The sequence below is a fragment of the Mytilus galloprovincialis genome, chromosome 6, assembly GCF_965363235.1.
Source record: "Mytilus galloprovincialis chromosome 6, xbMytGall1.hap1.1, whole genome shotgun sequence".
In the NCBI taxonomy this organism is placed as follows: Eukaryota; Metazoa; Mollusca; class Bivalvia; order Mytilida; family Mytilidae; genus Mytilus; species Mytilus galloprovincialis.
Genome location: NC_134843.1, coordinates 6,459,685 through 6,603,863, shown reverse-complemented (window position 1 = coordinate 6,603,863; position 144,179 = coordinate 6,459,685). Strand labels below are relative to the sequence as shown.

At 31.9% G+C, this 144,179-nt stretch overlaps 3 protein-coding genes across 5 annotated transcripts; all 3 read right to left on the bottom strand.

Moving 5' to 3' along the window:
* Window positions 1–16,374: 16,374 nt before the first annotated feature.
* Window positions 16,375–17,973, bottom strand: LOC143077965 (complement C1q-like protein 3). The gene is made up of 3 exons (XM_076253010.1): window positions 17,816–17,973; window positions 17,115–17,189; window positions 16,375–16,787 (listed from the first exon to the last, which is right to left on the bottom strand). Exons 1-3 carry the CDS (start codon window positions 17,916–17,918, stop codon window positions 16,387–16,389), a joined length of 579 nt encoding a protein of 192 aa, XP_076109125.1. The 5' UTR covers window positions 17,919–17,973; the 3' UTR covers window positions 16,375–16,386.
* Window positions 17,974–31,973: 14,000 nt separating this feature from the next.
* Window positions 31,974–37,778, bottom strand: LOC143078806 (uncharacterized). Of its 2 annotated transcripts, none has more exons than XM_076253789.1 (3): window positions 37,627–37,778; window positions 33,594–33,845; window positions 31,974–32,523 (listed from the first exon to the last, which is right to left on the bottom strand). In XM_076253789.1, the coding sequence occupies exons 2-3, from the start codon at window positions 33,765–33,767 to the stop codon at window positions 32,236–32,238; spliced, it is 462 nt and encodes a 153-aa protein (XP_076109904.1). In that variant the 5' UTR covers window positions 33,768–33,845; window positions 37,627–37,778; the 3' UTR covers window positions 31,974–32,235. The 2 variants fall into 2 exon arrangements, with proteins under 2 accessions (XP_076109904.1, XP_076109905.1); XM_076253790.1 differs by having other exon boundaries at window positions 33,594–33,848; window positions 37,642–37,700.
* A 17,529-nt stretch (window positions 37,779–55,307) lies between these two features.
* On the bottom strand, window positions 55,308–143,954 carry LOC143078805 (inositol 1,4,5-trisphosphate-gated calcium channel ITPR2-like). 2 transcript variants are annotated; one of them, XM_076253787.1, is made up of 69 exons: window positions 143,734–143,954; window positions 138,238–138,347; window positions 123,273–123,346; window positions 116,985–117,109; window positions 115,428–115,514; window positions 114,913–114,990; window positions 113,748–113,828; window positions 111,555–111,652; window positions 110,169–110,256; window positions 109,756–109,843; window positions 109,293–109,400; window positions 105,051–105,196; window positions 104,513–104,591; window positions 104,121–104,209; window positions 103,587–103,712; window positions 103,175–103,225; window positions 102,713–102,793; window positions 102,201–102,386; window positions 101,855–101,977; window positions 101,438–101,542; window positions 100,849–100,959; window positions 100,338–100,415; window positions 98,371–98,503; window positions 97,427–97,533; window positions 95,962–96,078; window positions 95,559–95,694; window positions 94,799–94,898; window positions 94,548–94,602; window positions 93,816–93,925; window positions 91,440–91,539; window positions 90,884–90,991; window positions 90,295–90,431; window positions 89,886–89,953; window positions 89,590–89,645; window positions 88,892–89,056; window positions 88,414–88,737; window positions 87,595–87,782; window positions 86,949–87,062; window positions 86,627–86,711; window positions 85,832–85,918; window positions 85,489–85,593; window positions 84,015–84,086; window positions 81,757–81,886; window positions 79,950–80,088; window positions 77,513–77,671; window positions 76,597–76,753; window positions 75,874–75,971; window positions 75,455–75,490; window positions 74,584–74,683; window positions 73,669–73,719; window positions 72,888–73,097; window positions 70,718–70,858; window positions 68,991–69,140; window positions 68,054–68,155; window positions 67,655–67,738; window positions 66,647–66,823; window positions 66,143–66,242; window positions 65,493–65,611; window positions 65,141–65,310; window positions 64,330–64,488; window positions 63,833–63,994; window positions 62,749–62,857; window positions 61,736–61,859; window positions 61,220–61,395; window positions 59,814–59,972; window positions 59,153–59,230; window positions 58,209–58,328; window positions 57,523–57,660; window positions 55,308–56,836 (listed from the first exon to the last, which is right to left on the bottom strand). In XM_076253787.1, the coding sequence occupies exons 1-69, from the start codon at window positions 143,878–143,880 to the stop codon at window positions 56,246–56,248; spliced, it is 8,565 nt and encodes a 2,854-aa protein (XP_076109902.1). In that variant the 5' UTR covers window positions 143,881–143,954; the 3' UTR covers window positions 55,308–56,245. The 2 variants fall into 2 exon arrangements, with proteins under 2 accessions (XP_076109902.1, XP_076109903.1); XM_076253788.1 differs by lacking the exon at window positions 75,455–75,490.
* Window positions 143,955–144,179: the final 225 nt, after the last annotated feature.

Here is a 144,179-nt window from a genome sequence, read left to right as displayed (position 1 = left end):
TTTTAATGCCTTTGTGTTTCACTTTTGAACACTTGATGTTAGAGTTATTTAACACTTAGTGTTCATCAATTTAATGTGCGGTGTTCAGTTTTTAATGCCTTTGTGTTTCATTTTTGAACACTTGATGTTAGAATTATTTAACACTTAGTGTTCATCATTTGAATATGTGGTGTTCAGTTTTTAATGCCTTTGTGTTTCATGTTTGAACACTTGATGTTAGATTTCTTAACACTTAGTGTTCAGCGATCTTCAGCTAATATACGTGGATAACTTGGCAACAATCATCATTTATTCTGTATAACAGACAGACGATCACAGACTGGTTATTCATCAGTTTAGGAAATCATTTGTTATGAACGTTTAATCTAAATCCTGTTCTTTAATTTGTCTTTTATTTTGTTGAATATTTGGATATAACAGTTATGAATATTTGACAAATATATATCTGACATGAGAAAATAACAAGGAAGCCATCGAACCACCTATGGAGATTATCCTAACTTGTTACTCACTTCTTTCATGTTCATGTGGGATAGAAGTCCCTTCTCCAGTTCTCTTCCTTATGTGTATCCATTCTTCGTTAAACCGCCTAAATCACCAGCCGATATCTGTTTCCGGTATTTGGTACCCTGGTATATTTTTTTTAACGCGAGGTGTTCAAAATTTCGAGCGATTTGAACACTGATTGAACATGTAATGTTAATAAACTGAACGGATCATGAAATAAGATAAACATCGACATATTTTTATTACGATATTATCATAACAGGCCTAATTGATATGCATTATTTTGTCACTTAAAAATAAGGAAAACTAGTAATAATAATAAAATAAGTTCATAAACTATACATATATCATGTATATGCCAGCTTGGAAGTTTAATATTTCCCAATTACTAAAATATTAGTAAAAAATTCACAAGATCATCATCCTGCGTATACATTCATATATTTTAAAGAATTTCTTTTTGAATTTGCCAATTAGAAGGATAGAAAATCGGACAAACGACTGTCTTCTTTTTTTACATCAGAATTTGAACACCGGTGTTCACTGTGTCTGAACACACATGTTAGTAGTTTTAACACAAACGTTAAAACTTTGAACACGTCTCTAAGCATTAACATATGACGTTAAAATATTGAACATTCGGTGTACAAATTTTGAACACGTCCGGACGCGTCAGGCGTCAGGTATATTTACAGTGAATGATTCGAGATTCGCCAGTGTCATTCGAGATTTGCCGTCTTTCGTTGAATCAGCGAGATCCAGTGCTACCATTAAGAAATACAAGTGCTATTTTAAGAAGTTTGAAAAGTGGTGTAATACATGTTCGCTTGAGTGTTTACCTGGGACGATCACAACAGTTTCGCTGTATTTAGGTGGACTTGTTCAACAGGGATCCAGTGTCGCAATTTTAGATTCTAGTTTTTATGCAATTAAATGGTTCCATGATTTTCATTTCAAACATAATCCTTGTTCAGATAAATTTCTAGGTCTTATTTACGAAGGTGGTAGGAGACTGTTAAGCAAACCTATAATTAAAAAAGAGCCAATTACGCCTGATATATTAAATAGCATTGTTTTGAAATTTGGAGATTCTTCTGATCTTAAGAAACTGAGAGTGGTAGTTTTATTTCTATTAGGGTTTTCTGGGTTTTTGAGGTATAGCGAATTGGCCAATATCAAGATGAGCAATATTGAATTCTATGACAGTTATATAAAAATTTGTATTGAGAAAATTAAAACTGATTTATATAGAAGGGGCAATTCTGTTATTATAGCTGCTACAGGCACAGATTTATGCCCAGTTCTTTGGTTGAAAAGGTACATCGATTTAGCCCAGTTGAATTTGCATTCAGATAATTATATTTTTAGGGCGCTTTCTTACTTAAAATCAAAAGCTGTTTATAAATTATGCAGTATAAATAATCCATTGTCATATACTAGAGCTAAGGAGATTTTATTAGAGAGTTTGACAGACATTGGTATAGATAAGTCCAAGTTTGGGCTCAGGCGCGGATCCAGAGGGGGGGAAGGGTTCCGGGGGTTGGAACTCCCCCTTTTTTTTGCCGATCAATGCATTTGAATGGGAGCATATAGCTGGACCCCCCCTTTTTACTCTTGGTTGGGAATCCCCTTTTTAAAATGGCTGGATCCGCCCCTGGGGCTACATAGTTTAAGAAGTGGTGGTGCTTCCACTGGCGCAAATCGAGGCGTATCTGATAGGTTACTTAAAGCTCATGGTAGATGGGCTTCTGATAAAGCTAAAGATGGGTATATAAAAGACACTTTAAAATCTCAGATGGCTGTCTCTCTGAATCTTGGTATATAATCCTTATACAACATTTTTGTTTTTATTTTTTCCTTTGTTACATCGAAGTTACTGCGAGCAAACCAAACCTACATTTTGACTTGCCTCTTATTTCGCCATGTAGATAGATTAGAAATGTTTTAAATTCGGACGAATTTATGAGGGAGAATTTAAACTTATTTCTATTCCGTTATATTTGGAGTTTTCCCTTATCTATTTCTATCTTTAGTAACTGTGGTTTGTAGAACAAGTTGTAAAACAAGTTTGAAGAACTTGGATAGTATCTATATATAAGTCTTTAGTGAGTACTGCACGAGCATTTCATAGGCGGGAATACGGGTGGGGTATATAAGTCCGATACTTGGATAATTTGTATCGAGGTTCTCACAGTAACTTCAAAGTAACAATACGTTCTGCATAGTATATTATTTTTATTTATTTATAATGATTTAGTTTGGAATAGCTAGATGTGTATTTGCTGGGATATATTTGTAATGTCTTATTATCATAATTAAATGTTGTATCGCACAAAAAATAAGAAGTTACTGCGAGCAAACCAAACCTACATTTTGACTTACCTCTTATTTCGTCATGTAGATAGATTAGAAATGTTTTAAATTCGGACGAATTTATGAGGGAGAATTTAAAATACCCAATTTTACTATCCATATTTAAACGACCCAGAGTATGGAAAGTAAAATTGGGTATTTTCTCTGGGTCGTTTAAATCACTCGAAACTAGGTGAGACATGCACAGAAGTGAAAGGTATGTATTATAAATATAGAAAATTTAATATTTTAATCAGCAAAAAAAAAAATCCCCCCAAAAAATCTGTATCATATACCCAAGCGCCTGTGGTCAGTGAGTGTGCAAAAACTCAAACTTTAGAATTTATAGTCTATTCGAATCATGTGGTATAGCGAACTTGTTTAATGACTCTGATATTGATAAGCAGCAAGTTAACAATGCTATACATGTAAAACTTATGTCCGACTTTAAACAGAAATGGAATGAAGATTTGCATAAAGACACTACCAGACGAAATGGACCAGGAGGTAACAAACTACGTACAGATAGAACATTTAAACAGGATGTATATACAGAACTTAACCTAGATAAACTTATTATACCATCGCACAGAAGAGCATACTCTCAGTTTCGCTGTGGTGTTGCCCCAATACGTGTGGAGACAGGACGCTACGAGAGTCTTCCAATAGACCAAAGAACTTGTTTTGTTTGTGACAATAAAATTAAATCAAAGCGCTGTAAGCACTGTAGGCAGTTAACCACAAGAGTGCACACACTGAAATGTCTCGCCTTCTTTACTTATCATTGATATTATGTTGATAGTCCTAAGTATAAAGCTTTATTACAACTGTCACATAAACTTAACATTAACCAAGAGAGCTAAACAAAGACCAATGAACCATGAAAATGAGGTCAAGGTCAGATGAACCATGCCAGGCAGACATGTTCAGCTAACAATGCTTCCATAAACAAATATAGTTGACCTATTACTTATAGTTTAAGAAAAATAGACCAAAACACAAAACCTTAACACTGTGCAATGAACCGTGAAATTAAGGTCATGGTAAAAAAAACCTGCGGGACTGACATATAGATCATAATATATTTCCATACACCAAATATAGTTCACCTTTGGCATATAATATTAGATAAAAAGACCAAAACTTAAAAACTTAACTTTGACCACTGAACCATGAAAATGAGGTCAAGGTCAGATGACATCTGCCCGCTAGACATGTACACCTTACAATCATTCCAAACAACAAATATAGTAGACCTATTGCATAAAGTATGAGAAAAACAGACCAAAACACAAAAACTTAACTAAAACCACTGAACCAGGAAAATGTGGTCAAGGTCAGATGACACCTGCCAGTTGGACATGTACACTTTACAGTCCTTCCATACACCAAATATACTAGCTCTATTGCTTATAGTATCTGAGATATGGACTTGACCACCAAAACTTAACCTTGTTCACTGATCCATGAAATGAGGTCGAGGTCAAGTGAAAACTATCTGACGGGCATAAGGACCTTGCAAGGTACGCACATACCAAATATAGTTATCCTATTACTTATAATAAGAGAGAATTCAACATTACAAAAATTTTGAACTTTTTTTTCAAGTGGTCACTGAACCATGAAAATGAGGTCAAGGACATTGGACATGTGACTGACGGAAATTTCGTAATATGAGGCATCTATATACAAAAAATGAAGCATCCAGGTCTTTCACCTTCTGAAATATAAACCTTTTAAGAAGTTAGCTAACGCTGCCGCTGCCGGATCACTATCCTTATGTCGAGCTTCCTGCAACAAAAGTTGCAGGCTCGACAAAAAACCAAGGCAAACATAATAATGAAAACTGTGGCAATGTTGCTTCAATTGTTTTTAAGAGATTTAAAAGAACAAACATTAAACATTCATATATAATTGTACATTTATGTTTCTTTTAATGAATTAATCATTAAGGCAAATAATTCATATTTTATCAAGGTTTTCAATAGCAACGTACAGTATATATCAAGTATATTTCTTTTCATGGTCATGAGTCTCGAGTCAGCAGTGGTACAAATTCGCAATGATTGCAGTTCATCTAGTTGATCGTAATTGTTCGTATTAGTTGACTGTTAGTATTTCAAGTTGACTTTAGTACGAGCTTGTAAAAGTATGAATGGACTTGCTTCCCTGGAAAGAAAACTGAGTTTGTGTTCTACAGTACAAACGTTATGAGACACAAATCAGACAAATGTTTACTACTACAGGGATCAATAGTGAGGTCTGACTGACCTGTCCATAGAAAATGTAAATGACTCCCACCTTCAACCCAAGTCCATGATGTCTAAGATTGGAATAAAATGACAGGTCTAGCAAAGTGATATGCACATTGTATGTCATTCAATCTTTTTGAAATGACAAACATGAATGAATATGGTTTAGGAAGTTCTCAAATCACACACAAGAGGGTGTGAGTGACCCTAGGGACTACCCCTATTTTTCACTTGATTTTTTATATTGTCCCATACATGAATATATATGGTTTAGGGGTAGGGGACCCCAGTGACTTCCCCTATATTTCATTTGATTTGTTTTATTGTCCAATACATGAATATATATGGTTGAGGGATGGGGATCTCATCTGATTCCAAACAGGATTGGGGAGGGTGACCCTTAGGACTCTCCCTATATTTCATTTGATTTGTTCTTTTGTCCCATACATGGAAATACCGGTCTTGGTTTAATTTAAGGTTAGGATCTCAACTGTTTCCAAGTTCTCAAACAACAGGAGGGGTGGGGTGACCGCAGGGACTTCCCCTATATATATTTATTTGATTTGTTATTTAGTCCCATACATGAGTATATATGGTTACGTGATGAGGATCTCGACTGTTTCCAAGTTCTCAAACAGGAAGGTGCAGTGACCCGGGGGACTCCCCCTATAATTCAATTGATTTGTTATATTGTCCAATACAGGAATATATATGGTTTATGGAGGGATCTCAACAGTTTTCAAATTCTTAAACAGGAAGGGGTAGAGTGGCCCCACGAACTCCACCTATATTTCATATGATTTGTTATATTGTCCCATACATGAATATATATGGTTTAGGGGTGGGGATCTCGACCGTTTCCAAGTTCTCAAACAGGAGGGGTGGGATGACCCACAGGGACTCCCCCTATATTTCATTTGATTTATTATATTGTCCCATACATGAATATATATGGTTTAGGGGTGGGGATCTCAACTGTTTCAAAGTTCCCAAACAGGAGTGGTGGGGTGACCCCAGGGACTCCCCTTGTATTTCATTTGATTGGTTATATTGTCCCATACATGAATAAATATGGTTGAGGGGTGAGGATCTCGACTGTTTCCAAGTTCTGAAGCAGGAGGTGGTGGGTGACCCTAGGGACTTCAACTATATTTCATTTGATTAGTTATATTGTCCCATACATGAATGTATATGGTTGAGAGGTGGGGATCTCATTCGTTTCAAAGTTATTAAACAGGAGGGACTAGAGTGACCCAAAGGACTACACATACATATAATTTGCTTACATTCAGGTATCATATAATCTAGTTGCACTATATGTGTAAAATAAGAAACTTCCAGCTATTTTAACTGACATATCAAAATTGAGAAAAAAAATACCCATTTAGTAATATGTTTACACTTTAAAAGCATCTAACTTGCTTTACCAACATTTATTACTGAAGAAGAAAATTTATACTGTCACCAGGACCATATATATTGTTAGATATACTATTCCCAGCTGTCACAAAGACTCACATTGTATTGGATTTTGACATTAAAATTTGTCAAAAAGTAATTTTGAGTTTTCTATGGATACCTATGGATCTTTAGAACGCTGGTACAGTTGCACCATTATATTCTGCTCTACTTCATCATCATTGTATTTAATTGTACGTTTCTCACATTTTCAGTACAAAATATTTTCTGTTTTTTCATTCTTTTACATAATTATATCTTTTGGTTTTCAATTCTAGTGTTTATATTTGTTTACCATGCAAAGATGTATTTTGTCATCTGTTTGATTTTTTTTAAAAGTTCAAAGATCGCCAAAACCCGGAATTATCCATATCCGCTTCCGGAATCGGATCCAATATTAGAATTTTCTTCTCATGTCAGCCATTTTGTTTTCAATGTTGTGTCAGATACGATTTTACTCGAATTTACAATTTATTTGTCGGCGATTTTCTGTATAAAGCTAGTGGTCGAACAAAATGAACATCGCTGTCATGAATAATAATGCTAAAAACAAGTTTTGAGATCGTTTATTAGAAGACTTTGGTGAAAAGGTTTGCAAAGTTATTTTTTTAATTCCTCTCAAGTCCTACATGTCGAGCGTAGCTAGTTACCAAGTCGAAAGTCTGACTGCAAAAGTGGAAGTTCGCAGACCTCGGACAACCGCTAATTGAACCCCTGCCTCCAAAACGAAAAGATACCAAAATTTCATCTTATAATATAAAATTGCCGCCAACAGCATGAACAGTGGAACTTATTTTAAGGGCACTGGCTACGGTTACATGGAAATGTAACAATAATAAAAATATTATTGTTACATTGGAGACTAAATGCCGGAATGCATGGTTGGATAAGGACCTGATTAATTACGAATGTAACAATAATTATTGAGGCCACGGTTACATTGCGTTATTGTTACATGACAATCTACAATGTACGATGGGACTAACTAAATAAGAAAAGTTGAAGACATTTATATTATATTTACAATACATACAGGCAGAGACATATAATACAAATTGTATTATATGTCACTGATACAGGTATTACATACAATTTCTTTATTTTTTTATATTACGTCCTCTAAGGATACATGTATACAGAAGTTCACAGTTAACAAAATGGTTAGCAAACTTTGCTTTTGGTGTATCAATTTTTTTTAGAACTGCGTTTGTATGAAATGTGTGCCTTGATATTGTTTCAGGTTTTTTTTTTCAAACGCATCCCAAGTTAAATTTTTTTTCACCCAAAACAAAATTGGTAATAGGAATCTCTTCATCCATTTCCATTCTCAATTTTATTCAAAGTATAATGACAGTAATAAGACTGTATGTGTGCAGTTAGATACTTAAAAGTGAACACTTTTCTCAGTCAGAGTTCTCAACAACAAACCATTGAACTATATGTTTTCGCCTTTGGCACTACTAATAGGCGAGTGACTTTAACCATAAAAATAAATTTTTAATGCACACACGGCTAAATTATATATCATTTGAAAGCTACACATCTGTACTATCTGTTTTGCCCGGTCGTAAAAAAATCGTACGGTGCAATTTCCGTCAAATCAAGATCAAAGGCCAAGGACGAATAAGTGCATATTTTCTAAGATTTCAGCCTGATTGCATAATATGACTTTTATATACTAAATTCACATATGCAAACAATTTAAACTTTTAGCAGAGAGATTAACAGTCATTATTCAAATGCATTTTTTAATATTTAAAGCGTGTTTTTGACAGATAGCACATGTTTCCTGAAATTCGAGTAAACGTTAACAAAATGTGTGAAAACCCAAATTTTTCTTTCTGGTGCAAATACTAATCAATTAAAACTAAGTAAAACCCTGTAATGACTATCAAAGAAGTTTTTGACATCATAAAATCTCCTAAAATTATGCTTACTTCTAATCAAACAGCAAATCATAACAACTCATACAGTTGCCCAAAATACCGCCATCTGCGAAAAAACAGCTTTTAAGCATTTCTTCCTATTTAAACATTGTATGTGGTCAATATAAGATTTAATAAACAAACTCTTAAGAATCTGAAAAATTTAGAGTAGAAAAAATATGTGCGCGAATCATCTTATTGCTTGAAATAAAGGGGGTGAAACCAAGAGATTGCAATCTGCATTGTAACTACCAGACTGAAATAAACATATTTCGGCTTTTCTAGTTGTTTGATTTGTAACTTCATTATAAATATTGATGTAGTGAAAAGACCTTTTATTTATTTAATGTGAATAGAAAATTTAGACCAAAATAAATAGAAAATAAATTGATGAAAATTGAAATTTCCAAGAATTTTAAAAACTAGTAAACACATTATAAAACTTGACTACTTGATTGCTTAAGGGCATACGATACAGTTACAGGGGAGGTAATGACGTTGCTAACGTAAAATGTTATTTTCGCGACGTCAAACTGTGACATATCGGGAAAAGATGCATTTTGCGACTGATTTTTTGCATTCAAACTGATTTAATTCGAAAACGAGTGCATGGACCCCCATTTTTTAAACCGACATTTTGTTTCATTTTGCAGGGAGATTATGTGGACCAAATTTTATAAAACTGTAAATAGTGCAATTTTTTGAATTTTGATAAATGTACAGCAAAAAATTACTGTTTTTTACTCAATTCATGACCATTTGATAAATATGAGTTATTTCTGAACAAAAAAAGCATACATTTTTAGAATACTTATAAAATACAGAAATTACAAATTATTTAACAAAAAACAATTTATGTTTATCTTTTAAAACAAAAAAGTTATGTCTTTCTTTCTAAAAGGACAATACGGCCACAAATCCGAATTTTGAGCAAATATACAAAATTTCGACCTCATTTAACTCAAAAAGTAGCACATGAAGGTATATTTTTTATTACATATTTGATTTAATCAGGTAAAAAATAGCCTATATGCAAATTTTCATCAACTTGTAAATACAGAATCAAAACTGTATCGTATGCCCTTAAATTGCGTTGTTCATTGTTTACATGCATTAATTCGTTAAATAAGAATAATTTTGAAGAAAAAATGTCCATTAATACGCAACGATTCTAGTTACAACTAGACTTCCTGAATAGCTTGAATGACTAGTTCATTTTTCATACGAGGATGACTTCATGCAAGAGTTTCTGATGACGACTGAAAAGAAGCTATCATTATCTTGAAACTTCACGTTCCATTATATAGATGATGTCATCTCACTGAATATCGCAAAATTTGTGACAATGTTGGACTCAAAAGATACAGTTTACTCTATCACGTATCTTGAAATCGTTGATAAGGGTTGGTTGAGAACAAGTTTTAAGACAAAAGAGATGAGCATAAAACAACCAATAAAAACACCCCTGACTACCAAATTATAAACTTTTCATTTCTATGTAACAACATTATAGCAAAGCCTGCATATCTATACTACTAAAGGAGAGACCGATATGAGCCTCAACTCCTCCGAAATAAAGGCAACTATAGTATACCGCTATTAAATAATCATCAATCGATTTACTAGTAACTGAAATAAATCCGGGTCACAAAGCAAAAACTAGGAAAACGCATCAACTATAAGAGGAACACAACGATATAACAGAAACACAGAACTGCTATAAAAACAAACGCCAACATACAAAGAAACAGATTATTCGATACCAACTGCCATATGCCTGACTTGGTACAGGACATTTGAAGAAAAATGGTGGTTTAAGCATGTTTTAAACCAGAGTTCAAATGCAAAGTTGAAATCATCCCTTTGAAAATTTCATGGACGCCACTACGAGTTGGTTGCAATTATGAGATATCTGTTTCGCCAGATGACGACTGATAAGTTCCATCGACGTAACCAAATTGCCGTCATTTCTGCCGTGAATGTCACCAACCGAATAAGGCTTGGCACCGATTTAGGAAATACATGAGTCACAAGACGGGTAAAAGAGAGTCGTGACTACTAACACAAAGGTTCCTGGTTCGTTTCCGTTCCGTGATGAAAATTTCAGGGACTGAATTTTCGGCTCTTCCTTGACACCATTTGTGAGTATGGTCTTGAGGAAACGATGAAAGTCCGTCGGAAGGGGACGATAAATGGCTGACCCGTGTTAAGAGAGAGCCATATCTCTTGCACGTTAAACACACCTTTGTAGATTTCGAAAAAGAGCAGGCTAATGCCGCTACAAGGCAGCACTCGCATCCGCAAAGTGGAAAGCGATTAATTTAAGTTGCAAAACTTGTTTCCCAATCCACTATAAATAAATATGTTTAAACTAAGACGGGTGTAACCTGTGGAACATGATCTGCCTACCCTTCGGGAGCCCCTGAGTTCACTCAAAACATGTTTTGGGGGTTTGTGTTACTCAATCTGTAGTTTTATATGTTGTGTTTTGTATACTGTTGCTTGTCTTGTTCGTTTTTTGCCTGTCTTTGTCAGTTCGTTTTTAATTATGAGTTTGATGTCCCTTTGATATATTTCGTCACTATTCAAGTAGTAAAAGGTTTAAAAATTGTAGATCAGTGTAGCTAAATGTATCATGATAACGATTTGGTTCTATATATATATCATCGTGAGCAAATTAAGTTATTTTCGCGGATATTTGTCTTATTGCGTTTATATTCTTCACTTTACTTTGAGGTGATTTTTTGGCTGATTTTCATTACTGCAAGTTAATGTGTTTAAAGTAAAATAATACCAAAGGGAAAATCAACATCTCAAACCATGAATCAAATAAAGTTAATTAAAACCATGAACAAAATAAAATTAAAGTCCAAGAGATGAACAACAGTCCAAAAAACACAGCATACCATGAAAACGAACACTCCTAAAACAGCGAATAATCTTATGAGGTCAGGAAGGGTATTTTACTTTTTTATTTTGTTATTTCACAACTGCTTATAGTGTTTTACATACACAATGACATGCATTTGTATTTTTAAAGCTTATGTAGAAAATACTCAAAGCATATTTTATTCAAATAATTAAAGCGATTAAACTTCTAAACACATTTAATATGACTTACTATAACACGATTTTAAACTAAATCAGAAGCAGCCGCATTTTATTTAGTTCGTTTACATCCCGCTTTAGACAACCAAGTGTTTCTAAACAAGGTTACTTATTTCAATGTTGCCTACGATTTAGTCGCAAAGTAATGTTTGCATTTAAACAAGATTACAAAAAGTAAAACCGTTTGACTTCGTAAAAAACATATTTTAACCTCAATTACCTCGCATATATTCTTTTCTTACTTTAAATACCCCTTCTTTTATTATGGAAAATCATTCTCCTCCCTGATATTCACAATTAGCGATGTGCTATTTTAACATAGATTAACAAAATGATCGCTATTTGCAGATGGCATATTTTTGGGCAGCTGCAAACACTTCAATAGAAGGCTGTTCCATGAACAATAATAATTGCATCTTAAAATTACAAAACAAATATTCCTTGACCTAAAACATATACATTTATCTACTTTTTTTTGCATTCAAATATCGATTCCCCAAGATCTATTTTGCTTTTTGAATAATGTTTCATTTTTTTTAGGATTTGTGATAAATTTCAATTTTCGGGAAATTTTGCGCATCGAATCTCGAATTTTTTGTTTGATTTGGAAACTATGTATCATGTTCCATAAAGTTCATATGATCTTCTGGAAAATTTTATGGTACAAGAATTAGAAAATGGCGTTTTATTTAGTAATCGCAAAAATTGGAATTTTTGTTCATGACCTTTGACCTTGATTTAACAAAAATTGCACCATACGATTTTTTTACGACCGGGCAAAACAGAAAGTACAGATTAACAGCTTTCGAATAATATATAATACAGCCGTGTGTTAGGTGGGTGCATTAAAGTCGTTAACTAAGCGTCTTTTTGAAATAAGTCACTCGCCTATAATCTGAAGTAGAATATTTAAGAACATCAAAACCATTAATACATAAAACTATTTAAACACCATTTGTTGAATAGTAATAATTTAAATTAAGGGACAATAACTCTTGGACTAGTAAACATATTATCATATACTGAATTACTAATTATTGTCCTAATAACAGAACATGTTTATAGTTCAAATATCAATGTCCCTTTATCTATTCTACTTTTCAAAAAAGAAATTTAATATGTAATATATTTTTAAGCAAATATAGGCAGACATGTTTTTGACTTTAATTATTATGATGCAGCCTTTTTCACCTATTAATTAATTCCCTAAATTTGACAGCTTAACACAAAACTATAAAACAACCTGGCATTCTTTAAGATCAATATATAAATGAGATAGCTGTACAGTTATATGAAAATCTAAGTTGATTTGAAAAAGTTATAAAAAAATGAAAGGTGACCATCTGAACTTAGTCTAAACTTAAAATTGTAGCTTTTTTTCAACCTATTAACTAAATCCATAAAATGACAGCAAAAAACCAAAGTACTAAACAGCCTGGCATTCAGTAAGATCAATATAAAAATGATATAGCAGTAGAGTTTTATGAAAATGCAAGTTGATTTGAAAAAGTTATGAAAAAAATTAAAGATGGCTATCTTGAAATAACCAAAAACTGAAAATTTAAGCTTTTTCTTAAACCTTTTTATTAAATCCATAAGAATGACAGCAACACACCAAACTACCAAACAACGAGGCATTCTATAAGATCAATATATAAATGAAATAGCTGTAAAGTTTTATGAAAATCCATGTTGATTTGAAAAAGTTATAAAAAAATTTAAAGATGACTATCTGGATTTAGCCTAAACTGAAAATTTGAGCTTTTTTTTAACCTTTTTATTAAATCCATAAGAATGACAGCAATACACCAAACTACCAATCAACATGGCTTCTATAAGATCAATATATAAATGAACTAGCTGTAAAGTTTTATGAAAATCCATGTTGATTTGAAAAAGTTATAAAAATTTTTAAAGATGACTATCTGGATTTAGCCTAAACTGAAAATTTTAGCTTTTTTTATAACCTTTTTATTAAATCCATAAGAATGACAGAAATACACCAAACTACCAATCAACCTGGCATTCTGTAAGATCAAAATATAAATGAAATAGCTGTAGAGTTTTATGAAAGTCCATGTTGATTTAAAAAAGATATAAAAAAAATCAAAGATGACTATCTAGATTCAGCCTAAACTTAAAATTTGAGCTTTTTTTTTCTTACCTATTAATTAAATCTATAAATTTAACAGCAATACACCTAACTACCAAGCAACCTGGCTTTCTATAAGATCAATATATAAATGAGATAGCTGTAGAGTTGTAGGAAAATCCAAGTTGATTTGAAAAAGATAGAAAAAATTTTGAAAGTTTACTATCTGAATTTAGCCTTATCTAAAAATTTGAGCCTTTTTTCTTACCTATTACTTAAATCCATAAATTTTACCGCAATACACCAAACTATTAAACAACTTGGTATTCTATAAGATCAAAATAATTTAAAAGATAGTCTGAACAGAAAATTCTAGCTTTTTATTCCTTAATTAAATCCTTAAAATTGACAGAAATAAGCCAAGCTACCAGTTTGTTGAGACATCTTTTGAGTGCCTGCAAAAGAAATATCCTACAAACCAATAAAATTGATAGCAAAATTTTTCCTATAAAATATGTTTTGGCCCATCCACTAAATATTTAAAAAAAAGTTCTTGCCCATCCAAATATTTTCACAAAAAAAGTGCTTGCCCCGCCCCAATTTGCACCGGCCCATCCATCTGATAAATATTGAACGGTCCCTTATCATTAATACAAGTATTATTTAGTACATATGAAAAAAAAATAAGCAACAAAACTATAGAAGATTTAAGTTTAATAAATCTAGCATTCATTTTAAGTTTAATAAATCTAGCATTCATTGCTGTTTTTCATGTAACAATAACGCAATGTAACCGTAGCCTCAATAATTATTGTTACATTCGTAATTAATCAGTTCCATAACCAACTTTGCATTCCGGCAATTAGTCTCCAATGTAACAATAATATTTTTGTTATTGTTACATTTCCATGTAACCGTAGCCAGTGCCTATTTTAAGACTACTAACGTAGTTGACTATGTATTGATGACAAACAATATTCCTACAACTTTTGCCATTTGGAAAATCTATAAACTACTTGTCTTTATAATTTTTCGGCGATTAAACATTTCATACATTTGTTCTTTGACAGCTTATCCAAAATCTCAGGGGATAATAAACTACATAAAGATTCCTAATGTGCCCTACTTCCTATGTGCATCTTCAAAACTTTTGGATAAATCGACGATCATTTAAGGTTTTTCTGATCATATTTTTTGTAATTAAGAATTAAAAGTATGAAAAAACTGTCCAATTAGTTATGAATAACATAACATCCAGCTAGATAATAACAATGGCACATATTTCAGCATTTATTGGGTAGAACACAAATCTAGGGTGCTCGCATAAGGCAGCTTAACTGCCTAAAAATTGATGAAAAATGGGAAAATCATCAAAATTGGGTATTTTCAAAGCATCCGTAGCAAAAATAGAAGTGCACAACTATATGATTTTTTTCTTTACCAATTATTTTTTTACAGTCTTATACACCCAAAAATCAGAATAAGAAAAAAGTTTAATTCTAGAAATTTTTGGCTCCTCAGAAGTGTACATCTTTTAACTAACCTGGATTTCTGCCAAACTTGGACAAAAGCTTGGTTTATGATCAGAAGATGGTATCTTGAAGTAAATTTTCTTAAAAAAAAATAATATTTTTATTTTCATATTTTCCTTATATATGGACTTATTTTTTCTTCCAGTTGTCGGTAACATTACATAAAATCTGCAATTAAAGTTCTTAAAACATTTATTAGATTCATAAAGAAGGCGAGACACTGGGTTCTGTGGAACCCTTGCATATTTTAGAGGTATTCTGTATGCATTAGGTCTACTATATTTGGTGTCTGAAATGATTGTAAGATGTACATATCCATCTAGCAGGTGTAATCTGACCTTGGCACCATTTTCATCGTTCAGTGGTTAAAGTTTTATGTTTTGATCTGTTGTTGAAATACTGTATGCAAAAGGTCTACTAAATTTTGTGTATGGTATGATTGTAAAGTGTATATGTCCAACTGGCAGGTGTCATATATCTAACCTTGACCTCATTTTCATGGTTCAGTGTTTCAAGTTCAGTTTTTGTGTTTTAGTCTGCTGTTCTAATACTGTATGCAATAGGTCAACTATATTTGGTGTTTGAAAACATTATATGATGTACATGTCAGTCTGGCATGTTTTATTTGACATTGATCTCATTTTTACAGTTCATTGCTAAATGTTAATTTTTCTTTTTAAATTCTTATAGCAATAGGTCAACTATATTCGGTGTATGGAATGATTTATAGGTGTATATGTCTGTCAGATAATTATCATCTGACCATGACCTCAATTTCATTTTCATTGGTCAATGTTAAGTTTTCCTGGTTAAATTTGTTTCCTTGATGTGCAATAAGCCAACTATATATATTTATAGCATATTTGGTATATGGAATGATTGTAAGGTGATCATGTATTTCCAGTTTGGTTTATCTCAACTTGATTTCATTTTCTTGGATCATGTTCAATTGATGTGATAGTTGTTGTAAAGCTTTATATTTAGGACTATAAACATAATATCAGTGGTTAGTAAAGAAGTAGAGATATTTCAGCGTGTGCACTCTTGTAACACAAGGGGGCATTATATGTGTCTTATATATAAAGTAACCCTGTCCACCGTTTTTAGCTTAATAACTTGCAGTTGAAATAAAGACAAAATGATGAATTAGTAAAACTAATTTATTGTATAAGAAAACCAGAAAAATAAGAATGATGATCTCCATGGACTTTTTCTTTAGCACTACTTCTATGTTTGATGTACACTTGATCCCTCTTTTTAAGCTCAAGAATCCAGTTATTAGTACTGGAGCTGGCCTGATGAACACTTGACCTGCTGGTGAACCCCACTGAGAATATGTTGTTGTTTTTGTACAAATAGTAGTGGACATGGGTTGAAGCAGATCCCATCAAGACACACGATATCATATAGACTCCATTTTCAGGTGCTGTAAATACTCCTGTCTTTGGATTATAGGCATGACCAATATTTGTTGTCACTTCTTCAAATTTTAATACATCATTTCCAGTAAAAGATTTTACTCCTTTCAGGAAAGCAAAAAATGCTGCTCCCTTCCTGTGTCCTGAAAATAGATATAAAACTTGAAGTGTCTTACTTGTGATGTTTCTTGTTGTTATTTGGTGGCAGATCTTTTTAGTTTCTATTGTTTAATTACTAGTAATAATTCAAAAAATTTTGATTTAGAGCTTGACTTATAGTTAAGAAACCTGTCTATTGTCTATTGTTGAAGAATGTGTGTAAACCTCAAGATGCATTTTAATTATTTGCCTCTTTTTGTCTAATTCTCATTAAACTAAACCGTACATCTCCTTTTAGCCATACTGAATTATTATTGAATCCTTGCATACATGATTTGGCATAACTAATGTAAATATAAAATTGTACTTACCGGTACTTTTACAGGAACATTTATTCATTCCCATCAACATTTTTAACAGGTCTTCTGTTATACAGGTTGTCTTTCCTAAAACAAATTGTAAAAAGCAAAACTAAAATGGGAAATCACTTGTATTAAATTTTTCTTGAGTATCATATTGGTCTACAGCCTGGATCATTACTGTTAAACATATTATTTTCCTGAACAATTTATTTTTGCGAGTAGAAAAACTATGCGAATAAATCATATTGAATATGTAAAACTTGGATCTTTATTTTAATTATGTTAAAATACATCAAATAAATAAGAAATTCATGAAATTAAATAGACCCAAAGTGAATAAGAAAGTGTAAAACCTGAAATAAAGTATTGCCAAAAAATAGTTGGTTTACAGAATTATACTTTCATATTTGTAACTGAGGTGAAAAAGATATGTTGATATAAATTCAATTGACCACTTTCGAGTTCATCTGTCACCCTAATGACAGCAGTGCTGATTGTCAAATATGAGAATTTAATTTGCCGAGTAATTCATGCAATATAGAATTTTAGTTTTCCGACCACTCATTCAACATTTGAACGGAAGTGACTATGCCCCTAAACGCATGAATGATGTTCACTAAAACAAAAGTTATTGAAGAAAATGCATCGAACTCGAAAGTTGTCTATTGAGCCATACAGTTACTTAATAATAAAGTTTTCCAAAACCTTACCTTGCACAGCATCACATTGACCAGCCTCTACATGATAACAAGTCCATAATACAGTTACAGCCATAATTACATATGACAACATATTGGCTGGATAAAGTCTCATTCACAGTTTGCTTATTAGTCGGTGATGAAGACACATGTAATGTTAGATTACTAAACACATATTTTTAAATTCACTTGTAAATTAAGAGTGTTGCATGTTGATGAAACAAAATCCTGTCATTAAAATGAAAATTGATACATTGAATAACATGTTGCATGAAATATTATGAAAGTTTATATCTTGACTGAATGGTATAACAACAACCAATTTAAGGATTTGGCTGCTCTTGTTTTACACTTTTTGTCAGATATCCAAAATCCGCTAAATTGTTTGGTCGAGGTACTTTTTAAGAAGTTACAGTCCAATCAACTTAAAACTTACTACAAATGCTACCTATGACATGATCTTTCCAATTATAATGCCAAATTATAGTTTTTACCCCAATTTCAGTCCATTGAACATAGAAAATGACAGTGTGAGTGGGCCACTGTGTACTATGGACAGATTCTTGTTAACAAATTGCCTTTCTGACAATAAAAGTTGGCCCTAACCTCATTACTATGATCATTAGTAATTGGCAGATATGGGTAGCACAGAGGTATTTCAGTAACAAAGAACTTTAATGAGAATGGCATTTTATTTTTAGCCATGACCGCCATGTTTGTCGATTGCTCAAAACTTCAGATACAATCTATAAACTAAATACCATAAGAAATAATTTGTTAAAGTTTGGAGGTATTTGGCCAATTAGTTTGGGAGAGAGAAGTTTTTAAAAAAAATTGTATTTGAAGTTTTGAGCCATCGACAAACATGGCGGTCATGGCTAAAAATAGAACATAGGGGGTCAAACACAGTTTTTGGCTTATATCTAAAAAAACTAAAGCTATTAGAGCAAATCTGACATGAGGTAAATTTGTTCAATTGGTCAAGATCTATCAGCAATGAAATTTTCAGATGAATCGAACAACCCATTGTTGGATTACTGCCGGTATATGGTTAAATTTAAGGTTAGGATCTCAACTGTTTCCAAGTTCTCAATCAACAGGAGGGGTGGGGTGACCGCAGGGACTTCCCCTATATATATTTATTTGATTTGTTATTTAGTCTCATACATGAGTATATATGGTTACGTGATGAGGATCTCGAATGTTTCCAAGTTCTCAAACATGAGGGTACAGTGACCCTAGGGACTCCCCCTATAATTCAATTGATTTGTTATATTGTCCAATACAGGAATATATATGGTTTATGGAGGGGATCTCAACAGTTTTCAAATTCTCAAACAGGAAGAGGTAGAGTGGCCCCACGAACTCCACCTATATTTCATATGATTTGTTATATTGTCCCATACATGAATATATATGGTTTAGGGGTGGGGATCTCGACCGTTTCCAAGTTCTCAAACAGGAGGGGTGGGATTACCCACAGGGACTCCCCCTATATTTCATTTGATTTATTATATTGTCACATACATGAATATATATGGTTTAGGGGTGGTGATCTCAACTGTTTCAAAGTTCCCAAACAGGAGTGGTGGGGTGACCCCAGGGACTCCCCTTGTATTTCATTTGATTGGTTATATTGTCCCATACATGAATAAATATGGTTGAGGGGTGAGGATCTCGACTGTTTCCAAGTTCTGAAGCAGGAGGTGGTGGGTGACCCTAGGGACTTCAACTATATTTCATTTGATTAGTTATATAGTCCCATACATAAATGTATATGGTTGAGAGGTGGGGATCTCATTCGTTTCAAAGTTATCAAACAGGAGGGGTTAGTGTGACCCAAAGGACTCCACATACATATAATTTGCTTACATTCAGGTATCATATAATCTAGTTGCACTATATGTGTAAAATAAGAAACTTCCAGCTATTTTAACTGACCCATCAAAATTGAGAAAAAAAATACCCATTTAGTAATATGTTTACACTTTAAAAGCATCTAACTTGCTTTACCAACATTTATTACTGAATACGAAAATTTATACTGTCACCAGGACCATATATATTGGTAGATATACTATTCCAAGCTGTCAAAAAGACTCACATTGTATTGGATTTTGACATTAAAATTTGTCAAAAAGTAATTTTGAGTTTTCTATGGATACCTATGGATCTTCAGAACGCTGGCACAGTTGCACCATTATATTCTGCTCTACTTCATCATCATTGTATTTAATTGTACGTTTCTCACATTTTCAGTACAAAATATTTTCTGTTTTTTCATTCTTTTACATATATCTTTTGGTTTTCAATTCTAGTGTTTATATTTGTTTACCATGCAAAGATGTATTTTGTCATCTGTTTGATTTTTTTAAATGTTCAAAGATCGCCAAAACCCGGAATTACCCATATCCGCTTCCGGAATCGGATCCAATATTAGAATTTTCTTCTCATGTCAGCCATTTTGTTTTCAATGTTGTGTCAGATACGATTTTACTCGAATTTACAATTTATTTGTCGGCGATTTTCTGTATAAAGCTAGCGGTCGAACAACATGAACATCGCTGTCATGAATAATAATGCTAAAAACAAGTTTTGAGATCGTTTATTAGGAGACTTTGGTGAAAAGGTTTGCAAAGTTATTTTTTTATTTCCTCTAAAGTCCTACATGTCGAGCGTAGCTAGTTACCAAGTCGAAAGTCTGACTGCAAAAATGGAAGTTCGCAGACCTCGGACAACCGCTAATTGAACCCCTCCAAATCGAAAAGATACAAAAATGTCATCTTATAATTTAAAATTGCCGCCAATCCGGAAGCGGATGTACTGCGCATGTGCGTGGAGAAAGACGTTGTTGACTTTGGCTCTCCAAATTTTTCTTGGGAACAAGTTATAAACTAACCAAATTTGTGTATTTTTTGCACTCAACAACATTTTTAGAGTTACTCTACACATTATGAGTACATCTGTTTGTTTTGAAGTTTCAATATTTTTAGTGACATAAATATATCAAAATACTTACAGAATAGATTTTTGAAATCAGTCAATCTGATAAACAAATATCCCGCCAGTTAGATCACATGATTCAATCAGCTGAAAGGTGACTTCCGGTGTAAACAAAGCACTCTCAGAAAAAGGCCATATATGTTTCATCATTACTAACATTGCTCATTTGTGTACATATTGTGACCCAGGGAAGCAACTGGGTACGAAGATAACCTCATCATAAGCTAACTCTAGTATCATATTGTGTGTCTTCACATGTCCTGTCCAGCCACTACGCCAGTAAGTCACTTTTCAACATGTTTCATCAGCAGTGTAGTATCCACTTTCACTTGCTTTCTCTGTTCTTATCTGTATTATTGTTTCAGATCACATATCATGAAATTTATACTAAAACTGGGTATGAAGAACATGTGACTAGCTCAGGTATCACTTTTTGTACATGTCAACCATTTGTTATATCATCTTTCATACTACATGTAGATAGAAATAATTTCTTAAGTAATGATGCCGGGTTTGGAACTATGGTAAGACTTATTTCATACCCTCATTCATCAGAAAATAATGAAAGGGTAACATGGCAATGCCACGAGTACTATACAAGCAAATTTATACCATTATACGTCATACAAAAATTATTGTCAAAGAAACACCCTAGTGACCAATTAAAACCAAGCAAATTACTGTTGTTCTTTATACTTCTAGTCATAACACAATCAAATGACATTGAAAGCAACCCTGGCCCAAGCAATGACAGCACAAGATACATGTGTGGCACATGTGATGATGTTGTGACTTGGGAACACAGAGGTATTGTCTGTGAAACTTGTGATCAATGGTATCATATTGATTGTCAAAATATACACAGTAACACATATGATTTGCTAAATGACAGCATGATTAGTTGGAATTGTTTAATTTGTGAAAATCCCAATTACAGCACATGCCCTTTTGACTTGCATGGTGCAAGTTCATCTAATCCATTTGAAAGTTTATACCATTATTCAAATGATGACTGTGGCATGAAAACGCCAACAAACTCTTTTAAACCATCTCACCAGTCTACACCAATACGTAAAAATAAAACAAAAACAAATTGTAAGACACCTCTACGAATACTTAACATCAATTTTCAGTCTATCAAACGTAAACAACATCTTGTTCAAAATATCATAGATAGCACTAAACCGGATATTGTTATTGGGACAGAAACTTGGCTTAACCCAACAATCAAAGATATTGAAATATTTCCTGAAGAGTACACACTATATAGAAAAGACAGAAAAAACCAGCAGGGTGGTGGTGTACTTATTGCAATTAAATCAGACTTTATAAGCGATGAAGTTGAAGACCTTACACCTGATTCTAAATCTGAAATGGTTTGGGCAAAAATTGAAATTAAGGGTAGCAGATCACTTTACGTATCATCCTTTTACAACCCAAAAACATCTGATGAACAAAGCATAAAGTGGTTTGATACATCAGTTAAGAGAGCTACTCAAATTAAAAATGCAGCAATACTAATTGGTGGAGATTTTAATCTCCCTGGTGGGATTGGAAAAACAAAATTCTAAAACCTAAATCTACCCACCAAAACATACACTATGATTTTGGAAACACACGGGATGATACCGGCTTGGTACAACTAATCGAATACACAACAATGAAAGACAATATATTAGACCTTATGATCACAAATTTACCAAACCAGGTTCCACGAATTGAAATCATGCCGGGAATCTCAGATCATGACATTGTCTTTATGGAATTCAAAATAACACCATCTAAATTAAAGCAAACACCAAGGAATGTGCCAATCTACAACAAGGCAAACTGGGAAACTATAAAAAAAAAGAAGTAATTAACCTACAACATACTATACAGGAAAAGGTTAATACACATACTGTTGATGAACTTTGGCTACAATTCAAAATAAAACTAAATGAACTAGTCAGTGAGCATATTCCACACAAAAAGCTCACTTCAAAAAACAAAACCCCATGGGTAACATTCGAAACAAGAAAATTAATGAAAAAAAGAGACAGACTCTATAAAAAGATGAAAAAATCAGGAAATGACAATATGAGAAACAAATATACTAGTAAGCAAATTAAACATCAAGTACAAAAACAACTAAGACAATCATATTGGCAATACATTGAAAATATTATTACACCAAAACCTGATGAAAACAAATTTTCAAACATGAAAAAATTTTGGTCATATATAAAAAGCAAAAAAACTGATTACAGTGGAATAACATCACTTAAGCAAAATGGGAAACTTGTAACAGACACACACAGAAATCCGATGCACTCAACAGGCAGTTTCAATCAGTTTTCTCAGAACCAAACAAAATCACTGCTACTGAATTTGAAAACAGTTTGAGTACATGAAACAAAAAAACAGCTTATCCTATCATGCCTGACATAAACATAACCATCAACGGTATCACCAAACTACTTTTAAATCTAAACCCACCAAAAGCAAGTGGACCGGACGAACTTAAGCCGCGCCTCCTTAAGGAGTTAGCACATGAAATTTCACCTATACTGTGCATCATATACCAGAAATCACTAGACACTGGCGAAGTCCCCACTGACTGGCGTACTGCACATGTTTCTCCCATCTTTAAGAAAGGGTCCAAATATAATCCGGAGAATTATAGGCCTATTTCTTTAACATGCATATGTTGCAAACTTATAGAACATGTCGTAGTTAGCGCAATCATGACACACGCAGACAACCATAACATCCTGTATCCCCTTCAACACGGCTTTCGAAAAAATAGATCCTGTGAAACTCAGCTTTTGGAATTTATAGATGATGTCACTAAAAATATTGAAACTTCAAAACAAACAGATGTACTCATAATGGACTTCTCTAAAGCTTTTGATAAAGTCAGCCATAATTTATTATCACACAAACTAAATTACTATGGGATACAGGAGAAAACAAATGCATGGATACAGGGTTTTTTATCATGTCGTACCCAAGCAGTTATTCTAGAGGGTGAGACTTCAGGCTATGTCCCTGTGAAGTCAGGAGTGCCTCAAGGATCTGTTCTGGGCCCAAGTCTGTTTCTATTTTATATTAATGATATTTCAGTTAGGCTAAATTCCACCATACGCCTTTTCGCAGACGACACTATTGCTTATCTGGTTATAAAATCTAACAGCGACTGCGAAACCCTACAAAAAGATCTTAACACACTAGGCATCTGGGAACATCTGGAAATGGCTTTTCATCCTGACAAGTGTAATGTTATGTCAATCAGTCGAAATAAAAATCCAATTACTTACAATTACACTCTACACGGCCATGTTCTTGAACATGTGGACAAAGCAAAATACCTAGGCGTGACAATACAATCAGACCTAAATTGGCACAGTCACATAAACACCATCTGTAACTTGTACACTAGGTTTTCTAAGAAGGAACCTTAACATCAGTTCCACCTCAGTAAAGGAATAGGCATATAAATCCTTAGTCAGACCATCACTAGAATATGCCTGTTCAGTATGGGATCCTTACTTTATTGAGGACATAAACAAACTAGAAAAGGTACAACGAAGGGCTGCTAGGTTTGTCACTAACCGACATAGAAACACATCAAGTGTTAGTGACATGATTGACCACCTAAAATGGAGAAACCTAGCATACAGAAGAACTGATGCACGCCTTGTCATGTTCTATAAAATTTCATACCACCTCATCGCCATCACAACCCGGTGCTCCGCAGGGCGCAGCTTTATACGACCGCAGAGGTCGAACCCTGAACAGTTGGGGCAAACTTGTATGGACAAAACATTCAAGCGTGATACATCTCTGAATTTGGATTGTGATTAAATTTTTGACATTACATGGTTTTTTTTTTACACAAAACAAATGTCAAGATTTTACAAATCAATTAAAGATTTCTTCTTCAAACTTTTTAAATCTAAAATTAAATAGTTGACACAGCATAGGTTTCTGACACAGAATGAATGTGGTGTAATGAACTTAAAAGTTTTTTTTTTGCCTTTGAGCAATTCACTATGCTGTTGAATATTAATCCTCTCAAAAAAATGTTTGAAATTTTCTTTTTATTTATGAAATCTGAAATGAGAAAAATTTACCCCCCCCTTTTTTTCACATCCCCGTTTCCCTTTTTCCAAAACTGATATCAATTCAAATTTCTAATGGAGTTTGCAACATTAACTACTCTTTTAAATACATCATAAAATATTAAAATGTAAAATAACGTGCTTGTTATCACTGAATGGTAAAGATTGATTGGTAGTAAAAGTGAATATACATTGCTTATTGTATAAAACAATAAAAAAAACTTCATCAGCAACATTTTATATTGGCAAATTTCCAATGAAGTTATTTACATAAAGTTATTGGCAAATAAAAATAGAAAATGACATCAGTCATGTCTGGCAAATTTCCAACATATATTATCAACTACTATTCTATACAAAGAAAGATAACTCCAATTGAAAATTAATTGCTATTGCACAATATTGTGCAATTAGATATTTCTTGCTATTGTGCAATACTGTGCAATTGAAAATTTCTTGCTATTGCACAATACTTGATGTGGAATCCTGATTTGGACCAACTTGACAAACTGGGCCCATAATCAAAAATCAAAGTACATATTTAGATAAAGCATATCAAATAAGCCCAAGAATTTAATTTTTGTTAAAATCAAACTTAGTTTAATTTTGGACCCTTTGGACCTTAATGTAGACCAATTTGAAAACTGGACCAAAAATTAAGAATCTACATACACAGTTAGATTTGGCATATCAAAGAACCCATTTATTCAATTTTTGATGAAATCAAACAAAGTTTAATTTTGGACCCCCATTTGGACCAACTTGAAAACTAGGCCAATAATTAAAAATCTACGTACATTTTTAAATTCAGCATATCAAAGAACCCCAAGGATTCAATTTTTGTTAAAATCAAACTAACCCTTTGGACCTTAATGTAGACCAATTTGAAAACGGGACCAAAAATTAAGAATCTACATACATAGTTAGATTCGGCATATCAAAGAACCCCAATTATTCAATTTTTGATGAAATCACACAAAGTTCAATTTTGGACCCTTTGGGCCCCTTATTCCTAAACTGTTAGGACCAAAACTCTCAAAATCAAACCCAACCTTCCTTTTATGGTCATAAACCTTGTGTTTAAATTTCATAGATTTCTATTTACTTATACTAAAGTTATGGTGCAAAAAACAAAAATAATGCTTATTTGGGCTCCTTTTTGGCCCCTAATTCATAAACTGTTGTGACCTCAACTCCAAAAATCAATCCCAACCTTCCTTTTGTGGTCATAAACCTTGTCTTAAAATTTCATTGATTTCTATTTACTTATACTAAAGTTATTGTGTGAAAACCAAGAATAATGCTTATTTGGGCCCTTTTTTGGCCCTTAATTCCTAAACTGTTGGAACCAAAACTCCCAAAATCAATCCCAACCTTCCTTTTGTGGTCATAAACCTTGTGTCAAAATTTCATAGATTTCTATTCACTTAAACTAAAGTTATAGTGCGAAAACCAAAAAAATGCTTATTTATTCCCTTTTTGGCCCCTAATTCCTAAAATGTTGGGACCAAAACTCCCAAAATCAATCCCAACCTTCCTTTTGTGGTCATAAACCTTGGGTCAAAATTTCATAGATTTCTATTCACTTAAACTAAAGTTATAGTGCGAAAACCAAGAAAATGCTTATTTATTCCCTTTTTGGCCCCTAATTCCTAAAATGTTGGGACCAAAACTCCCAAAATCAATCCCAACCTTCCTTTTGTGGTCATAAACCTTGTGTTAAAATTTCATTGATTTCTATTCACTTTTACTAAAGTTAGAGTGCGAAAACTAAAAGTATTCGGACGACGACGACGCAGGACGACGACGCCAACGTGATAGCAATATACGACCAAAAAATTAAAATTTTTGCGTTCGTATAAAAACAGACAGACTAATACAACCGCTCAGACAGTCCCGGAACATGTACGCACTCTCATATCAGATTCCATCTTGCAGAACACAAATACGCCAACAATCATTCTTCCCAAGCACAATAATCAAAGAGCTAAAAGCTCTGAAGAAAAATGACGCCACTGTCTCTAATATTGGGATAGTTTTTATGCAAGTCTTGATTTTCACATACCGTAATTAGTTTAACAATGCAACATGTCTTGTAAGCATATAATTGATATTCGTATATGTGTGTGTGTGAAGTGAAGGTGACAACTGGCTGGTTTTTCTAAGGCAAATGAATAGGTCAAGACTACCTGAATTGTACAAATAAATACCGTAGAAAGGCTTGTATATTTCTCACTGGTACATAGTCTGAATCCTGGTCCGTTCGCGCCCATTCACGTTTGCGCCCACTCATGTTCGCCCCCTCTCACTTTCACACCCTACATGTTCGCACCCAATCTTAATTGGTTTTGTGTTTAATAACTCTGTAAGCAAGTGTTTTCTTATAAGTATAATTGTTGTCATTGTCTCAAAATAAAGTGAGACAGCATTTTTTTTTGTGTGTTGAATAAATCTTAATCATGTTTTGGATAGCGTATTGTTAAAAATAATAATAATCCTCTCTAAATAAAGTGGTATTTTGTCAACGTTTTATTTTGTGTTGAATAACTCTTAATCATGTTTTGGTTAGTGTATTGCTATGATTGCTATAACTTTGTTTCATTGACTTGTTTCAAAATGAAGTGAGATTCTGACTGTTTTTTTCTGTGTGTTGAATAAATTTTATCATGTTTTGGTTATAATAGTGGATTGCTATATGTTGGTTCCTATATTTTATTGTTTCGTTGTTTCAGATCAAAGGGCCCAAGCTGTTAAAAACAATTATCTTTTGTGTTTTTCCTTTAAAATCTTCAATGTTTTACTCATACCAAGCTATAAATACATTCAGTATTTACACCAAAGCAATTTAAAACAACAATCATGATTTTCCAATTAATCAACTTGAATTTGAATTAAAATTGGGCGCGAATGAGTAGAGTGCGAACAGACCTTGGGTGCGAATGTGCGAGGTGCGAACGTGTAGGGTGCGAAAGTGTATTGGACGCGAACAGACCTGATACCACATAGACTGAACCCCCCTTCTTCCACAAAATATCAAACATTTGTCAAAGAATTCTAGTCAAACCGACACCTGGACAAATCAGCACCTGGTTAAATCGACACCTGATATAGTCAATTCGTCACCCATGTTAAATATATATTTTTAACAGTATTTTAAGCAAAAAGAGTAAAAATAAGAAAGGGGTTGCCAAAATGTTTTTCAGTATTTAAGCAAAAAGAGTTAAATACTAACTTTCACATTTTTGGGTGTTCATGTACATTTTGTATACATTTATTTTTCTCAACTAAATGACTTTTTTGGTATATTTTTAATGATATAGATATGAGTAGTCCAAATAATTATTACGTCTGGCAAGGCTTTTTTAATTTTATTCTGGGACACCTTCATATGACCGCAAGGCTATGTTAAATTTTTTCTGGGACGCCTTCCTACGACCTTCCTACGAACGTCGTAGGAAGGCGTCCCAGAAAAAAAATAAAATAGCCTTGCCAGACGTCATAATTATTTGGACTAATACATGAGATATTGGATATTTTTATGCATTATTTTAACCAGTTGAGACTTTACAGGATTGTTGGTTTAATGCTGTTTAAACTTTACTGAAAAAAAAACACCTTAAATTTGCTAATTATTTGGCATGAAAGTTTGATTTATTGAAAGGGACTCATAGTTTTCCATTTTATTTTAATAATTGTTTAATTGTTAAAACAACAGCTTCGGTAAGGGCTTCGTTGTTTACCTTTATACACAACAACATATTCACTTTGGTTTCGTTGTTTACCTAAATACACAACAAAATATTCACCATGTACTTGGTAACAGTTATTAATTAATTGAATAGAAAATATTATAACAAATATTATTGGATGCCGAATTGACGTCAAATAGGTGCCGATTTGACTAGATGCCAATTTAACCAGGTGCCGACTTGACTTGTAAGTTTCAATTCCTCTGCGATCGTTTGCGGTATTTTCTTGAGAAAACCTATTTTCCATCATCAAAGAGAAGATGAAACTGCTTGAAAATGATTCTGGGACGCTTCATGATTGTTGAAATAAGTTTAATTCACTCAAAACACAATTTTAAAACTTGCGATGTTTAAACAGGAAGTTTCAAAAGCACGTGTAAAAGAAGAAATTAACCGGTGAGAGAGGAAATCCGTACATGACAGATATCACTATAGTACGACTTTGAAAGCAAAACAGTTCCATCCTTTTGTAAAACAGTTTTTAATATACCTATCACATTAATGTTTGAAGGGTCTTAAGCTTATTCAACCCATATAAGTCGGTATGAAACACCAAAACGGAATGAACAATAACCGATTACGTTTTGTAGTTTACAAATTCTAAACTGGTTCCTGGCTGATTACTACACAATGATCATGCATAATGATAACACAAGCAGATTCCAGTTTGTATGGAAAATAGTAAATACGAAACCAAGCGCGGTAGGCAGAGAAATGTTATGAAGTTCAGGTCGCCAGTAAGGGAACAATGACTGCGTCATTTTCCAAAAAACTGGAACAGCCTTCCTCTAAGTATTGTTAAGAGTGACTCTATAGAGTCATTCAAAACAGCCATATCAACCCACACCTACAGTCAGTAAATTCATCATGTGTAAATAGTTTTATCTTAATATATAAATAAATAAAATTAAAAAAAATATGCACTATCACTATGTAAAAATGTTATAATTAATTTTTGTTTTTAATCATAAAATTAAAATTTTTCACTGTATATACGTCTCCACAATTTGTGGACCACAAAGCATGCGAAACCAAGCGCAGTAGGCAGAGAAATGTTATGAAGTTCAGGTCGCCAGTAAGGGAACAATGACTGCGTCATTTTCCAAAAAACTGGAACAGCCTTCCTCTAAGTATTGTTAAGAGTGACTCTATAGAGTCATTCAAAACAGCCATATCAACCCACACCTACAGTCAGTAAATTCATCATGTGTAAATAGTTTTATCTTAATATATAAATAAATAAAATTAAAAAAAATATGCACTATCACTATGTAAAAATGTTATAATTAATTTTTGTTTTTAATCATAAAATTAAAATTTTTCACTGTATATACGTCTCCACAATTTGTGGACCACAAAGCAATGCGCAGTGCAAGTGACATAAACTTCAACGTGTTGAAGGCGGTCACTAAAAAGTAGAAGTAGAACAGCATGAACAGTGGAACTTATTTTAAGACTACTAACGTAGTTGACTATGTATTGATGACAAACAATATTCCTACAACTTTTGCCATTTGGAAAATCTAAACTACTTGTCTTTATAATTTTTCGGCGATTAAACATTTCATACATTTGTTCTTTGACAGCTTAGCCAAAATCTCAGGGGATAATAAACTACATAAAGATTCCTAATGTGCCCTACTTCCTATGTGCAACTTCAAAACTTTTGGATAAATTGACGATCATTTAAGGTTTTTCTGATCATATTTTTTGTAATTAAGAATTAAAAGTATGAAAAAACTGTCCAATTAGTTATGAATAACATAACATCCAGCTAGATAATAACAATGGCACATATTTCAGCATTTATTGGGTAGAACACAAATCTAGGGTGCTCGCATAAGGCAGCTTAACTGCCTAAAAACGAGGAGCATGTATTGACTGAATGTCCATTGTTTCCATGGATCTTTGCTACTTTTAGTCATGTTAGTCATACAGTAAATTGTAACTCATAACAATACAAAAACAGGTCCACAACAAGTGGTGCACAGTTAGTCCCCATTGAAATTCCAATAATTTGATGATATAGGGAATCTACAAGGCGAACAAAAATGTTATCAAGTAAAAATTCAAGCACAGATATAGTATCAAAGCATGTCCAATTGACATAGTTCTTTTGTTTATTGCTACTAAAAAATGACCTAAAAGAGTTTGAACATATGTACTCGCATTCTGACTTTTTAAATGCCCAGTTAATTACAGATGTGATTCTTTTCTTAATAAGAATATGAGGCAAAGTGGTATATAGGGTGGAAAAATCAAAACTTTGAAAAGATTCCAAAATCACCTATATATGCATGCAATTTATCAAGTACTTCCAACGAGTTTTTGACACTCCAAAAGTAATTAATTAATTTCACTATTTTCAAAAGCCTTATTTGAACTATTTATTATCAGGTTTTTTATTGTACCAAGTGTACTAGTAAGTAGAATAGACAATTTAGTAGTGGAACAATGGCTTGATGATGAATTACATTTATATTTGTAAGATTTTTGTTAAATTGGAAGCCAGTACATAGTAATGCTTGTTTTGGACCCCTTTGGGCCCCTTATTCCTAAACCTTTCGGACCAAAACCCCCAAAATCAATCCCGACCTTCCTTTTTTTGGTTATAAACATTGTGTTAAAATTTTATCGATTTCTATATACTTATACAAAAATTATTATCTGGAAACCATCTGTCTTCAGACGACGCTGTCGACGTGATACCAATATAAGATCAAAATATTTTTAATTTTTTGCGGTCGTATAAAAAATTTTTTAAACAGCCGTCCCGTTAGACCACACGACCACCTGGGCTCTCAAAAAAGAGCATTCGCTGGCCGTGTGTTACCTTTCCTCGTCAGTTTTAATCTAGTGGCGTACTACAGTACATGATATATAAGGCATGAAGATGTTATTGTTACAGATCAGCTAAATTATCTATAGTAAAGGATCCTACAAATTAATGTAATATATATATATATATATATCAGGTGTAGCCTGCATACACTGACATAGGTAACTTAAAATACATATTCACTGTAAATTCCAATGTTGAATCATTTGAACTCAATTGTGTAATGTTATGCAGGATTTATGAATATTATTTCAGTTCATTTTTCAGTAAAATATTTGGTGCCATATTTTACATCATTAACACAATATTGAATTAAATAAAGAAACAAACTGTTTGAACTAATGTTACAGGTATTCATTCATATTTTTCTTTATATTATTTTTTTTTTAGAAATTGTATCAAATTTAAAATGGATGTTAATTGCATATTTCTAATACAAAAAGATATCAGTTAAAATACCATAAGTTAAGATCATATATGATACATTGTATTTATTACTGGTATTATAAATATTATTTCAAGATGAATGAAAAAAACAACAGAAACTTGGTACAATCAATACATAAGAATATGACTACATGCTATCTATTCCTGAATTATCTCTGTCACCAACAAGTCTGAATGAACTTTAAAAGCTGAGTCATCATATTCATGGTGAACACTGAAATATTGTTTTTAGTCATTTTTTTCCAATAAATTTATACATGCTTATCTCTGAAAATAGACAAAATCTCCGGTTCATGATTCAACACTGGAATGAAGTATAGAGTATTCTAAGGTAAAGTCATATTCATATTTAGATGGGTCGTAGCGTCTTTGATTTGGCATGCCCATGTGACCTACTCCCCACATAAGTTGAAGTTTAGGATTGACAGAGAATGGCACATCCTGTAGAGCATTGGCTGAGTAATCATTGTTAGTGTTATCTCCACTTTGTTGATAGACATCACTTGTACATTGTCTATTGTTCGGAGTAACCTCCCTTGATAAAGCTGAGCTGTAGTCTGGTAAAGCTTGGTTGTCTACCTGTAAAATAATGACATTTTATATACATGTATGCATTTCATAGACAGAAATACATGTACCTATTATTTTCAGTTGGAAAAGAAATTTAGAATCTAATTTTTATTAAATCTTAGTATTTATTATCTCAATGTATCTGTGAGTACTCTAAAACAGGCACTTTGTGTATTTTATTTTTTATATGTTAGTTTTTTGTTTGGTTCATGTCGATCTGATAAGTTTTCACGAGAAAAAATGTACATAATATTTATTATATTAAGATATAAATTTCTAAATATACATGTATACACTGATTTATATCAGTTGCAATTCTAATGAAACTAAAATCACCAACATAACATAAATTTAAGGCATGTGGTATGTCACTATATATACAAAAGTGGAAAATGACTTAAATAAGTGATTTCTCAAATTTTGTCCAGAAATGTTGATAGTAAGAGTAGTCTTTCTTTAATATTGAGGATCACATATTTCAGTAGTACAATAAATCACCAGACTAAGCGATATATTATTAATAACCTTGTTTAGGTATCATACATTCATTACATTTGTTTGTACATGTACACAGTTGTACATGTACACATGTACATTTTTGTACCTCTATTTTCTTCTAAAAAATGTCTTTGCTCCTTTGACATGTTATATGAGTGATTCAAAAATGACTTGTTTCAGTAATTCTCCCGATTGATATATATATACATACTTCCTAAATTTGTCTAGAAAACCAATTCTTTAATTTTAGTTTGTCAAAAATTGTTAAATCTGGAGCCTGTATTCCTAGTATTTAACTCTTTCTTATTTCCACATGCACAACTGGTTTTTTTTTTCAATATTAGGAAAAATATTATAATATATATACATTTGTACATGATCATGATGATATACACAAAATGTATGAGTACATTTTGTAAGTAAGGAAAACATAATCTAACAGCAGTGCAACACAACCTTACCTTTATCAAAAGGGATTGAATTAACAATTTAAACTGATTATTTTTTTCTCTCAAAAAGCAAGTTTATATAGATCTATGTAAAGACAGGAATACACATGAACCTATATAAGTTTAGCTTACCTCCATGTAGTTGGGTGGTCTATCTATGTTTGAATTAAATTCACTAGCGACAATTGTAGTCTTTTCATTTTTAGTTTGTCCAACAACTAAAAAGCCATCTTCTTCCTGGTCACTGTTCCGACTTAATGGCCTTTGTTCCTCTCTTTGCATAAATGGTTTAATCCATGAAAGCATTTTAACATATTAAAGATTCTTCTATAGTTTAGGTGTTTATATAAACCACATGTATATGTATTCAAGCATGTGCTACTCCTGAAATTAGACAAACATAAAGATTAATCAAAATTGTTCTGAAGTTATGGTTATTGACAGAATGCATAATTTTACCCTTGTTTTTTTTTTTAGAATTTAATGATTTTTTTTTACAAAATGCTTTGTTTCAGACAGTCTTGTACAAATGTTGTACAAAGCTAGGTACATTGTATTGAGGTTCCTGAAGACCATTGATTCTTATTGGTACCTATCTTTAATAAGGCACTGACCATTCATCAGGCCTTGGTGACCATGGTTTAAATTTTATTAAACCTTCAACATTTTTTCATCTATGTATGTAACAATGTTTTAGATTTTAACGAGAGAAATTTATGTATTACTGAAAAATTATTACACCAGGGTTTTCGATATCACAAACTAGTCAAAACATTTTCTAAATTTTATCATCGGTATAAAGACATCATTCGTAAATATAGCTCAACATGCAGACTTCTAATACGTTCAGGTATTTCACATCCAATTTTTTATGGAAATATTCTTTATAAAGCACAAAGGTGTCAGTATTCACCTCAGAAACTTACAAAACCTTTGAATAGACTTATTAAGAAGGGATATAATTACGATACTGTTGTCAAGTCATTAAAGATTGCATATTTTGGCGTTAATATTGAGTCACTGATAAGGTCTTTGCATCGGAACTAAACACATTTATTCTAAAAACAGTTGTCGGCATGACACGGGTTATGTTCTTCTCATATATGTTATGATGGTATGATACTAAACCCCTAACGGGAAGGATTGTGCCTGATGTTCATATGATGAAATCATAATCTTTCAGTCAGTTTAATTGAAGTCTGGAGCTGGCATGTCAGTTAACTGCTAATAGTCTGTTGTTATTTATGTATTATTGTCATTTTGTTTATTTTCTTTGGTTACATCTTCTGACATCAGACTCGGACTTCTCTTGAACCGAATTTTAATGTGCGTATTGTTATGCGTTTACTTTTCTACATTGGTTAGAGGTATAGGGGGAGGGTTGAGATCTCACAAACATGTTTAACCCCGCCGCATTTTTGCGCCTGTCCCAAGTCAGGAGCCTCTGGCCTTTGTTAGTCTTGTATTATTTTAATTTAAGTTTCTTGTGTACAATTTGGAAATTAGTATGGCGTTCATTATCACTGGACTAGTATATATTTGTTTAGGGGCCAGCTGAAGGACGCCTCCGGGTCTCGCTACATTGAAGACCTGTTGGTGACCCTCTGCTGTTGTTTTTTATTTGGTCGGGTTGTTGTCTCTTTGACACATTCCCCATTTCCATTCTCAATTTCAGATAAAACAAATCTGTTCAATAACATTTGTAGGCAGTGACAGGAAGAATTTCTTTTAAAACTCAAAATGCTTTATGTTAATAATATTTATATTTCCTTTGTTTTTAAATGAAAACAATCTATGTTTTTCCTTTCCTGTTTGTAACAATTATCTTTCTTTCATTTTGTCTTCTGAAAAGTAAGTTTTAAAAATGTCTTTCTGCCAATAAAAAAAATTGTATTTTACTTGGCGTGAATCAGCATGATCAGGTCATTTTCTTAAAATGTTTTCTTTTAAAGATTTTCACATCTTTTATCCAGACTTTATATATAATTTATGCTACATGTATGTACAATGTACATGTACATGATGTACATGTATAATGTATAAATAATAATATTATAAAAATACTGATCTCCAAGGAAAATTCAAAACGGAAAGTCCCTAATCAAATGGCAAAATCAAATGATGAAACACATTAAACGAATGGACAACTGTCATATTCCTGACTTGGTACAGGCATTTTCAAATGTAGAAAATGGTGGATTGAACCTGGTTTTACAGCACTAAATCTCTCACTTGCATGACAGTCGCATCAAATTCTATTTTATTTACAACAATGTGTGAACAAAACAGACATACACAGTGGCGTAGCTAGGCTATTTTCAAGTGTACGCCCAAACCTCAGAGAGGGGTTTGAGGGCCCGATTTGGTCTAGGTTGAAGCATACACTTGTAGTGGGTTCGAGGGGTTGAAGCCTTCTCAGGCTAAGGTGTTATGGAGAATGAGATACCATTTCTGTCATTAAAAACTCATCAATAGCAACATACAAACAATGTACTTTGGGGTCTAACTTGTTTATCTTTATTGTTTAATTCATTCACTGTGTTGATTTGGAATCTAATGGTCATTGGTTTAACAGAAAATGTCTAAACCAGTTACTTTGAATGTGTATAAAAGGAGCCGCACTTGATCAAAACCAAACCCCTTGTTTGTGCAAATTTCGTTTTCGTCCACGGAATCCTGGTTCTTGCCTGGGATTACTTGCGCGAACAGAGAATCCATTATAAGTCCATTACCATGATTACAGGTTTTAAAAAATCAAACATTTTCATCAGATATTTTTTCTTGATCTTGAATATCAACTTCTACCCAAGTGTAATGACAATCTCTGAAGGTTTTCAAATCTATCATGGAAAAAATGATAATCCCAGACCAAAAAGATAAGTCTGTCAACTAAAAAATGAAAAAAAAAAAAAATTAAATTTTACTTCAGACATTAATCATAAAAAAGCTTCTGCCAAAGATTCATTAAATTCGGTGAAGGTTTGACATGAAGTAATTAATGTGTAACAAACTATAACCCCAGACTGTATCTATTTGTTAACTTCAAAGAGAAATTCCTTTTATCAGTAAAATACGGGAAATTAAAAATATTATTTCATCATTATGCTTTAGATATTCTAAGTCTTTTGATCACAAAAAGCTTCTGTCCAACTTTCGTAACATTTCATGAGGGTTCATGACGACGCCAACAAAATCTATGATCAATATGTCTCGCTTTTGCAACATAAATTTCACAGACTCAATAAAAATGCAAACGACATATACAATGTAGAATCTCAGCAGATATATAATAATAATGAAATGCTTAAATTAAAAGGAAAGCAAGTAGAATTCACAGTAGATTTTTGAACAAATATATAACTTGGTACCATTTGATTGAAAAATAATTGTCGTCACTTTTATTCGCAATTAAAAGGTACTGAAGAAAGATTTACAAGGTTGATGTGATTTTAACCCGTTCTTTTTAATTTATTTAGATAATAATATCTTTTTATTACCAAAATTCAATTGTACGCCTGTGGGCTTTGACATAAACGTAGCTAAGCGCCTGATACATGTAATAGGTAAATACATTTTTACATATTTATTTTAATTTAATGATTTACAAAAAATGTAGGTAAGTTACCTAAGGTCACCTAGTGTTAAAAATTATAAAACATTTTATTGGTTTTCTTGTTTGAATTGTTTTACATTGTCATTTGCGGGGCCTTTTATAGCTGACTATGCGGTATGAGCTTTGCTCATTGTTGAAAAACAAGGCCATACAGTGACTTATAGTTGTTAATTTATGTGTCATTGTGTTTCTTGTGGAGAGTTGTCTCATTTGCAATCATGCCACATCTTTTTTTTATAATTATACATTTATCTCCTTGTCTTCATGTTGTCTATAAAATATTTGTCATAAAATTTGTCAGTGTACATGCTTTTGGTGATGTGTGTATGTGAGTAGGTGCCGAAGCGACTATAATTCCAAGTATACTTCTGACCATAGAGAAATTGTAAAAACTTTAATCATGTTGATTTCCTTTCTGATTTCATTCAATATGTTTACAGTATTTGTTAAATCTTGACTAGAAAAAAGTTATGACTTTCCCACTTCCAGTCTGGCTAACGATAGTCATTTCTTACAGTCTTCTGAGTTATGTTTTGAACAATTCTTACGTACTTTTGTCTTTAACTGTGATCGTTTCAATATATTTATTTCTTCCACCACACGTTTGTAAACTAGTCTTACAAATAATGATTTTACTGACGTAGCATAAGTTGTTTTCGATGACAAACTTGATAAAAATAAATATCGAGATCAAACAAGTGCTTTGATTGTAGAATGAAAACAAGTCCCGGACTTGCAATAACTAATAACCAGCAATCAGTAACAACAGCGCACCATAACAATTTAAACAAGGCACTGGCTACGGCAAGGCCGTAACTACCCTTGAGGCAAGTGAGGCAGTTGCCTCACTAAAATTTCGACACTAAATATTTTTTTATGAGTTTATTTGTTTATGGTATTTAAATACGAAACATATGTCTTCTGTTAGTTTGTGTCAACCTTAATTTTTATAACTTGGCATCATTCCTTTTAAACTATCCTTCCTTGAGTATAGCTCAGCATCTCGATGGGTGATGTTTCTCGATTACATTAACCTAGTAACAGTAATAATCTTGGTTCTCTGGTTGCAGAAAACGAAAAGCGATACTGAATGTGCATGAGGAGGTAATAATTCTAGTAAACTTACTGATGTTGCTTGTGATCACAACAGAACTTAAGAGTTTGAGTATTGAAAATTACCTCTGGAACTAATCCAATAACTATAAATAGACTAGTACGAGAGCAGTCCTCCGACTCGTGTCTGCCTATTCATTTCTCTGATTCTCCAACTTTATCTGTTCTCTTAACAGATTAACAAAATGTATATCATATGAAACTTGCATGGATGAGTTTTTATCCATGTTTCTTCAACCTTAAAATTTTTAAGAAAATCCTGTATTCCAATTTGACGTTATTGGGGGCCTTTAAAACGAGAATTTGTCTTTTTCTAATTCCGGACTACGGAATTTCGTTCCTTTTATATTCGGGATTTCGGGATCGGACCCCTAATTTCTTGATTCTCGATCTTAAATATGTTACCAGAAATAATTTGAAATCACAGACCTACATATAAACGGTGAAAAAACTCCAGTCCAATTCCCCTGTACCCATATCCAAAGTAAACTAACTTTATATATAGAATCATATACATGTATCTTATCTCATTCTATCCCTAGTTTGTTTACTCTTTGTCAGCATAAAAGCGAGTTTAATATTTTGTAACAGCGATTGTATTATAGGAATGCATAAGTCCTTTTTTCAGGAATTTTACACAAATGTACAACGTGTTCTTGTGCTTTTATTAACTCTCCCATTGACAATCCTCTGCTGTGAACATTCTTTTTTCTGCCCTGAGACGACTGCAAACTTAGGAAAGGGTTAGGACGAGAGACGATGGATTTTGTGGTCTTGCCATGCTCCATCAGTCCATGTTCATCGCGATAAGGATGTCAGTAGACCAAAAATTCTGAAACGGTTTCACGTAACTGGCCATTTGAATTCTGTGACAATTTCTACTGAGTCGATGTTTGTTTTATGTTCTGGCAGCAGATTTGGAAGTTTATCTGACATATAAAATCAAATAGAGATGTTAAAAATTTTCAAGTAAATGTCTATAAACATGAACAATTTATATAAAAAGTGTCAAAATTCTAAAAATTTTCAAGTCCTCTGGAAATGCTCAGAATGCAGGATTTTGCACCATTCATTCCATACCCTGCCAAAAAATTTTCGCCTCGCTTCGCTCGGCTCAATTACTCTGCCTCACTAAAATAAAAGGCCTAGTTACGGCCTTGTACGGTTACAGGGAAAACGGTAGTATTTAATTTTCCCAGCATTAGGTTGGCCTTTTGTGTACCCAAGGCAGGTGAAGGAAGTCAAATTAGGAGCGCTGTGATTGGATGTAAGGGTACAATATATTTTTTATTTATCTATGAATAACTGCAGTGTGTATATTTACAATATAAATTTTAAAACCTATTGAAATATTTTCTAGAGAATTATTCGAAAAGACTTGCAAAATTTCATAAATTTGGTGCAAAATGACGGTGAGCATGGATAACATAAACAAGCTCCGTTGGAAGTTGGTCATGATACTATTTGGCTTAAATTTTTAAAACAGAGTTATAAAGTACTAACACAACATATAACTGTTTTATCCAGGTTTTTATCTTAAAAAGTGATAAATTTAGAAAATGTCAACATTGTCGCCTATGGCAGAATAAATAGTACCGTTTTCCCTACATGGAAATGTAACAATAATAAAAATATTATTGTTACATTGTAGACTAAATGCCGGAATGCATGGTTGGGTAAGGACCTGACTAATTACGAATGTAACAATAACTATTGAGGCTACGGTTACATAGCGTTATTGTTACATGAAAAACAGCAATGTACGATGAGACTTGTAATAGGTACTAAATAATAAAAGTTGAAGACATTTTTTTTATATTTACAATACATACAATTATAACATACAATTTCTTTATTCTTTTTTATTTACAATGACAGTTTCTTCTACATATCCAGTAAGTGAATTATGGAGTATGTTTAAGTCCGACTTATTTTTGATGAAACCACTCCAAGCAGCCATCACCATGATCACACACCAGTGGTGCCGCTTTGTGGACGTAGTATAATTCCATTCTGCGATATTCCTTTTAGAAGATAAGGCAACATTTAATGTTTGCCATGGTTCTGGTGAGAAATACTTTTTTACTCTAGCAATGTTGATATTCTCATCCAATATTTTGGTTGGAAGCATGTGATGTAGTTTCATGTCGTCTTTCAATATGATCGAATTGCTGTCCATTACGGATTTTAGGTTTACCTCAGATTTTAGTATCCAACTTAGCAGTTAGTAAACTTTGCTTGTTTCAGTTTCGTATCAAACGCATCCCAAGTTTTAATTTTTTCATCCAAAACAAAATTGGTAATAGGAATCTCTTCATCCATTGTTCAAAGTAACCCTAACCCTAACCATGATAACAGTAATAAGAGTAGGTGTGCAGTTAAACGTAAAACTATCTAAACACCATTTGTTGAATAATGATATGTATTATTTATCATTATTACAAGTATTATTTAGTACATGTGAAAGAATTAAACAAAACTAAAGAAGATTTAAATTTAATAAATCTAGCATGCATACATTGCTGTTTTTCATGTAACAATAACACAATGTAACCGTAGCCTCAATAATTATTGTTACATTCGTAATTAATCGGTTCCTTACCCAACTTTGCATTCCGGCAATTAGTCTCCGATGTAACAATAATATTTTTATTATTGTTACATTTCCATGTAAGCGTAGCCAGTGCCTTTAAACAACGTACTTAACCACAGGCACTTGTTTCTATCCATGGGAAGACCCACTATCAACATATTTACGAAATATACGTTGATAGTGGGTCTTCCCATGGATAGAAAAAAGTGCCTGTGTACTTAACACTGTCATGGACTGGTTATCTTAAAAAAGTTACCTTGTTTGGGGTGACTTTACAAATTAGCTCTGAAGTATGTACTATTAGAATATAAAAAAATTAACAATCATCATTGATAACAAGCTGAGACTACTATAACACATAGTAGTCTCAGTAACAATGAACTAATGTTAAAGTCCTCAAAAACGATTTAAAAATAAATAAGATTTTATACTTGACTTTTACATAATTATACATGAAAAAGATTTATAAAAAGAAAAATGGGGGTTCATGGGCAAAATTTTCTCTAAGGCATTCAAATGGATAAAACCAGAGGATTTCGAAAATCTGACAAAACTTTCAAAGCATGACAAGCAAACATCCATAATGTTTAAATTATGTTGCCTCAAGCTTTAGCTTAGTGCTCATATAATATTTAGTATTTAAATTAGTTCAGCTAAATGTGCATGAACCATTGAACTATATGATAAAATAAAAATCCAAAAGAATTTTGGAAATTGTTTAATAAGGGATGTCAAAGAGAAAAAAGCAATATATCTACTAGTATTGGAACATTATTTGATTTTTTTTTAAAGATTTGAATAAGAACAAGTTTGAAGATGAATTTATCATTGAAAATGATGTGAGCTCATCTTGTGACGATGACACGCTTAATTGTGTAATTACACGAGAAGAAATTTTAAAAGCTGTTAAAAAGGCGAAGAATAATAAATCGCCTGGGGCAGATCAAATCATTAATGAATACATTGCTTCATCTCTAGACAATATGATTAATATATACATATTCTTGTTTAATCTTATTTTTGATACGGGTATATTGCAGGAAGCCTGGCTTATTGGTAATGTGATACCAATATTTAAGAACAAGGGGTGTAAATTAGATCCCCAAAAATATAGACCGATAACATTATTGTCGTGCTTTGGGGAAATATTTACGTCTATTCTTATTCTTAATGACAGGTTGAGGGTTTTCGTTGATGAATTGAATATATTAAATGCGAATCAAGCCGGCTTCCGACATGGTTACTCTACAACAGATCATATTTTTTTTTTATTTATATATGCACTTTTTGAACTTCTCAGTGTTAAAAAGAAAAAGCTTTTTTGCGCTTTTGTAGATTTTGAAAAGGGGTTTGATTTTGTACACTGTAATTATTTATTATATAAACTCCTTTTGAATAATGTAAAATGAAAGTTTCTTAGAGTTGTTAAAAATATGTATGATGATGTTAAATCACGTATTGTCCATAAAATAATTTATCTGACATGTTTGCTAGTGAAATTGGTGTTAAACAAGGGGGAAATCTTTCTCCTCTGATATTCTCTCTATATTTGAACGATTTATAGCAGTATTTAGAAAATGTTAACATAAGTAGTGTACAATATGTAACATCAGTTATTGAACTTAATATATACCTAAAATTGTTTGTATTATGCCGATGATACTATTCTATAGTTACTTTTAAATAATTTTTCAGAGTATTGTAATAATTGGAAATTAAGGATCAATTCCGATATTGTCGATGAATTTCAATACATTTTGTCATGCAATTTTTTTAACATTGAAAGAGAAAAATATTTACCACATTATTGTAAACAAAATGCTAACATTATTAAATTTAAAAATGAATTCTCATCTGAAAATGATGTAGAACTAGAAAAACTGTGTAGATTTATACGATACATATCATTGAAAGTCTGTCCTCCTGGTTAGAGGAACTGTAATAATATTATGTTATTTATTTTCACACATGCGAAACAAAATATTATTATATATGAACTGTTATTTTCTCTGTAGCTATGTTCTAGTTTATGAGAATAAAATCATTCATTCATTCATTCATTACTTATGTCTATTATGCTATGATATTTGTATTGTGTATGATTATTGTGTACATGTATGTATTTGTCGGTTAAAAAGTTGTGGTATATGCCAATGAGACAACATTCGTCAAGAGACCGGGCCAAATGACATGCACAGAAATGAACCACTCAGTAGATCACCCGGTACGTCTGTATACTGTGTCAATGAGTTACTGTCTTCATTTTCTGCTATCTTTATAAACATAAGGCCACTATTGCTTTGCTGTCTTTTTCAATGCTGTAAATAACTTTTACTAAATTATCAACAATAAAAAAAGTCATGATTCATCATGCATCAGCTTGGCAAACTGAGTTCAATAGATGCTGTAGTTTTAATCCAGTCATAGTGTAAAATTGACATACGAAGTTTACACAAAAGAGAGGTATAGTTCCCGGAAATCAAATACTACTCTACCTCCCACCTTGGTTGTTATCGATATTATAAAGTTGTCAACATCACATGTGTAATCCCGTTCACAGAATGTATAATTGACAAAATTACTAAAGATCAAAATAAACCATCCCGGTTGTCGAGATATGATCGCTCACAATCATGTATATTTAATTTGCCAAAACTTTGTCAAAAAATACACACTATTCTTTTCTCGAGATTCTGTTAATAGTAAATTTATTCTCTGGATTATGTTTATGACCATGTCCATGCATGAAGCGTTTATTGATCTTTTGATTTGACCAAATAGACGGGGTCCCATGATTAGGTGCGCATACGTACGCCAGTTATCGATCTGTTGGGTTTTATAAAAGTAACAGTAATTATCAAAAGTGTATCAAATTTTACCTATCAGTTTAAATTCAAGAGGCACAGATGAAAAATATATTTTCAAAATAAGCGCAAATGTTAAACGCCCATCCAATTTTAGCCTTCATCTGTGATTGCTCAGTACAGTGTGATATATATAGCATCACTATTCAGTAATGTTATCAATGTGGGGTTAAAAACATTTTCGTAGGTATATATAATATTGCTGTGAAACTTTTTTTTTCATAAGAGTGTAATAGAGTACGTATTACTTTCTGTTGGGTGGAATTGTGAAAAAGAAGTCAATGCGTCGTTCAAACTTCTTGCTCAATACTGTGTCGCTTTGAAGGTGTCATGCTTGTCATCCTTATCAAAAGCAATGTGTTACTGTAATTTGAATTTCAAAATGGCTGAGTGACGTTTGATTATTCGACGGACTGGTCATCTCCATCGTAGCGAATCACATAGCTTTGACATAATCAATGATACATTACAGTAAATACGAGCGAAAAAATATCTTTATAAGTGAAGAATTGTCGCATAAAAACTAAATACACGGCAAAGTTCAATCACGAAGTCTATAGGCTGATTAATCATTTTACAAAAAAAAGAAAAAAAAGTGCCCTCTACGCCCCGTCTGGATCCGCCACTGTTAATGTTAATTCAAGTACATTTTTGTTAATATTATATAGTAAAACACGAAACTAATTGAAATTAATAATAAATTAATAATAAAATAACGGATTTTGGGAGAGAAAATTGGGACGGAGCTTTAAAAATGGCATGTTCCTATTAAAAAGTACATAATTATAGAATTTCTATCAATAGATTACAAAGACATGAAAAATAATGTTTATTATACTAATGTATTATCTGAATCTATTTCTTGAAACTGGACAATGACACTATTAAATGGTATTTTATTTATTATTTCAATGGACTTACAAATCTATGTTGGCGATAATAGAGTTATCGTCCTTGATTGTGCGGAATGAAGTATTTCTGATTTCTTTCAATACTATTTAATCAAAACATTTGTTAACATGTAAAAATATAAAAACAAATCAAAATAATGTAATTCCATCAATATTTTCCTTACATATGTCAGTTTGTTTGGTATTTGAAAACTTTAATAAAATATTTCACCTTGTTTAAAGTATTTTAAAGAAAGATATATAGACCAAATTTAACCAATTTGAAATTGACGACGGATGCAAAGTGATGAGAATACTTGACCTTAGAGTCTGTATCGCTCACCTTAATTAATAAATCTTTGGACTGGCAATAACGCCAGAAGAATTAAATCTAAAATCAGTAACAATAATTATCCCCTAGTTCCCTAACGGTTAATTTATTATCTAAGCATGGGGAACCTAATGGTAATTTCTTACTCAATAAATTCTTAAAGTATTTAGTTCTATTTCAATCGTTTTCACAAATGTATCCGTGTCTCCTCACAACAGGTATATTTTCGCGGTCATTGATCTTTTAAAGTAACAAGAACACGATCTCCTGCCAGAACCTCTTAGAAAATTAACCGGTTATGTCCTATTCCCTGTCGTAATGTTTCTGACTTTATAGACTGAGTTCGTTCGACGGAAAATGATTTTAAGTTGAGAAGCATATATCAAATCTTAAAATAATTGCCTTTATGCATATAATAATATCTCGAGAATAGCTTGATAAATTATCCATTTACATTTACATACATTAAATAGCTGCGGCTTTATTCCAAGAATTGTATACACGAGTAACAATATGATCACTTCCAGTGACCGGTTAGTCGAGAGCCGATTTTATGTTTATTTTTATGTTACTGGCGTAGTAGCCAGTCCAAAGATTTATTTAATTAGGTGAGCGATACAGACTCTAAGGTCAAATATGCGCATCACTTGGCATCCGTCGTCAAATACTTAGCTGTTTAAAATTGTTTTATATATCTCTATTTATAATACTATAAATTTGGTCAAATATTTTATAAAAATTTACAAATATAAATTCTATTTACATATCTGAGACTAAATATAATTTGAATTACTTTATTTTGACTTATCTGATATTTTTAAACAGTCTTTAGTAATTGGATATAATAGTATTGAAAAAAAATAGAAATTCTGTATTCCGCAGAACAAAGGACGATAACTCTACTTATCGCAAAAATAGATTTGACAAATTAAATATTATTATATTATACTTTATTACTGCTTTACAGATCATCCATGTAAACAGGAAATAAAAACTTATAATTGCATTATGTTAACAAAGAATGCTGATTATTTTGTAAAATATTGTACCTCATTTTAAAAGCCAGGTAGTCCAAATAATTATGACGTCTGGCAAGGCTATTTTAATTTTTTTCTGGGACGCCCAGAAAAAAATTAAAATAGCCTTGCGAGACGTCATAATTATTTGGACTAAAAGCCAGGATTATAGATATTAACACACTGCTTAGTAGTGTAGTAGTGTATACATACACGTACTGTGACATTTTGTTATGTAGAGGTAACAACTGTATAACGGTTTAATAATATATGCTAGGCCTATATAGATACCAGTAGTACTGTTTTATAAACTTTCCTCACAAGTCTCTATATGCCTAAAACACAAGAATAAAGTGGACCTCGTCCTGAATACATATTTTGCATATAAAGATCTATAAACGATCCATTAATTTAAGTGTACATCCCGGGTACATGTACCATTCTCAATTTTAGTTTACACTAAGGAAACGACCAGTCATGATGCATGTAATATTTTATAATGAATGAACAGATAGTCATGCAGGTCTTTCTTTTTGTAATAGTCTTTCGGTGTACAAAGGAAGGATAATATATTTAGTCAGAGACATATAACTCACTCAGAAGGAAAACTACGCACATATGTTACTTTTAAATCAAATTTTGGTTGTGAAAAATATCTTAATATTGTTAAAAAATTTGAAGATAGACGGAGTCTAACAAGATTTCGCATATCTGCTCACCATTTACTTATAGAGAGAGGTAGATATAGTAATACTCCCCGACACAATAGAATATGTAAGAGATGAGGTCGAAGATGAAACACATTTTCTTTTCAACTGTAATATAGTTTATCAGACCAAAGGAAAGACATGATAACAATGATAAATAATTGCTGCAAGAATTTTAAAAATCTTGACCATAACCAAAAACTGATAGGGTTAATGAATAATGAAGATGAGAATTTATTATCAGAATTATGCATGTTCATTAAGAAATATGAAAAGTTTTAATGGGATTTATCTCCCTCTACTACTTGTAATTTGAACTTTATATTTTCTCTATAGTGAGTTCTAGAGCACCGTCCCTTGATGCATATTGCCCAGTAGCAATGTCAACCCTTGCTGTTGTGCGTTAGTCATGAATGCATGAGGAGAATCACTATTGTAGTAATCTCATGTACATGTATCTGTAGCTAGTTCTGAAGGATCTCCCCTTGGATGACCTTTGCATTGTTGTGATGTAAAAGTCCCTCACTGCTACATGCACTGGTCATGAGGAGAACTACTGCAGAATGAGATACTATATTTCCGGGTCTAATTTTACTTTTTTTACTTTTTTGTTTCCGTATTAATAAACTTTATATCATATTCTTTTAATATTAAATCGGCCTCATTACACTCAATGCCTCTTACCATAATTATATCCTACATTGCTCATATTATCAATTTATTATTTGTGTATTACTTATTGTGTATTTCACTAATGTTTATATAATCATTGTATTATGATGTTTTTGTATCTTGCCCGACAAGGGCCCATGATTGGTATAATAAAATAATGTCTAATAATGTCTAATGTCTAATGTCTAACGTAGTACAAGAGATTCGCAACTCTAGTTTAAAACAAGTGTATAGTGTCTCTGATTAGTCCAGTAATCCTGATTGTAAATACAGGCTTGTGGTTATATTTCTGTAAAAAAACTTAAAGCACTTGTTACAGTTTTCCAACAAATAGTCCTTTGTTTTTATACTCTAGTATAGACACTGTTTTGTCAGTGAAAAGGCGTTTTTTTTCATTTGGATATAACTAGGAATAATAAATTAAATAGTATTATAGTCATTGTCCAGTTTCAAGTAATAGGCTCAGATAATACATTAGTAGACTTTGGCGGATACAGGATTTTAGATTAGGGAGGGGGCGGCAAAGTTTTATATTCGCCGAGCGGAGCGATACAAATATTTTTTGATGTAAAATTATTGAAATATCCTTCTGAAGGGGTGCAATGTAGGTATTTCGAACTATTGTATTGTTAAATTAGCGAGAAATTTAAGTTTCAAGCAGAAACCGCTTAAATCCATCCTGAAAACAATCTACAACCACTAGTGACTGACCGTGACGAATGGACGGACAGAGGTAAAACAATATGTCCATGCATCTTCCGCGAAGAACCTCCTAGTTATGATGGCACGGTCTCCTACAAGATAGAATAATCTACAACACCTCTAGCTCACGCACTAAGAGATTCATATTGCATATATGAGTTTATAGTTACAGTTATAAAGTTGCAGCCCCAAAAACAGAAACTGAAGATCATGCAAACATTTTATTTTGATTCTGTGTTCCTATGCAAACCAATCAACAATCAAGACACCCGAGCACTTGGTGTAAAATTATCTATATAGCAATATCAGGTAATAACTGAACTAATCCTTGAAAGACATGGTGCTGGAACAGTGGTAGTTGTGACATTAAGAAGTGCAGGAACATCACAAAAAAAATAACCTTTGTTTTGCACATCGTCAATGTGTCTAAGCCAATTGTATATGGTTTCAATAATGCGAAATGAAACCGGTTAACTTAAGAATTACTTTAACACTTCATAACACCAGCCCCTGACAAACTTGGTTAAGACGATGGAAATGTGAAGAGTTGACAGATAGACGGGCGGACCGACGGACGCAAAGTGAGACGAGACAGGTCACAACAGCATACTAGTGTAAGATTTTGCAAACGAAAATTTCTACTTTTCCCCGTGATTTTTAATTGTCCTTTCATAATTTTTTTCAAATATTTTTTTTTATTTTCGGAGGTCGTGCCAGACTTAATTTATATACTGTGTTCGCCACAAATCACTAAAATCAGAATGAGATGCATTTACGAAGTTATATTTATTTTCTGGAGATCCAATGCATGTAATACAGTACATAATTCAACAAAATAGTTTGGGTTGCAAGTAAGCAATATAAATAGACACAGAGATACACATAATAAACTTTATTTCAACCTTTCGCTTGAAACAGTATTTCTATCTTTCATGAAGGATATTAAGAAATAATCTCACCTGGACTGTTTTCTTGGCCGTGCCATGATGAAATTGTGAAAGTGAGTAAGGGATGTTTTGGAACTTCGATTATTAAAGAAATTGATTATAAAAACCGCAAATACATTGAAACATTTTTTTTTCTTTTTAAACTGCTAAAAACCTATTATATTTGTCATGAAACGCAGCTCCGCGTTTGACACCTTCCTTTGAAGTAAATAATATTTATAGAACTTAAATAAATCGTAGGTCAGTTGATTAGTAATCACGTTGATTCTGTTAAACTGACTTGTATATACTTAGAATGTTAAAAAAGATGGAATGGTATCTTCTGATAATTAAATAAGTTGAAGACAACCCATGCTTTACAAATTTTAGGGGGGAGCACGCCCGCCACGCCCTTCTAAATCCGCCCCTGGTAGACATGGTAGAGTAGAATAAACATTATTTTTTACTTCTTTTCAATCTATTGCTAGAAATTCAGGTGACTTTCAATGGCATTAGTTTTCGATATATCACAAACATTTCGAATTAAACTTTTACCAGATTTCTCATTGTTAAAATTATATTATTTGTCTTTGAAGTCTGCTACAACTTTAATTTTTACAGAGTCTAGGATGAATCTTGTTGAGATTTCGGACTCGATGTCAGTTAAGTGTGAAAGATTGCATTTGTCCAGAAGCGTTTTTGCGCTGTTTAATCACGTGTTTCGGTAACGTCTCGACTTTTCACGATCCCAAACAAAGACTTTTCGGCAAATACTGTGACTAGGCATGTTCGTAAGACGACAACATAAGCGGACAACGTTAAACTGGTTGTGAATAAACACTGGATGCCATCCCATGTGTGCTAATATTGCTGGAATTGGTGTTGTTTTGCCGACGCCAAAAAAGTTCTAATAGCTCTTTAATGTAAGCGTTCAATATTGTCATATTGCTTGGCTCCCCATACCCCGGATGCATAATCAAGTACAGGAATAACAGTGTTTTAATAAATTTTTGTGAATATGTCGGTAGTCCATATTACCCATATTTAATATCAATGATCCCAATGATCTACTACCTGCACTTATGAGTTCACTGACAGAGCCATTATAATCAATATGCTCGGATAATTTGAGTCCCAAGTAGCGATATTTAGTTACAAGTTCAACTGTGTGTCCCCTGGTCGAAATATAAATTGAGTTCTGTCCTTTGTAGTCTTTCGAATATGCATAATTTTCGTCTTTTCTGTATTAACGTTCATTAATTGAGTCGTTGTCCAATCGTTAAGCTAGAGCATTAAGCTGATTTTGTAATCCATCAACAGTTTCCGAAATCAGGACTAGATCGTTAGCGTATAGCAAGCAGCTGATAATATCGTCACCGACTAATGCGCCACAACAAAGTCCGTTACTGAGTGGTACCAATTCATCAATAAACAATGCAAAAAAGGATGGGCGCGAGGTTATCACCTTGACGGACACCAGAATCAACTGAGAACCATTCAGTAAACATAGCAGGCGATACTCATACTACACTTTGTAGCTTTGAGTAGAGACCCCTTATTACTTTGTACATATTTCCATACACACCCAAGGCCAAAAGTTTATTCCTGAGTACTGTATACTGAGCGACTTTAGAAACGTAACACTAGATTATTCTTTTGAATTCCCATTTTCAAATATGCATTTTTTGTAAACAACCTTATGAACAGAAAGTTCTTTCATTACTTCAATGTTTAAAAACAAATGAAAGGTCGAAAGTTGACATAGGCGGATCACGGGGGTGGGAAAAATTTGGTTGATTATATAGGGAATCATTGAAGCATGACTGGAGCCCCCCCCCCTTAGGTCAGTCAGCGCCCCCCCCCCCCCCCCCCCTTTAGGAAAAGTATTTTCAATGTTCAAATATTGTGGCATACATTGAAACCCAGCTGGTTTTCCCCTTACCAATGAAAACGTCACCGTTAAAAGCAATGACTGCCTGTAACAAACGCCACAATAATTCACAGAAAGGTCAATCAATTCTGTTCGGCACGTTTTGGGTTCTGTTTTTCACCTTCTGATTTTGCCGTTGTTCCACCCATTACAATGGGTTTTGGCAATTATGCGGTTGAAACTTAAAGGCTTTAAATGTTTATCTGCAATCGATTCTTTGGCAGTTCAGTTAATGGGAAACATTTTTGCCATACATCTGTGCAAAATGGCATTCAGTAATTCGATTAGCAGTTAACGTTTCGGCCGGAGACCTGTCTCGCAAATGACGTTGCGTAATCAAATTCTATTGACGTTGCATTGTCGATACATGCTGATCATTGGTGGTCTTCAACAAATCGCGTCTACCGATAACATTGTCGGAAGGACAGTAAGACGAGTTTCTGACGTCAAATTGTCTGGTTGCAGCACGCTCACGTTTTCCTGTTTGCAGTTTTCTAATGTGTTGATTCTGTTTTTTATTCCTCAGTCTTAGCAATATGGAGTTGTAACAATTTTTAACTGATTTTAGTGTGGCCAAGGATTAAAAGAACTGTTTCACGCAGAAAAAAAAATAATGAAAAAATCTTTTATTGGTTAAAAATTTCGCCTTCTAAAATTCGTGCGATCTAAAAAAAAATCCGGTATGTTCAATAAACACATGTAAGTCAGATGTTGATTTTTTCGAAAGAGAAAGAAATATGATAAGCATGGATAGTAGTTGTATGAGGATCAAACATGATTTGGTTAAAAAAATACAAATTGAGTGTTGCGTTTTTAAAGTCAGTCAGTATATAATGATTCACGGAATCAAATGCCTTGCTGAAGTCAACAAAGCACACAACAAAGTGTCTATGTTCTGCAGTAGGGAGTCATGAACACATCGTATCGGTGATGACTTGGGGAAAACACGAAGACGACTGAAATCGGCACTACACATATGATTCCTTAAAAGAACGCAGTAAGACTCACATATGAATGGCCAGAATTGTGAGTGATTTTTATTTATGTTACTGGCGTTGTAGCCAGTCTAAAGATTTTTTTAATTAGGTGAGCGATACAGACTCTAAGGTCAAATATGCTCATCACTTGGCATCCGTCGTCGAACCGGTTGGATGACAAGTGTCTTAGATATTTATACTTAATTATAATACTTTAAACATGGTTAGATATTTCATTAGAGTTTTCAAATACCCAAACATTTTACATATTTGAGATAAATAACATTTGAATTATTTTATTTTTCTTATTTTAAAATTTTCAGACGTTCCCAAATATTTTGATGTAATAGTTTTGAAGAAAAAAAAATAGAAATACTTCATTCCGCAGAATCAAGGACGATAAAAAAAAACCAACCTCTATTTATCGTACTAGTCATTTGGATTTATATGTAGCGGAGATGTTTCAGTCTTTTCTGGTGTCCACTTGTGATCCAAGACTGCGAAAATGTGTCTCCGTGAAGGGAGGCTTGAGCATTCATCTAACAGCTTGTGAGGGAATCATGAATTAACACACGGTATCAGTGATGACCTGGAGAAAAAATTACTCTTCTACTTCTTCTACTTTTACTACTTCTACATCTCTTCTAGCATCAATGGATTACTTTTACTCATTTATTAAAACGATTTCAAAAATATGTATTTCATTATTTGATTCATGATCGTACCCACACTTCGACATTACGAAGGTTTGAACATAAAATTGAGAATGGAAATGGGGAATGTGTCAAAGAGACAACAACCCGACCAAATAAAAAACAACAGCAGAGGGTCACCAACAGGTCTTCAATGTAGCGAGAAATTCCCGCACCCGGAGGCGTCCTTCAGCTGGCCCCTAAACAAATATATACTAGTCCAGTGATAATGAACGCCATACTAATTTCCAAATTGTACACAAGAAACTAAAATTAAAATAATACAAGATTAACAAAGGCCAGAGGCTCCTGACTTGGGACAGGCGCAAAAATGCGGCGGGGTTAAACATGTTTGTGAGATCTCAACCCTCCCCCTATACCTCTAACCAATGTAGTAAAGTAAACGCATAACAATACGCACATTAAAATTCAGTTAAAGAGAAATCCGAGTCTGATGTCAGAAGATGTAACCAAAGAAAATAAACAAAATGACAATAATACATAAATAACAACAGACTACTAGCAGTTAACTGACATGCCAGCTCCAGACTTCAATTAAACTGACTGAAAGATTATGATTTCATCATATGAACATCAGGCACAATCCTTCCCGTTAGGGGTTTAGTATCATACCATCATAACATATATGAGAAGAACATAACCCGTGTTATGCCAACAACTGTTTTTAGAATAAATGTGTTTAGTTCCGATGCAAAGACCTTATCAGTGACTCAATATTAACGCCAAAATATGCAATTACTATACAAGTATATTATGTTCTTTATATTTTAGTGTTATCTGTCCATTTTGAAGTTAGTATATGTGCCAAGTCTTATCTACCCTGTCCCAACTATAAGTTGGTGTTTGTAACAAATTTTATTTCGTTTATCTAGAAACAATTGTTATGGCAAATCTTAGGGGGAGGGTTGGGATCCATCTAACATGTTAAAGCCCACCACATTCTGTATGAATGTGTCTGTCCCAAGTCAGAAGCCAGTAATTCAGTGGTTGTCGTTTGTTGATGTGTTACATATTTGTTTTTCGTTAATTAGGCCGTTAGTTTTCTCGTTTGAATTGTTTTGCATTTGTCATTTCGATTCCTTTTATAGCTGACTATGCGTTTTGGGATTTGCTCATTGTTGGTGACCTATAGTTGTTAATTTCTGTGTCATTTGGTCTCTTGTTGAGATTTGTCTCATTGGCCATCATACCACATCTTCCTTTTTATATTTAACTCATACTACAAGGCAAAACTAAAATGTATTTTCTAGTTATTTGGTGGTTTTTGTTGTATCTATCGCATATTCCTCACATGTCTTTCTAATCATTCTAAAAATTTAATAAGTATTTAAAACAAGAATGTGTCCTATGTAAACGGATGCCCCATCCTACGGGGCACCGAATGGGACTCTTGTGGTTTTGTACAAAATTCAATTCTATAATAACAAAAACATTTTTGTCTTAAAAAACTATGTGATACAGACTTGTTTTATGAGAACTTCAATTTTGTGATGACAAAATTCATTTTTGTCATGACAAAAGTCAATTTTGTCAAAAAGGTATGCAAATATAAACTTATTTGCATACAAAATTGACTTTGTTACCTGATATGGAAATTAAAACACAAAAGTCAATTGTGTGAGACAAGATTCAATTTTTTGAGACAAAATTGACTTTTGTGAGACAAAATTCAATTTGGTGAGACAAAATTCAATTTGGTGAGACAAAATTTAATTTTGTCAATTTTGTCTCACAAAAATTTATTTTGCTTTACAAAAGTTAATTTTGTGTCACAAAAGTCAATATTGTGTCACAAAAGTCGATTGTGTATGCAGATTAATTCACAGAATCCAAACTAAACTAATTTGCATACAAAATTGACTTTTGTCGCCCAATTTTCAAATTACAATGTAGGTAACAAAAGTCAAGTCTGTGATACAAAAATGAATTTTGTCATGACAAAAGTAACTTTTGTCCACTGAAAGCATACAAAATTTACATTTTTAGTATACCACTAATTTTGTTAAACTGAACTCATTTTTGTTGAAGAAAACTCACTATTGTCCGTACAATATTGAATTTCGAGTACAAAACCACAAGAGTCCCGTTCGGCGCCCCGTACATCCGCACTATCATTTTCTATGTTCACTGGACCGTGAAAATGGGATAATATCTCTAATTTGGCATTAAAATTAGAAAGATAATATCATAAGGAACATTTGCACTAAATTTCAAGTTGATTAGACTTCAAATTCATCAAAAACTACCTTGACCAAAAACTTTTACCTAAAGCGGAACAAACGGACGACCGAACGAACGGACGGAAGAACGGACGCACAGACCAGAAAACATAATGCCCATAAATGGTGCATAAAAATTCTGACCAAAACAACTCCACCATGAGTGGTTAAGATTGGAAAGACAATATTAACATCGCATCATCAAGCCAAATCTGACCTTTGGTAAATTGATTGAATGGCGTATGCTCGATGTCCAGTGAAAATTATTTCATGCATAATCAGGACAAATACAAAGGAAATTATATAATCAATGGAAAAAATGCTTCGACCAGGATGAAGTGATTGGAATTGTCAATGTCACAGAATTGAGACAGATTGTTTGCCTTATCATGTGGCTCTTCAAAGTGTGGTTGCTAGGGTTTTTTAACTGACAAAGAGCACGGCGATCTCAAAACATAGGTTATCAATTAAACATTCCAATTGCTTAGGATAGTCACTCTTAGGATCATTTGGGATGAGATATATGCTGTTTAGGTATCTAAATATGAAGTAAATACGTTCAGAATACATTACATAAAGATAAAGCTAACAATATTTTATTTTAAAAATGAAATATTATAATAGAACAAATGATCACAGAAATTTCTAACATAGGCAATAAACAAGAAATATGTACAAATGTAAACAATGAAAGCCAGAATATATATAATATAATGTGATAACTATATGTTTCTCCAACATTCTTCAAAATATAATACGTATGGCATATGTCAGTTTTGGCTAAATAAATATTCAATAAAATTATCTTTCGCCTCGAATCCCCCATCGATCGAAAATATCCATTGAAATACGAAAGCGCATAAGAAAACACCATATAGCTATATTGAAAAAATTTGTTATGATAATAATAATTTTACTTTTAACACTATACATTATCATGGTAGGTCTTCAGAATAAATAATTTATAAATAACTCACTCCTATGGTCATTGTAGTCGTAGTAATATGAAATGGCACTTCTTTTAATGCATATTTTATAAAACAATTAAAAAAAAAATGATATTTTTCCTGAAGCGGTTCCCAGCATACTCAGCATACTTGAATTCCATTTCACCATGAAATGAACAGCGTAATATGCAAGTAATACATTATATTATTAGATAATCAATTGAAAAAATTAGTACAAGAACTTGGTCCTCACACATACATGTATCTTAACCTTCCATACATCACCCACATTCTATCTATGGATGTGAAACGAAAATAATACCCATATGAGATACATTCTGCGATTCAAACATTCAAACTTGAAATTTTCTTGTAGTGAAAGTAATCCGCTTGCTCGCTCACAGAATCATCCTTTTTTTACGTTCAGCATAAAAAACACGGACAACGCTGTTCAATAAAGCAAAAATACTTTGCTTATGACCGCATTTATCACATATCATTCAAAACGAAAATCATGTATATGGTACTGACTGTTATAAATTAATGTTACATAATTTCCTGACTTTAAATTTTACAATCTTGTTGAATATTCTTCTTTGTCTTCTTCTTCTTCCTCATCAATGTCGTCTCTGGATACCTCAGCTAACAATCGAGCTGGAGTTACAATGACGGGTACAGAGAATGCTCTATCCCGCATAGGTGGCGGTTGAGCAAGGAAGTCAAAAGATTGTGAACCCGGGGGAGATGTTTCGCGTGCCATGATATCGTATGATCCTTCAACACTCCCTGCATCTGAATCAGAAACGGAAGGCGTGTCGTCGTCTCTCGCTGCAGCCGTTTTCTTTTCCTTTAGTAGTTTTGAAGTTAAGAATTGTGACAGACCAAGTTCCGACTCACGACGATCTATGTCATCTTTACGGGAGGAAGTACCCCCAGGAGTGTCTGTACGACGTCGTGATTGTAAACTGAGAATACTTGGTGGTCTAGACAAGGGTCTGTCACTGATTCGCAGTTGTGGACCAAGAAACGTATCATTTTCCGGATCCCCATTCCCTTCAGCTCGATCATTATCATCTGGCGATAAGCCGAACATAAACTGTCTGTGCTTTTCCTGCCAACGTTTTTGTTTCATTTTTTCTATTTTTCGCTTTTTCTCTGTTTCCTAAAATATGAAAGTACATATTACAAAATTTTTATTTGAAAGTTTTTAAAGTCTTCAATTGTTTTATTTGAATTGCAAAAAAAAGTGTGTCATAACAGAAATACAATACTCAGACACTTTAGTCTAAAAGGAATATGCTTAAGCTTTGTTTAATAGTTGTAAATGGTTTTGAACAGACTTTCGGTACATGCTAGAAGACCCTAGTTAAGAATGGTACTTCTCATCTTTTGTTTTCATATTTACTTACTAGCAGTTGTTTTCAGTTGTGTTTCTTGTCAATACATTTCAAACTGACTTTTTTTACTTTTTTCAGTATCACCAGCCTGTAAATTTGTGTTTGTTTGTGGTTGTCATCCGCTATATTTGATTTTTCGTTTATTTTTGTCATAAACAAGGCCTTAAATTTGACTGTCTCTTTTGAATCGTTTAATATTTTGTCATGTCTTTTATAGCTGACTCTACGGAATAAGGTTTGTTCATTGTGAAAGGCCGTATGGTGACATATACACGTACTTGGTCGATTAACTATATCATTGTCAATTATACCAAATCTGCTTATTTCAATATTATAAAGCTTTCTCGTTTTTGTTCAATAAAATATTGTACTTCAGACAATATATTAATGAGATATATTACTGAGAAGTATTGTCAAAAAATATATAAGTGAACAAGAACGATAACTCTACCTCTTCTTTTTGTTTCATTGCAATTGATGTGACACGTGACAGAAGGTCATCTATTTTAGATTCAGTCGAATCAATATCTATTGATGATAGACATAGAGCTCTGTTCATCGGGAAGAATTCGTAATTTTCAGTTCCAACCTGAAAAATAATCATAGAGTGATGCATAACTAAATACAGAGTAGTGTTACTAGTAGCTGGTAAGTTCAATTTTGTTAAGTACCTATAATTATATACCATATTCTATATTTCTATTCGACGCATGGTAATTATAAATTGTTCATTTAATATTAATAGCACTTGGTTAATATCGCTGCCGGTGGACTTTCTGTTCCCGAGTGTATTATTGGCTCAGTAGTGAGTCTATTGTCCATCTACAATTTTATCAATTAAGAAACTACGGTTTCATCTCCATCAGGTAAAATTGACTTCAAGCATAGAGTTCTTGTTCCTAGATGTCGCATACATGACTGCAAAACAGCACGTTCCAATTTTAAAAACACGACTAGTGATTGAAATCACAACACCTCTACACCGACACGACCACATTAAATATGTTAAATATTAGCGTCTCTTTGAAGGTGCCAATAACAAAATATATATCGCAGATATAGCTACATGGACGTATTAACATAATACGGAGGGGAATCTCTATGCAATTCATTCAAATTTAATTAAAAACTACTTACCGATTTTGATACATAGAGTTCTAATGCTGTGTAGTCAGAAGTTTTTACACTATCTAGATGAATGATGAAGAAGACGTATGACCACATATTGTGTTCGTTACGTACATGGTGCTCAAAACCCTGAAACAAACGAAGTATATATCTCCATTTACAAAAAATGATACAATTCTTTCACAGAAAACAATTTGTTCAAGTTAACGGAGAAAAATATGAATTGGAAGTACATTCACCAATTCGGTTTTCGAAAATTGTTATCGAAGTATAACATAGTTATTCCTGTGTGATATATAATATCGTTGCTTTTTTTCTTCATGGACTTTTTGCAAAATTTGAACTGTAAATTTGAAGGAATGAATAGCTCTCGCCGAATTGATCTGTTCTGGTGGTTGTTCTTTTTTATGCCCCACCTACGATAGTACAGGTGCATTATGTTTTCTGGTCTGTGTGTCCGTTTGTTTGCCGTCCGTCCGTCTGTTCTGCTTCAGGTTAAAGTTTTTGGTCACGGTAGTTTTTGATGAAGTTGAAGTCCAAACAACTTGAAACTTAATACACATGTTCCCTATGATACGATCCTCTAATTTTAATGCCAAATTAGAATTTTTACCCTATTTTCACGGTCCACTGAACATAGAAAATGATAGTGCGGATGGGGCATCCGTGTACTCGGGACACATTCGTGTTTTCTTTTTAAAATAACTTCCGTTTTTGGGATATCAATGAATGTTCAAAAAGGATCAGTAATGATTTGTGAGTGAAAATTCTTTTTCGCGGCATTTACTTTAAGCAAAGTACCTTCTGTATCGTTTTGTTTGTCATGCATTTTATTGAAATCTACATATGGTAAAATTGTCGATCGATTCATTTACATATATATCTGCATAACTTATAATATAAATTTTCGCATTACCTGAATGGTTCTATAACAGAACAGTAGACAAACTTACCTTGCCGTTGTGTTCAAAGTCGTAACTGTTTCTACTACATATAAAACAAGTGTCCTTCATATCTGATTCTGCTCGCCACTGCAAATAATATATTCATTGATATACAAAAATTTCCATTGCAAAGATGAACAAAAACAGACACTGTTTTAAGAACTTCGTTAGTCCCTATGCCAAGTCAGGTATATGACAGTTGTTATCCATTCGTTTGATGTGCTTGAGCTTTTGATTTTGCCATTTGATTAAGGACTGTGCGTTTTGTATTTGATCAGAGATCGGTATTTGTGTGAGTTTACGTGTTTCTAATCTACTCATTAAATACATCTGAACCATCTTGAAGGAGTTGCGAGTATTCTTCATTGTTCTTAGACATGTACTTTCTTGTCATGTATGCTTCGGTCGTTCCCTCGTCTTTTTATTGACTGACTTTGTAGATATAGCAGTTATATTCAAATTGTTTGTCATATGATGAAATGTTGGACACAGGGTCGATAGAAGGCTTGTTAATTACGAAAATGGGAGTTTAGTTATTATAGAAATGTTTTTCTATGCCTACCATTTTTGCACATATTGTTTGTAAAGGTAGTGTTTCAATGACATTCATCAATCATTATTAATTGTTGTGTTCTTAAAATGAAAAAAAAAATCACCAGAAATACAATACCTTGAGGTCTCTGAGCTCAGAGAAAGTGTCAACTATTATACCAAAGATGATGTTGAGACCAATGGTAGTGATGAAGATGAAGAACGATACATGGTACAGGACTAATGGCCAGAAAGAATCAAAGGTCTCATATCCATTATTGTTGGTCTGTTTCACAGACTGAAATTAATTTATTATTAACAAATTCTAGTTAAATGACTGACATATAACATACACAACTCCTCATACATTATAAACGAATTATATAGTTAAAAGAGATATATCACATACATAACTTTTCATGTCTGTTCACATTTATAACAAAAGCAAGTGTATTAATGTCTAGAAATTTAATTAAATTCATGGATTAAATATTTGTTTTCTAACGTTCACTGACAATATTTTATATATATTAGCATTGTCCTTAATGAGTTATAATTAAAGTTGAATTCTTTGATTCGCTGTTTAATGTCATTCCCGCTAACAAATTGAAAACTGTACATGCTGTACCTATACGCCTTATTTTAAGTCCAGAATTATATTATTCGTATTGTCATCTTAGAAAGTGATACTGATTAAAATACTACAATCGGGAACAATGTGACAATGATTGAATTTAGTAGTGTCAACCCTGTGATTACGACCCGTGTATAAAGCAAAATCCTAAATACAGCGTTTGGTGGTGCGCCTGTCAGATGCGGAACGTACAGATAAGGTAATAGGTAACAGGTGAATATACTATTGGTATCGGTATCGGATTCGACCCGGAACTTCTTAATTATTGGCAATATTAATTATGTGGTAAACAAAGGGGTTTGGAGTGGTGTAATTTTTAATCAACAGCATTGTACTATATTAGTTAGATATAAAGTTGAATTCTTTGATTCATCGTTTTTACGTGATGACGGCTGACAAATTGGACCTCGTAATTTTAGTAATATAGATGTCAAGCATGTCAAGTGCGAATTTTTATTGTACAATATACAATTTTAAGTTTGCCAAGTAAAACCATCGGAAAAGTGTGGGTATAAAGATTATAACGGGATAAGGAAGAATGTAGGACATGCACAAACGTTTTGTTTTGGAAAAAGCCACATACACACAACTCAAAAAAGATATTTTAATAATTCTTAAACGTGCAGTGTGTGTGATATCCCTCGTACACGACGCTTCTGATTTATCGTCCTTAGTTTAAACAGACATGGCTGTATATTCTTGTATCCTTCGTCATGGTAAAAAGTCGGTTGTAATGTCCAGGTGAACATTTATCCAGACGCCTGTCATAAACTTGCATGTCACATTGGATAACTTAAAAGCATAATTAATCACAGATATCAGCATACTTATCATGATTGGAAATAGGAAAATTGAAGTGATATGAACCTAAAAATCATTGATAACAAAAGTAAATGATATTATGTAGTTACCTCAAACATATCTCCGATTAGTCCATACCGCATGACAGTAATAGTACACTGCCATAGTGTGGAACAGTATAAATATTCACCAGGATTGAAGAACATACGAAGTAACGAAAACCCAACAAGGGCATATATGTATATCACAATAAGTCCCAAAATGGCAACCCATAATAGGGAAATACCTGAAAAAACACAAAAGTATAAATTAGTCAAAGTGGATAAGGTGTATTTCAAGTGTTTTACCATGCATTAATATGACATTTTTGATTACATAAGGTTACAAATTACAATTATAAAAGTTCACATATAGAAATATTTCAGATAAATACAGGTTTGTAAATTAGAAAAAAAGTATTACGTTGTCATATCACATCAAAATTCTTCATCTTGACGCATCCAAGGAGCAGTTTTGCAAGTCATTCCATTAATCAGAAATTGAACATGTCTAATGAAAAGAATTTTCAAGTACAGCGAAACTAGTGTAGAGAACACAGAACTCTTGTTTTCAATTTTGCTACTCACCATTTAATGTTACAGCTTTTATTACACCACTCAAAAGCTGATTATTGTTGACAATGTTTAACAGATGAAATGCAAAGAAATAACCATGGAAATATGTTCCTAAGACGGACATACCTAAGAACACCTGTAATAAAAATAATAAATTACATAGTGTCAATGAGTATGATGTCAGACTACACTACTGTGATACACGTGAGAGGTTTAGCTAGCTATGAAACCAGGTTTAATCCACCAGTTTCTACATCATAACATGCCTGTACCAGGTCAGGAATATGACAGTTGTTTTCCATACGTTTGATGTTTGAGCTTTTGATTTTACTGTTTGATTAGGGGCTATCCGTTTCGAATTTACCACGGAGTTCAGTATTGTTGTGATTTTACATTTTGTCAATGTAGAGTGATACCATATATGTGTGTACAGATGTGTGCGCAAAATGCAGCATTCTTGATATTGAACTATATCATGGTTTATCGATTTTTCTCTTAAAACAGTATCATTTCTCATGCTTTTATAATAGACTTTCAAGTTTTCTTAGATTTCGTATCGTTTTATGCATACATTTGTTTTTAAAATGACTCAATCTGCTTTAAAAAGTTGGTTTGCTTATTTTTTTTTTGTTAGATCATCTATACCACTGTCACATATTCCATTTTCAGCGGCATAAGGTTATCCTCCGGGAAACAGAAGCGTGAGCGTAAATCACAATCTCTATCGCTCACAAGTATATAGTACATGCCGAAATGTACTCGGGACATTGTTGAGCACACACATGTATGTTGACTGAAAGTCTGGTCTTGGTGGTAAATGTTAGTAATGACTGATTTGTTATATGTTCTAACCTTTTTTATATAAAGGTTTGGACAAAATGTATCGATTAAGTTAATTATTACAGAAATCTAGTATTGACCAAGAACTGAAGGTCATTACTTACATTAAGTGGCATAGCAGTAACATAAAAATTAATGACAAAACTATTAGTTTCATTGCTAAGTATATCTTTATATAAACATACCATATAATAAAATGTAAGAAAACTAAAGAACTTGGCATCTAATCGTGAACCTTCTTCTTGTTTCTTGTCTTTGATGTCATCTTTGTTTGTTTTTTTGCCGCATAATGCTCTATAATATAAATCAAAATCAACTACATTGTAAAACAATCAAACATACTTGCATGTCTTCGAGAAGTCTTAATATTTCTAAAATCTTTATTTTTTTCCAAAAGATTTAGCTCGATTACAATAAACAAAAATTACAGGTAAAAAGTTACAGTGGTGTATCAAACGAACAAAGTTTCTATCGGTCCTAGGTTTGATGTTTGATATAACTGGGGCCTAAGTTTTCATTTTTGTTTGATCCATGTGTTCGTTTTATAACGTTCTAATCTTTGTTCATTTGTTTATATTTTCATTCCTGCAGAAGGTACAAAAAATAAACTAAGTTGGGAAAATGTTTGAGAAGCTCCCCTCATATAATCGATGTTGTGAGTGGTATTGATTTAAATGGACAATACACACATGTAAAACAAATAGTGATTTAAACTCTGTAACTGAGTGGACTGTATCAAATGAAACTCGTGTGTTTGTTTATTTTGCTGTCTTCTACAGACTGGAAAAAAATGCACGTCAAAATCAAGGCAAGTAATTAATTTTCTCAAACATAGACTTTGATGTAACTTTTATATACCTAGGTTCTGTCATGCCTTAAAACTTTCCTATATGAATCAGTTTGGCTGTACTCATAGAACATTTTTGCGTGTAAAAACGGCCATATATTTCAATTCCTTCAAATGAACCTTGGAAGATATTTTCAATGTTTGGTCCCTCTTACAACAGTAAGGTATTGATACAACTGTTTCTGAATCTGTTTGTTGCAACATAGGTAACCAATAATCTTTAATAAGAAAAGTTTGTAGACGAAAAAAATCCCTATAAATAAATAGTAAAAAGCAGCTAACCGATAAAATTTCATAATTTGGTGTTATTTTCAGTCAAATAATAATGAACAATCTCAACGAGTTTGTTATGCTAATTACTAACATAAATATATAGAGAAACATTCTTTTTGAAATACAGGTATTTATACAAGTAACTATACCTGAATGATGCCTTTATTTCCTCTCCACTTGGAAATCTTGGGTGATTGGACAGGAAATAACTTACTAACACCATCAGAGAAAACAGATTATGGACACCTCCTAGTACGTACATTGTCAAAGAGAAGTTTTGTTCACTCATATGCTCGATTTTAGGCTTTGGGCTGTTACAAATTGAAACAAAAATGAAAATAGCTTTAGGCGATTTAATATACTCAACTTGTTTTATTTTTCTTTGCATTTTCAATGTAAACTTTTCAAGTTTTCATTTCTATTTAAATAATTATCTTACATTTTTACCAAGGTTATTCATATAATAAATATATCTGTTATTATGTGTAGTAAGAAAGTACATACACCGAAGAAGTATTTTACGAAACTTGTTTAAATCTTTTGGTTACAACAATATAACATATATCTCGAAAATTGGACATTTGTGTAAATAAAAAAAAGTTTATTGTTTCTACTTCCGTTTACCAAGAATTGAAATAAAACCTACTCTGCTATTAAATTCCATGGTATAGTTGATACATTGGTACCATTTATAAGTGCAGCAGTTTTTGTGACATCTTCCAATGATGCTTGTGCATTCCATGTTATTAACATTAGTAAGTTGATCGCAAAACTAAGGAATATAGCTCCATAGTTCCACAGCAACCTAACAAATACAATATATAGATGACATTGTAAATAAGGAATATAGTGCCATAGTTACAACAACCTGACAAATATAATATATAGATGACATTGTAAATAATACTATATATATAAGACTAAATAAAAAAAAATAGCAATAAATCAAAAACAAATAGCAATGTTTGCTATTTTAAGCTTGTAATTTATAATATTTATAAAAATATTTAAACCACTAAATCGATTTATTTAACATTCACGATACACATTTCTACAGCATCAAATGCTCTTTTCGACAATAAATGTATTTTTAGTTATTCTCGAGGCAAAATAGTTCAAAATCAAAAGCTTATTAAAAATTGAAGATCTGAGGTAAAATGCAAAACAAATATTTCCATGAGCGTAATTTTACTCAGAATTGCGTTGATATTACCAAGAGAAGTTTCTGGTAAAACATCTTAAAGATGTAAAATACGTGAAATATAAAAAGTAAAGTCACAAAAATACTGAACTCCGAAGAAAATTCAAAACGGAAAGTTTCTAATCAAATTGCAAAATCATAAATAAAGAGTATAATGATTCATATCACAGTGGTGTCATGTTTGTATATGAAAGTCGGGTTTTTATTGTTTAAGGTGACAAATCTTCAATTCATTCATGGTTGGCATTATACTAACCATCCTTTTGTAAACATCATAGCAATAGGATTATGTAGAATTTTCCTTTGATAACTTATATCCTGCATAATATCTTTTGTCCACCTTATGATATCACGGATCTTGTTGCTTGGTGAAGATCGATCAACCGTCCATTTAATCTTTTCCTTTACTTGGTCACGCAAATAATTCTAAAACATAGTCAGAGGAAATAAACCAGTGACTGGAAGTTATTATGCATAAGTACAATCTAAATAACAATAACTGTAGTTTTGATGGATTTATTGAAAATTGAAATTGAAAATTGAAAAGTTCATTACCAGTTACGATATGCGTCTTTACAAATAATGTTATAATAGTCATCATTTCTTACTTTGTTTTTCACCCTGAAGTTGACTTTTTGCAGGACATCGTCTTTAACTATTTCTATAGACGAAGAATTCTTTTTGTAGAAATCAAAAGCCTTCTGTTGTTCCGGTGTAATTTTTAAATCTGGAACAAAGGAAATACCCAATTAAGGAAATGTCCTCAGTGAAATAAATGTTTGTCAATTGTCATACCAAAAATAATTTTATGGTTTTTTAACCACCGAATTATACTACACACTTGAATTTATTTGTCATGAACGCAGATAGTAGAGCGTGTTAACTCAACCTTGCAGGATACTTGAGATCAGCACCGATTTTCGTATGGTTTGTGTTTATGAATGGTAGGTTTTCTGTAAAGTGTGTTGTGGAATTGTGTTTGCCATTATTTTTTCTTTTCATTTGGTAACATCATTACGTGTCCTCCTTCCACTTATCAGACTTGACTGCCCTGTACTATCTTATTTTTTTGTCTCAACGGACGTCGTATTAGCATCAGAATTCATTTAACAAAATATGATATGAATGAATACCTGTACCAAGTCAGAAATATTACAGTTGTTATCCATTCTTTTGAGTGCAGTATTTTTGACATTTTGGCTTTTTTGCCTTTTTATGAAATAAAACGCATATAAAACGAGATAATTGAAATACATACGTGATGAGAGATGAGGATCAATATCATTCATTCTGGCTAAAATAAGATAATAGGAAAACCCAACATCCATTAAAGTGTCCTTCACAGTATTTTTGCCTTTCTGCAATAAAAAATAAAAAAAGAAATAATAGGTTTGTTTGAGGCTATAGATTTAACCTGTTCTAATTGGAAACTGTAGATTATTTATGTATATTATGCGAGATTTCAATAATTTGTCACTATTCCCGTTTTGGTCCATTAAAAATATGTGTTACTAAAGAGGGGAACCTTTTAATTGCCATAATCAGAGTCGGTTTATCTTGTTGTCAGTCTGGATTTTGAAGAAACACTTTTAATTCATTTATCTTGCAAATGAATAATTTGTTCGGAGCGGAAGAAGTTGATGACATGTAAAGTTCACAAACAGGAAATACAGTGAAACACCATATTGACCTTTAGATAAGAATTACCAAGTAAACCGAACATTTCATCTTTTTTTGTGTAATATCAAAGTTAATTATTTACCATAACACCTTGAAGCAGACTTCCTCCTAAAGCAGCAATTGATTTTGCTGGTTGTAGAAAACTTCCATCAGTAGTTTTACTGATGTCTTCTAATTTCGGTTTGTCAGTCTGGTGTAGTGTGTAGCAGGATGTCATACATCTGTATACTGCTTCTTTATCTATAGTATCCTTGACTTCCTGAAAAATAGAATGATGACGCCGTTTGATATTTGTAACATTAAAGTTTTTCTTCACAAGCCATAGATAGCCTTAGTCCTATTCAGAACAACATTTTGGAATGTTCTGTTTGATTACTCATCAACTCTTTTAATTTCATTGGCATTTCCATCGTATTGGTTAGAGTGTCAAACATGAGTCTTTGTAGGATGGCTTTAAAAACTATCTTTGATAAGTTTTTGCTATGCTGTTTAAATGTTTTGGTAGGAAATTTTCATTGAAAATGAGATCTTGACGGTACATTGTAAGGTCAATTCATACTCGAAAACCATGACAATGTAAGATCAGCCCCCCAAAAAAAGACAAATTTGTATAAACAACTAATAAAATTAACGGTACCAATTTTCTTGCACCAGATGCGCATTTCGACAATACATGTCTCTTCAGTGATGCTCGTGGCTAAAATATTTGAAATCCGAAGCTTATATTAAAGATGAAGAGCTATAATCCAAAAGGTCCAAAAAGTATAGCCAAATCCGTGAAAGGAATTAGAGCTTTGCACGAGGGAGATACATTCCTCAATTTAAAATAATTTATAATATTTTGTAACAGCAAATTTTAATAACACAAAAAAATCCGTATTTTCATGCCAGTACCGAAGTACTGGCTACTGGGCTGGTGATACCCTCGGAGACTAATAGTCCACCAGCAGAGGCATCGACCCAGTGGTAGTAATAAAATTAACGGTACCAATGTTCTTGAAGAGAAGAAATAATATACAGGACTGTTCCAAAAAGGAATAAAATATAAATCATAAACATAAGTTTCTTGTCTTTTTAGATTTGTACTTACTTTAGCAACTTGGGAGTTTCCAGGACCGTTCTCTTCAATGAGCGATATTATCAGTGAAGAAATTGATTCTCGTAACTCAAGAATCTGAAAAGAAAATAGATAAAATGGTTCATATTAGGCTGGTGCACATTTTGTTCAATTGAAGATACATTTTAAATGCGTTTAGTATTTATAACTTCCATTTGTAGCATTAATTCAAACATAAACCATTTTTTGCTTTTATTCAAGAGACCATGAAATCTGCTGACTTTTTTGTTCTTAATTCTAACATATTTGTGTAAAACATATTTGCAATATTTTCAGGATTCAATAGATATGAAAAACAACATATTTTACCAAAACATCATTACTCTGTAATAAACAACTAACTTTTCATAAGTCATAGAACAAAATAAATACCTTTTCAGGTGGACAATCAGCAATATCGCCAGCCCGGAGAATAAAGTTTATATAATCAACAACTTTTCTATCATACACAACCACACGATTTTCCTGGTTTCCCTATAAGGACAAACAGAAATCAAACAATCATTGATTTAATATTGAATCTTTAAACAAAATATTCTTTGTCTATATAAGACGATTTAACGTAAATAAAACGATCGTTTGCAATTTATAATTTGCTTATTTAAAAAAATTGAAACAAAAACCAATTTATCTATTGAACACACTTCATGAGAGGTGTAGCTAACTATAAAACCAGGTTAAATCCACCATTTTCTACGTAAGAAAATGCCTTTATCAAGCCAGGAAATGACAGTCATTATCCAATCGTTTGATGTGTTTGAGTTTTTGATTTAACCATTTGATTAGGGACTTTCCATTTTGAATTTTCCTTTTTGATTTTCCTTTTTTCAAAGTGATCTGTTCTAGCATAACCGCCCGATCATTACCATCAATTTTGTACTTAATTGTAAAGCTTTAGACATGTGGTTTAGGTGAGGACATATTTGTGTCATTGTGTTTTTTCTTGTTCCGTTTTGAGTTCACTCGATTATCTTTTACGTTTGTTTCCTGTGAAATTATAAATGTAATCTTGAACTGTGACAAAATAATGTATTTGTAAAGCCTCCACCCCAGAATTGACCACACTCTGATAATTCTGTTCATATCATAGTTTAAAAGCAATATCAGGTTGAAAAGTTTGATCCTTTAAATTTTCAATGCTAGAAGGAATAGACAAGAGTGCTCCTTCGTTTTAATATTAAACAAAACTGACCTAATAACGTTTTGTTATTTGTTTGTTATCTTTTTTGTTGTCGAACGACAGTTAGACTTAGAAATGCCAAGAAATATTGGTATTATGCATTTTCCTGATTGAATATGTAATACTTACAGCACAAAACTCATTCAGCGTAGAAAATATCTGTATGATTAATGCTATGGTCTTACTATTTACTGTGGAATATACAACATTCAAAAACTGAGCAGTTTCCCCGACAATATTGAATGATTTAACGTTGTCTGGTTGTTCCCTCATATATGTCTGAAAATGAAGTTTATCATTTTATTTTATTCAATTTATGATCTTCAACTTCTTATCGTGTATAACTTACATCAATAAAAGCACAGAGTTACAAAGAAATTTGAATATCGTAGAGGTATTTAACCGCGTTGTCGTAAAAGTGACTTAAGGGGGCTCGCGGGTCTAAATCAATTTTTTTAATTATATATAGGATTTCGCTATATTTTTATATAAATGAACTTTATCTTATACTTAATAGACAAATGAAATAAAAAAAAAATTGGGTCACCGTTCATTTACGCTTACAATCTGTCATCGAAAGAAGCATACATTTTCGTTAATGTCCTTTTTTTCTGTTGAACAAATAGGAGAAATAGAGGTAATATCGAAATAAAAAAAAAAAAAAAAATTACAGAAATCGCTTAAATTTTACAATTATTTAGTTTATGTACAGATTATTCGTAAACAACAATAAAAAATATAGGTCATCGATGAGTAAAAAAAAATATTCAATTTTAATGCCCCAAACTGGCATTTTTGCACCAAAGGGAGTGATTTGGAGCTTTTTCAATGATATCTACATTTTAAAAGTCACCTGGGGCCAACACAAATTGATTTTTTGGAAAGATTTTTGTACCAAATGATAAAGTAACAACATAAAAGGTAATAAATAAAATTTGTAATGAAAAATAAATGTTTGATTTTATCCTATGCCAAGTCAGGAATATGACAGTTGTTATCCATTCGTTTGATATGTTTGAACTTTTGATTTTGCCATTTGATTAAAAACTTTCCGTTTTGAGGTTAGATTTTTTTGTGATTTTACCTTTAAGGATTGATGACTATTTTGAGGGAGATTTGTTAATCCTGCGATATCTTTAATATAATTATTTGAAGTAACAAAACAGTAGTGACAGGTGTTTTTGATTGAGAAATATGGATAATGTAGAGGTATATTCATATCCAATTGGTTCTCATATTAAACAATTTTGAAATTGATAAAAATCCATAAATATTATGTCGTCTTTATGTTTTAAATTGTGTATAATCAAAACCTTTCACATACTTGTCACTATTAATGGATAGCTTGAACTAAAAGTTCAAATTTGCGTGACAATTTGGCATAATGAACACTTATTACACCCCATTTTTTATTAGAATATTTATTGTGTATTTTGGTATGAAATAAATATGATAATTTAGGTATTATTTCTTTAAAACTTCCCTTCCTAGAATGCTGGCTTATACTTGTCCAAATTATTGTCCGGTCAAGTATTAGCTTTGTCCTCCCAGAGAATTGTCCGTTATGTCGGTTGTTGTAGACACTTGTCCCCTAGTGTGACAAGGTTCCAGGGCAGAACTAGTCTTCTTAGTTTATGTAAAGTACATAGAACCTGTGTTAATTTGGTTATTTCGTGGCTGCGCTAGCAATAAGTAAAAGGTATCCGGAAAACGTTACTTTTACTTGAATGTTAGATCAGTCCGTTCACAGTCCAAAATAATAAATGAATTTCTATATAAAATTAATGAAAGGGAATTTCTCTGCTAAAATTTCAATTATGATTTATACAATAAGAAGTACACCTTATAAAACTAACCTGTAGATCTGTGTTTTGTCCATCACAGACTCTTGCTAGAAGCTTAAGCACCAACTCTATGTATCCGTCATCTTTATACTCCAACATATCACCTACCCCATCATCCATGGAATTTATCAGTTCCACTGCAGCCTTTTCATCCTAATAAAATAAACAATTTATTGTCAGTTATGACAGCTGCGATCAATTCGTTTAATGTGTTTGAGCTTTTAATTTTGCCATTAAATTAGGGACTTTCCTTTTTGAATTTTCTTCGGAGTCCAGTATTTTTGTGGTTTTACTTTTTGCCTCTATCTAATGTTTGTTCTGTTCCTTCCGGTGTAATAAAGAAATTTTGGATGTTGATTAATACTTATATATATTTATGATTTTGAACAAATTATGTTATGATTCATTATCCTAAAGTAGAATTGATAACATGTATTTCCTTTTTTTCTATAGATTACAGCATACAAAACAAAATGAATAGAACAGTATATCTGCATTGAAAAATGTTAGATTTGATCAAATCAATCCATCTATTATAAAAATAAGGAGATGTGCCACCATTGCCAATGATATAACTAACAGTCATAGTTCAAATGAAGTAGCTGGAAGCAATTGTAGGCTATTGTAGGGCATGTAACGGTAAGAAAAACCCATACCATAAAGCTGTCGCTTAAAGGCAACATAAAAAAAACCAATTCAAGTGAGTACAAACAAAACACAGATCTAAGAGTTCTCGCAGTAACTGAAAGGTAGTTAACAGCAAATAACATGAATAACAACTACATTACAAATCATAAATCCTAGACTAAAATATCAATCTGTGCATATCCACCATACAACGGATTTAGTGTAATGACGTCATAAACAGTTATTGTATGCAATCAACACGTATTTGAACATATGTCACATACCAATTTCCATTTCTAAGTTGTTGTTTTGAAAGTGCATGTGGTGTTTAAAAGAAAGATTCCACACATACACTATAACTAACTATACAGAATGATTGTCAGCTTTTAATAAGACGTATCTAATATATAATATCTTTGATAGGTTCTATTAACTTATCAATCGATTTGTAACCTTACACATTGCACAGAAATCAGCCAATTTACGAGGACTGTATTTTTGTTTGTTTGCCATCTGTGTCATTTAGTTACTTACTCACTCATGTAATACCCACATCTGCTTTTTGTCATTGGAAAGCACTGTTTTTGATGATTGCAAAGCTGATAGTTAATTGATAAATCTATTATGAAATTTGCAAAGCAAAGGCTTACAAAACTACAGTACTTCCCAAACGAAACATACTGATAATAATGTGATAATGAATTTATGATATATTGAACATTTGGATGTATGAATAAATGCTGAAGCTAATTGCATGATCTGTAAAACGAGTTTTTAAAAGGAAATCCATTTCAAGTGTTTAATGAAAACTAATAAATGTGAAGTAATGCAATTTAAAAGCCATGATTAAAATGAGTAAAAGAAATGATGCGCAAAAAGATGATTACTAAAATGCATGTATATCCTATAGTGATTCAAAAAAACTATTTACCAACATTTGATTAGATATGTCCTCCAGCGGCAGCCATGGTTCTGAATACTGTATGCATAATAATTTAAAGTAATGTCTATTTCATTATATGAAAGTAACAAAGTACTATAAATTTAAAACGTACTTAACCTTGCAAAAGAACTCGAAACACTTCACATAGTTTTTGATTTGAAATACTACTAATTTTAAATTGCATCAAATTGGGGTATACAGACGATTGTGTGAGACTGTAATTGATAGTCAAGGTCGTTAAACACCCCAAGTACCTAAGTAGTTTAGTTTGGCTACTATGGATACATATCCTACGCGCATTCTGCCACTATTTATGAGGATTTGTCAGTCTATAGTTGTATGAACTAGGCATAAATGTCACTTTTTGAATCTATGGAATTTAATATATATATAACCAAGTCGATGTGAGATTAACAAATACCGATTTAGAGAGATTCTGCAATAAAGTCAATGGTAAAAAAAACATAAAAAGAGCAGTTACATTCATGCAGCTTAAACGTTTTTTGTCGTTTATTGTATGTAAAATGTAGTGAAACGAGTGACAAGTAAACAACTGCAGATTTTTTCTTTCTCTTATGATTTTTGTAACATATTATGAAACATATTACTTACATCTAATGATACATCGACCATTTCTACATCTTTAGAATATTCCACAGGTGTATCGGGTGATTTAAGTAGTGCTTCGTTGCTGTTATCACGTGATATACCATTGGAGTGAATAAGATTTGGTGGCTTCCTATTTTCTGGTGGTTTCTTTTTCTTTTTAGATTTCTTCCGCTTTTTCTGTGGTAATGGCTCCTTTGCTCTACTAAGCGCACTCTAAGATAAAAACAAGTTTGTCAAAGTAGGTTAAAAAGTGTTGCATGTCAAGACATTATCTTTATTTAATTTGTTTTATACCCAGATAGCTTTATCATTAATTTTCATTTGTATTGAAAAGCATGTTCAAATCAGGTTTATCCTATACCAGTGCAATCCTGGTTGACAGCATGTTATATAATATATTGACAGATTTCGATTTCAAAACAGAACGTGATAGATGTGTCAAGAAGATATGAATGTCAAATTTCTCAACAAAACTAATTATTAATATAATTTAGCAATAATTCTTGTTTATAATGTGCATATGCGTTGCAATTGCATAAAATACCAAGCACAAATGGGATCTCCATCTCATCGTTTTCTCCATATCGAGAAAAAAACCACAAATGGTTACTGAAGATGTCAATAACTATTTCATCAAATCCTAAATGACATATTTGATAATTTGTCAGTACGTCTATTCATCTGTCCATATATATAAAAGTGTTGGTTTAAAAAACCTTTTTTTATGTCATCAGTATTATTCTTTTTGCAATTCAAATGATGCTTTAAATCTTTAATAGCTTACCCATCCCTGCATTTTATCTCTTTTCAACCGTAGTTCGTATGTCTGTATCATCTACAATACCATAACACAGCTAAAGTGTATGTTTTAGCCACACAGTGACTTAAACGTATAGGATATAATAAAAAAAAGTACAAGTAAACTTCGTTTACCCTACGATAATTAATAACTTGTGGCTTTATTTACAATTTTGACATGAGTGCACTGGTGAGTCTTATGTAGACCTAACACGCGTTTGGCGTATTAAATTATAAGCCTGGTACCTTTAATAGCTATAAGCATGTCGTAATGTTCTATTGTATTTTTAATTTGTGTATTTCTATATCTTGAATGTTTTTCCATTTATTTGAAAAGTAGTCCTGTCATGTAATGTTGTCATTCATGTGATATATTTAACATTGCCATGAAAGCGGGAGGTTTGACTAGCTACAAAACCATGTTCAACCCACCATTTTTTTTTCTTAAAATGTCCTGCACCTAGTCAGGGAATTGGCAATTGTTATCTTATAGTTCGATTCTGAGTGTTTTACATTGTCATATTTTGTTGCACTTTACATGCTTTAGTATTTCTGTTGTTTCGTTGTTTTCCTCTTATTTTTTATGTGTTTCCCTCAGTTTTAGTTTGCAACCCGGATTTGTATTCTCTCAATCGTTTGATGAATTTCGAACTACTGTTGCCTTTATTTAGGTTAACATGCTTAAATTGCGACTATTTGTATTCAAAAATATTCTAGATTTAACAAAACTAAATGTTTTAAACTTAGTTCATCTCTAGAGGAAAGTTGTCTTATCATTGATAATTTTATCACATTTTATTTCTTAACATTTACCTTAGATAACGAAAATTCATTATGGTTGTGAATATAGTACCTGCATATTATATATTAAAATAATTTATGATGCATGAACAAATCTTACCTGTAAAGCTCTTTTTCCTGCAGAGATACTTGACTGAAAGCTAGTAAGATTTGACATGATATCTTTCACTCTTGCTTGATGTTGGGCAAGTAATGACCTCCTAGAATATATTAATTTAATCTTGTTAATAGCTCGGTATATATGTTTATGAAAGTTAAAGAATTGCATCACATAGGAAATTAATGTTTGAAAGTGTCTTTGTTGTTCAAAGTGAATCATAGCCTTAAAAGTTATAATTGTTTACTTTGTAAAATTCGAGACAAATATCACACAAACATATTGACACAAGAGTTGTTTTTAACTTAAACGTGCACATATTTAACAATAGTAGTTTCTTTCAAAAAAGAATTGGTGCAATATTTTAAACAACTGACTAAATGTGAAAAAAACAAGAATGAAAATCATGTGTATTTATTCATACTGCACCTGAAATAGTCATTAAAATCACCAACTATGTAAACATGTTCACTCCACAAACCACTAACTTATAAATATTATTTTTTATAATGAATACTTAAACAAAATCATATTTGAAAAATATTTTTTTTTTAGAGGAATAGCATTCCAGATTTTTATTTTTCATTAGTAAATTCTTACATGATTGAAAAGTGTATCTTCTATGACATTTACCAATATTTAAAGTTAAATTACCTCTTGTAGAACAAACTCAGTTAAACCAACTTGGAATATCTATGAGGCTTTTATAAACAAAATTGGGATACATAAAAGTGTAAAAATGGTTCTCTACACGATATCTAAAATCTATGAAATGTATTTCTATTTGCTTGTTAGGGTGTCCTATTTAAATTTCTAAAGTCTATATAAAACAAATAAATAAATAAATATAATAGTCAATCCATGCACTATATACCCTTTCTTTTCCTGGTGTTTCCGTCTGGCAAGGAACCTAATGTTTCAAAACATTATTTAAAAGGTCACATATGTGTAAATCAATTTTATTCTGTATGTTTCCTTTTAACAGTGTTATAAAATGCATGGCATAATACTTCATCTTAAACATGGTTATTTTTATTAAGTGATTATATATAAATTATTTAGCAGTATTAAAAAAAAACAGCATATAAGTAAGAATAAATTGAACACAAATGGAAACTTCATAGTAAAATGATAGTAAAAATTTATAAACATGCATATATATATATATATGTACGGTTTAATACAATTGTAGTGTTAGAACTGACATATTACAGGAAACAAAATCTAAAAATAAATAAATTCAGAAGTATACAAAAATATCATGTTATATCAAATACTTTTACAAGCACTTACTTTTCTTTAATCGAATTTGTTGATATTTGCATTCGATCTCGGACAGCCATAAAAAACACCTCTTCACGTGTTGAGAGAAAATATTCGAGTAGAGATTTCTACAAAAATATAAAATATTGTTATTGTGTGAATGTTTTGTTACCAAATATATTGAAATCATTCACCAACGAAACCATCGAGCAATTGATAATATAAACCGAATGGGAAAACAACTGTCGTCGTTCTGATTACGTAAATAGTAAAATCACAAAAGTACGGAACACCGGAAGAAAATACAAAAAGGAAAGTGACCTATAGTTGTTTATTTCTGCGTCATTTTGGTCTCTTGTAGAGAGTTGTCTCATTGGCAATCATACAACATCTTCTTTTTTATGCTAATCAAACGTCAAAAATTAAAAGCTCAAACACATCAAACGATGGATAACAACTTTCATTTTCCTGACTTGGTTCTTATGTAAAAAATGGTTGATTAAACTTAATTTTAATTAAATCAATGTTGACAAAAATGTTGTCTAATTTATTCAAATCGCGCTACGATTGGACATAAAGGTATTGAAAAAGAGTAAAACAGAGTGTAATTATATTTCTGATGCAAAATAAGTATTAATTACAAGCAACAATTGAAGAACTTCCAATAATGCCGCTTATCGTTTTCATTTCATCATATAATACGTAAAACAATCTTTATAAAGAGTTTTTGGTTCTGAAATGAACGTGACTGACCTGAACGTCTCGGTTGGCATTAAACAACATCAAACTCAAGAATGCCAGGACTTCTCTAACAATGGCATCACTTCGTCTAGCAATATGTGGTAGAACTTTACCAACAAAATCATGGGAATTTATAGCTGTTTGAACTTCTTTGATATTTGCAAGTTGCCTAAATATGAAAAAAAAACAAAGTATCCCAGCTGTACATATTTAGAAATTTGTTAGACTTTTGAAAAATATTAATGAAACAAGTGTTCATGATACAAAACAACATTTCCATCACTATGACATAAAGTTCATAATTTAGATTAAATTTGTAATGTAGTAGGAACATAAAAATTGTTTATCAAGTATAATTTTTTTTTGAAAAAAAACAAAAAAAAACAAACGAAGTTTTCTTTTTTTCTTGTCATAATCGTGAAAATATCAAACAACTTAGAACAGTTTTTTTAATTAAAGTAATAGGCTCAATATGAAAAACACAATATTAAAGATATGTTCAACTCGAGTCCGTCTGCATACAACAAAATTCATTTTTTTGTCCGACTTTTAAGAATATATGACAAATCAAAACAAGTCGAGAATACTAGTAGTTAGTCATATCAACATTTGCTCAGGTAACATTGTTTTTCAAACGATCACATTTGGCTCGTAATCAATATGGCCATGTGTATGACTAAGTGTCTAAGACTACCAGTTATGCTACTCTAAATCAATTAATCATTTAAGGTTTAAATAGTTTCATCCTGGGTTTGCAAGCAGTGTTTCTTGCTGGAATTAACTCAACCTGGACTCAATTGATAACTAGATTTTATTAGATGAATCTAGTATCTTAGATTTATCATAGAAAAGTAGACATTTATAAACAAAGCAAAAACTGCTGACAGTGTGTATAATTCGTCTTCGACTTAACATCATTTCGTCTTACTTTTTAATGTCTGCATCTGAAGCATATTGATCCCAATCAACACGAAGTTTTCTTTCTTCTTGGTGAATAAAAGTTCTAAGAATTTGTAAGCATTTTATGTCAAGATCCTCTTGTGATACTGTTGCTGGTGTCGATGTTAGGATTTGTCTTGACGAAATCCTACAGAAATATATCATACATAGAGTCAAAAGTACAGTTTGTAGTTTACCGATAATTAAATCTCGTACATCAAAAACTACTTAAAAGAGAGAAATCAATGTAACACAGAAGAACTTAGTCGTAACTGGAGCTAGGAATGGTGAATCGAGAGAGTATACGAATATGAATTGAGAACTAGATTAGTTTGCATTCATGAGGTTAGGCTTAGTGTCGTCATCAGATCCTGTAACCAGTGTTTAAAACTGAAGATGTTATTCGAAATTGGTTTGGTATATGTTTACGAGAGAATAATAGTTACAGATAAATCTGTTAAGTAGGCTGGTATTTTCGATTGAACTGATTTAATAGGTGTTACCGAGACCTTTTTGTGGCGACCATTTAAATAAATATCAATAGTACCAGGATTATAATTTTATACGCCAGACGCGCGTTTCGTCTACATAAGACTCATCAGTGACGCTCAGATCAAAATAGTTAAAAAGCCAAACAAATACAAAGTTGAACAGCATTGAAGACCCAAAATTCCAAAAAGTTGTGCCAAATACGACTAAGGTAATCTACTCCTGGGGTAAGAAAATCCTTAGTTTTTCGAAAAATTCTCAGTTTTGTAAACAGAAAATTTATAAAAATGACCATATAATTGATATTCATGTCAACACCGAAGTCCTGACTACTGGGCTCGTGATACCCTTGGGGACGAAACGTCCACCAGCAGTGGCATCGACCCAGTGGTGTAAATAGTTATCAATAGTACCAGGATTATAATTTTATACGCCAGACGCGCGTTTCGTCTACATAAGACTCATCAGTGACGCTCAGATCAAAATAGTTAAAAAGCCAAACAAATACAAAGTTGAACAACATTGAAGACCCAAAATTCCAAAACGTTGTGCCAAATACGACTAAGATAATTTACTCCTGGGGTAAGAAAATCCTTAGTTTTTCGAAAAATTCACAGTTTTGTAAACAGAAAATTTATAAAAATGACCATATAATTGATATTCATGCCAACACCGAAGTGCTGACTACTGGGCTGGTGATACCCTCGGGGACGAAACGTCCACCAGCAGTGGCATCGATCCAGTGGTGTAAATAGTTATCAATAGTACCAGGATTATAATTTTATACGTCAGACGCGCGTTTCGTCTACATAAGACTCATCAGTGACGCTCAGATCAAAATAGTTAAAAAGCCAAACAAATACAAAGTCGAAGAGCATTGAAGACCCAAAATTCCAAAAAGTTGTGCCAAATACGACTAAGGCAATCTACTCCTGGGGTAAGAAAATCCTTAGTTTTTCGACAAATTCACAGTTTTGTAAACAGAAAATTTATAAAAATGACCATATAATTGATATTCATGTCAACACCGAAGTGCTGACTACTGGGCTGGTGATACCCTTGGGGACGAAACATACACCAGCAGTGGCATCGACCCAGTGGTGTAAATAGTTATCAATAGTACCAGGATTATAATTTTATACGCCAGACGCGCGTTTCGTCTACATAAGACTCATCAGTGACGCTCAGATCAAAATAGTTAAAAAGCCAAACAAATACAAAGTTGAAGAGCATTGAAGACCCACAATTCCAAAAAGTTGTGCCAAATACGACTAAGGTAATCTACTCCTGGGGTAAGAAAATCCTTAGTTTTTCGAAAAATTCACAGTTTTGTAAACAGAAAATTTATAAAAATGACCATATAATTGATATTCATGTCAACACCGAAGCGCTGACTACTGGGCTGGTGATACCCTCGGGGACGAAACGTCCACCAGCAGTGGCATCGACCCAGTGGTGTAAATAGTTATCAATAGTACCAGGATTATAATTTTATACGCCAGACGCGCGTTTCGTCTACATAAGACTCATCAGTGACGCTCAGATCAAAATAGTTAAAAAGCCAAACAAATACAAAGTTGAAGAGCATTGAAGACCCAAAATTCCAAAAAGTTGTGCCAAATACGACTAAGGTAATCTACTCCTGCGCAAAAGAGGTTATTTTCAATAAATTTAATTTTTCCAAGGGACACAAATCTTTTTAAAAAGTCGATCGTCCACCTTTTCAAACCATCTGCATACACTAACAGCACACATTTAATACACATAGAAACAATCCTACAGGTATAACTTGAATTCCGAAAAAAAATAATATATTTAATAGTTAAGATTTAAATATTAGGTCTTAATATGGTAATACATATGATTTCATTTCTCACTTGTTATGTAAAAATAGTAAACAAATGTTTTAAAATTGTTTAAAAGTTTGCTTCACTCACTCTAATTGCTGCAGTAGTTTTTTTGCCATCTGGAACTTTTTGGCAATATTTTTTTCATGTGGTTCACAAAAACATTTGACTAAACTTTGAAATTCTTCTCCAAGAGGTAGCTCTTCATTAGTTCCAATCTCTGTATATTCTATATTTGGTAATAAACAAGAAAATAAAACTAGAGGCTCTAAAGAGCCTGTGTCGCTCACCTTGGTCTATGTGAATATTAAAGGAATCAGATGGATTCATGACAAAATTGAGTTTTGGTGATGGTGATGTGTTTGTACATCTTACTTTACTGAACATTCTTGCTGCTTACAATTATCTCTATCTATAAAGAACTTGGCCCAGTAGTTTCAGTTGAAAATGTTAGTAAAAATTTACAAATTTTATGAAAATTGTTAAAAATTGACTATAAAGGACAATACCTCCTTAGGGGGTCAATTGACTATTTTGGTCATGTTGACTTATCTTTAGGTCTTACTTTGCTGTACATTATTGCTGTTTACAGTTTATCTCTATCTATAATAATATTCAAGATAATAACAAAAAACGGCAAAATTTCCTTAAAATTACCAATTCAGGGACAGCAACCCAACAACCAGTTGTCCAATCCATCTGAAAATTTCAGGGCAGATAGATCTTGACCTGATAAACAATTTAATCCCATCAGATTTGCTCTAAATGCTTTGGTTTTTGAGTTATAAGCCAAAAAATGCATTTTACCCCTATATTCTATTTTTAGCCATGGCAGCCATCTTGGTCGGTTGGCTGGGTCACGCCACACATTTTTTTAACTAGATACCCCAATGATGATTGTGGCCAAGTATGGTTAAATTTGGCCCAGTAGTTTCAGAGGAGAAGATTTTTGTAAAAGATTACTAAGATTTACGAAAAATGGTTAAAAATTGACTATAAAGGGCAATAACTCCTAAAGTGGTCAACTGACCATTTTGGTCATGTTGACTTATTTGTAAATCTTACTTTGCTGAACATTATTGTTGTATACAGTTTATCTCTATCTATAATAATATTCAAGATAATAACCAAAAACAGCAAAATTTCCTTAAAATTACCAATTCAGGGGCAGCAACCTAACAACGGGTTGTCCGATTCATCTGAAAATTTCAGGGCAGATAGATCCAGACCTGATAAACAATTTTACCCCGTCAGATTTGCTCTAAATGCTTTGGTTTTTGAGTTATAAGCCAAAAACTGCATTTTACCCCTATGTTCTATTTTTAGCCATGGCGGCCATCTTGGTCGGTTGGCTGGGTCACGCCACACATTTTTTAAACTAGATACCCCAATAATGATTGTGGCCAAGTTTGGTTAAATTTGGCCCAGTAGTTTCAGAGGAGAAGATTTTTGTAAAAGTTAACGACGACGGACGACGACGACGACGACGACGACGACGACGAACGACGGACGACGGACGACGGACGCCAAGTGATGAGAAAAGCTCACTTGGCTGTTCGGGCCAGGTGAGCTAAAAAGCGAACAAATTTTTAATATGTATAATTTTAGTTTGACACCCAGATGATGTCATAATTGTATGTGAAAATGACAAGATCATCTATTTGCGGAATTTATATTTTAAAACAAGGAAAGTGTTGACTGTAACCAACTGATGTACTTAATTGAAGAGTTTTTTCACTCAAAAAGAAAACACTTTTAGTATACGTTATATTTGAAAGTAAAAGTAGCTTCAGTAACTGATAAAAAAATTCTAACTGATTTATGTTACAAAGTGAACATAGCTAAATCGTGGAACTCATACACATTAACAAAGTTGTTTGAATTGAATTTAACCTACCTCTTTTACATTTATACTTCATTTGTGCTTGTACAGTATTGTGCCCTCTATGAATAATGCGGTTATTTTTGGCAAATGTATGGAACTTGGCATTTAATTCTAGCTCAGTGCAGTAATACTCCATATTGCCCTGTATAATTTATAGTTTTGCATTGTAAGAATTATAAGTAAATGTTTTAGTATCACAAAATATTTAAGTGAAGCATCTTCAACATTATATATGTGTCAATGATTTTAACTAAATTTGAAGAATAAAACTTCGTTTATTCTACGAGGTCGTTTGTGATCAGATCTGCTTTTCTATACTTATGAAGTCCTTTTTAATAAATATAATGATCATGCATACCTTTGTACTACCGTTATGCACGTCTCCAGGTAGACAAGACAGATGTATTGTGATTTTTCTCTGTCAACAGCATTTCACCATCATAATGTATTAGGAAATTCATTTGAACTTTTATTGCATCGTTCAAAGTTTTGTGGCAACAATGATCACATTATCAATATTGCAGGTATCAAAGCAATAATCAAGCTTGATTTGATTTCTAATCTGTACAAATGTGTAAAATAACTTTCGAATTTTGATCAATTTCAATAGGTTATAGCATTCCATAAGTGTTGCTTGTGACTTGAACACAAATCCTAGAAGACACCTGGTTGGAAACATTAAGTACCTGTAATTATTTCTAGCAGAAAACTTAACGGTAAAAGTGAACACATTGTTCTGCAATAATTAGGGCCCCGCCGACGGCGGGTCGCCCTATAGTGATCAGTCTGTCCGTCCGTCCGTCTGTCCGTCCGTCTGTCCGTCCGTCCGTCTGTCCGTCCGTAACACTTTCGTGTCCGCTCCATATCTAGAGAACCATTATGATTTCATACTTAATACTTAACATGATTATTAACCAACACCAGAGGGTGTGTCATGTTGTATGTACAACTTCCTAGGTCAAAGGTCAAGGTCAAAAACTTTGGTTTCAGTTGACAACCCCGTGTCCTGTGGTGAAGATCGTGTCCGCTCCATATCTAGATAACCATTATGATTTCAAAGTTTATACTTGACATCCATTTTAACAACCACCAGAGGGTGTGTCATGATGTATGTACAACTTCCTAGGTCAAAGGTCAAGGTCAAAAACTTTGGTTTCGAGTTGACAATCCTGTGTCCTGTGGTGAAGATCGTGTCCGCTCCATATCTAGATAATCGTTATGGTTTCAAAGTATATACTTGTCATACATTTTAACCACCACCAGAGGGCGTGTCATGATGTATGTACAACTTCCTAGGTCAAAGGTCAACGTCAAAAAAACTTTGGTTTCAGTTGACAACCCTGTGTCCTGTGGTGAAGATTGTGTCCGCTCTATATCTTGAGAACCGTTATGATTTCAAATATTATACTTGACATCCATTTTAACCAACACCAGAGGGTGTGTCATGATGTATGTACCACTTCCTAGGTCAAAGGTCTGTCTGTCTGTTGGTCTGTCCATCGCTAACAAATTTGATCCACATTATATTTTGAGAGGACAGCTGTTATTATTTCATACTTTATACCTGACAAACATTTTCAACTTAACATATATATTAACCAACACAAGAGAATGTGTCATAATGTATGCATCCTAGGTCTAAGATCAGTCTGTCGGTCTGTCCACGCGTTCGTTGTTCTTAACAAACTGTGTCCGCTCTACCTCTCGAGAACCATTAATATTTCATACTTTATACTTGGTGGGTCATAATATATTGAAGGCATAATTCTAAAAATATGTGACAAATATCAATTGGGCAGCACCTTTAAACATATTGTTCAAACATCAATCCATATATCCAGAAGTCACCTTAGAGTAGTAAACAATGAGTTCACATCATGCAGTCATATCACTATTATACTATGAAAGTAAGATGAGAATATTTATCAGTTTTAACTTAAAATCTTAGATCAAAATCACACATGAGACTATGTAATAACTTCAAATAATGCTTCATATCAGATTATCCATACAACTTATTTACCCCACGTTATTGACAGCGGGGCCCACAGAGATGGCTCCCATCTCAATGATATCTAGTTGTACATGACTTTGATCCTTCTTTATATCCACAAAGACGTTTTCCTTGGGCTAGTTACCGAATGCTTCACACAATATGTTACATTTTAGGTAAGGTAGACTGATTATCTCGCACCTTTTACTTTAAAGGTGGTCTCCATTTGATTTGATTCAAATGAAGTAACTGAACATTACCCACAAATTAAACATACCTTGCGTACATCGCTCTTGGTATCTGCTAATCTCATTTGTTGGGTAAATTTATCCAAAGCACCGATATTAGCCTAAAATATATTTTTCAACATATACAAATGAGATACAGCATTTGACATGTTTGAGAGTACAAACATTATAAAAGTTGCTATGTTGTAATCAATATCAAATTTATTAATTATCTAATTACTACCACAATTTGATATTTAAAATAAGTATTGTTATTGTTGATAATAAATGTAATATCAGTTTAAGAAATCTAATCTTGAATCAATCCTATTTCTATCTTATTTTTGGGAAATATTTTTCGAAATTCAAATGTGACATCAGTTTTTTTTTTCATTTTCAAATATGATGTCACTTTATGCGTTGAGGATTTGGCTAACTCGGCTGTGTATTTTTGTGATTGATATTTTGCTGGATCAAGTTGTTTTATGTAATGTATCCGTTTTTATTCTGTAGTTCGTCGACACTTCGGTTTCATCATGTATATCTATTATAAAGTCAATTTATAAAATTTACTGTTTGCAAAAGTATAAATTATTTTAAATAATAAGGATGTTCTTATCCAAGGCAGAATATCCTAGCAGTATTGCACCCAACTTTTTGGAACTTTTGGTCCTCAGTGCTCTGCAACTTTTTACTTGTTTTGGCTTTCGAACTTTTTTCGTTTGAGCGTCACTGGTTAGTCTTGTGTGGACGAAACGCATGTCTGTCGTATTAAATTTTAAACCTGGTACCTTTTGTTAGCTATTATTCGTGTGTTTCTCTGTACTATATGTTCTCCTGATTATTTGTATTGTAGTCCTGTCATTTTAATGTTAGATTTAATATTGCCAAAAAAGCGGGAGGTTTGGCATGCCACAAAACCAGGTTCAACCCACCATTTTTTTCTTCAAATGTCCTGTACCAAGTCAGGAAAATTGCCATTGCTACATTATAGTTCTTTTCTGTGTGCGTTTCCCTTAGTTTAGTTTGTAACCCGGATTTGTTTTTTTCTTTATCGACTTATGATTTTCGAACAGCGGTATACTACTGTTGCCTTTATTTATCTGGTTAATAATTATGCGGAATAATGGCTGTGTATCACAATTGACTTCGATATGGGTTTTTTTCTTGAATAACATTCTTAATTAGATATGCTTGAAAACAAAGGTTTTCAAAAGGACAAAAACAAACCTTTAAAAGCCTAAAACTCCGAACGACTTAAGAAATATATAAAGAAAACCTCCAGTGAGAGAGTGTAAATGTAATTTTAATACAATTAAATAATTGTTGGACTTAAAATCTACTTTGTACAAAAATACCAGTACCGATACACCAAATCAAGTTTGATAGCAATACAGTGCTAGTACAAAATAAATTACAAACTATAACAATTAAAGAGAAAAACACCAACAGCCAAGACCGACCTCCTCCAAACCATTTTCTTTTTGCATATATGCCCTTGTTATAAATGTTAAAGGTACTTACAGATTTTGGAGCAGTTGATGATGATATCAATATTGTAACGGTTGCCACAAGTGATTTCATATGTGCTGGTGATGTCAACAAAGAGCCTATTGACTCGCACAGCGACTGAAATAGATAATAAATCACCATCCATTTTATTAAAAATATCAATAAATATTTGAGAAGGGTCTGTTACAGTAAAACAATGGACTCTCAGGACCCTTCAATCTGAAGATTAGAAACTTAGATTGAAATTTGAAGAATTATGAGATCAAGTAAATGTAACACAATATATACGCAGTCATTTCAGATACCAATGTATGTTTTGTGCTTAATTATATTAATTTCCATATAGAATACATACCGCAAATCCACTAGCAAGTGTATCTGTATGGTCCAATTCAGTTGGGTATAGGTCTTTATCAAGTGAATAAAATATTGAATAAAATACCTTAAATATACAAAAGAAATCATGTGACTTTATATTTATAGTTGATTCAATTGTAAGCACAACTCCCTTTTTGAATTAAATATATTATAACATATATTATTTGTTAGTATTTTGTTTTAAAATTTAACTTCATTTAAATTTTTTTGGAGTTTAGTGTGACGTCAATTTTCACTAAACTAGTAAACAATTTTATTTAGGGACCAGCTGAGGACCACCACCGGGTGTGGAATTATCTCGCTGTATTGAAGACCCATTCGTGGTCTTCGGATGTTGTCTGCTCTCGGTCGGGTTGTTGTCTCCTTAACATATTTCCCATTTCCATTCTGATTTTTATAACAAACGAAATGCCAATTCTCGTGCAACCAGAATGCACATCAGTGTATGTATAAGTCGTTTCAAGTTTATAAGGTAAATGTTTGCAGTCACATATGATGAAAATAAGTTTAAAGATCACCTCAAAATAAGCAAATCATATATGGATTTCGATTGAGTAATTTACTGTTACAGATATGGTCCGGCTAATCTCTTTGGTAATACAGAATTATAAATGTACTAAGAATGGAACTGGACTTATTTTAAAATAAAATTTGCACATATAACGGCTACAACAGTTAGAGTATGATTTATGTAAATGTATTTTTCATATTATAAGCGTACGCAACTAAATTATAAATAAAACATACATTGTTTATATCATTTAGAAATTACCTCAAGGAAAGGCAACACAGCATCTAATATAAAGAAAATATTGCCATGCAAAATTTCTTTAGGGTCATCTTCATCCGCTACAAAACTGTAATAAACAAATTTGACAGTTAAATGTAATATACAAGTCCTAATAGAGAATGCATGTAAGAACATCCGAAAATATAAATTATTTTGGACAAATAACAATTAGCCGACTTGCCGAAACATTGGGTTCGAATAAATGTAAACATGCAACATAAATATAAGCCATTTCAATAAATAATTTATAGAATGTCTTTTATGTTGTAATGTTACACTACGCCCTCCGTTCAAAGCATAATACCTGAAGTCTGGTGGTGATTTAAGTAAACTGACGGTTCGTTCTGAATGTCGAGACATAGTATCAGATATCTGGTTAATTGACCCTGCTACAGCAGAAATGAAGTCCCACAAATCTCTGAAACAATAGATAATAATAAATATGACCTGCGTAGTATTAGATGTAATCCATCCAGTTTAAAAACTAGACATTATTCCTTATTGTTCATTTATAACTTTAAAACTTGTTAAAGTAACAAACTTGTATTTGTGTATAAACATGACAAATGTAATCGTATTATTAGAATATTTTGTTACAAACAATGTACTTGTTGTATAAATATTGCATCTTAATATCAGACTATTATAAAATCATATTACTTTTCTTCCAGTGGAGATGTTGTCAAATGTATAAGAGAGACGAACAATACAAAACATATTTTCAAACTATTGTGTTAAAGACACACTTGTAACGCCTTAACAAAATACGAAAAACCTCTAAAAGACAAATAGTTTTAAATTCATAACATAGACAACATTGACATAGACTGTAACAATGTGCCACATGTGGCATCCCATGTATTGCTCAAGTAAGTACATACACATTGCATATTAATGACTTATATATATATATATATAATCAACAAATACCTCTTTCTCTGGCCACTTACTTATCATGTTGAAGATCTGCTCCTCCGCTTTCGACGAGATTTCCGACTGGCTTCATATACACCCATATCATAAATTTCACAAAAGGCTTCTTCAAATTATTGTCTATTGATATATGATTCATCACCCATAATAAATCTTGAACTGGAAGTATCGTTTGACACAATGATTCTATGAACTTATTTTCTCCCTATAAGAATATGAAAACATGTTATTGAAAAAATGTGTTCAATTATTCCAAAATGTTATTCATGAGATAATTAATACAAGCAAAAGCACGATGTTTACATTTCTTATGGTTATCAACAAGTTTATTGCATCACAACCTTTTATTGAACTGCTTTGTGTTTTTTTCAAATATCTTTTTTCAAATATCGTTTTGCAGCTTCTGACTATTTGACATGATGATTGGTTTAGTTGTGTTGAAGCCAAAATGCTGGATAGAACTCAAATTTCATAACCAGTGATACACGCATGGAAAAAATAACCACTCTATCTACGAACCTGTTCTATATTATTGTTTATGTTTGCATTGCTATTTCATCTTTATATTTTAATCGACAGTTTAAGTGATAATCTGCCTCAGGATCAATCAAAGGCGAGAACCACTCAAGTTTACCAGTTACTTACGTTCCTGAATGTGTAACGGTGCACGAATATAACATCAATTTCATTTTTCTGTTCATGTATTTCAAAATATAATTGTTGTGAAACGCATACCGTAATTCGATATCATTCTGTCAGGACGAAGTTAACTTAAAAAATGGATGGTTAGGATGGCCGTTTTTTGTATACTGTTTTGTAACTCTATATATAATTACCTCTGCACATGTAGCTAGAAGATCAACCAATCGGACATAGTATGCTAAATGTCCCTTTTCCCTTTTGTTTGTTAGAATCTGTTCCCTCATGTCTCGTGGCTGGTCAAGAACATATGCAGCTTTTCTATAGTTTTGCATTATATATTTCATAACAAGTGCTTGATTTCTCTTTATTGTCAGATCAAGTCCGTCCACTTTCACAAGGACATTTAAAAGTTCTAAAAATTCGGGTGCCTCTTGTTGATAGTCAGCTGCCAAGAGCACAATTTTTTGTATTTGTTTGGATGACACTTTCAGGCATGTACTTTGGTTAGCAACAAACAGCTGCAAAATAATCAGACGGTATAAACTACAATTTTTACAAGTCAAAATCATGCTAAATGAGCCAATTAACAAATTAATAAATATTATATAAAATTAAAATAACGTAAAGTAATGTTTAACATTTTTCAATATTTAAAGTTAGAAAATAACATACCTCCTTAAGTGCCAGTGCTAAATCAGATGGTACTATCTGAACCGAGAGAAGTGTATCTAAATGTTGAAACAACTTTTCTTGTACTTCCTTGTTTTCTCTGGCTAGAAGCTTCATCAGCCACAATGTTTTAGAAAATATCTTTTTCATCCCTTGGTACTGTTGTTCCTGAATTAAATAATTATATTTTACTTTACTGACTGGATAAGGTTTTTCTATATCAACATCATATTTTTTAGGTTAATATACATCTTATTTTGCAATGACTCACTTTGTTTTCATCTCCAATAAAAAAAAAAGACGATGGTCGACTGTCATTCAAGTAGGCGGTTTAGCTTTTTGATGTTTTTTGTTATTTGATTTTGCCATATGATTATGGACTTTTCGATTGGATTTTCCTCTGATTTCAGTAGTTTGTGATTTTAACGTTTAGCTAGCTGTAAAACCATGTTTCAGAAAATGCCTATGTCAAGTCAGGAATATAACAGTTGTTTCGATTTTCGTTTTATTTTTGTTTGAAGTAATAAAGCGTTTGCTGTTGTCATTTGTTATAATTTTCCCCTTTTCGAATTTTATTAAAATGTCGTTTTTTTTGTTGAAATTAAAATTTAGCATTTTCAACTAAATACTATTCTATTTGTTATATGTGTGGCTTATTGCATATAAATTGATCTTATAAATAATTAAATTGCTTTCCTCACCACTAATTTAGTGTCAATTTCTTGAGACAGAATATCTATTACTATAGCAAGGATACCTGAAACAATAAAACATATTTACTAATCTGCAAAATAGAATTTTCATAACTTAAATGAGGTGTAATGTCCTATCTTAGATACAGAGACTCTACATAAATCAACATGCATGCACCATAGTAAGTAAAATACTAATCAAACAATGAAACTGTAGATCTTTTCGTTTTAACATTAAATACCAAGTACGTTATAGTTTGGTTTGTTAATCCGCTTGTCGTCAAATACAAATAAAAAGAACTTACCATGACTTATGAGAATATTTTGATTCATGAAATGAGGCTCCTCTGGCGTCTTTGGTAGATGGCAAAATCTTGAAATGATAATTGTGATAGATATATTACAAATAAAATAGGAAATATCTTATTATATGAGACTCGTGTGCTTTTGTTTATAACAGTGGGGTTAACGTTTATAGTCAACAGAAATAGCGTAGAAAAATAATAATCAGTTAAAAATATTATAATGACGATGTTGAGTTACATTTTCACTGATTATACATTCAACAGTTAAAGTGGAATGTTTTTACATAAGAAGGCAGTTTTACAAAACAACAAAATTAGTACATGTTCAATCTCGAGTCTAACGATATGAAGTTAAATCTTATTGGTTAGATACTGATTTTATTCATAAGTATAAAGGGTTCAAACATACTCTGCCAATTCATCTAATATTTCTCCCATCAGGAGAATTTGGTGGTCGTTTAACTTCTGTTTTGCAAGTCGACGTAGAACAGGAAGACTTCTTTGAAGTTCACGATGAACTCTAGCTGAATCTTGAGTCAACAAAATCTAGAAGGAAAAAGCAAAACTCAATAATCTAAACCAAATTAAGTAGCACACCTAAATATTAATGTCTTCAAATTGAAATTTATATTTCTACAAAATGTAGCTAGATAATTTATAAAAAGACAAACAGTATATTTTAAACACTATTCTTTATTTAGTTGATTTTCATAGAAATAGAGAATTTCAAAGCATTGTGCTTATAGATCTAATTGGCATACATGTACAGATTATATAAGAGATTCCTTTAGTTAATGAAATATATATGTTAATCTACTTATCTATTTTTCACAATCTAAGCCTAATTGGTTTTATTTCTAACATCGGTACATGCAATTTTCTTCATATTTAAACAAACTAATACACATGGGCAAATAACGAAATACTACAGGCAATGCATAGATTACATTAAAAAAAAACCTTCATATAATCAATTCATTTGGTGAATAATATTTTACCTGTGCCTTTGCTGCAAGCTGAAACATGTCCATTTGTGATGAATAAAGTTTGTTCAGTATATCTAAAGACTTTGTCACCATCCTGTCATATTTGTAATTTGACAGATCCTGAAATCAAAGATAATTAAAACAACTAAGAAAAATGATTCCAACTCATTACCTAGACTTATCACAACACATCGGTAATCCTATTTTAGCGGGAACATCTTACCTTCCAAAGTATGAGATAATAATGTTTGGGTTTCTAGATTCAGTCTACACTTCCTGTATGGTATTTTTAAATTCTGTTTGTCCTTTCGTTTATTATACGACAATGGTTTTGCCTGGTTTGTGTGACATATAGATTTGGTTGCCTCTTTGTAATTCTCTTACATTTTTACATCCGCGCACACATGTATTAACAAATGTGGTGGTGATTGAAATAATTTATATTATCATAGGAGCTTCATAAACTATAGATTAAATTTAAACTTAGCAAAGTTCAGTATATGTATTAGGATAATAATATAAATGATATGTTTTCTGTCAAAAAAAAAATACAGAAGCCGAATCTTACCATTACAACTAATGTTGTGGAATCAATTTCAAATATAGATGAATTGCTAAACATTTCTTTCAGTTCTTTAATGACCTTTTTCTGGTGTCTGAGAGCTTTTCTGAAACAAACCACACAAGTGTAAATCATCATTCAATGACATATGTTTTTTAAAAAAAAAACAATTTGCACAATTATATTTGTTCGTCAACTTTACTTATCACACTGTTTGTACTTACAAGAGCAACACGATGTGGTAACTCAATGTGGATCAAAATCTGCGTTTGCTTCCGGACAACCCTGTGGGTTTCGTGTTGCTCAGTCGTTAGTTTGTTATATTGTGTTTTGTATACTGTTGATTGTCTTTTTATCTCTTTCGTATTTTGATATGGTGTTGTCATTTTTAGCTCACCCTTCCCGAAGGGTCAAGTGAGCTTTTCCCATCACTTTCCGGCGTCCGTCGTCGTCTGTCGTCCGTCGTCGTCGTTAACTTTTACAAAAATCTTCTCCTCTGAAACTACAGGGCCAAGATGGCCGCCATGGCTAAAAATAGAACATAGGGGTAAAATGCAGTTTTTGACTTATAACTCAAAAACCAAAGCATTTAGAGCAAATCTGACATGGGGTGAAATTGTTTATCATGTCAAGATCTATCTGCCCTGAAAATTTCAGATGAATCGGACAACCTGTTGTTGGGTTGCTGCCCCTGAATTGGTAATTTTAAGGAAATTTTACTGTTTTTGGTTATTATCTTGAATATTATTATAGATAGAGATAAACTGTAAACACCAATAATGTTCAGCAAAGTAAGATTTACAAATAAGTCAGCATGACCGAAATGGTCAGTTGACCCCTTTAGGAGTTATTGCCCTTTATAGTCAATTTTTAACAATTTTTCGTAAATCTTAATAATCTTTTACAAAAATCTTCTTCTCTGAAACTACTGGGCCAAATTAATCCAAACTTGGCCACAATCATCATTGGGGTATCTAGTTTTAAAAATGTGTGGCGTGACCCTGCCAACCAACCAAGATGGCCGCCATGGCTAAAAATAGAACATAGGGGTAAAATGTAGATTTTGGCTTATAACTCTAAAACCAAAGCATTTAGAGCAAATCTGACATGAGGTAAAATAATCTATTAGGTCAAGATCTATCCGCCCTGAAATTTTCAGACAAATCGGACAACCCGTTGTTGGGTTGCTTTCCCTGAATTGGTAATTTTAAGGAAATTTTGCAGTTTTTGCTTATTATCTTGAATATTATTATAGATAGAGATAAACTGTAAACAGCAATACTGTTCAGCAAAGTAAGATCTACAAATAAGTCAACATAACCAAAATTGTCAGTTATCCCATTAAGGAGTTATTGCCTTTTATAGTCAATTTTTAACCATTTTCTAAAATTTTAGTAATCTTTTAAAAAATCTTCTCCTCTGAAACTACTGGGCCAAATTTAACCAAACTTGGCCACAATCATCATTTGGGTATCTAGTTATAAAAATGTGTGGCGTGACCCTGCCAACCAACCAAGATGGCCACCATGGTTAAAAATAGTACATAGGGGTGAAATGTAGATTTTGGCTTATATCTCTGAAACCAAAGCATTTAGAGCAAATTTGACAGGGGATAAATTGTTTATCAGGTCAAGATCTATCTGACCTGAAATTTTCAGACAAAACAGACAACCTGTTGTTGGGTTGCTGCCCCAGAATTAGTAATTTTAAGGAAATTTTGACGTTTTTGGTTATTATCTTGAATATAATAATAGATAGAGATAAACTGTAAACAGCAATAATGTTCAGCAAAGTAAGATCTACAAATAAGTCACATGACCAAAATTGTCAGTTTACCCCTTAAGGAGCTATTGCCCTTTATAGTCATTTTTTAACAATTTTCATAAATTTTTGTAATTTTTGTAAATTTTTAGAATATATTTTCCACTGTAATTACTGGGCCAAGTTCATTATAGATAGAGATAATTGTAGCAAGAAGAATGTCCAGTAAAGTAAGATCTACAAACACATCATGATCACAAAAACACAATTTTGTTATGAATTTATCTGTGTCCATTGTTTAATATGCACATAGACCAAGGTGAGCGACACAGGCTCTTGAGAGCCTCTAGTTCTTTTTATGAAAACTTTGAAATAGAATTAAGAATAGAAATGGGGAATGTGTCAAAGAGACAACAACTCTACCAAAGAGCAGAAGGCCACCAATCGGTCTTCAATGTAGCGAAAAACTCCCGCACCCGTAGAAGTGCTTCAGCTTGCCTCTAAACAAAAATGTATACTAGTTCAGTGATAAAGGACGTCATTACTAAATTTCGAAATAAGAAACTAAAATTACAAATCATTCAAGACTAACAAAGGACAAAGGTTCTACAGTATGCTTACTTCACTTGTTCATGTGGATTATAAGTTTCATACATCAGGGGTTCTAAAATCAATGGCTTCTTTTCTGAAAATGAATTCTGTTCGCCATGTTTAAATTTGGTCACAAAAGCCTATAAATAAAGAAAAAAGGAAGATAATATTCTGCGATATTCTGCAATCAATAAACATAATGATTGAATTTCATCTGGAAATCACATATTGTTTGTGTTAAGTCACTATGATAATTATTTTTATCAATGATACAAAATATGTTATTAAACAATGAAATGCTATTTGTAGAAATTTAGAAACGGATAGTACTAGAAAATATAAGGCCAAATAGTATGTGCATGTGTACAAAGTTCACTAAAGCCATTAATGCTTTTAATTAATTAAATACTGTAAATTTAGAAAAGATTACGATGTTTTTATTATTGCGAAAAATGAAACAAGAATTTAAACTCGCAACTAGACATTTTTATATGAATTAAATAGTTTTCTCAAAAATTAAAAAAAAATAAAAGTGCATAATAGTCTTAATTGACAAAATCGCGATAATAAATAAAAATTTTTGAATTTACAGTAGTTAATAGTCATTTGATGTATCCTTGCCAAATATTTTCAATCAATTAAATGAATTAAAAATGAGAAAATTGCTTCAATTGTTTTCAAATAAAATAAATGCATATTTTTCAATAGTTATTATAACTGTCACTGACATTAAAACTAGTACATTTCTATGTCAATAATTACCTTTAAACGCAGATTACGTTGGAATGTCAGTAAAAAATCTAAAACTTCCATTGCCCTGTAATAGAAAGTATATTTTATAGAAATTTTGTAAACAAAAGATTACGAAACACAATCAAATGCATTTTAAATATCAAGATCTTTATATTTGGTTTGAATAGTGTGTGTGGTATTTTTTTTTCTCACTATGTGCAATATGTTGTTTTTTCGTTGTTTATACCATCTATTATCAGTTGGAAATTGTTAAAACTCACTGGTACTTGGCATTTACAACTGCCTCTGTCTCTTGGCTTTTTTCAAAACGTCCTGAAGCTCTATATGTATTAACTGCTTTTTGTCCTTCTTTTGTATAACCTGTAAAAATAAAGTATTTTTTCTAATTAACAGGGTTTACTTTTTTGTATTACAGTATATTCATAGGTCAAAGGAATCGTAATTGCAAAATTTAGAATGGTGTGACTTTGTATAATTAGTTAAATAATGTGATATTGACCTAAGACGATATATATGCGGTCAGTGAATCCAATATTGGGTTAGAGCGAAGCATGTGGTATTTAGACTAGTGGCCTAAAAAAGTGATCAATTCTTCAATATAAAAAACCTTCTACGATTGATCAACATAAAAACAAATGTCAACAAAACAAATTGTTGGCATTTGCTGCATTTATATCAATTGCTCTTCATCAATTTCTCCATCTATTGTCCGGATTGACAACGTTTCAGATTTTTCTTCATCGCCGTGTTAATTTTTCTAATAACAGACGTCGAACATCTGCTAACTGTGCATTAAAAAAACGCTTCTACTTAACCCTCATGAAAGAACACGTTCTTCGCGCGGTCTTTTAAAACAATTATAAAAAGGTAAGATAGATTATTATACAAAACCCCCTGCCAGAATCAATCTTCGCTATTGATTTTATTCGAGTGCAACTAATAATTACTGTGCTGACTAGCGTTTTGTGAAATAAATGATTAACTAGTATTATAAAAGACTTGTTTATTTTCTCATTTTACCTTTGGCTTTGTCCTTTGGAAAGGGAACATCATGACCACCGTCTAGTAAGGACAACAGAGGAGTCAGTAACTGCTTCACATCATCCATGTCATTGTAATATCCAAACTTTACCAAATGTTGAAGAAGGCGTAACACCTTTAAGAAATAAAAAGATTTTAAAAATAAAGAGATGCAAATGATGCAGTCATGTTTGCATTGCAGAATAAAGCCTCTCACTCGTTCACGTTGTCTGGATCTGAACCTTCCTGGTGAAGGTTAGTTGGAAAGTGTTTCGAACAGAAAGTGTATTTTTCATTGTCTAGCGCTTGATCAGGAGTGCATCATGTAAACAGGTTATCCCCGTGGTATCATCTGCTCAGTTTGGAAAGCACCAAATATCTAAACTAAATATGTTTTGTGTACCTGTTCAACAAGTTGATTATGTCCTATGTCTGATGCAGTCATCTGATTATTTTGTCTCAAAAATTCTGCCAACCAGTCCCTCAAAACAGGAAAGATTGTAACAAGGTCTTTGACAACCTATCAAACATAAACAAATACAATCATGTAAAAGCATAACAAAATGAATTTGTATCATCAAACTGGGAAAAGAGAGGGTCATCAATCTGAACATATGTATTGAGACCAGATGTAGTTAGTAGGTTGGCTAAACATGTAAATATTGTATCATCATACTTTTCCGTTTCTCAAACAGAACTTACGAATAACAAAAAGATATTATACAAATTTTAGCAATGTATGTGTATTCAACATAATATATAAATCTCAGTTCTTCATTTTATATATTTGTCGTAAACCAATTATGTGTAGATTAAAAAAAGCCCCTGAGATGGTAAGATTGATCATTGCAACATTGACAATGTCATCAAATATATAATATAGCTTCAAACATGATAAATATCTATAACTAGTAATTTTGATATTTTTTTCTACCTTTTCAATGTAAAGATAATTTAGAGAACGAATTTTGTCAAATAAAAGGGCATTTTCAGGGTAGTTTAAAATGAAAATGAGACACTCATAAACTGAAAACGAAAGTACAAGAAATCGATGTCTACCCTACAATACATTTATTAGTATGTTATAACAAAGCAGCATTACAGCACTGATAGACAAAAGCAGCAACATCTAAATTTTGAGGTTAATTAATTCACAAATATAATCTATCAAAGTTTGAAAAAATATAATTGAAGACAATTTATTAAAATAAATCATGCATTAAAACAATAATAAAAGTCAATTTGTATTACTGTTCTAATAAAGACGGATACTAATTTCGGTAAAAAAGTCTTTTCCTGAATAATTATAATAAAACGTTAAACCGAAGTTGTTTTGTTAAATGTTCAATGAAACAAATTATCCATAATTAAAACAGAAAAAAAAAGAGATTATAAAAACTTAATATGTTATTACTAAAGAAATTAAATGAAAATGTTTTCAGTGCAGAGATATATAAATGATACATCTATACACCGATGCTAACCTCTCCTGAATCTCGACTTTGTGAGCTTGGAGAAACCTACAATCATATACCTTATAATCAAATCGATACTATATTGCACATAAAGTTATTTTAAAATAATGACTTGATGACTTATGAAGTATTGTCAACCAATTTATCATCAAATAAATATAAAAATGAGTACTTATTCATCTATGACCTACAACAAATAGAGAGCGGATCGAGAACACAATCTTGTGAAAAGTTAATGAGTGATGACAATAGGATTTCTAAAATTACGAATATACAGTTACTTAGCCAAAGCAAAATGCCTATGTCTAAAGTCACTGCCTTGCGAATAAAATTGCCATGTTAGTAGGTTCACTACATATTTTTAATACATTCTGTTGTTCACATATTACTTACAAAGCTTTGATCCCTGTCGGAATCTTTTGATCCAACATATTCATATATAAAACAGATATTAGGATGGTCCAATACAGAATAGTTGTTCCCTACGTCTACAAATAATGCTATAATAGATAAAATAAAACAATTATGAATTAGAAGTAAAACGTGAAGGATGATTAATCAGCAATTACATTTAATCAAATTTGTTTATGAAATTTGAATTGAAATAATCTCAAATACAAATTCTAAATTCCCGATGTTAATGAAGATATTATATTCTATCATTTTACTATTTCATGTATTTAAATTTTTACAGAAGGTGTCGACCTAGTTCATTCATATAGGAAGTAAGACAATAACAATCAAAACCAAGGAGTAAAAAAGACTCACAACACCAAAAGACATTTACATCAACAGTTTTAAATAATAGATAAACAACACGAACTCCACTAAAAACCGATAGTGAAATCAGGTGCTCCTTAAGAGTAAGCATTTCCTGCACCGTATACGGCACCCGTCGTGTTATTTCTTTGTTCAGTTCGGTAATGATGGAAGGTTATCATGACTGAGGAAGAATATCAGATATGATTTCTGACACACTTTTGTCATAATGGTCAATCAGCTCATGATGGCGACCGTAAATAAAGTGACGACCTTAATTTGATTGATTCATAGCCTGTATAGTAAGCGTTATGGTCAGTACATACATCTTATAAAAACCTTCTTTTACAATTAGGATTTTTTTGCCCTACAATTAAGGGCAAATAGAAAGTGTAAGATTGCATTATTTAACAAGATTATCAAGACTTGAAAAAAGGAAGTTTGTTTTAAACAGTTACTCACAAAGACTCGATGACAACATTTGATTGTAAAATAACATTATAATAATGGGACAGTAATATTGGCCTTGATATAGCAAAGACACAAATGAAATAGTAATCTCTATTAATAATGAATACCTATAATTAGTTCACAGTATTTAGCTCTAATACAGTCTGGAAGCAGATCCGATGTGAGACAGAGATAAGCATCCTCCCAAGTTAAATATCCATGTTCTCTTGTTATAACATGAACAGCGAGATCATTCCGTCCCTACAAGATAAAAACAAAACTAGAGTCTCTAAAGAGCCTGTGTCGCTCACCTTGGTCTATGTCCATATTAAACACAGATGGATTCATGACAAAATTGTGTTTTGGTGATAGTGATGTGTTTGTACATCTTACTTTTACTGAACATTCTTGCCACTTACAATTTTCTTGGCCCTTTAGATATAGAGAAAAATATTTTGTAAAAATTTACAAAAATTTACCAAATTAATGAAAAATATTAAAAATTGACTATAAAGGGCATTTACTCCTAAAGGGGTCGACTGACCATTTTAGTCATGTGACTTATTTGTAGATCGTACTTTGCTAAACATTATTGCTGTTAACAGTTTATCTCTATTTATAATAGTATTCAAGATAATAACCAAAAAACGGCAAAATTTCTTTAACAATTACCAATTGGGAGACAGCAACCCAACAACCGGTTGTCCAATTCACCTCAAAATTTCAGGGCAGATAGATATTGACTTGATAAATAATTTAACCCTTTGTCAGATTTGCCCTCAATGCTTTGGTTTCAGAGTTATAAGCCAAAATCTACATTTTACACCTATGTTCTACTTTAAGCAGTGGAGGACATCTTTGTTGGTTGGCTGGGTCACCGCACACATTTTTTAAACACGATACCCCAATGATGATCGTGGCCAAGTTTGGTTAAATTTGGCAATGTAGTTTCAAAGGAGAATATTTTTGTAAAAAATTACAAAAAATTATGAAAAATTGGTAAAAAATTACTTTAAAGGGCAATTATTCCTTAAGGGGTCAACTGACCATTTTGGTCATGCTGACTTATTTGTAGATCTTAATTTGCTGAATATTATTTTATCATACAGTTTATCTCTATCTATAATACTATTCAAGATAATAACCAAAAACGACAAAATTTCTTTAAAATTACCAATTCAAGGGCAGCAACCCAACAAACGGTTGTCTGATTCATCTGAAAATTTCAGACCAGATAGATCTTCACTTGATAAACAATTTTACCCCTTTATCATATTTGCTCTAAATGCTTTGGTTTCAAAGTTATAAGCCAAAATCTACATTTTACCCCTCTGTTCTATTTTTATCCATGGCGATCATTTTGGTTGGTTGGCCGGGTGACCGGACACATTTTTTAAACTAAATACCTTAATGATGATTGTGGCCAAGTTTGGTTAAATTTGGCCAAGTAGTTTCAGATGAGAAGATTTTGTTAAAATTTAACACCGACAGACGACGGACGACGACGGACGACGGACGCCAAGTGATGAGAAAAGCTCACTTTGCCCTTTGGGCCAGGTGAGCTAAAAAGCATGCAAATATTCAATTGAAGACTTTCGAAAACCTGATAAAAAACTGGTTTTTTTATATTAAATGTTATCTTTTGGTTATTATCATTTCTTGAAAGTATAAATTAACTGTTTACAAAACTGAATTTTTGAAACACTAAGGGTTTCTTCCTGAGGAAAAGATTCTCATAGCTGTATTTGGCAACTCTTTTAGGAATTTTTGGTCCTAAATGCTCTTCAACTTCGTACTTCATTTGGCCTTTTTTACATGTTTTTATTTGAATATAGACTGATTATTATTAACAGACTGCAAGTGAATTATCTGAACAGTCCTGAATTTAGGGCAGTGGATTTAAATATTAAAAATGACTTCATAATTCATTTTTAAATATTTTAAGAGCTGTCCAGATAAAAATGACGGCTTCAGATCATCATTGGCTTACTAGTGTCTGCATTTTAACATTTCATTACAAAGTTCAAGTGCACTCTCTTTCTTGTTCATGTATTTGAATATATCCCCAAAATGTAATTTTAATTATACTACTTACAAAACATAATGCTTTAAATAGTTCCAACTGATGTAACAAGAACTGGTATTTGTCCTCGTTAAATTCAGCACTCTCGGGCTGAAATAAATGTTGATATACTTTAAGTTATATTGGATCAAGGAGAACATTGATATGGTAGAGGGTAAATCATATCAAACCGACTAGTATATCTGTATCATTAAATAACGTTATGATAGTTAAATTTGCAAATGGCGTTGGTTGACAAGCCCTCCGAAAACAGAAATAATCATCACAATTCTGTGAAAGGTATAAGTACAGATATAGGTAAGACATTGACACGTTTTGTAAGCAGAGTTATGGACTTTCAAATATGTCAATGGTCTGTGATATTGACCCTTTGACGACTATGAAGGCCTTTTAATTCCAGATAGGATTACACATTTTTCTAGATAGTAACTGTTTAGTAAAAAATCTCACGTTTTTGTATATATTCAATTATAAATGTTAAAAAAGCATTCAGTTGATACATGCACAAATACATAAATCTTACATCAACAAACACATGTAAAGGCAGCCAATGTATGGTTCTCTCTGTGGCTAGATACACAATGTTAGGCCTCTTGTTGATATTTTGTCCTCTGTCCGTTAGGTAAACACTACCCTATAAAGTATTGCAATATAATAATTCTATTCTCTGCGTTCACAAAATAATTTTAACATAAAATATAATACACAATTACTAAATCCGAAAGAATTATAAAATTGTAAACACTACTCCTGTATCGAAAAAAGGAGACTCAATGATAGGTCTTATATGTTTTACATCTCTGGTTAATAGTTGTTTGATTGACATCCATTTAAGCTCTCCCTATTTTTATATTGATTGTTTTGTAGTTTTTCTTTTCATAACGAAATCAACGTATAAACAATTAAAAAACATTGGATTTACTTCCAAGCTTAATGTGTGTGTGCGCTCTTTGTTGATGAACAATTGAAACAAATTCTTCTTATGGTGAGTGTAGTAAATAAAAGAAAAAGAGACAGATTGGAATGTGGAACGAACATTACAATGTTTAACCAATATCACAAAGAGATCCGTATTTTTTTTCTCTTTACTTATGTATGGATTGATACGTTACCTCTTCACCTCGTAGCCAATGTTCTACAATGTATGTCTGATTGTTTGGTATAGAAACTCCATCACATACACAAAGTACTTGTAACAGATCCAAAAACCGATAGTTCTAAAACAAAACAACAATGATAGATTAAACTATACACACGGTTATACAAGATAAGGATTCAGCTAGTTACCAAACCAGGTTTAACCTAAAATATTTATTCGATCCTAAAAATGTTTACTTATGTACTTTTTCCGAAATATTTTAGAATTTATTCAAAATTATTAATACAATAAGTTAGTAGTTATAATTTGTTGTTGTAATAAAACAGTTGTGAATTAAAATAGATTAGCAATAACCTGTTCAAGAGTATGTATTCCTTTCGACATAAATCAATGTTAAATACTAAGTATCAGTTAAGAAAAAATAACAAACCTCTGTTTCTCGTAACAATTTGATAAAGGTTGCAATCTGACCTTCTGTGATTCTGTCAACAATCTTTCGTTTGTCTCGTATCAGTTCCACAATCATCTGTGCAACATTTAAACCGATACCTCCCTGGAAAATAGAAGTTCAAATATTTTGTCTTGCATTGAATTATATTGTATAGCTAATTTTTCTGAACGTTCCAAAATTCAAAATGTTATTCAATACTGAAATACAACACCTTGACAAAATAAATATAAGTAAATAGAAGTGATATGGTTGTTTCGAAAATAAAGACATTATTGAATTTATTATCATGATTATACATACACAAATTACAGAAGTAAATATTAACCTTTTGTGTAAATTGAGTTTGAAAGAAGTCTATATATTTTGCAAAGTATAACGCATTCTTTCGACTCTTTCCAATCATATACGCATGTAGTACGTCATAGGCCTCTTTAAATATCCGGATCATATGAGATTCTTCATCGCCTTCTCGTAAAGGACATTGGAGCAGATTGACTAGTAAATCTATCACCTGAAAAAAAATATTCAAGTCATATCAAAATAACATGGACGTTTAATTTGTGTGTTATGAAAGTTTGAAAAATTTGAAATTTATTTTTAGTTACATTTATTTTTTTCTTTTGTAACAGTTGCTACGTTGTAAATATATAAACTAAAAAAAATGATAGAGACATACATCAAACAAGAGTGGTATCATAGTAAAACTATGCCTTAACAGGTCCATCAAGACTTGCTTTTTGTGAAGGTTTGTAAACAAATGTAAAATGATTATTTTGTGATGTAGAAAGTGATTATGAATATGTCTTCTTCGAACGTGTTAAAACACTTTAAACTTACTCTCAGATTTCTCATCAGCTTTTGTCTGTCCTTATACGGCAGTCCGTCTACTACCATAAAGAGCTTTACTTCCCGAAGAGCCTGTAACAAAATTTGTTTTAATATTTCATACTTAAGACGATAAAACCACACAAAAATAAATACTTTTCAATGTCTTTTTGACTGATATTGCCAATTAATTGTTACCGCTATCCATATACATATCAGGACGCAAAAAAATAGATTATTTTTTCAACCTTTACTACATATGAACAATATACTTGCTGACATCAGGAGAGGTGATTTAACAATTATTCGTCTTGAAAAAAAATGGGCAATGAAATTATATTCTGTAACTCTTAGGTCGGTAATTTGTATAATCTGTTGTTATGTTTCTCGCTGCTTGAATGTTCAATGATATATAGAAAAAAGGGATTATCATTTAATTTGTCAATTACAACATGTATTTGTGACGTTCCTTACCGTTATGATACCATGTGTTTTCTTTGCATTCAGATTTGGATTGTTCTCTAGCTGTAAAATACAGATTTACATATATTTATTTGGATTTATAGATTGATTGAGTTTAATCGTTAAACTTTCAGTTGTGTATATTTTGAGAAGAAAATAACATAATTAGAGTTTGACAACGTTAATTGTATAGAGGTAGGATCAACACGTTAATATAAAACATATCAAACTTGATATTTATTTTCCTACCGGAATAGCATACTCTCTGTTTTATACAAATGAGATTTTAAGAAAGGTGTTTCATAACACAGATCCTTACAAATAAATCTGAAATACTTGATGTCAATGCAGTGTTTATGCCATTCCTACTAATGGAAGGATAAACAAATTAAAATCAAAACATAACATTTACATGTAAACTTACATCTTGAATCAAATTAAACAAAAATGGCACTATTCCTGCTACGTAATTAAAGTTCTGTGTATCCTCAGTCATCACTTGCTGAATAGTATAGGCATCATCATACATACTCTCACTTGAAGCAGATACCTGCCAAACAGATTAGAGTTAGTCCACAGTTCTTGATGCTGACACTGAATGTCAAATAATGCAGTTTGATAGGCTTTAAGAGTGTAAACAGCGTCTACTGTAAATTGTTTGACATGAAGTCTAGAACAATTTAATCGCATATCATTTTTCTATAATGCATACTTTTTCTTGTGTATATTATATTGTTACTGCAATAATATTGTTTTTAAATCGCCTTTCTATTCAATTTATAAACAATACAACCATTAATGGTTATATAATCTAAGTATATAAATGTTCCATTTCTATAAAACTGATTTTAACATGAACATGGGTTGACAATGATTTTTTTAAACTTAGTATGGGTTATGTAACTTGTCTTGTATGAATTACTTCAGTTATCACACAAACGCAAAGTTATAGAAATACCTTCCGAACGGCAGCACTATCCCACCGTAAACCGGACATGGATTTTTCTTTTCCACTTTCTGTGCTTATTTGACGCTCGTAATCTTCATCTGAAATACGACATTTATATCAAAACAGAAAGTAAATTTAATTTTATGTATATTAGAAAAAATATCACAAAGCATCAAAATATTGTTAAATATTGCTTACTATAAATTGTGACCATGCAACATGTACAATATGAGAAGAACTCGCAAACTTTATTTTATAATCAGTTTGTTTTAAATTAAGTGATGATACTAATATCAAAGTGAATAAACATGTAGATATTTATATTTATCATTATTGTAATATGAAATTATCATATCATATCAATATACTTTTTGACAGTATTTTTAAATCGAAATTTATACCTTTTAAAGCATGGAGCCAACACCCAGTCAACATGTGCTCTATACGTGCGTAACTTTCAAACTGTATTTCATCTCGCTCCTACAAGAATCAAAACACATCTTTAAACAGTTAACTGGAAAAATAATTAAACGCATTTACTTTAAATATGTATTACATTGATATAAAATTAGTTGTGTTAAATGGGCAGTATATCGCGATTGTATCAAGAGGAATATCAACTTTACATAAGGCAAATATGTATTGAAATAATAGTCTGAAGAATTAAACCCACTTTAAACGTTTCGGATGCAAACTTCCTTTCTCCAATTGCATATGATTCTATGACTAGAATTAGAATCCAAAAGCATTTTATCTAGAACTCAGGGATATATGAACGTTTGCCATTATGTAATAACTTTACTTTTGTTTGAAATGTCTTTATACATTGTGATCAAATCATTTAAGTCATACTTTTATTTCCGCGTTAGGTCTTCTTTAATCTTTTGCATAATTTGTGACGTGTTTCAATGTTTGTATCTTGTTTTCTTTTTCAGTTACCTTTAATACAGAATGTAGTCTGAATACAGTTCTAGGGTCGCTGGGGTCTGGTACAAGAGAAACGTCTAATTTGGAGTCTATACACAGATATTGTCTTGTAAGCATATGCCGAAGTCTGACCTGTTGTTCCCATCTCAGAATATCACCTGCATTATACACATTTCATGTACACTCATTGTTAGTTTCCCATATTTCGAAACGAAAGTTCATTATAAACTTAAAAAATAAAATAGAATAACGAAGCGCACAAAACATTTAAATACATTTATCTTAAAAGTAATTACAAAACAAATCAAAAAGACACAACAACATTATGTTCAACTATTGCATTCTTATTGAGTATGTAAATGTTTACAGACAATTTATGTCAAAATATGGGGAAGTGGAAAAAAATCAATATCAGTTAAAAAATTGCTTCTGTGAAAACTTCATTGGTACATTATCCGTTATAAATAGTATAAAGCTGATGTTCTGTATTACACGATATATTTGGTTTGCAGTTTGATCAGAAGAAACATCCACAAAGCTAGATAATACAATTAATTTTCTAATAACTACTACAATCAAATATTAATTAGAATTAAAATTTTCAATGTTATTAATATAAGTTAGATAAGTCATACATATCTAATCTTGAATTTCATCCAAATTCTTTCTTAATTTTCGGAACACGTTTTATAAATTTATTGCCTATGGCTAACAGAGCCGTGATTTTGTAATGTATTCGTTTTTGTTCTATTTTATAAATTTCCTGTTTACAAAACTTTGATTTTTTCTTACCTTAGCCGTATTTGGCACAACTTTTTCGAATTTTGGATCCGCAATGCTCTTCAACTTTGTGCTTGTTTGGCTTTATAAATATTTTGATATGAGCGTCACTGATGAATCTTATGTAGACGAAACGCGCGTCTGGCGTACTTGATTATAATCTTGGTACCTTTGATAATTATATAGTCATTTTATAAAATTAACAGTTTGCAAAACTATGTATTATTCTTGATAATAATGATGCTTTTGTCCCAGGCGGATAACCCTGGCCTCACAACTTTTTTGAACTTTTGGTCCTCGGCGATCTTCAACTTTGTAGTTGTTTTGGCTTTCAAACGTTTTGTATCTGATTATAGTTTTGTCTGGACGTAGCGCGCGTCTGGCCTATAAAAATATATTTTAACCTGTTACCTTTTGATGGCTATTGTTCGTTTGTTTCTCTGTCCTATATTTTCTCCCATTTATCTATTTATTTATTGTAACTCTGTCGTGTAATGTTGTCATTTTAATGTTATAATTAACACTGCCATTAAAGTGGGAGGTTTGGCATGCCACAAAACCAGGTTCAACTCACTATGTTTCATAAAATGCCCTGTATCAAGTCAGGAAAGTGGCCATTGTTATATTATAGTTCGTTTCTGTGTGTGTTACATTTCGTTGTGGTGTATCTGTTGTGTCGTAGTTCTCGTATATTTGATACGCTTCCCTCAGTTTTAGTTTGTAACCCGGATTTGTTTTTTCTCTATCGATTTATGAATTTTGAACATCGGTATACTACTGTTGCCTTTATTTAATGCAGCACAAAAATGCTGGAGTTATAAAAATAAATCATTAAAAAAATATAAGGAAGGGCGTTATTAAACATATTGATCTGTTTTCGTAAATAATATTATTAATGCTTTAAAATTAATAATATACATTTTCAAGAAATATGCTTAACATAAAAGCTTTACTATTTAGGACAAGAATATTGAACAATATTTAGAAGATTGTTAATTAAGTTAACATAATTTTACGATCTTTTCTTCTTGTCATCTTATCTGTTGGTATTAACATTGACTTAACTGTCATCAATGTAAACTATAGAACGTGGAGTGAGTAGAAATTAATATCAACTTTAAGCCATATTGATCTTAACATATCTTTAACTCGTTATCGTTTGACGTATTCTGCATTCTTTCTAATCTTTCACATGATTCATGATTATGTACGCAAGAAAGCAGGAAAGGGCAGGGTGCTATAAGGACCATGTCTGCCTCATTTTGTAACGAATGTTGAATAATAATTTATGATTTCAATGTTATCCCTGTTTTAAAGATTGTGTAATGCAAAATTAGTTATCAAGTATTTTTTTGTTCATGGTACTACCGTGGCATTCATATAATAACACTATTTTGGGGGGATTTTGCACCCGCAAATACAAAAACCAATTAAATAATTTTTGTTAATTTTTGGTACAAAATCGTAAATTTTGCGATATTTCGACTTATTATTCTTAATCACCTCGTTTTTTTTTTTTTTAATTTTCCCTTTCTTGAAGAAAAATGAGAAGTTAACCGCCTCTGCCTTTTATAAAACTTACAAAACTGGAGAAAGGTGGATTAAGCTTTGTCAAAAGACTTTTTTAGAATCATAGTTAAATAACATTTCTTTGATTTAGCAAATAGCTAGGTTTTTAACATTCTGCGCTAGCAGTTTTTCAATCAATGTAATGAAACTAGTCGTAGAATTCAGTTATAAATCAGCTTTCCGAAAAGATAATCTGTCAGATTTCTCGACACAAATTTTCCATTCTGGGTTCAGTCATATGTAATCTCTAAAACAAACCTTTGGTTATCATGGTTTTATTCGATTTTTTCTGTATATGTATTTGCTATTATATCTAACATGTTTGGTTGTCGCACTCTCTAGTGCTGTAGTTGTTGCTCTTTGTTTATAGACTACCTATTCATACAATACATGGTTTTACTTTTAAATGAGACCACTACAGTGTGCTAAGTTGAAGAATTAAAGGCCGATGGATAAAACCCCCGTTTTCTTTTGTATGCTTAGTTCATTTTCGCTCTACAAAATAGGTCCTTTATTTGTGCTTCGGGTATCAAACTGTGTGTTCCTACCAAGGATATCATAAAAAAGCGCATATCGATACATGAGATATATCTACTATAAACACAAAACATTAAGTGGTATCGGCGAAATAGATTGGTAAACTAGTATCTATCAGTGTTTTCACAGTGAATAGCATGTAATATCAAGCTCAAAATATTGAAAGTGTACTTTAAGCAACAAACAATCAATCAATTCACCATCTATATGCAAAGACACGGCAAGTATCTAATTAATACTAAGTATGATATATAAAGTTTTATCAGTAGATTCTAGAAAAGATGTAGCAGTGACATAACAATTTCCCTATCATTTTTCTTTGATCTTTATTTAAAGATCTTTAAAGAATTATGAATAACTAGTTACACCGTTCCTACATACGTACATCTCTATAAATTGTAAAAATCAGCGTTTAGTTACAGAAATACCTATATTTAATATGTTAAATTAACAAAACAGCTTGTGATCTGCCATACGTAAAATTAATTAGTGCGTTCAATATAAACTCTTTGGTAACGAACAGATGAAGAGGTCTGACGTAGAAACATGTTTAATTTGTGATCCCTTACACAAAAATAATGATCAATACTAACAGATACATGAAACGTTCTAGCATCATTCATTCATGTTATTCCTTTCTTATTACATTTAAGTGGGATGGGGTAAGACTCTTCGTGTATATTACATTATCTTTGTATTGAAAGACTAGAATATATATCTGTGTCTGTGATACAAAGTTTACTAATTTTAATATATTTTATTATTACAAAATGTTCTGTTAACTTATTGGAACATTTGTTTTGCATTGTTTCATGTAACAGAAAGACTAAATGTTACTGGTATGCAAATCTCTAATACATGAATTGGTAATTTAGTGACGACTTTTACTTTACTGTTGCTATCTTCTATACATGATATATTCATTGACCGATTTATGTGTGTATGTCATGTAAATAAACAATGAATGAACAGTGTAGATAAAAATTACCAGTCTGATAAAAAAAAACTTCAATGTGCCGACGGCAATCATCCGTTTTACGAGCAGATGCCTCATTTGAAAGATTGATTCATAATACAGGCTTCTATTGTTTTTATATTTTGTCTTCATGTAACATATATCGATACACCAAACACGTTATTTAAAGATGTAATGTGTTAAAAGCTGGATAAACCATAATGCTGAAGTGAAAATAACAAGAAAGAAAGTAGTTCAAAGAATGATTAATGATGAGAGATGAGACAGTGAAGTGTCAGTTTGTTTTTGTCATTCATTTCAACGTGTTATGACGTGGGTATTTTAATATTATGCAACCTGCAAGTATGAACAATATGATCACAACAATATGGACAACTAGAGTATCTACTCACCATCCAGTATACTATGTTCGGCTTCTATTTGCCAGTAAGTGATCCCAGAGGACGATGGCGACAAAGATTTTGGACGATGTTGATCAATTACTCGGATTCTAAAGTGAACTAGAAATTAAAAATCATATGTTTATAGCACAACAGAAGAAATAATAAAAATAGTTTTTAAAAACATATGAAGCAGTCTAACAAGCGTTTACAAATTTCAAAATTCAAATCATTTTTTCATTCAAATTTTAGTTAAGATTACATCACTAGCTGTTCAAAGCCATCGTGATCATAGTATCAGTTCTAGTACTATTTTATTTATATTCTGCAAATAAAGAGGGACGAAAGATACCAGAGGGACAGTCAAACTCATATAATAATAATAACTCAATAATTATCAGTAACTGGATCTCTCCTACACTATATATATATCTAATATACATTATGATTTGCTAAGGCTGGTATATGAACATACCATCTTCCGTAACACAATCATCAAACAGTCCCTCTGCTACAAGATAAGCTTCAAGTTCCTTGTGGAAAAGTCTAAGGACTGATCCTCCCTAAAAAATAAAGAGAACAAATAAATAAATGATGAAATACAAACAGTTGTATACCAGTGGATTTTCTCGCTGTGTTGAAGACCTATTGATGGCCTTTAGTTCATTTCTAGTCTTTTTTATGTTATTTGGTAATGTTGTTATCTCTTGAGAACATTTCCTATTTCCATTCTCAATTTTAACATTGAAATCAGTCAAATCAAAGTTTGTCAGGTTAATTATAGGTCCTCTTTGCATTCTTTTCTCATATTTGTGTTTACAGGAAAGTTTGAATAGAAAACAAATACCAGAATTATTTCACCGAAACATTCAAATAACCTGTTCTTACCCGTACAAATCGTTCTTGCTCAGGAATTTCTCTGTAACTACCGATCAGGGTGTAACTCGATCTTTCAACACCAAGATTTAGTTCCGAACTACAAAACAGTGATAACAAATGAAAGGTGAATGAAAGATTTCCTCATTAATGAGAAATAATAAGATAAAAAATAAAAAATGTCATAAAATTAAAAAAAAAAACATGTATACATTTTGTTTTAAAATAATATTGCAAAATGGATCTGACAAAAGTCGCATCCATCCCAAGCCTTAAAACAAATTTATTTTCTCTATCAGCTGATTTTTGCTGTTTATGATTAGTGATAAAGTCAAAGATCAATAACAAAAAAAACAAAAACAAAAATGTGTTCATAGTTCAGTGGACCGTAAAATTGGGTTCAAACTCTAATTTGGCACTAAAATTTTTATCCTGAAGCGGAACAGACGGACAGACAAACGAACGAACAGACGGACGCACAGACACGAAAACATAATGACCAAAATGGAGCATAAAAATAGGAATTTCGTTACAATTACAAGAGCGTCGTTTAAACAATAAAAACCATGATTTTAATTTCAGAAAGAAGTGTGAATTCAGTACATGATATGTCGGTACACTTCAAAAACACTGTACAATATAAAATATGACTAGTAAATTTATGCGTCAGACGATAGAACTATTAAAGTATTTCATCATTTCAGATATTCTCTTGTCCGTATAGATTATCGGGTTTTCTACACATTGATATCGTAAAATATCAGCCGCGAGCCACAATGTAAATCACATTGTGTCGAGCGGCTGATATTTTACGATATCTATACAAAAAAAACCGATTATCTTTTTATCGTTCTATTACTGGTCGTTTCTTTATCCCTAAGACAGTTTACGCTTGACAAAAGCAAGCTTGATAACGTCTCCTCTCGCATTGTGACGTCGCTGATAACTTCTCCTCTCACACTGTGACGTCGTTGATAATGCCTGGTCTCGTTTTGAAGTCTTGATACGAGAATTACGGAGCAGGGTGATATAGGCAGAGGGAAGGACGATAATATATTTATATTATACTAAAAACTTAACACTGTTCTGTTTGTTAGTTGTGAGGGGCGTAATTGTGGGTAATGGTATAAATAACGCCAATTGTGGGTAATGGTATAAATAACGCCAATTGTGGGTAATGGTATAAATAACGCCAATTGTGGGTAATGGTATAAATAACGCCAAACATAGAAATGGTAATTGTCATGACGATTTCATGCCACATCATTATATACTTAGTATTTTCAATCATAATGTACACCATCTACGCTTGCGACTCTCTGAATTTACCACTGGTTTATGGAGAATATTATGCTGTTATGGGAATGGATCATTCCGACATATTGCAAAGAAACATACCCAAACGTAAAATGATCAATCTGGTAGGATTCACTGGTGTGGAAATAATGCCCTGGTGACTTCATACTCTCAAATACTATTTGGTCAAATAACTGGACCTTTAATGTAGAGAGACATTGGTATCATTATACAAATGCATATATGTTAGATTAAACACCTGATATTTTACTTTTTTTAACAATAGTTATCAAAGGTATCAGGATTATAATTTAATACGCCAGACGCGCGTTTTGTCTTCATAAGACTTATCAGTGACGTTCAGATCAAAATAAGTATAATGCCAAACAAGTACAAAGTTGAAGAGCATTGAGGACTAAAAATTCCAAAAAATTGTGCCAAATACGGCTAAGTTAATCTATTCTTGAAATAAGAAAATCCTTAGTTTTTCGAAAAATTCAAAATAATATATATTCTAAAAAAAAAACAACATACGATTATATCTGTAGTAATGCAAAATTTAATTTCTAGGGTCATAAATATAATTCCTTATAAGAGGATTATAATGAATCTAGTGCTTTATATCAATAAGACGGAACATACTAATTGTTATCTTGAAAATCATCTTCGCTAGAATAATTTGATATGGTTAATATTTCTAATGAAAAGACAATAACCGGGTGTCGTGAGAGACATCAATAGTATGCTCATTGTGTTTATCGCCAAATCCTTCATACTTCCGCGGTGCTGACACCGAATATGCATTTGAATAATCAATCTTAACCCACGGCAATCAATAAATAAGGTCATTTAAAAGACTTATTTATTTACCAGACACCGTCAAAGTGGTTTGCACCTAAAACTTTTTGAGCTTCAAGATATTCAATGTTGAATCATGTGTTTTATAATCAATGAACGATATAATGAATGTAAGAACAAATATCTACTGTCATTCCTATCCCATTTCTTTACTTTTTGAAGATTCAGAAGAAATATTACTTTCTTAAGCAAACTGACAACTTGCTTATTTTAGAATGCTCTGAAGCAATTGATAATGATAAACATGAATAGAAATACAAAAGTTTGTTTTCCTGTTTGACTTTGCACCACTGTAACGTCATTTTTTATGCATTTAGAAGAATAAACGAAATTACTCCCTCACGCAAATATAAATCTTGACATTTAGGTCTATCTTAATTAATTTAAGACGACTTATAAAACATGGTTAAATAATCAAAAGTTGTTTTAATTTTCCTGAAATATAAACGCCTTCATGTTTTTCTTGAAACGTTATGCAATAACTTTGAAAGTAATTCGAAGTTAAAGGTAAAGCTAAAAACCATATGAAAAAATAATATGATAGCCAAATTTCACGCTGAGAAACAATTGTTTGTATTCGCTTACATTGATTAGTTCAACATTACACAGGAAATATAAGACATCTTCAAAAGTTCAGATTTAGAAATTGTTATATTTTTGACAATTTGCATCTTGAAAGTTTTGATGAAGACCACCAACATGACCAAAAAACATGTTTACATTAAGATATATAAAAAAAGAATATCTTATCCTTTTTCAAAAAAGTGGTGTTTATTCCACGCAACACGATAGCAAGTACAATACTATGAAGTTGGTGCCTGTATAGTTATATAAAGGTACCTTTTTATCATAATGATAAAATACAAAATAACAACTTGTTTGTATATGTAGTCACAATATAATCTACATGAAGTATTCGGAAAACTGATCTTACAGAATTCTACTTAAATTAAGTATTTACCAAAACATTAAAATAAGATTTAAAAGTAGTTGCTTTGTTTGTTTTTATAGTGATTAAGATTATAACACAATGTTGACTGCTGTATCCCTTTTTTGACATTTTTACCTATTGTGTATGTTTGTTTTGTTTACACGTCGTTGTCAATATAATGGAATTTGATGCAACTGTTATACAAGTGCGAGGTTTAGCTAGCTATAAAACCAGGTTCAATCCACCGTATTCTACATAAGAAAATGCCTGTACCAATTCAGGAATATGAAAGTTGTTATCCTTTCGTTTGATGTGTTTGAGCTTGTGATTTTGTCATTTGATTACGGACTTTCCTTTTTCAATTTTCCTTGGACTTTTTAGGCTACTTTTTGCTTGTCATGATAAAAATAAAAATTACATAAATACATAAAGCTAAGTTACTGACGTTCCATTTCTTTTTAATAATGAATAAAAGCTCCTATTTAAAGACGACATATTATACTTACAATTTCTCCCTCTGATTTCACTTTGTATCTCGGTAATATTCTGAACTGAGCATTTTTGGCGTTAAAATCATGCAATGATACCTGAAAGTGTAAAATAAAACTAATTATTTTAACCAATCAGAAGACAGTAAATACACCAAATTTATTTATTAACTTAAAGAAATTGATTAATGAATCCAAACCTTCCACAGTCAGTGCGTGGAGAATATAGGGTAACATTTGTTTATCAATAAAACAGATGTGTCCATATACAAGACTCTGCGTAGCAATGATAATCATGAATTCGAAATCCCTCGCACATGATACATGTAGTAACCAATGACGTCTCATAAACAAAACAAAATAGGTGGTAAGAGGAGTAAATTGCCAAAAGTAGATCGGAGACTTAATTTCATTTCATACTTCTTTGGTGAAGAGCCCAACGGCCTAACGAAACAGTGGCTGTCTGTTCTTCTTGTGTTTCGATATATATACAGGTCATCGGTTGTCTCGTTGAATTTTTTCTCAAAGAATCCTCCGTTGGCCTTTATGATTAACTAGTATATTGATTTTGCTTATTGCTGAAGTCCATAAATTGTTGAGGTAGTTATTAAAACATATATATTTAAAGCCATTGATACAAACTGTTTGTAATTATAAAACATGTATGTAATTATTCACTGATGCTATTATATTTGTATATGTAAATTCTATAAGCTGTATTGCTTCTGAATAAAAGACTATTATTATTATTATTACTGTGGCATGGATTTTGTCTTTCAGCTTTCTGTTTGTATATTGACATCGGTGAATTATAACTTCCTTTAACTATTAATTACCAATATATTAGAAAGATTTGTTACGGTTAAAAAATGCATATAATCAAAAGATGAGTACTCTGGACTTTAAAATAGGATTCAAGAAGCCATTGACGATGTTTGTTTTTATAAATAAAAATCATAAATTCAGTAATATATGCAAAAAATAGTTCTCTTGACGAATCTGTCTGGCAATTTATCATAAATATAGAGAGTTCGTGTTCACGAGAGAAACACTATCATCAAAGGCTAAGAAAGAACTTATTCATCAGACACTGTTATTATTATAACTATTCAGAGATACTGACGTTTGTCAAAAAAGGATTTCATATGTTTTATACATGTCTGTCTTCTTTTGCTACAATTACCTTCATATTGTTTTTATCTTGCTGGCTCGTCTGTGTAGTGCTCATATGTACAAACTTGTTTGTAAACATATGGCGAAGCTGCAATAGAAATTTCTGAGAAATAAGAAGTTGTTTTAAAGATTTCAAACTTACGTCTCTCTTTTAAATTTCAAAATATTCGTTGTATCTAAGGCGGTAGTAAATAGATAAGGAACGGATAGTTTTTACCTCAGTTGAAAGTGAAAGTAGACACATGCATTCGTTCTTGTCATTTTACGATCTTATAATAAAAGTTCTCCGCTATTGACATTTTTACGACCTTATCATAAAATTTCTCTACTATAGACGTATTTATTTATTTTAATAATGCTTAACTTAAAGGATACAATCTAAATACGAGTTTACCCAAATTATATGTCTCTCTCAGATTCGAACTCATTTAATGCATATATTTAATTTATACATGTCTGCAATACTACAGAGTTAATCAAATAAACGTTAAACTTTTGAACCATGGCCGTTTTGTTGATATCTACCTGAAACACCTCGCCGTATCTAACCCTTTTCCCATGTTGTCTTTTCTGCTCTGCTTCATTATCTTTGTTCTCAGCCTCTGCAGCAAGCTAATTGTTACATAACAAGAAATAAAGTAAACATAAAAATGCAGACAAATACATAATATTAGAACAGAAAGCGTTAATTAAGTACTCTATGATGTAGGGTTATAACAGCCAATTACCATATTTATGGAACTTCAAGGAAAACGTTAGGCACTGATAGTACTGGTTCATGGACAAGTCAGTTTTTTTTCAATTTTAATTAGTTTATACTTGTTTAATGTATCCGTAACAAACAGTAAATTTGAATGTATGACTTTGAATTAATTCTATTTCCTCAAAATAATATTGACAACAAAATAATCTTTGAATTTGATCTAAATGAAAGTTGAACGGAGTCGATTTAATGTATAGATATAACGCTAATGATAGATTGAAGCTAGACAGCAAGGAACATTCCCTATTTATGTAGATACAAACGTCGACTCCTTTGTATGAAGTATGCATTATTATAGAATTAAGGTGCTGTGGTAAGATTGTCCAAGAAACAACTAACCCCCAGACTTAAAATGAGGTGGATGTGAGTAATTATAGGTCAGCATACGACCTTTAACAATGAGAAAAAAACTTATACCGTATAGTCGGATATGTAGCTACTTGTGACCTTCTTACTAAACAATAAACACGTCAAATCTCATTAAAATAACAATGACATATGTGTTCTTTGGTTAAAACATGTATTATCCTTATATTTTTTTTCTCTATAAAATTTATACAATACAAAAAGAACTTTTTAGATAGTTTCTTGCAAAATAATAAGCAAACAATGGATAACTGACAAAAACGGACAACAGACGACTTATGACAGACGCTGATGATTAAAAAGCTTTCTTAGCCTGATACAAAAAATGCATTCAAAAGTCTGCAATAAAGCACATTAAACTTTTATAATTTCAGCAAGATGAAGCTAAATTATAACCTGGATGAACTCAGTTTAAACCGAAAGTAAGAAATAACACTCGGCTCCACTATTGACGCTCGTAATATCACTGTGTTTAAATTCGATGATAAGTCATTAAAGAAGGATATAGGAATTATCTAATAGCGCATTAGTAAATATGGATTGCTTAGCAAGAAAAGAGTGCCAAAGCCATATATAACGTGCCAACTGTCATAGCAATGATAGTTAAAAAGAAAACAGAAAAAGTGACAAAATTATAACGTACATTGTATCTAGTTTTGTGTCTTAAAAATATGAACCATAATGAAGCGAGATTACACATATGCCGTGTTCCTTAGATAGAAGTATTGTTAACAATATTCTGTGAATTCATTTATTTTCGTTGTTACTTGTTATCGTGGATTGAGGAAAAATACTTTATATAATATATTCGTTGTTTTGCCAAAATCTGCAGACATGCCTATAGAAAAATAGCCCTTAACTGGGCATTTATATTGGCTTAACTGAGCATTTATATTCGTGGTTAACCTTTATCAACAAAATCCACGAATATTGAATACGCAGTACAGTATTACCTTTGTCTGTGCAATGTTTCCCTTTGTCACACAGTCGGTGGAATCTGTCTGTAGGGAATTCAGGAGCTTTCTGTATTTCTTGTTCAATTTGTATCGGTTTTGTATGCATACTTGAAATACCACCACTGCAATCAAATGAAAGAAATAAGTTATTGTATTCTTTTTAATGGATGCACATTTAATTATCAAAATTGAAATAGATCACGTGAAACAAATCTAGATATTGAAAAATAATAAAATTATCACAGTTTTTTCATTCAAAAAAAATAAGAAAAAGGAAAAAAATATACATCAGATAACTCAATTGGTGCCACCTCTTTTACCTGGAAGTGACAAAAATAAAATGAATGAGCTCTATTTCCCAGCAGAGCATTTCACCAAACATCTCTTGACTAAAGATTCACGAAATCACAGCTTTAACGTGAATTTTTAAATCCTAACAATATGCAACATACTATATGTATTTATTAGGGATAATTTTATTATTTTTCAATATCTAGATTTGTTTCACGTGATCTACTTCAATTTTGATAATTAAATGTGCATCCATTAAAAAGAATAACGTGACAAAAGACATCAGTTTTGCAATAGAGATGCATTACATTGATTCAACAGACTTTTATGTCCTATTTATACGTAAAATATATAATATAGCTATACTCCCACATCGTGTTGTTGGTAATCAAATCAGAGCGGGTTATAACACAAACGAATTTATAGCATTACAAATGAGTTGGCACCGTTAGCTTACATCATAGACACAATTTGGAAGAAGTCAATGACTTTCGGTTATGTTCTTGTAAGTAATTACCACGAATTAATAATGGCACACTATTTCTCAGGACTGTTAGAACCCAATCATTGGAGATCATCTTTCTAGCATGTTTATGTATATAAATTATCATTCTCATAGTATATCTATTGGAATAATTGGTATACCAATTCGTTCTAGCTCATTTCCAGTTTTTAGGCATTCTTATTTTCTATTTCCGATTTGTAAAAACCTGGTTACGTCAAAACAAATGCTGTAATCTCAAATCAATGAAAGAAATGATTTTCTGACAAATGTTCGATTTAACAGCTGCATGCATTCTTGAAAAGTACATTAGACCTTACAATTGCAATGGTTAACACATATACTTTCACTCGGAAGACTACAAAATGTGATAAAATAACTACTTTTATCTTGACTGAAACACTAACACGCTAACTGTGCTCATTTTAATCATATTGCATTGACAAATTATTTGGACTCCAGTCCATCCCGTCTTTGTTCTATTGTTTTTGAACTAAATTTGATTTAAAAACCAATACTTCTAAATGGAACGTGCTTAGTAGAGAAACAGCAAATGCTAATGTGTAAATCTTTGGCCAGGCTGAGAATCACCCCCACTTCATTCTTGGCGAGCAATTTTGAATTACCATGAGACTATAGGTATCTATATTTATTTACAGGATTTTGTAAAGGGCACTCAATAAAAAAGCGAGGCTTGGCGTTTGAATTGTGTTGTCATTTATGCATTTTTAATGAGATTATTGTCATGGCTGTATATTTGTTCAGTTAATATACTTGTTGAGTATTTCAAGCTAGACTGAATTGTAGTTTAAACTTAGAGCCCTTTAAGGATTAGGTTTTCTTGTCAAAGATTCCTTTAAACGTCTTAATGTTGTGTTGTTGTATGTGTAGAGGTAGTGATCATTGTTTATCCATTTGCCAGGCATTGTATGAACAATTTGCAAGAGGAATACAAAATTAAGTTTTATTGGAAGTGTTGGTATTTTAGTCGACAACAAAAGTTAGCTTTCAGTAACTGCGAATACTTTCAGATCACATTTGTGTCTTTAGTGTATTTGGTAGTCATTGTGATTACTTTGTGTACGCCTAAAGAGTGAAACCCTTTTCAACTGATGTTTTGTAGTTTGTTCGTTTATTGTATTGTTTAACCCATGGGGTTTTGTATCATGTTAGAGGGAGGGTTTTGCGCCAGTAAACATGTCAAATTATGTATGACTTTTTTGTACCTATTCCAAGTCATGAGCATGTGAACCAGTGGTTGTTGTTTGTTGCTGTATATCGTATTTGTTTTCGGTTATGTACATGAATCAAACCGTTAGTTTTCTATTAGAATCCATCTACATTTGACTTTTTGGACCATTTATAGCTTACTTTGCTCTATGGATTTTGCTCATTGTTGTTGAAGGTCGTATGGTCACCTGTACAAGCAGTTGTTAACTTCTACGTCAGTTGGTCTCTAATGGATGGTTATCTCATTGCCAATCAAACCACATCTTATTTTGAAGTTGACCTTACTGTAAAGTGTGACATTTAAGATTCCTGTAGAATGCCTTCTAGCTACTGACAGTACGATGTACAGCTAACCAAACTCGCTTACGGAGGGTAACTAGTTTTCGGTCTTTTCTGAATACTTAATGTAGCTCACTTTTGTCTTAACCAGAGATGTAATATCCATCATGGGTATTACATCTATCATGTCTTAACCAACTGGTAAACAGTGAATTTGCGAATAACGGTAGTTTCAGTTTCGACATTTTAATCGGAACATCTAATACATTCTTTTTTTTTTTCATTTCCTTTAACAACCGTTGACAATTATGGTGTCTTGTAGAAAAACAACAATAAACTGCACTAGTTGGCTTGCAGTGGTGCATTTATGTAACAAACTTGTATTGTTTCTGTAATCACCAATTATTACCTAAGAAGTTACACTGGATATATAGCTTTTATATTTCCATGTAAATATTTATTTCTAGAAATATATTACCGTACGATTACCATTACTATTCAATAGTGCTATTAAATTAACTTAATTTTAGCATAGCATTATTAGTTTTGGATTATTTTGTGCAGTATAAATTTGATGTCAGCACGTCTAATCCTTAATTTTAATTTAGTTAATTGAATATTGATCAGCGAATACAATTACTTTAACAACAATTCAATATAGCGCTATTCCATAGTTTCACTGTCTAGTTACAAAAGCATTTTTATTGGCGGGACGCTATATACTTGCTTTAGATTTTCTAGAAATGCTTTGAAAGTGTACACAGGAATTCATTTTGATTAAAAAGTAAACTTGAAACAAATTTGTTCTCTCCGGGGGGCATGGGAAAAATGGAAACTCGTTCAGATGTTAGTGGCAGGTTACTGAACTAATTTTATTTGATTTATCTGTAATGTTGTTAGGAACCATTTCGTTATCTCGACTACAGGAAAAGATCGACACGTAATGCACAAGTTGAAATGGACACAATTTCCGCTATTACACATTGAATATCAACAACTGTTCTAGATTTGAAATGTTTCTTACATAAAGATTTATAATCATGCATTTATAATAATTAATAAACCGGGATGAATTTGAATTTAATTTCAAAATTACCTTTTCTATATTGTCGATTAAATTTTGCGTTTGCTTACTTAAACATATCTTTAATGGGAGTAAACTAGAGGCAACCATAGTTTACAGATATTCAAATCCCTAAATTCCATTTAGAAGATACACATCAGGGACAATCAAAAACTAAGGAAATCGTATGAAATCCGAAGGTATCATCTCCTGCGAGGCCTGCATTACCAGCCATGCGAAATTGTACTCAGTCAAGATGTCACAACCATCACATTCCATTATTCTAAAAGCGTCGATTGTGTGTATATTTAATAGCAAGAAAACTGTACATACTAGAAATGTACACATGATCAAAGATTTTACTACCCAATAAAATTACAAAAAATAGCATTCTACTCTAAGAACTTATTACTTTGCAAAATGTACATTTTTATCCTATTAGGAGTTGAGGAGTTTAGTCATCATGCTTTTCCAATGCATTTCTGTAACAATGTCATGACACGTGCATTCACGTGCATTCACGAATGATATATCGTTTTATTGGAAAATAAAATGTAAGTGTAAAAATGCTTCGCGATTGTTGCCTCTCAATCAAAATGACGGAATCTTATGAAATGCCATCATCATTATTTAAAATACAAAAATGTTTGCCTTTATAAAATGATAAATGTTATCTGCAATTGTTGTTTATACTGAAATGAATAATCATTAATTTCAACAAAAGATTTCTAAAAGTTCGCATGTTTGATATTATTTTATATTTTGAAACCACAAGTACATTAGACTTTTAAAGTGCTAATCAGAAAATCAACTATCTTAAGTGTGTGTTCAGGATAGACGATTTCTGGTATTTTTGATTTGTAAACAGTTTTTAAACCAATCGTCAAATCCACTGGTAATTATTTTATGCATATTCAGCCGGACAAGAATAGTTTTAAACAATTAGTACAATAGATAGGTTTTCAAGTCAATTTGACGAACGAAAAAGGGCGAGCATTTGGACTGCGAGTGAAAATGAGGCTATATTTCGTATCAATTCGGAGTTACTACCTGGACTGCATATTAAAAAGATGAGCAGTTGCATATCTATGGTTCAAGGTTAGGGGGTGCAAACTTAAATTTTCGCCTAGCGCAGAGAGGCGATTATTTTAGATAGAATTATCGAAATACTCTTTTATAAGCTGAGGACAACCGATGTTTTGTAAATAATTCAAGGGGGCTCTGCTTAATTAACCCCTGATGAGAGAGTCGGTCTCATAAACTTCCATACTTTCTTATAGTAGCCTGTGTCATACAATGATTCAAAAAGAAACTGTCGAAGTAATGTTACACATTTTATCCACTGTATATGACTGCTTAATTCATGTCTAATAAACATGCATACGAATTTATTTTAGTTCAAAAGCATGTATCCCTCTACCTTCGGCAAGTGAAGGTGTACTTAGTTTTTAATGATAAATAACGAAAAACATTTTAATGTTAGAGAATACATTTAATCCCTTGGCTAAAACAATAAATTCGAAAGTTTTTACACAAATTAACGGATTAGAAAACTATACATAAAAGTTGTAACTTGTCTGTAATTTGTATATATCTTAGGGAAACACTTTGATCTGGTGAATCTTGATCTGATAATGAAAGGCAAGTTATTTGTTCTATATCATTTAGGAAGTAATTTCCATATTCTATTAAAACAAATCTAAAACTAAACGAAAAACAATGTTCGATATATTTGATGGGAAATACGATGTAAAATACTCGATGGGGACCGAAGTTCATGGTTTAGTCCAAGATCTATGCCAAGAACTTCAGGTATATAGACACATATATCGTGGTATTGGCACATTTCCCTACATACATTCCCCTCACAGGATCAAAATCAAAAAGTTGTTAAACATATTACTAGAATTCTAATATGTATATCCTTCAAAAGCGACATTTTGTCATCTTTATGCATTAATTAGTTGTAAACATGTTTTGAAACCCGCAAAAAAGCCTAAAGTACACATACAAATCAATGAAACTTTGAACGTAAGTCAAGATTGAAAGACTTAGGTAGAAAACGCCCCAGTGTGAAAAAATCATAGGAAATTGATTCTACATTCTTATTGCATGTGCCCACTCACAGCTGCGTACACCAAGATACTATTTTCTAGATTAAAAGACCTCTTCATTCTAGCTCAAAATGTGGAACCCTATATGCTGGTCAAAGTGTGGAACCCTATATGCTGGTCAAAGAGTCGATTTATATCTTTTGTAACAACGTAACAAAGTAGTTACATACTGTGGATTCATTATTATTTAGTAGATACAAATTTTCGTGAATTTCGCAGGTACAGAGAAATCACGAATCTAAATGTTCAACGAATTACAAATGTTCTATAGAAATATATGCTTACTAAACCAAAACCAAAATATCAAATATCCACGAATTAAAATTGGTACGAAAATAAACGAATCCGCAGTATATTAAAATTATATACTGTAGGACCAACTTAAAACTGTTTATACAATAAGTAGCCTGTCTGCAGGTTAGTTGGAAGATAGTGAATTTGGTGTTTGGAGATATTTGTATAAGTAACAATTAAACAAAACAATAATTGCATAGCGTTGATATACGTACACCACAATTAAGGCGAAGTTATAAACAAAGTCACAAAGGGACATGTTAGAAAAATAAACTTTGTTCAGTATGATGAACAGACTAGACTTTAGTAAGGAAAGTGTCACATATAAATAAGTCAAGAGTTCACTTCTCACTATCTTCGGATGCATTAATAACAACCCACTGATTCCAGCTACCCTTTAGTAAAACGCATCACCAAATATTAATCTGTTCCTAAACATATTACATGTAAATAAAATAACAATTTTTGAAATAAACAAATAAACAATTTAAAAAATAAAATCTGATACTCACCTTGTTGGTTTGGTACATTTCTCGGTCTGTTCCTTTCCTGCCCTGTGTACACATACAGGCCATTATTTGAGGAACTGAAAATGCAAAATTTAGGATATGAATAAAACTTTTTATTGAACAATATTGTCGATAAATATGAGTAATATTAGTTTAAACGTATACTAAGTAATAATTAAATTGTTAGGAATATACCATTTCAATATTAATCGTAACTGTTACAGACACACCACCATTTTTTGTAACTTTTTTGTTTGTTATGTCTTCAGTCCACGAAACAGAGTTTAGCATTAGTCAGAGATGTAATTAAAAGTGTTTTTTTTCTTCCTGAAATGCAGGCCCAAAACTGCCAGTTTTTTTACTCTTCATCGCATCAGCATGATTACAAAGATGTGATGGTCTGCGGTGTAAAGAAGAGTCCGAGGCTCATTTCACAAAACTATTTTACTGCTAAACTTGATGGTTGTTCTACTGAACCTAACAAGTATTTTTTTCCTGTAAGTTTCCTGCGAAATTGTTTACTGCATCTGGCTCCTGAAATTTCAAAAACAATCAAAATTCTTCGTTCTTTTCACAAGTTTGCTAATTTTAAACTTTAAGATAAATGCAATGTATAGTACAATTTAGACACTTTAATAATGAAATAGAAAATCTGACGTCATAAGCGTGACACAATTTACATATTGACCATAAAAAGCTATCTTATACCTAATTCACAGAATAAGATTTGAACTACAGCCTTAACCTAAAATACATCTTACACACATCAATATAAATGCACCGGACACTATCTTTTGGATCAAGGCTGTAGCTTGCTGTATATTTAATTATTGATAAATACGAGAACTAAAAAATGAGGCTGTTTTGACAGTTTTATAGTACTTTTAACAGACGTTTTAAGCCGAAACGCAAACAAGAAAGAAGAAAAAAATAATATCTGACTGACTATTTATTGTCTTCTGCAGAGCTAAAAGATGTTAGAGGAAAGCATTACACTTTATTTTTTTAGTTGTATTTACTGAAAAGAGCAAACAACGTTGTCTAACATAAGTGTGTTCATAAACAAGTACTCTTACTTTAACACGAGGTTTTTATCCAAATTATTACATGCATAAATAAAACAGCTTTCGACAGAATTAATATAAACAATCAAATACTTCAATATCAAAAGAGTATAATGTGCCATTAGCACTTTATAAAATTTGGAACGCCTAAAGCGCTTTTCTGGATTTATCTTTATGAGAAACGCCCAAATAAAAGTGTATTTTCAGGTGAAACCTGTGTGACTTGTTTGATATGAATGTGCATATACGTTAATGAAGAAAGCACAAATCAGCTGCCAAAGAGAAAATATGGCATTTGAAATAACCATTGGAAATGTCGCAATTTCGTAACACAAAGCAAAATCAGCCGACCAAATAAACGCATTTTTCGTATTACATATCCAAATAACACTCTGTTCATTATGCATTGTAATAAACGAAATATCTCTGTTTGTAGGAAAATGTTTAAAATCCACAATCCTAAGATGAACATTGTCATTCGCTCACACACATTTAACCTTATATTATACTTGTATGTTTTCTAAACAGATTCTATAATAAAATTGAGAATGGAAATGGGGAATATGTCAAAAAGGCAACAATCCAACCAATACAAAGAGTATCATATTAATCTAATTGTATTTGGTCTTTCTAATTCAAAGTAGTGTGCATTTTTTCTCATTACCATATAAATATTTGCTGCTGGACGTTCTTAAGAATCAATCAATTATTTGGCTATCATTATATTTAAAAGTCGAATCCCTATAATTGCCTTAAAATGTCAAATGATAAATTTAATCTGAATAGAATAGATATAAACAGATGTAACATGTCAAAACTCTCGTGGTTTGGATCAGCGTATTTGCAAAGCATAAACAAAATGAAACATTGTCTCTTTGACTTGTAACTTAATTTTAGAGCGTAAATCGGAAAACAGTAGATTTGTTTTTCCTTATTGGTTTATGGTAATGATTGAATATTGTGTAGAAAAAGAGAAATACTTCAAAGGCGATTTATTTGGAAAGCTTTATTCGTAGTCAATTAGTCGTCGCTTGATTTATGATGTTTACCTTGCAAGTAAGCCTCAAAGAGAAACACATATTGTGCTGTAATATCTCTTTGATAATATCGCAAAATCATTTTTTACAAAGGTTTTAAGACGCATAATTAAACATATTTTGATAACAGTCAGTGCCCGTCATACTTCATTTTTGTCTTTTATGTTTTCCTGTGTGTCATTTTGAAGTATTAGTACATTTAGGATTTCATAATTTTACAGAGCATGTAAAAAACTAAAAACATTTGTTCTGATTGCCAATTAAAAAAGACCAAATGACGTTAGCAACTTTAGATCAACTTTAGATCAACGTACGCTATACAACAATGAACATAGCCAATGCCGCATATATTAATCCATAAAAGGTTTCCGTCAAGAGACAAATTGTAAAACAATTCAAACCAGAAAACCAACCTCCTAATCCATCTACAAATCAAAAAACGAATACAAGTATGATTAACAGCGAACAACTTTCGTACACTATAGTAATCAGGTAACAACGAGGTACTGAAACATTCTTTAAATATATTTTTTTCAATATGTCAAATGTTGACTCCGTAAGATTAGTAATCATGTAGAAATATGCTTGTTTTTATAGGGAACTAAATTATGTACGAGGTTCAAAGGTACCTTGATGTTATGGTGCTTTATATGATGTGTTTGGTAAAGGTATGCCATTAATCCGACTTTATAACAAGAATGTGTGTAGATAAAAAGTTTCATTAGGATATAACAGCATCTTGTTTTTATGATATGAAGTAAATGAAAGTATAAAGATGTCGTTACGTAAGACATTCTGTTTGATGTGATCAACCGGATCAGATAGGTTATTACCTACAGAACTTATCAGTGCATAGTTCAATAGTAGTAAATGAAGCTGTTAATTATAAAATATGCATCATTTTTATTTTGATACAAGTGTATGTAATGTGATGATAAAACCCTTCTACGTGTCATAGTAATTTAGAATGCATCTAATGACCGCAATAAAACAGATTTTCCCGATTGATTCCAATGTTTGTTCCAACTGTCAAATTACGATATTTGAAGATCTGACTGTTTACTTAATCAAGTATAATATCCGGAATTCCAGTCACTTCCTTCACCTGTTACTGGTTAATTAGAGTCATCAATACATCATTGGTATGTAGCGAGTACGTAACAATATGTAGCAAATATGTAACAGGTATTACTGGGGAAATGCAATGTACCTATTAAACTTCTTTAAAGGGGCATTATCTCAAGTTTGACAATATAGCTTGGAACTATTTAATTACGTTTTTGTATTGTTTCAAACATATACCAGAATGACGCATTGCATAACAATTCGGTTTCAGCAGACAGTTAGTTAGTTTCATTATCATCAAAATAAACTTTGTATTTTTTTATATGTTATTTATCGAAAGAGAGAATTTGAGTCAATTCTGTGGACAGGAATTTAACAGCTACATCCTTTGATACAAGTTTCATAATCTACAAACTTGAAGTATATGGTACACATTAGAGCTCTAACAATTTTATCCTTATAATTAATACTTCCAACTCTTTAAAAATAGTAGATCGGTAAAGATTTCAAACTTGTCGAAACATTGTTGATATACACCTTTAATATAAGTTTGATAAAGAATTGTACAAATTAGAAGGCTAAACAATAATAACGCTCAGAAAGATGGATGAACAGACGGGCGCTCGGTAATTCTATATCCTCCGAAATATAGGTCGCGTGTATGGGACACAATAACACTAAATAATAATGGCAATGCTTAAGATACAAACAAATAACATATTAGAATCCAAATGTGGTTTTTTTCGTGTGTTCCTCTGCTGGGGTATTTGGAATAAGGGGCGAATTTGTTCTAATAAAACTTGATTAACAATGACACGCAATATTGGGACAGTAAAAATCTAAGAACTCATGATAGGATTTCGGATTTACTGGAAGAATAGTAGGTAAACAGATAGATTATGAAATTAAGGACTCAGTAAAATACATTTTTCCCCCAAGTTGTGTGTACTACAAACCAGACAGATGGACGTGCTATGCGTTTTGTTTTGTATTTGATTGTATATTGCGTCATACTTTCAGAAGTGTTCCGCACTTCTCCCCACTTTTCAGTTCACACCTACGAAACTGGTATGTTATTGTTCATTTGAAAATCAATGAAGATTTTTTAAACAAAAGATTACCTTTAATGTTTTCTGTTATTGGTGTAGCTATGTTTGTGTTGTACTATTCCATATCCGGGTTTATACATTTGTGATTTATTCTGAAAATTCACACAATAAAAACTTCTAATGCAGTTATTTTGTTATATTTGAATTACATAAGTTATACCAAAATATATACAAATAACTTGATGCATGTTGAACTTTGCGAGGTGCGTTTACATAATTCACTATTTTACAAATTACAAACTTGTGTCTATAATAAAGAGAACTATTTTTATGACGACCAACGACAAGCGTAACAACTGCTCAACACCTGACGTACCACACACAAACACATTTTATTATATAACTATTGTTCTGATTTATGCATTATTACTGGTGTGCATCTTTAGGGGAGTTTTGATGAATCTATGGACTAATTATAGAGTCGATACATAGATAACACGTGGAGTCATTTGTCATCCATGACATCAGCGTTCTGTGTGCTCTGTTGAAAAACACCTGGCCCGGTGGGTAGTCAATAGAACAGCACATATACCAGATTTACATGATTCGATGGTTTTCTGTTTTTTGCCAAATAAGTTATCTTAATTTGAAGTCTACATTGATGAGCTTAAATGTTTCTGTACGTGGTAACATGACTACCCTTGCATAGTACATCGAAATCATTATTTCTGGTAGAACTGCATGGCACAACAACACTATTCCACATATCTAATAGATTACACTTATGTTTGTGAGGCTTGTCTCATAACATATATAGTTTTCTCTTCTTTTTTTTTTTTTAGAAAGTATATGTAAATAGATATACTGTTGTTGGTTGCTTTTGCTTTTTTTTTTCCGTCTTTATGTCGGGTGTCCATATTTGCGTCTTATATACATAATAATAATAATCAAATTTATCATTTAAGGAAATTAAATATAAGATCGAATGTTCAGTTTGGATATTCAGTATAATATACAGCTTTATTTATATTGATAGAAGATTAGGTTTGAGATGTTCTCTTTATTGACTTTTTGATTTATAAAATAAACAAACATCAATCATTATTCCATCTAAGAATTCGTAAGAAAATCAGATATTCAGAAATTGTCAGAACCTTACAGTACACATATCAAAGTTCAGGTTCTGTTTATTTCAGTTTTTTTGTTTTCATGAAGTAGAGCAGTCAATTTCTGAACAACACGTTCATTTAGCACGATTATTCATACTTGATATTGTAAAGGGTGTTGATCTTCATTATACGCAAAATGTTAATTTATTTTATTTTTATATAAAATGAAAAAATATGTAAATATTTTGGGTGGGTATATTATTTCCTTTTACTTCCCAATGTGTTTGATGTGAAGGGTCATAAAATTGTCATATATTTGTGTTTAATACTATAGCTAATTTAATTCACTGTGCTTTCATAATGAAATTTTGCTTTAAAGCTTCCTTAGCCAAGCTTTGTCATTTATGTAATGTTTATCTTAAAACAAATCTTTCATCAATAGCTAGATACATATTTAGAATAAATGCATAGCGTAAATTTGCTGCATACGAATTATTAATTGAATATTTAAAACTTATTGAGTCTGCTACGTATATCATAACTTCATATTTTCAATAAGTATTAAATCAAGAAATGAAAAAAAAAAAAAAATAATTATTTGTAATATGTAACCCACACCTAGTAGCAATTATAGTAAATCACTGGCTGTGGGACAGCCTCAAAAGTTTTAGGAAATAACTTTGTTTCTTTTAATTTGGGGAGGGATGGAGGGGGCTAACACACCTACGTAATGTTATTCTACATTAAGTTTTGGAATAAAGTTATATGTACAATGTATTGAAATGAAAAAGGAGATGTGGTATGATTTTCAAAAGATTTACATGTAAGTATTTTTAGGGAACCGTACGGGCGTCAACAATGAGAAAAAAAAACCCGCCCGGAACGTTTTCCTTTCAAATAAAACCAAGCACACCATAAATCCGATCTGTGTAGCTGTATAAGTATGTTGGCTTCGTCATTCATAATATATATTTGCTCAGTATGATAGAAATAATGTTTATAAACATTTTTAGTTGCGCTGTGTGTAGTTATTATATGCTTAGACAGTGAAGTTCAACTATTGTTGTAAAACTTTTAATATACTTTATCACAAACGAAATAGGCCAGAATTATAGATAAAATTGAGAATGGAAATGGGGAATATGTCAAGGAGACAACAACCCGATCAGTGAGCAGATAACAGACAAAAGGCACCAATGAGTATTCACTGTAGAAATTATCACACCCGGAGGAGGTCCTCAGCTGGCCCTTAATAAATTGTGTTCTAGTTTAGTGAAAATGGACGTCATACTGAACTCCAAATTGTGGTGTAAGCTGAGAAAATTGTCTGGCTTTAAGTTCATGCTTAGGGAACATAGAGCGTAAGGTTCGATAAACTAAGTACTCAAGTCAGATTTATAAAAACAAATATAATGTCGAAAAAGATCGTCAACATTTTATGCTGTATGTTTCAAAGACGTGACAGGAAAACTAAAACAAAAGTAAGTGGCTCCAATGCACTTGTTGTTTTCTAACAATCTCTTTGTTTTAACTGCTATAAAATAATGATAAAAATAATGTTTCTTGTGATCTTTAACTTGAAAGAAAATAATAAATATTTTTGCAATTGTAATTAACTATCATGTTCCGTTACTGGTAGGCATGCATGAAGTTCGAAGAGAAAGACTTTAATGATATGAGTGAATGTACACGACACATTACTTGTATCATGTTTATTTAATGCTACATTTTTTCAGATGTTTTACATTTTTTTCTGTCGCTGTCCTTCAGTATCTGATTGCCATAAACCCTATATTTATCATTCTTGTTCTTATCTGTAAACTTGCAGACACACTCTGTAGTTTCTATAAGACGCGTCTCGTAAATTGGAAAATAAAGAACAATTCGAAACCCTGCGTATACAACGCCAATTGAATAGACGCTAAGCAGCCAATAACCCAACGATATTTAATACTAGATGCAATGCTAGTAACAACCTTGCTCTATCTTAAAAAGCCATAAAAAGTGTTTGTCTTATAAACTGTTGTATAGTTTTGTTGCACTGGGAGCTTGTTATTTATAACAAATACAGTCATTCCCCTGAAATTCTTATTAAACCATCTCGACAGTTTGAATTCAACTTCTATTTCAGTATGTTTTCTTTGAAATCATAATCAAAGGAAGACCTCTAGAAAATGATAAGATTATTACAGCTTACTTCATGTCAACAACAAATAAATAGCTTATATGACTTTGAAGTTTTTAGTAACAGTAACTAGATATTTTGTCTGAAAATAATTTTACTATACAACAAAAAATAAAAAAATAAATCTGAAAGCGAGCTGTAACCTGGCCTTTTTTTGCACTTAAAAGATTATTTTTTTTTTGTATCGAGTAAACAAAATTTTCAATTAGGTAATACCTGTCATCCTCAACATCGATTAAGTACTTGATTTAATCATAGTACATGGACATGTATGAAGTATAAACTTAGACATGTAATTTCGTTGTTGGCGCATGGTCTAAACATGTGCAAAAATACCAGACGAGAGTTCATCGTTCTGGATACAACAAAACAAAACATTGGACAAGACAAAACAATATTTTATTTGGATGAGATGGGCGGAAACATTTTTCAAAATTAAAATAAAATTCGCCGTGTGCCAGTCACGTAGAACGCTAATGCTGTTACCTCACAATTCAATGTCATATTAACCAGGCTCAAGCTAGCAGCCACTCGCTAGCGGCGAATTTTATTTTAATTTTGAAAAATGTTTCCGCCCATCTCATCCAAATAAAATATTGTTTTGTCTTGTCCAATGTTTTGTTTTGTTGTATCCAGAACGATGAACTCTCGTCTGGTATTTTTGCACATGTTTAGACCATGCGCCTTGAGGGTTGTTATTCGCAATCATCCTATTCAAAATTAAACAAGTACAATAATAAATTCAAGGAGAAATGCATTGTTTCTATCATGTTTATAATCTAGATTGCTTAACAATTTCCACTTGTACATGATAGGTACTCCATTTAAAATGGCACAAATCACTTTCAGCTATGGCAGATTGTTGTATAAAAACAATTAGATCGACAAGTGATTCTATTAATATTAATTCAAAAGCAAAACAAATCTTAAAAGATAATTGATTATATTATAAGCGATTACTTAGCTGCATTTTAACTTAACCAGATCACTTGATAACATATTGTTGTCTTTGTTCATTGTTCAAGCCAAATATTTGAAGACCGACAATAAGAACGTGTAGAAACATCGCCAATTGAAAGTACATAAATGTTTGATGGTGATACCAAACATATTGGTCCATAGACAGCAAATCAAACAATATGATACACACGTTATCGTTCAGGAAAATATCCACAAGAAAATCTCAAATATTTCCTTCTCATGGAAAACAAACAAAAGATAAGTTTAAAAACATCGCAAAACGAAAGAAAAAAGTTTGTGGTGATACCAGCCACCCTTATGATAAATTAAACGACACATTTGGTGCATCAAAGCAAATCAAACAAGCTAGAAACACAAGTTATCGTTCAGGAATCTATCTGCAAGAACATCTCAAATACTTCCTTTTCATGTAAGAACATTTCATTAAGTGTAGATTGCAGACAACATTAACCTAGAGCAACATCAAAGAAATTAGTATCCGTCCTTGTCATTTGTGTGTGTGTACGGTTCACTTTAACCTGATATTTCTGGTTGAATGTCGTGTCAGTCTTATACATTTCTTAGCGATAACTATCACATTCAATTATAGAAAACATAAATTCATTATCATGTATAACTATGCTTGTATGTATTTCTCTTTTTATTATGTACGTGTAACACATTAGGTGTCGGTGCCTCAGTTGGATACTTCACTCATCAGAGTTGGTATACCTAATGGTTCTTTTTATGTAGGTCCTTCATTTAACTTTTATTGCTGCAATGTACCTATGTTCATTTGCCTTTATTCATTAACTTCGGCGTTTTCGCTGGTACAATATTCTGGTTTCCAAGATGACAACTGCAATAAGCTGTATGGCACGATACATTTTTAACCTTTTCGAAAAATATATTTTTTTTCAATTTTGAAAAAACTCGACATTTACAAAGGTCATTTGTTATGCCAGACTACTAACTATAATCATTATTCGGCACAGACGGACGGACGGACGAACGGACTCAATGACAAAAAAAAAACCATAATGCTCTATGTGGGACATACAAATATTTTTCGTTTTTCCAAATAAAAAAAGATGAATGGAATAATGTTTTTTATATAAAGTATCACCAAGATACATATTTCATTTCACTGATAGACACGAATAACGCTCGAATCATACAGAAACTTATTTATCAAACCTTGACCACGGTCATGAGTATATTGATTACACATCTGGTATTTTATGTTTAAACTAATAACGGATGAGATGTAAGAAAATAATCTTTTTATCCTCCTTTTGACCACTGTGGGGTCGTTCGGGCCAATGAAACGATACGATCCCAACACGACGATAATGTATTAAACACGTGACAAAGCTATTAAATTTGACCACTGACCATTAAATCTACAAACTTGAATACTATATTCTTTGGTATAAGATAGAAGGCACGAGAAGATGACATTTACAGATTTGGTGTAAAGAAGATTTTACACTGACCTCTAACTTTTAGATTCCCCAAGGTTATAGAAAGTATAACTTACATACATTCAAGTCTGCAATGTGTTCATGTGCATTATGAATTAAATACGATTAGTATGGACAATATTACGGAAGCGTATTAGCGCCACACATTTTTTTTTTTTTTTATTTTTCTTCCTATGTTTGCGTTATAACGCAAACCTTTGCGTTATAACGCAAACCTTTGCGTTACAACGCAAACCTTTGCGTTACAACGCAATCCTTTGCGATATAACGCAAACATCTTTATTTCAATTATTCATTAAGTTTTGTATATATGTCCGTCTGTCATTCATTTCGGATGTGATTTACTAGTAGATAAAAAAAGAAACATACATACAAGGCCAAATCATTATAATAAATATGCATAGGAATAATGGAATAATTGAAGTGCAATTATACATAAATTAAGACTGATTTGTGCATCAGAAAAGTATATAATTTAACAAGAAAATAGATATAGTTTAGTATATAGTCATATTAAAATTGAAAGATCAAAAATAATGTCATACAATTGTGAAACCTCCAAGTCAAATAGACAAAATGATCTTTCTGCTTTAAAATGAATTATTAATAAGGAAACATTTTTTTTTAAATCTCAGAATATGATCAAGATTCTTTGATAGAAAGTCATTGAATTTTCATTTCAATATAATGAAGTATTTTTAAGATGCTTGGGTAGCAATTTGAATAGAGAGAACATAATGTTATTAATAAAACATCTTCATTCTATACATTTATTGCCAAAGGGTAGCTTGTTTGAATGTAACCTACTTTACACAGTTCTCAAACGAGAGCTTACTTTGGAAGTATATTTATATTCGGTTATAGCTATATTAGCAGGGTTGATTTTTTTCTTAGGTATAACCTCAATTTACTCAATTTTCTTTGTAATATATATACTAGTAGTAACTTGGATATCGTTTTTGGGGACCTTTATAGTTTGTTGTTTAGTGTGAGCCAATGCTCCGTGTTGAACACCGTAATTCGGCCTATGATGGTTTACTTTTACGAATAGTGACTTAGATGGAGAGTTTTCTTATTGGCACTCATACCACATCTTCTTATATCATTCTGCTCATTATTAGTCATTGATATGATCTAATTATTAAAGCAGTTTACTTTGCAATAACTACAAAGGTGATAAATCTTATTATATACAGCCTCCTTAATAACTACTGTTTCCTTTGAATCTTAAATAAGAAATAAGATAAAACAATGTTTGCGTTAAAACGCAAAGGTTTGCATTATATCGCAAATGTTTGCGTTTAACGCAAAGGTTTGCGTTATAACGCAAAGGTTTGCGTTATAACGCAAAAGGTTTGCGTTATAACGAAAAGGTTTCCGTTGTAACGCAAAGGTTTGCGTTATAACGCAAAAGGTTTGCGTTTAACGCAAAGGTTTGCGTTATATCGCAAAGGTTTGCGTTTAACGCAAAGGTTTGCGTTGTAACGCAAAGGTTTGCGTTATAACGCAAAAGGTTTGCGTTTAACGCAAAGGTTTGCGTTATATCGCAAAGGTTTGCGTTTAACGCAAAGGTTTGCGTTGTAACGCAAAGGTTTGCGTTACAACGCAAAGGTTTGCGTTATAACGCAAAGGTTTGCGTTATAACGCAAAAGGTTTGCGTTATAACGCAAAGGTTGCGTTATATCGCAAAGGTTTGCGTTTAACGCAAAGGTTTGCGTTACAACGCAAAGGTTTGCGTTGTAACGCAAAGGTTTGCGTTATAACGCAAACATAGGAAGAAAAATAAAAAAAAAAAAATGTGTGGCGCTAATACGCTTCCGTACAATATCAATAACGCCCGAATAATTAACGTCAACAGGACAGCAACCAAACGACACAAAACCAAAACACATCTGAAGATCACCAAACGATTTAGTAGAGTATATTCAAATACAGCATTGTACACGATTTAAAGGTTTCATAGATTAGTGTTCAAGGACAACAAACTCTAAAAAAGGCTACAGATTTAATTCAAAGATTTATTGAACACTAGTAATAATGATCACTAGTAATGTTCTGGGCCCTTTACAGCTTGCTATTTGGTATGTTCCAAGTCTCCGTGTTGGAGACCGTAATTTGATCTATAATAGTTTACTTTTACAAATTGTGACTTGGATGGAGAGTTGTCTCATGGGCACTCATACCACATCTTCTTATATCTATTGAAAAATTGAAATGCAAAAAGCAAAAAATGCATTTGTTTATTTATATTTAATTGTTTATTCAAACCACATTGATGTGCATATACGCCTTTTATTTTATGTTACTGAATTGAATTTCAACAATAAATTATCACGTCTACTCCGTCAATATTTTTGTTGCAACTTTTAATAGCCCAAAGGGAGGTTGTATGCAACCTCCTTGATAGCCCTAAATGTCATGTTTTATTGCATTGTTCAATTTAACACGTCAGAGTATTGCATCACTATGACTGAATGAGAAATTGTTTAAATTTTTTTTTAGGGAAATCAAGGAAGAAAAAGACTTTGACTCAATATAACTTTTTCATAAGTTATTATATTATGATATAATTTATATTTGTTATCAACCTCTTTCCAATGATTGAAGAAATTGATACTGTAACTTAGAACGTAATAACTATGTATGATTTAAAAATGTAAGATAGCTTTGGTATGGTCCATATTTTTTTCAGCACGGGAAACACAATGATATATGATGCTTTTTGTCACCTTAATATGTTTTCTATGGTTCAGAACACACTTACATCTATACAATCATCAACACTGATTTTCCTTAACCGAACATTTATATCTCTTGTTTGTAGAACATGTATAACAATTGCAGTTTATATTTGACCGAAAGTACTTGTCGTAGAAGGAAGGAAAATATACGTGGTATTGAATGTATGCGTATGATGTCTACATATTTTTCTTATCTCGTAAAATGTATATATTGCATTCCAATAATATTGATTCAATGATTCTTCAACAGGTTACATCATAATAACTTCTCACGACGTAACTTCATTGATGACTCTACATTCCTCCTAATTATTAATACTGTTTATTTAATATCTTCCTCGCACTGCAGCCCCATATGTGATCTATCTTTATTAAACATATAAACAACTGCAGATACATTCTGTTTGATACAGAAAAAGATATGGGATTAAAACATACAATGCGGCTAATGAAAAGTGCGTTAACACCAGATACAAATTCATAAGCTCTTAAATATGCCAATCTAACATTAATAAATATTTAATAAAAGTACAATTTATTACTTCTGTGAATAAATTTCTAGATCTGGACGTTGGATTTATCGTCGTAGTATTAATTAAATTGATTACAACTGCATCGCTGAAAGGTATACAGTCAATCTTGGTAAAGGATCACATACTAGAATATGCATAAAGTATACCTTTATATTCTGCTCTGTATAAACAATCACGATCAGATATAATTTTACCGATCACCAGTGTTCATATTTTATTTCGTTTCTTTCCCTGAACGGACATTTCATAGTTCTAAGTTTTTAGTAAATTGATTAACAATTGATTGATTAACTTTTGCTTCAAGTCCAGCTGCAAATAGTACATTTATACCAAGAACGAGGACAACTTTACAATAAATCAGGTGATTATATAGAATTGATCGACTGGGATGAAACTAGAGATGTTTCCTACTGAAATTTAAGGTTTGTTGAATATACGAAAAAATTGTCTTCATATACAAACAACCTATATCCCCATCAAAGAGTTCAAGTGTAGCAAAAGTTCTTTAAAGATCAGAGAGCTATAGTGTCCATAACGCGAGGTTGAAATCAGCTCCAAACAAAATAATGGAGTGGACTTAAGCAATGATAGGCAATCGTAAAGTCTTTAACAATGAGAAAACACATATCGTATATGTCCAGAGAGAGCGGGAGTGTGTCGTAACCCTTGTTTAGCGAAGATGCGTCTTTCCCTTAGTGTAAAAAATATAAGGAAACATAACACCTATATTTTACAGGACGACATTTCTAGCGAAATAAGTATGTACCTGTTAATTGTTATATAAGTATGTACCTGTTGATTGTATGTACCTGTTAATTGTTATATAAGAGTTATCTACAACCCTGTCTATCAGTTCAGTTAAACAAATATTACATATTATTTTCTTTATTTGACTTGATTATACCTTATTTGAATAAATTTATAAGAAAGAGGTACAGTATAAACTCCTTTATAAATATCGGTTAATAACATACAGATGATCATTCTGGTGAAATGATCATCTGTTCGGCTACCATTCTAGTAAACAGACTGGTCACCTAAAATAACACCATTACTTAGTGCACATTGGCGGAGGGAATATTAATATAATGAAGTAAGTTATCACGAGTATAACCTAAGTTTGTGTCCATCCTGGTTTTGTTTGTTTAGTCTGAAGTAACACACATGTTCGTCATTATGCGATATGTCTGTCTTACCTACATGTACCTATCAATAAAGAAGTACTAGTAATTTCATCAATACCGAACTAATTTACAACATAGTACGAAATTATGATTTTTTTTTTCAAACTTTAAACATTACCCATTATCCGTTTAGTAATATATGACAACAATCCGTAATTACATATTTGGTTCTCTACAAAAAAAAACGTCCGCTTCTTTTAAATGAAAAAGTGGAGATATGAATAATAATTTGGCCCCTAAAATTGAAAATATTTAAAAAAAAAACAAAAAAAAAACAAAACAAAACATAAAAAAAACATCAAAAACTTTTCATTGTTAATTGTCAATGTAAAAAGTTTCAACAAATATACATACTTCAGATAAATTTCAAGTGTATATCATGTGATAGGCCGGATCGCTGGTTTCAACATAAAGAAATCCAATTGCATGTATATATAATATTCATGCTGAAACATATTCTTGTTTTAAAATGTAAGTAATTATTATCCATTATAAAATGATTATAGCCCCAAAAAAGAAAAATAAAGAAAAAAACATTTAAAATAGAAAGACCTTACCTTGACTGTGAACTATATACGTATCCTTCAGTTTCTTCACAATACAAACAAACATAGTCTCCAATGCATAAATATTCACCCATGCCGGGTTCCTCGTTATACCCATGTAGCTACAAAAACATTTAATTAAATTTATTTTGTCTTTCCAACTAATAAATCCTTTTAGAATAAAATATCTACACTATAATAATTTCCTGTACAGTCAAGACAAGTCTAACTATCGCAACTCGTCAAATGGTGTTAATTTAGGGTAACGTTGCGGTTTATTGCCAACTGTTTTACTTTCGGTTCATCAGCTCTACCTTTCCACTGCTGACGATCCTGTCTTTTACCTTACGCTGTATGAGATAAGACCCATTCTTTTAATTATTGAGCTGATCTATCATCTATGCTACCGCTAATTATGAACAACAACTATAACATATGTAGATTTCTGCATCAATGGATTTTAACTTTGTATTATACTGAGCGCTAAAATAAAATGTATGATCACAAAAAAGATAATAGTTATTTCATTGCAGCAGAGTCCGATCATAAAACCAAATTTCATTTAAACTTCCAATTTCCCCATTTTCTCATCTCCCTGTAACACAAGACTAATTATCTCATCTCTGTAATTTTTAATTGCCCAGTCAGCATCAATGCTGAATATCTTTTTATTTTCAGATTTTTACCTTGTTCGTAAGACCATCGTGTTAATGTATTACATTTTGACAACTGGATAAGAGAGTTCAATTAATGCCCATAATTGTTATTTGTTTGAATATTTTCTTGGCACTGGATGACAGGGATTATCAGATTTAATATCGAAATAACTTATTAAGTTTTTCTTTATCCTTGCTTATCACACGAATTGCACACACTGGAATGTAAAGTCAGACGTTATTTTTGAAGAAGATCCTGATTCCCGCTTGCACACATTCTTTCATTGATTGCAACTTCTATTTAATTGGACAATTTTATAATCGAAATGATTTCAGTATCGAAAAGTTGACTTGTCATTCTTCTGCATGCGAATGAAGCCTGATTGATATTAATAATGGAAAGATAGACGTTTGTAAACAAGATTATATCTATGATCAGAACAAGAACATTTTATATGAATGTAAACCGTTCATTGTGTACCATAGAGAGAAAAAAATGAGTCACCTGGAGATATTAGCTGGACACCTAGTCGAGCAGTTCCTAATAATTACATTAGATGTATATTTCAATAATTACATTAGATGTATGTTTCAATATGATACTTTATTCTGATTGGCTAACTGCACATCACGTGTTATTCCGTAAGCAATTGCATTGCTTAATAAAACTTTTCATTCATGATAACACGTGGTCCCACAATAAAGTGCACAGGTGAATTAAATAAAACAATAATAAAATTCGTGTTTTCATGATCATTGCTAAAAAATGTAATTATAAGTATTGATTGCTTCTTTTTGTTGTAAAAGCGTTGACCGTGCGCACATTTTTAGTATGAAGCGTCAAAAATGTACTTCGGTCAACGCTTTTACACCCCAATGAAGTTACAAAAAGAAGCATTCAATTCTTAATTATAATACGTTATTCTGATTGGCTACACTGTAATCTCGCGTTATTCCTTAAGCAATTGCATTAAACAATAAAATTTATCATTCATGATGACACGAGTGCCACAATAAAGTGCACAGGTAAATTAAATAAAAACTTGATAAAAATCGTGTTTTCATGATCCTAGCTAAAAAAAATGTAATTATAAGTATTGAATGCTTCTTTTTGTAACTTCATAGGGTTGTAAAAGCGTTGACCCTGCGCACACTTTTAGAATGAAGCGCTTCCGCGCTTCATACAACATGTACTTCGGTAAACGCTTTAACATCCCAATGCAGTTACAAAAAGAAGCATTCAATTTTTAAATAATTGCATGTTTAGCAGTGAAGTATCAGATATTTCTCTTAAATATATGTTTTGACTCAGACTTCGCTGTATGTGAGTTGTTGTGTGCGTGTAGGTGTATATTTTACGTTTTGAATTAAGCTAAAAATGTTAGAACTACATGTACCTTAATATGCATTTGCAAATCGTCGCTGGGCTTCTAAAATGGCGTATATGACTTTTTTGGCTAAAATTCGTTTTGACACCAATGGTCTTGGCGAGAGGAAATCTTTCGAATTACAAAATAGCATACAGTTAGATCAATCAAAATGTGTGAAATAAGACATATTACAAAATAGCCAATGTCATTTGTTTGTAAAGTTTGCTTCCAAAATGTTGTATGAAAACTTGAAAATTGTTGTAGAATGGCTTTGGGAAAACAATACTTGTACACTTCTTTATTTCTGTGAAAATAATTTAAGTTCTTGGATGATCCAGAAATGTTTTTATTTCACTGCTATTTACAAAAATGTTCAAGTTCACATACGACATTTTGGAAGCATGCATTTTGTCAAAATTTTCAAAGCCTGTTTGTGAGATATTTTTTTCTTGAAAATTTTGTAATTTACAACATTTTAGAAGCCCAGAGACGAAATGCATATCAGTTGTTGAGTCACTGACGACAACATGACACATGACTGACTATATGTCGATCTATATTTCTATATGACTGCTTATTTAGTTATCCCACAAAGCATATACGTTACATCAGTTGAAAAAGAATTGTTTTTTCTTCTTGATAATCTTACTAAATTGTAATCCAGATGGTTGTAAGTTTGTGAGCAGAAAAAAAAACAAAAAATGATTGAGGTTAACCTGGTTCTTATAATAACCGGAAACAAATATATTGGTTATTGTATATTGTATAGGTTTCTATCATAACAACTTTTTAATGTCATTACTAATTAGAAAATAAATTATCATTTTCATACTGTCGTTTTATTACATATTTAAGTCTACAGGTACATGCTACAGCATGAGAGTATAAAATTAAAATGAACTGCACAGTTATTGTTCGATCAAATACTTGTTGATTAAAATCAGAGCAGTCTGTCAATGGGGTAGATTCTATTAAGTTATTATAACATTAAGTTTGGAATCTCCGCCATTTTGACCATAATAAAGCCGATTTTGTTTTACTAAAATATATATCTCTATACAAAAAGTTCGAATTAACCGATAACTATCGATCGATCATATAACAGAAAAAGTCAGAATTGCTATTGGTCTATGTGCATATTAAACAATCGACACAGATGGATTCATCACAAAATTGTGTTTTGGTGATGGTGATGTGTTTGTAGATCTTACATTACTGAACATTCTTGTTGCTACAATTATTTCTATCTTTATTGAACTTAGCCCAGTAATTACAGTGCAAAATATTTTGTAAAAATTTACAAAAATTTAGAAAAAATTATGAAAATTGTTAAAAATTGACTATATAAGGGGCAATTACGCCATTAGGGGTCAATTGACAATTATGGTCATGTTCACTTATTTGTAGATCGTACTTGCTGAACATTATTGCTGTTTACAGTTTATCTCTATCTATAATAATATTCAAGATAATAACCCCAAAAAAATGCAAAATTTCCATAAAATTACTAATTCGGGGGCAGCAAACCAACAACAAGTTGTCCGATTTGTCTAAAAATTTCAGGGCAGATAGATCTTGACCTGATATACATTTTATTCCATGTCAGATTTGCTCTAAATGCTTTGGTTTCAGAGATATAAGCCAAAATCTACAATTTATCCCTATGTTCTATTTTCAGCCATGGCGGCCATCTTGGTTGGTTGGCCGGGTCATCGGACACATTTTTTTAAACTAGACCCCAATGATGATTGTGGCCAACTTTGGATAAATTTGGCCCAGTTGTTTCAAAGGAGAAGATTTTTGTAAAAGTTTACGGACGACGGACGACGCACGCCAAGTATGACAAAAGCTCACTTGACCTTTCAGGTCAGGTGAGCTAAAAATAGGAGTATACACCAGCAAACATGAGTGCTTGATTAAAATCTCTTTATTTCGATAAACTGAGATGTGGCAAATATTTAAAGGACGAGGTATAAGAATATTCCCCAAATAGTCAAAATCTTTTCTTTTTATTGATAAGTGCATGGCATATACACACCGATCACTAAAGTGAATAGTTATCAATGTGACTCCTGATATCACTGTAACTTGAAATTCCAAAACTTTTGATCACACGTTTTCGTAAACATAAGAATCATCAGTGGCGCTTGAATAACAAACAGTTGGAAAGACAAATCAAATACGAAGTTGAAGAGTATTTCAGGTCAAAAAGTTTGAAATTTATCAACAGTTATTAGCGACAGCTTAAGGTTGCAGTCTTGTAATTGACTGCTCCATAGGCTAACAAGCAAAACAGCTGATCTTTGAAAATGAGAGAAAAAAAAAATGCTACACAGATTTTTTTTTCATGTTCATATCGTGTATGAACTAATGTTAAATTGTTATTAAACGAGAGAAAAAAGTGGGTCATGCCACGAAGAATAAAAAGTTACGTAACCCTGAAGTAAAAATATTATTTTTCTACTTTCTGTTTGCTGTTTACTAGGCCGCACCACTTCCAGTAAACATCCAATTCATGGATTGATATCTCCATAAAGATGCAAGATTTTTAAAAATCTATATATATGTTTCAATTCAGCAAAATCATATAATCAAACAGAAAAAAAATGAGCTCAGAAAAAAAATCAGGAAAAAAATGGACTATTTTGTTACCCTTCATGTTGAAAATTTAAGACTGGTACCTTTAACAAAAGCAAGATTAATGACTCTTGTCAATGTCTTTTTCTGAGATATCCTCGAGCAAAACATCCTCTTAGAATAATTTTGTTTCCTATACATGTATCTTAATATTAATGACAATATCTCAGAAATAAGACTATATTTGTGGTTTTCGCAATTTAAAAATACACGAAGGAAGACCAAAGACTTAAGGTAAATATATCCTATAATTCAATTACTGATATTTCACATGGCATCTTTTTAATTACGAATATCTGAAATTTATGTGATAGGTTTAAGATATTAGAATTCAATTTATTAAACAATTTTCTCGTTTATCATAACGCGAACCGAATAAGCAAACAATCGAAAGATTATTTAATGATGACCAATTGTGCCAAGCAAGACAAAAACTATCGTGCAACATATTGAGGATCACATAAACCATGTATCCTCTTAATTTTACAATTATTCATCATTTATTATATGCTTTTCCCTAGCTTCACTGTAGGTTTTTGAGAACATTTTGAAACTTTTATTTTTCAAGTTGCTCAGATTTATCTATGGATAATAAAAACAAACTTTGAACATCCGGATCAATTGAAGTACTGTTACTATACAATACCAATGTTTGATTTCCATTAATTGTGTTCTAGAGTAAGTTAAACGGTATCATACGTTTTTAAAACACGTCGAACTTTCCGTATAGCTTACACATTATCTATTAAACATGGTTAAACCAAACACAAAAACACACAAGCGAATGCACCTACAGATAAATACATCCCAACACTTTAATTTTAATATTAGATAAATTTCCTTACTTTAGATTGCATTGGATGAGAATAATACAAGCTGTTGTGTCGCGATTGTCCTCCATTACACATACTATTGTGTCGCAACTGTCCTCCATCGAGTATACTGTTGTGTCGCGATGGTCCAAAAGTATATAAACTGTTATGTCTGGACATTTATAAGTGTCTTATTCTTGAGTAGCAAGTGTTGAATTTTAAATGAATGTCCTAGTCCCGACTTTGTCAAACATATACTATAAGTGATACACAAACATTTATATGATAATATATTTCCATTCAATCTCTGTATCAATTTGTTCCTTCGCGGTAATTCAATTCATAAATAAATACATGCATTTAGCGCTACTATTTATTTATTCAAGCTGCAATAAAGATCCTTGCGTAAGAAAAGATGAAAGAAGAACTCACCCAAAGTATGCAGATTTCTGGGCCAGATACTATAGATCCTGTCTACA

Coding starts and splice junctions, on each gene's coding strand:
- LOC143077965 (XM_076253010.1), bottom strand. CDS start 17,918: ATGAGACTTTATCCAGCCAATATGTTGTCATATGTAATTATGGCTGTA. Junction 17,190..17,815: donor TCAATGTGATGCTGTGCAAG/GTAAGGTTTTGG, acceptor AATTTGTTTTAG/GAAAGACAACCTGTATAACA. Junction 16,788..17,114: donor ATGTTCCTGTAAAAGTACCG/GTAAGTACAATT, acceptor ATCTATTTTCAG/GACACAGGAAGGGAGCAGCA.
- LOC143078806 (XM_076253789.1), bottom strand. CDS start 33,767: ATGCTTTCATGGATTAAACCATTTATGCAAAGAGAGGAACAAAGGCCA. Junction 32,524..33,593: donor GACCACCCAACTACATGGAG/GTAAGCTAAACT, acceptor ATTATTTTACAG/GTAGACAACCAAGCTTTACC.
- LOC143078805 (XM_076253787.1), bottom strand. CDS start 143,880: ATGTCCAGACATAACAGTTTATATACTTTTGGACCATCGCGACACAAC. Junction 102,794..103,174: donor AAACACATGGTATCATAACG/GTAAGGAACGTC, acceptor ATTTTGTTACAG/GCTCTTCGGGAAGTAAAGCT. Junction 68,156..68,990: donor CGCTGAATGAGTTTTGTGCT/GTAAGTATTACA, acceptor TTGTCCTTATAG/GGAAACCAGGAAAATCGTGT.